Source organism: Oryzias latipes, chromosome 17, assembly GCF_002234675.1.
Source record: "Oryzias latipes chromosome 17, ASM223467v1".
In the NCBI taxonomy this organism is placed as follows: Eukaryota; Metazoa; Chordata; class Actinopteri; order Beloniformes; family Adrianichthyidae; genus Oryzias; species Oryzias latipes.
This window is the reverse complement of record NC_019875.2, coordinates 286,505-421,030: the sequence shown is the minus strand read 5'-3', so window position 1 is coordinate 421,030 and position 134,526 is coordinate 286,505. Positions and strand designations below refer to the sequence as shown.

General features: G+C 41.3%; 3 protein-coding genes across 4 annotated transcripts; 1 reads left to right on the top strand and 2 right to left on the bottom strand.

The window, feature by feature from the left end:
- Positions 1-5,723: 5,723 nt before the first annotated feature.
- LOC111949054 (E3 SUMO-protein ligase KIAA1586-like) lies at positions 5,724-7,992 on the bottom strand. 2 transcript variants are annotated; one of them, XM_023965165.1, is made up of 2 exons: positions 6,387-7,992; positions 5,724-6,301 (listed from the first exon to the last, which is right to left on the bottom strand). In XM_023965165.1, exons 1-2 carry the CDS (start codon positions 7,757-7,759, stop codon positions 6,262-6,264), a joined length of 1,413 nt encoding a protein of 470 aa, XP_023820933.1. In that variant the 5' UTR covers positions 7,760-7,992; the 3' UTR covers positions 5,724-6,261. The 2 variants fall into 2 exon arrangements, with proteins under 2 accessions (XP_023820933.1, XP_023820934.1); XM_023965166.1 differs by having other exon boundaries at positions 6,408-7,647.
- An 11,955-nt stretch (positions 7,993-19,947) lies between these two features.
- On the top strand, positions 19,948-89,753 carry LOC105357365 (cyclin-Y-like). The gene is made up of 10 exons (XM_023965167.1): positions 19,948-20,495; positions 71,414-71,488; positions 79,119-79,153; positions 79,779-79,873; positions 79,953-79,988; positions 80,283-80,340; positions 84,653-84,772; positions 85,000-85,166; positions 85,329-85,491; positions 88,750-89,753. The coding sequence occupies exons 1-10, from the start codon at positions 20,342-20,344 to the stop codon at positions 88,864-88,866; spliced, it is 1,020 nt and encodes a 339-aa protein (XP_023820935.1). The 5' UTR covers positions 19,948-20,341; the 3' UTR covers positions 88,867-89,753.
- Positions 89,754-101,852: 12,099 nt separating this feature from the next.
- LOC101155718 (frizzled-8) lies at positions 101,853-104,780 on the bottom strand. The gene has a single exon (XM_004078557.4). It carries the CDS (start codon positions 104,256-104,258, stop codon positions 102,519-102,521), a length of 1,740 nt encoding a protein of 579 aa, XP_004078605.1. The 5' UTR covers positions 104,259-104,780; the 3' UTR covers positions 101,853-102,518.
- Positions 104,781-134,526: the final 29,746 nt, after the last annotated feature.

Here is a 134,526-nt window from a genome sequence, read left to right as displayed (position 1 = left end):
CACAGTGTGCGTTAAAAAGTGATAACGCACACTTCGTCGGCCATTAACCCTTACATAACGCACAGGATAACCGCACACCTAAAAAAGAAGTTCTGGTTGCATAGCTTAAATGTCTTGTATCACTGTGCTGGCTTCTTTGAAAACAACCATTTGCTTCATCATCTGGACAAAAACAAGCAGTAAGAGGTGAACTTTCTCTTTGATTTGATGCTTTACCCATCATGACATCAGCATTTATATATTGCTTGATATTGCCGAATCTTGACCGCGGCACTTAAGAAATAGTGTGCTTCCTGGGAAAAAAGAGATTCAAATCTGAAAAATACCATAAATTAAGGACTAAATACTGATTAATATTTATTTGTTTTGTAAGTGACAATGACATAAGCGGGTTAATGGCCTTTGAAGTGTGCAGTAACAGCATTAAAGCACTTTGCGGAAGCAACCTTCGCTTCGCGTCAGATGGTTCAGGCTTCGACGTTGTGCTTTAATTTCTGATAATGCATACTTCGTTGGCCATTAACCCTTACATATTAGCTTCCTAGACTGCAAAAAAAGTGTAGCGTGGTTTCCATGGCAAGAGTTGGAATTCTAACAGTGACCCTGAAGAGGAAATAAAAAGCAAACCTTTTAAAAGCTCTGAACACTGAAACAGCCTATTTATTTGTGGCTCCTTTAAAAGTCACAGAATGAATAATTTAATAACATTTAATTTAATTTAAAAACAAGTTTGTTGGAGGATAACAAAAAAAAGAAAAAAAAACTTTTTTATTGTATAAGTAAGTGTGTGTCAGATCAATTAAAGACAAAAAGTGCCCGCTTCACTGTGAGAAACGTGTAAGCAAACCTTCCATTTGCCTTGCAGGGTCTTTTCTTTTCCTGCTAAAAACAAAGTGAAGCTCCAGTTTTTTTTTTCCTTTTATTTTTTGACTCTGCTTTTTAAAGATCCTGTTGGCCTTTGCTCCAGAGCGACTGCAATGGAAATTTCCACTTTGGTTTTTGGCTGCTTACAAATGAACTGAAAGCCATTACCATGACAACATATACAGGGCTTCTGTTGTCAGTGAAGGAGGACCTCTGCTGGCCATTCCACCGTAGTACAGTTAAGAATGTAAAGAAAAGTCATAATTTTTGTCATATCTTTGACCTCTTTGTGTTGAAGATTTTTTTATTGCCTTGAAAAAGTATTTTATTTTTTGTACATTTAGCTGTCTGTTTTGAAGATGGACGATTTATGTTTGAACACAGAGAGTAGGTTCACATTCTGACCTTTGAGCTGTTGTATGAGCGAAATGAAACTTTACTTAAAGAGATCTCATTCAAAACTCTGAGATAAAAGTGTTAAATGTTAAATATTAATAAGACAATAAAAATTTATTGCAAAATGTCAAAGGCCTTGTTTACTAAAAGGCAAAGAGTTCAGTGTCACATATTGTAACTGGAAAGAGGAGATAAGGTGTCAAAGTGTAACATAAAATGACGTTTTCTGGAGAAGAGTGTGCACATATACACGCTCTGGATGTATGTGAATTTTCTGTCCTCAGCACTGCTTTGTGTTAGCGAGTGGCCTGCGGTGGTAGCTTCTACGTCACATCTACAAGCTTTATCCAAGCTTTTTTTTCGTCTGCTCCCGATTCACAACATTTTGATAAAGAAACACACAGAAATGCAATTGTAAGTTTTAGGATTAATTATCTTTATGTCCTCCATCATCAGAAAAATACCAGAAGAACATGTTAAAAACACAATTGTCATTAGAGTGGGTCTTTAAGGCCAGTCTGAGGCCCAGCGAAAACAAAAGCTAGTAGGTGTAACAGAAAAAAAGAGTTTTGGGAAGTTAAAACAAGTAAATTTGCAAGAAAATTAAACAAGAAGAAAAACCTTCTTAGCTGGAAAACTACAGGAAATGTAGCGCTTCCAGCCTTGGTCTAACATCCAAACAAAGCTTGATTTGATTTATTGCTTGAAAAGGAGCAGGAAGAAGCGAGTTTATATAATCCCACCCCTACAGAGTTATTTCTTTTTATAGTTTTACAGTTTTTGTAATCCAGTTCTGATCCGATAGATTCTTTTCAAGTAACAAAATCCAGTGCCAATTAATGATTGATTATCTTCAGAAAACATTCATTTATGATTTCAGTAAACAGTAACAGTAACCTTTATATAATAATCATTGACTATTATTAGAACATATTATCACAATAAAGCAGTAATTATTGCTACACATTGCAGATTAAGTAAACAAAATCAATAGCCTATTGATTGTAATTCAAACATTTCAGTAGTCATTATTACACATTACAATGTAACACTCATTGGTTGTAATTAAAAGAGCTTTGATTATTTCACCACAATGAAGTTCACACATGGATTTGGAATTATTCAATCACCTGTTGATCCTTAAATCCTCTTGTCTTTGTATTGTGAAATCAGACTTTCTTTACACATTTTCTTGAATATTTGGATATTTGAACATTGTTTGAGCTCAGAACTTAGCCCGTTCCAAGGCTTAGTGCCACACAGCGACGAACAGAAACTTTTCTTTGTGGTTCTTATCAATTTGATTTTGAAGTTCCTACATCCCCTCAGTTTGTTCCTCCTTCATTTTCTAACAACTGTTTTTGGATATTGAATGGTAACGATTTCCCACTAGCTCTGTATAAAAGTTGCGCAGTGAAAAAATCCACAAGGTCATGCAGTTTTAAAAGTCTTGATTGATCAAAGCAATTGAATCGGTTAGTTCAAAAGGGGCCCAAGTCTAAGAGGTTTGTTTTTCCAGGAAATGATTTTAATTGCATAGCTTAAAGGGAGGCTACACCAAGTGATTAAAACTTTACCCAGATTTAGCACCAGTTCATAGCTTACATATGCTATGATATGAAGCACCTCACTTTTATCATTTCAGACTGACTAGCAAACTAAAGACTCTGGACTTGGGCCCTTCTTGAATTAAACAGGGGCGCTGCCATATTGGATAACTACCGTAGTGCTGCCATCTATGGGATAAAGCTAAACTCATGCAAGAGAGGCCCAAGGCCAGGAATTTGCATTAATGCATTTTAAATGTCAAACATTGTCAATACATTACAACCGACTCGGGACTTTTTTGCACATAATCAGATAGCTTTTCCCTTGAAGACCATAGAACATATAATATCTCTATTCTGAAAAATCGTGGACTTGGGCCCCTTTTGAACTAACCGATTAATTTGTTTGTATGATCAAGATATCTAGCTTTATGTACAATCCTAAAGGCTCGTTTTTGAGGTAAAAAGAGAGGATTTAATAAACTCTTAAAATTATTCCCCCAAATTTCTATACAACAGGTCACATATGGTAATATTAATGAGCAGTACAATAAATATCTACTGTTGTATTTGTATGTCTCTGATGTGTGGCTTCCAATTTAGTTTGTCATCAATAACTTTCAAGTAGGACATTATTAATATCAATTGAGAGCCCGGTATTGGCTTTGTAGTTACCAAAGATTCTGATGTATATTCATCAATCTTGACAAATTGTTTTCTTCCCGTTAAATAGCTTTTGACCCAAGTTAGCGCTAGTCCTCTTATCCCAGACACTTCCAGTTTGTCAAGTAGGATGTCATGATTGGGAATCAAATGCTTTTTTAAGTCAATGAAAATTCCAGCTGCATATTTCTGTTTGTCCAGAACGTTTGTGATTTCCTCCACAGCATCAATGATAGCCAATGAGGTGGATCTGTTTTATCTAAAACCATATTGGTTTTCATTTATAATGTTGTGTTTTTCAATAAATGTCACTAATTTATCAATGAATATTTTTTCTAAAATGTTTGAGAATTGTGGAAGAAGAGAAACAGGTCTATAGTTTGTAAATTGGTGTTTGTCTCCACTCTTATTGATAGGAATCACTTTGTCATGGTTTGGGTTTCTTTTGTCTTGGTTTTGCTTTATTTCTTGTTCTGTCATGTTTGGTTCTGTTTCCTGTTTTATTTTGAAAGGTGTTCTGTTTTGTCATGTTCCTGAGTTTTACTTCCTTGTCCCTATCTGTCCTGATCTTGTTCACCTGTGTCTTGTCTGCCCTGTCTGTAATTAAGTCTCGTCTCTCCCTTCTTCTTGTGCTGGTCCATTAGCGTCTTAACGTCTTCATGTCTTAGCGTCATTTATGTCTTGGATGTTGCCATGTTTCCTGTTCTTGCCAAGCCACAGTGAGTCTAGTTCTAGTTTTGTTTCCTGCTCTGCAGCGCTTTTTGTTCAATAAACCCTCTTGCCTTGGAGCCGTGTGCCTCCTGCCTCTGCGTCTGGGTTCTACCTGCTCTCCAGCCCCCCCAACCCTGACACACTTTTGCAATTTTCATTTGGTTTGGGAATCTCCCAGTTTGTAATGATATATTACACATGTATGTTAGAGGCTTAGAGATACTATTAATTACCTTTTTCATCACTGTCACATCTATATCCTCACAATCTTTTGAGTTTTTATTCTTGAATTTATTTACAATTGATATCAGCTCATTTTTGTTCCCATCAGAGAGAAAGATTGAGTGTGGGATCCTTTTCATGGGTGGTGTCACAATGTGATGTGACTAGAGTGGCCAGGGGGGTTTTCCAGGAAGCATGTTTAAACTACCCTGACTTTAACCCTGAACTCTGGCTGAAATCTGCCTGAACTTGCTTACTCTGGGTATATCGGTTCCAAAAGACCGGATTGGAATTAGCGTAATTACGCTCCAATTGGTAACCCTGGGTTAATGCACGTGCACAGCAAGTACATAAAGACATTCTCAATGGAACGCCAATTTCCGGAGTCACCATGGAAACGCGTGGAGAAAAAAAGAGAGTGCTATACTTCAGTGAGACGGATTCGGAGATTTAAATGACGGCGTATGAAGATTATACGTCCATCAAAAAAGTAATACTGTTCAGGTCCAGGTTTTTATTTGCTGATCTCACACCTTGGCTGCACAGGTCATACATCCTCTCTCTTTTTACACTGAGCTCCTTCTCTTTTATGGGCTCCAGTTAATTAGCTGGCCACGCCCAGGAAGGAGGGAAGCCATTTTAAACAAACATTTCAAATAATTACAACAAAAGATAGACATGTTTTGTAAATCATACAGTTAAAGTCCTGCAAATAAAGACAAACATAAATAAACAAACAACTCAAATCATAACAAAAGGCATTTACAAAGATATCCAAATTCTTTCCACTTCCTGTGCCCTAATACTCAACAGGAAGTGAAGGCCTTTGCCACCATTTTGTTCCTTGTGCACCAGGAAGAGAAGGTGAGAAACATTACAAAAATCAAACCAGTCTTAAACAGGGGTGAAAGTAGAATTTTTCTTTTGCCGGTACTATGACAAATTATTTCCAAATATATATTTTTTAAAGCAGTTAAAGGAAATAAATGCACTTGATATCAAATTTTATACATAAATAACGTGTGTAGACAAGGTGTTTTTGTGAAAACAATCTTTAATTGAACATTGTGAATTTTTCAGAACATGAAAAATGTGAACATCCGAATTGATCAGAACTTGAGTCATGCTTAATTAGCTGAACTAAGTCATAATGTCCCAAAGAGGCTGGTAATATTCCTCATCAGTTTTAGGGGATCTGCGGCCATGCCACTTGTTGTGTGCGCTGGTCTCCTGCCTTTTCCTAGCCAGGTTTTGACGTATGGCATTGGATCCCACTTCATAAAGGGAGGTCCAAATGAGCTGATGAACAGGAGATTTGAGACATTTTTTGTCGTCATGGTGCCTCTGAGGTCAGTCATTATGTTATTCATGGTACTAAACCCTCTTTCACAATCTGCATTACTGGCTGAGAGTGTGTCCACTGCCAGAAGTAATTTTTTTAATGGAGGAGGAATGCTTCTCCCTCCACTAGCCTTGAACTCAACGTACCCAAGATGGGCCTCTTGCTCATTGATGTTGAGACGTTCACACAAAGTTCTGACTTCCTCTTCTCCAAATCGAGGATTGTCTTGATCCCAGTTTTCTGGGTGAAGGACTGCCATCTGATTGATAAGGCTGTAGTAAGCCTCTTTGCGGTCAGCTGTCACGCTACTTTGTGCTTTGTTGGCTGTTGTTGTAAACAGTCTTTCCTTCATGCTCTCCACCACTGCAGTTATGAAGAGAGCAGAGTCAATGGTGGGAGACCTGCCCACCTTTAACTGATGTCCATTAAATTCCATCTTCTGCTCGGCCTGCTCTGCTTCAACAGTGTGTTTTCCTGGGTAGGTTTTCAGGCTCTCAATGCGCTTCAGGTAGTTGGTCATGAGCTCATGGGCCTTTGGAATAGTAGTTTTTCTGTTCTGGAGAATTTCAGACAAGTTTTTTAGTTCAGTGAGAACATCCACCATCAGTGCCAGACTTTTGAGAAAATGAACAGTGCACAACTTAGACAGCAGACCACTGAACTTGGCTCTCTCTCTGCTGTCTCTGCTGTTGTCCTCTGATGCTTTCTGGAAATGTTGTGCCAAGGCTGAATATGACTGCCACACTGCATTGACTGCCCTCCAGGATGAAGCCACCCAGCGAACGCTGAATACTCTACCAATCCTTTTAAGGGTGATGTGCAGATTGTGCGCACACTCACTGAGCTCTCTCATGTTCTTGGGTGATTGGCTGTAAAGTGAATAAAGGGAGTCAAGGAAGGCCTGGAAATCTTTTGTCCCCCCTGTTTTATCAAGTGCCTGGTCTACAGCAAGCTCCAGTCTGTGATTCAAACAGTGCCAGAGAACAATAGATGGAAAGTCGTCTTTCAGCAACTTTCCAACTCCTGACTTCACCCCTAACATCACACTGGCCCCATCACTGCAAAATCCTATCAGTAGTTCTTGCAGCAACTGCATGGTAAAACCATTTTTTAACAGGCAGTTTATGAGTTTTTCTTTGATGTGGGCAGCACATAGGCTGTCCAGGTCCACAAGGTCCAAGGGAAAAGAAATAGGTTCCATAGCTCCATCTACACTTGCTTTCACAAAAACAATGAGCGTTGATTTGTTACCAACATTAGTTGATTCATCAGCCAATACTGTTATCTTGCTCCTATTTTGTATAATTTTTGTCATAATTTCTTTCTTCATTTGTGAAGCCACGTGATCCACAATATCAACACACACAGTTTTGCTGTGTAAAACTCTCCCCATGTTGATTAAGTTGGTCTCCTGTAGATCAATCAAACTTTCAAAGTCAGTGAATGGTTTATTGTACTTGGCCACGTAATAGGCTGTCCTGAAGACCCTGGCAGTTGTCTCAAAGGCAAAATCTTGACTCTTGGTATTCATGTTTACAAGAGTGTCTTTTTTCGCTGTCTCTAAAATTTTCACAACTTCTTTGTGAGCTGCTGAGTTTTTGTGCTCATGTATTTTTTTTCTCAATGACGACAGCTGAACATTTCTTGTGTGTCCAGATGGGCATATCTTTCCTGCTACCCAGTTAGGTGCAATATTTACCCCCCGAGATGAGGCAACACCGAGATCTTTTACAGTGTGGCATTTTTGGCAGCCAAGCATTCCGTTTTTGGCAAATATCCATTCATTTTTCTCTTTAAACTGTTCATACTGTTCTTTTGTCCAGATTGAAGGATACTCTGGCAATACAAAAGGGTCACCTGAGCTTGATGGCCCTGGTGTCTCAGAGGGTTCTTTAATGCAATTTGCATTTCGACTTTTCACTTTTTCATCCTCTCCTTCAGAAGTGTTTGTCTGCACATCTTCATCCTCACTTTGGAATTTCCTCTTAAATATCTGATTTATTTTTCTCTGCATGCTCTTCTTTTTTTGCTTTTTCTTTTAAATAACGTGCTGCGTTATTTTTCCATATCAAGATTTCCTTTGTCTATCGTGAACTAAATTTATATTGAATTTAAACTGACCAATCACATTAGTGACGTGAAGTTTGATTCATTTATTGTTTTTCGCGTCCCGTTGCTCCTCCGTGTGGCATAAACATTAATGCTCAGTTGGCTGATCGAATTGAATGTCCCCCAACAAAAAATCAAACGTACGACGTTTCCACGCATGCGCATTAGGCTTGTTTATGGAAGCGAGAGCGAAAGCTACGAGGCAGACCGGAAAAGAGATCCAGAGCATTTTATCGGTCGATACGCCAAATAAAAAAATGCTTCTGTCATGTTATGAAGTGAAAACAGGAACACAGCGGATCTCCTCCCATCTAGAACGGCGTTCCGCCTCGAAATCTTTTAACGGAACGCCGCTCCGGACCGTTCCGGCTTACTTTCACCTCTGGTCTTAAACATTTGGTGGTTGTGCATGATGTGTCTAAAAGTGATGAGCTATGACAGACAGGTGACAAGTAGATACAACTACTTTGTCACAGGTGGATTATTGTCTTTGCTGGTTTTGTATTTTGGAATTTCCCCTGCCAACTCTGATCCCACGTTTACAAAATAGTTATTGAGGCCGTTTGCTTCTTCATTGATGTTAAGATAAGATAAGATAAAATAGGACTTTATTGATCCCGCAGGGAAATTCAGTTGTTACAGCAGCCAGAACAAGAAATATAGCAGTTAGAACAAACAAAGTAGCATTCAGTACAAATACAATTATAATAATAGAAAGTGGGAGTGAAGTACACGTCAAAAATAACAAGTTGAGTGGTTAAATAACAGCAGCAGTTTCAGCAGTCCTAGACCATGTTGTTGTATAGCCTGACTGCTGTTGGGATGAAGGACCTCCGGTAACGTTCCTTTTTGCACTGGGGGTCCAGCAGTCTTCGGCTGAACGAGCTACTCATGGTCCTCACTGTCGCATACAGAGGGTGAGAGGGGTTGTTCCGGATGCTGGACGGCTTGGTCAGCATCCTCCTCTCACCTACAGAGTCCACTGAGTCCAGGGGACAGCCCAGGACAGAGCTAGCTCTCTTCACCAGCTTGTCTAGTTGCTTTAACTAGTAATTCCTCCACACCAGCAGACCACAGCATAGAAAGTGTCCTTCCTCTCCTTAAAAAACCTGGGCTTGAGTCCTCCCTTTTTAGCAGTTTTAGACCTGTTTCTAATCTTCCATGAAGGCAGGGTTTAGCTCAGGCGGGGCCGCAACTTCAGCGCACAGACGCAATGTGTGAGTGTCTGAGAGTCAGAAAACTTGTATGGAACATATACTATACTATTAATTATACTCTATTATTAACTGTTTTCTGTACAAAATGTACTTATAAAACTCTCATTCAATAAAATACAATACGTAAACAAAAAAAAATCAACAAGTAAATAAATCAGTAATACATTTCTGTTTATTTAGTCTGCTATATCTGCTGTTTTCTGACTTAACGTCCTTATTAACACAGTTCAGTTGACACTGTTGAATTATTACTATTAAACACAAAAGAAGACTCCAATTCTACAGTTCTGTAACCTCCATCAATGGTTCTTCTGAACACGGCTTCTCTTGTCTTCTCACTGCTGGACACTTGGCAGCACTTCCTCCCAAACAGCTGAGACCCTCAGTGTGGATGAAGATGATTGTCAGGAAATCTGGACTGGACTTGGACTTGTTGAAATTTAAGGTGGAGAAGTCAGAGAGTATGTGCTCCGATTTTTGAGTCTGTGTCGAACGTTTTTTTTTAAAGTTTACTTTTTGAACCACAAATCAGTAAAGGAGAAACAGAATTCAGAAACCATTTTTGTATTTTCTTTCTTATGACTTTTTGCACATTTAAACTCTGGTCACAAGTTATTGTAGAGCCGCCAGTCATCCACTCCTATATTTTCATTCTGAATTCAAACTGTGGTTAATAAAAGAACGGGTGCTGTTCACTGGAGATCAGAACAATCGTTTCCAATACCTGAGATCAAAGAAAGGCACAAAAACGGATGGAAATTTATGTTGGCGACACCAAATAGGTGCAGCCAAGATGCACAATAAGTGTGTTTGAGATCACCCAGGTGGATGCAACGCTGCGCAGATCACCTGGTGTGTGACGAATGTTTTTGTTTTTGCTCCAACATCACCTGTCAATCATCACAAAAATATCACGAGAAAGGGGCGGGAGCCACGCGCTAACTGAATGCAGCTGGAAATTTAGTGCTGTGCTGACCGCAAGCTGCCCACTGACTACAAAACAATGTGTGACCAAGGTACCGCCAGTGTAGAGTGGAGCCACCAAAAAAATGGCTGAGACAATAAAAGCTTATAAAGATTTTAATTTAATCAACAATTTAAAAATCTGTCGTTGCAGTTTTACTCTGATTAGCTGTACACATAAAAGCAATAAAAAGAGATGCAGAAATAAAAACAGGAAGGCCGAGCCGACCGCCTGTGCAGGAGGGGAGGGAAAGAGAGGGGCCTTGGACTAAGCCAGTACCTCACTCCACTCCGTGCTAAAAACAAATCCACACACAATAAGAAAAACGTGCAAAAGAAACATCCACTACACACTAAAAGGGAAATAAACAAATACAGTGAGGGAACTGGAGTGAGGAAGACGCTGCCACAAGGGGCCCCCTCACCAACACCGGACGCACAACTCAGACCTATACAACAATAAAAATAAATCAGAGTCAACCACACCATAAATACAGCATCGCTCTAAAAACAGATTAAAATGTATTAAAAGGGTGGGTAAAGAACACGCAGTGGCTCATGACATCCGCAACACCTCCAGCCGCTTACAGCATCTAGTTAAAAGAGCAGAATGTAAATGAGTAAAAGCTGATCTACATCCTCCCAACAGAGGGGCTTCACCCATACATACCACCATGCAGGCAGGCAGCCACTGTCTGTCAACTCACTCCCTGTTCCTTATAAAGGGGCAGACACAGCTGAACTAAATCCCCAATCAAGCAGGCATGCACCTGTCACAGGCAGACCTGCCGGTTACATTCTTCCCCCGTTTTTTTTGTTGGCGTCCCGACAACTCACTGCCACTGGCGAAACAACCCTTCACCAGAGACCCTGCAGCCCCCTCTAACCTAGTCCCAACACCTACTGGTAAATGATGGGGGTTTGTATGCTGTCCAGCTGTTTGTCGAGTAGTCCTTCGTAATACAGGAGGGTCGAATGTGTTCGGACAGGCAGCAGGAGCAGCCTCCACTGTAGGTACAGCCGGGACCCCAGTTCTTTTTTGTCCTGATGAAGATCTTAAAACCCAGAAGCCATTCTCCTCCACATCAGGGCTCCTTGCTCTAGAACTGGGTCTATCTGGCAAGACACGTGGTTCCACAGGTATAGGCTTAATCATGCAACGATTTACTTGACGTACCTTTTCAGGCTGATCCCGTGGAGCAACTGTATAGACGGCCCCTCCTGGCTCAGGAGGTCTTGTGACCACAAACACGTTAGGAGCCCACTTGTCCTGGATCTTGCTGTGCCCTCTGTGTGAGAAGTCCCTAAGGTACACCATCTGTCCCACCCACTATAGCCACTTGTAGCCTTCTCTTGTGTTCACTGAGCCAATGACGGGCCTCGCCAGCAACAGGCTCCTCAATGCGACCCAAAAGAAAGTCAACAGGTAACTGAGGTTCACGACAAAACATGAGAAGGAATGGAGAGTGTCCTGTCGACTGGTGCTGAGTGGTGTTGTAACTGAACAACACTTGAGGCACATACTCAGGCCAGTGGTGCTTTTGGTCAACTGGGATGGTTCGCAGCAGATCATGAAGCGTACGATTAAACCGTTCACTTTGGCCGTTTTCCTTGAGGATGGTAGGGTATTGTGCGGGACTTTTCAATGCCATACAACTCACAAAGCTGGTATATGATGTTATTTTCAAAGCAGCGGCCCTGATCAGAGTGCAGCCGTGTGGGGATCCCATACTTGTAAAACCACTCTTAGATGAGGATGTCTGCCACAGTAGAAGCCCTCTGGTCTCGGGTTGGCACAACCTGTGTAAACTTGGAAAAGACATCGGTCATAACCAGTACTTGCTCTCTCCCATCCCTCGCTGGATCCAACATGGAAAAGTCAATGGCCAGATTTTCATTTAGCTTTGAAGCCAAGAGATGACCCTTAGGTAATCGTATTGTCAGTCCACACTACACACTTATGGCCCACCAAATAGTCCCGGAACTTCTGCGTCATGGCCCACTTCATTGCCAGGAACTCAAGTTCCATAGAGCTGTAGTTCTTCTCTGCCTGGTGAAGACTACGACTCGCGTAGGCTATGGGCCTGATTTTGCCCTCCTGCTCTTGAAACAGCACTGCGCCCATATGCCAAAACAGGTGAGGAGATCAGTTTCTCTTTCAGTCTTTGGAAAGCACCCTCACACTGGTGGGTCCATACTTCATTCAAAGACTCCCTCCGCTGACGACGCCTATACCCGGACAATTCAGCAATAGCCCGATTAAGAGGGGCAGCCAATTGGGCAAAGGCTTCCACAAAGCCCATAGTAGCTTGCAAATCCCAAGAATGTTCTTAATTCAGATACAATCCGGGGAGGGGCCCATTCAGCGACAGCCGCAATCTTCTTTGGATCAGTTGCCACACCAGCTGCAGACACAACATGACCCAGGTAGTCCACCTGCTGTTTCAGGAAATTTTGAATAGTATTCCTGCTTTGCATGTTTAATAAATTTGTTGTATTGTGTTAGTTTTTCCTTAAAGATTTGGTAATGAATTGTTAGTTTTGTTTTGCGCCAATTTCGTTCTGCAACCCTACAGATTTTCTTAAGTCTCTTGGTTTCCTCTGTTCACCAAAGAGGGGGTGCTTTGGCTTGTACCGTTTTTGTTTTAAGGGAGCGACTTTGTCCATTATTGATATGAGCTTGTTATTGAAATTTTGAACAGATACATCAACAGGCAAACTTAGTGTTTGATTGTTTGTGTTCCAGATGTGAGGTTTGCAGCCACTTCAGGGTGTAGGCAACGCCTTCTAACAGTTCTCTTTGGAAGTCTTTGGGTGACAAAGCCATTGATATTAAAAAACACACACGAGTGATCTGAGATACCAACGTCCACAACAGAGGTCACATTGGCCATCAGGCCACGAGTGATTAAAAGATCCAGTGTGTGACCCCTGTTGTGGGTGGGAACACTGACATGCTGAGTAAAATCCATTGTTGCTAAAGTGTTTAAAACTCTTGGACATATGGGTCCGATGGATTGTCCGCATGTAGGTTAAAATCGCCCAAAATAATTATTCTACTAAAATCCAAGTGTATAATTGAAAGCAGCTCTGCAAAGTCAGAATTAAAAGATGAGTTACACTTTGGGGGTCTGTACACTATCAAACACAACACAGTGGGATTATTAAAAAACAATGGCCTGGTATTCAAAAGATGTGTATTCGTGAAACAATTTGTCTGTAGACCTAATAAAAGCAGACAGGATAGCAGCAGTTCCCCCACCCCTACCTTGTTTTCTGTCTTTGTTTGTAAAGTAAAAAAGGGGTGGAGTCGCTTCAAACAGTGAACCAGTTGAACCACAATTCCAAGTCTCTGTTAGGTTATGATCTAAAATTAAGTCGTGGATAAGAAATGATGATTTGTTTGATAGTGAGCGTACATTTAAAAGTGCCAGATTCAATTGACACAGATTATTGTTTTCAGGTTCATGAAGGGTATTCAAATTTTGGATATGGATTGCTTTTAGGTTTGTATAATTCCTGTTAGAAGTTTTGAATTGAGTTCCAGATCGTTTTTTTATTTTAGTTTGTATGGGAAACGTGGCAGGTGTTATTGGGGGTTTGGATGAAAACCCATGAAGCGGGCCTAGGGGAAGGACAGAGATTTGGTGTGATCCGGGTTCAGGTTCTGGAGAAGTTAAGGGAGCTGGCAGTCAGTCCTCTTTAAAACAATGAACAGTATGTTGAATGTTAGCTGTTAAAATACTGCAACCAAGCAGACTAGGGTGAAGTCCATCTAGTCTGTAAAAAGAGGGGTGATTCCAGAAAAGGTTAAAATTGTCAATAAAACCAAACCTGTGCGTGTGGGAGGTGGACAGCAGCCAGGTGTGGAGGGAGAGGATCCTGCTAAAACGTGTAGATCTTCTAGTAAGTCTGGGAATTGGTCCAGAAATAAAAACAATTTTCCCAGTGTTGGATAAAAGAGTGAAAAGTTCCCTAAATTCCCTTTTTGTGATTTCGGATTGTTGAAGTGTTGTGTAATTGGTTCCAATGTGAACTACAATCCGAATGACACTGGTTGGGAGGGAAAGCGGAACCTCGGGAAGCTTTTGAAGAAGATCCTTCACCTTGGCCCCAGGGAAGCATCTGGTGATGGTGTTGATGTACCTTATGGAGTGGAGGCACTGAACAGCTCTTTCAGTGGTAGATTGTTACACCCCCCATGCAGGAAGGAATGGTTCCGCAGACTGTACAATGCCACAGTTTAAAAATGCATGTACAAAACGGTTTTTCATACATCCATAGCTGATCTGTATATTCTGTGTCTTTACTTTATTTATTTAATTTTATTATCAGGCATAACATGTGTTATGTTGTAATAGTGTACATAATTTATTACTTACTTACTTTTTTACTTTTTTCTATTTTTGCACATTTTTTGTATTTGAATACTTGCACATTTGGGAACACCCCTCACTTTTGCACATTGCTGTCACTTTTCTTTTCTCTACTCTTTGGAACTGCTGTGACAATTGAATTTCCCCAATGTGGGATCAATAAAGAATATCTATCTATCTATCTATCTATCTATCTATCTATCTATCTATCTATCTATCTATCTATCTATCTATCTATCTATCTATCTATCTATCTATCTATCTATCTATCTATCTATCTATCTATCTATCTATCTATCTATCTATCTATCTATCTATCTATCTATCTATCCATCTATCCATCTATCCATCCATCCATCCATCCATCCATCTATATTCCTGGTTATAGAGTCACCAACAATCAAGGTGGTTGGGGGTGAGAGGGACGAGCCTCAGCCGGAGCAGTCACTCCCTCCTAGTCCTTTGCTTTCGCTCCTGGAGCTGGGGGGACAGTTCCGGGCTGAACCGATGGTGGCTGGTCCCGGAGGCCAACAGACCGCCTGGCCACCGTATCCTGTAGGAGCTTGATCCTCCGGTGGGCAGGGGCAGTGTTACCACTTGATGTCTGAGATGTTTTTTGTGGATTGTTCCCTCATCCTGGCACTGGAAGAGGTGGATGGAGCAGCTGTCTTTGGCCCCCCATTATCATTGCTCCCTGCACCATACATTTTTTCTGCATCATCATAGAAATAAATTCTTCTTCATAACTAGTATGTTATGGGCACAATTTGCTATTTTTGGGTCGCAAATTGCCATTTTGTAGGCAAAAGTTAGCATTTTCTTAACACAATTTAGTATTGTAACGTCTGGCAGGATGTAATGAAAAGTCAAAGACGGCCGTTTCCAAAATGTGAAGCCTTTAACCCCTTTGATCCCACCCTTACATTGACGTGTTATCCCTAGCATGACAAAGGTGGATAAAGGTGAAGAGGATTTCATGGACACCAGTGAAGATCACAAATCATTGGAGAAAAAAGGTTCAGCGCACTGTCTAGTGGGTCTAGATGACCCAACTCCCAATGTTAAAGTGGCTAGGATAGCACAAGGGTTAATGTGGCTTAAATGGTTGCTGTTGGCTGCAACCATACCAAACACAGCACAAAATGGAAGACTTGCCATGATGCTTTCTCCCCATTTGATTACCGCGCACACATGCCTCTTCTTATTCTTCTTGTGATTCAAATTGCGAGAGGCACCAATGTCAAGGTACAATATTGCCACCTACTGTGTTGGAGTGTGTGTCGGAATGGGGGACTACCTATCTAGTCTATTGGAAAAAAAAAAACAACAACTCTATTCTCTTCAACAGTTCTTCTAAATATAGGGATGCTGCCCCCTTTCAAATTTGTGCCCCGGGCAATGTCCCGTATGCCTCAAAGCACTACTGACTTATTGTGAATCTTTGTTACTATCGCCAATCTAGATCATTTCCAAATAACACTTTCGTTTTTTCCACTACCATTCTCCTAACAGGGAGCAATAGCTCTTCCAACCATGTGTTCTTCAGCTGCTCTATCCTGTATATTCACCCAATAATTAAGCAGCAGTTGTGTAGCTCTGAGATTAAACTGCAGTTCCCCCATTCCACCTTGTAACAAAACCGCAGGCGTTGACCTCATAGCCTCAGCACATATTCTTGATGCCTGATTTTGGATGACCTCTACCTTATGTAACAGTGTTTTGCAAGCTAAATTGTAAACAATAATGCCATAATCAATAACTGACCTAATCAATATAATACATATTTGTTTCAAAGCCCGTGAACTAGCTTCCCACCCAGTGCCTTTCAAGCATCTCATTATATTTATGACTTTCTTACATCTCCCTATTATACTATCAACATTCTCTCTGAGTTTCAATTTCTTATCAAATATAACTCCAAGATACCTAAAGCTATGCACTTGCTCCAATACTTCTCCATATAATTTTAGTTTACAACACTTTTCTGTTTCCCAGTAAAAACAACGCATTTTGTTTTAGCCACTGAAAATTTGAAGCCCCGATCATAGGACCAGTTTTCCACCTCTGTAATTGTGTCTTGCACCTGTCTCTCCACATAACAAATATTCAAGCCCCTCTTGGCTCCATCATCTGAAAATAATGCCTTCCCAAATTCACATCCAATGGAATTATAGATATCATTAATCATAATTAAAAACAGCATAGGGTTAATCACACCATTCAATCCTACACTAAATATCTATTAGAAAAAGACTTTCCTATTCTGACTTGAACATACCTACCAAACAAAAATCCCTTTTATCCAATTATAAATGCGTTTAGTAAATCCTAATCTACCACGTTTTATCAATAAACCCTCTTCCCAAACCATGTCATGTACCTTTTCTATGTCAAAAAATACTGCCACCAAATTTGCCGACATGTGATTTGAGTGCTATGGGTCTGTCATTTTCTGGGTTGCTTTGATCTTTTCCAGGTTTTAATAAAGGAATAACCACAGCCTCTTTCCAATTAGTCTGTAATGTATCTTCTCTCCAGATTCTGTTATACATATACAATAACTTCAACTTCATTTGCCTACCTAAATGCTTTAGCATAACATAACTCATGCCATCCCTACACAGTGAAGTAATTCTTGATTTATGTAGCATAAATGTAGATCCAGTTCAAAGTACGTAAACAGAGCATCCATAACTGTAAAATAAGTGTTACCATCAATATCATTGTAGTTTCGTTCCCTAGTTTCATCTCCCCTCTCCTTAATCCAGATAAATTCTCATTACTTTGACTTCTCACATCGGATTTAGCCAATATTGCAGCTTTATCCTCATCCATTGTCGCCCCTCTTTAATACTGCGTATTCTAACTGTCTATTTATAACCTTCATTTTTCTAATCATCCCGCTAACTGCACTAACCAGTGTAGTTGGACCAGTTGTTTTACAAAAACCCCTCCAGTACTCTCTTTTTGCCTTTTTAATAACACTTCTCCGCTTGCGCACAAAGTCTCTTGTAGTTCAATAGGTTCTCATCGGTGTGAATCCATCTTAAGAGTTTCAAACCCTTATTCCTTTTTTTAACTGCTGTCTTGAAATCTTCAGTCCACCGTGGAATATTTGTCCCTGCCATAGTTGCTTTACTCTTTGGGACTGTCTGCTGTGCTGCTGCAATTATCACATTTGTAATTTCCTTTCCAATTTTCAGCAGTATTCTCCATGCTGATGTTTGAGATGTTTGAGTGTTCCTTCTCACATATATAAGTACATTCATTCCCGTTTGCTTTATGAAAAAGCCACCTGCCTTCCCTTTCATTTATTGATGGTTCCCTTTCTCCACCAACCCTAGAAAAACAGAAAAATGGTCACTCCCCACTCTGCTGTCGTGTATATCCCACTCACAACACCCTGCCAAGACATTTGAAACAAAAGTGAGAAAGATCTAGTGCGGACAAGTTCTGTGTTTGAACTATATTCTTGCTCCTCTCCCATCATTGAGACACACCAAGTGTAATTCATCCATCAAGTCCTCCAGTACCTCACCATTAGCATCTGTCGCCTTCCCTCCCCATTCCGTGTTATGTGGATTAAAATCCCCACATAAGAAGACATGTCCGTTATCCAAATGGATAATTGATTTAAGAAGATTAAGATCTAACTTTTTGCATAGATTATAGTAATTGACAACATAAAGTCTCCCCAGACCAATATAAAGAAAAAAATGTTTAGTCACTAAGACAAAAACTTAGATTATTTTTGTAAATGAAAAACTTTATTAGAATATTTTATCTTGCAAGACTTAAACCAAGGGTCTTTTTCTTTCTGAAGATCCAGTTTTTGCAGTGTAATTGTGTCTTGCACCTTTCTGTGTCTTGCATCCTTTCCGAGGCCTCTGTGTGACTGCAGCAGGAGCATGGTTAGTATAGCTGGCAGTAATAGGTCGGACCTGTTCCCGATGCATGTTGGACCCGGCAGGACTGTCTTTTATCACAGGTTCTGTTCAAAATCTTGGACATCATGGACAGAATTTATGGACACAGCCAGGGGCCAGAGGGTGTCTAGTTCAGGGACCTCTGGATTTCCTCTCTGCTCTTTGTCCTGTTGACTTCATTGAGTCACAGGACCTCCAGCTTGGATTGAGGCAGTTTGTGGCTGGGCTGAGGGTCAGCACCGCTAAGTCTCAGGCCATGGTTCTTGACAGGAGAAATTTAGTTCGTCCTCTCTAGGAGGGTGGAGAGCTCTATCTTCCCCACAACGGACCGGCAAAGCTACAGCAAACAGCTGAGGCTGCACTAATCTGCCTGTCAATCTCACCTTTCAATCTTCACTCACTCATGAGCAAGACACCAAGGTACTGTAGTGGCGGTCATGTGCATTTTAGGACCCTCACACGACCGCACACGCAGACGCCCCACATACCTCGATGACTTTGTGGTAGATGGCGTCGCCGAGGACGGCTGACCCTTCAGAAGGGGGCTATGTAGTGGCGGTCATGTGCATTTTAGGTCTGTAGCAGCAGGGGATAGTGGGACGTGGTCCCTTGATCTAATTTGGGCTCAGCAGGAGCGTTTCTTTTTGCCCATGTTTCTTTGCAAATGGCAGTTTTGTTGTTTCACCTTAGTTTATTCTTCCTGTTCTGTTTGTTTATTGTTGTTGCACCATAAGAGTGGGAGGGGGACAGGTTGATGACCCCTATGCAATGTCCAATGTTGTGCGTGTTCAAAATAAATGGGCTTGTTATGCCGGAAAGGAGTCTGCACTCTCAGCTTCTCTTTCTGCCTCCTCCTCACTGAGATTGTTTGGAGTCGTGCGGTGTATGGGACACGGACAGTTCTCCAGCGCTGCCAGATTGATTGACAGCTCAACTGGTCGACAGTTTGGCTCCAGTACCTCCTGCTGCAAGTGACGTACCTGCTGGGAGTTGCAGTACTGAAACTCCACCTGGGGCAGGAGCAGGTACCGAGCCGCATTGTTTTGTTTCCTTTTATTTAACTTTCTCTTTTTTAATTTGATCTTTTAAATTTTTTAAATGTTCTAAACCTAGGACCTGTCTGCCACGGAAAACCCTGACAGGAGTTCACAAAGAGGTGGGATTTTTTTTAGTTCTCTTTTGTTTCTTTGTTTGGGTTTTCTCGTTTTTTTGATTCGTTTTGTGTGTGTGTGTGTGTGTGTGTGGGGGGGGGGGGTTAATGTTGTCCTTTTTGACCGTTTTTTTTATTTGTGCGGCCCGCAGGGACAAACCGGAATCTTCTGCAGAAAACCCCAAACCCCAAACTTTAAGTGCGAAACACAAAGATGTCAACAAAAAATTGCCTCATATCACATTTGCAGGAAAAGACTTCTTTTGGTCACAGATTGAAATAGTTCGACTTTAAGGCCTAAGCTTGTCCAGTGTCTAGTTTTTAGAGGTTGTTGACTGTATCTGGCCGTCCACTTTGGTTTTGCTTTTAATGTGGAAGGTTTTTCCTTAACTTGTGCTTTTATTTAAACTTCTTGGACCCATTTTTAAATATGAAACAGTCCCATCATGACACAAATAATGGCATGTTCGTCCGCTGCAGTGTGTGCGTTCTCCTTTAAGCCCACCCACTTGAACCGGAACCGTTTTCTCAGTGTGTGCAGACAGCCCTGTCTGTCATCCAGCTCCGACGCGGACCCCGTCCCCTTCGCGTGCGCCGCTCGCGCCTGCCAACGAGATGCTTTCCGCCGCGTCGTCATGTGGGGCCTATGCTTAGCCTCCATCGGGTGCGCCCGCGTGGACAGCACCCACCCATCCTTGTGACAGCTTCTTCCCCGTGGATCCGTTGGTGCTGCTCCTACGGATGCGTACTCCGGTGATCCATGCGGACCGGAGCGGCATCGCTGGTCCCGTTTCGGCGCGGAGAGGATAATTCACGCGCCCGTCGCCTTGCATCAGGGTTTGTGAAGCATCAAGTATGGGGAGCACCACCTCATGCTGCGTGTCCGCCAGCCCCAAGTTCCGAAGAAATGCACACTCCAGGCTGGAGTCGGACCAGCAGGAGTCGGATCTGAGCAGGGAGGAGACGGGCTGCAACCTGCAGCACATCAGCGACAGGGAGAACATCGATGGTAGGAACGAACCCAGAAACCTATGGAATGAAACCAATTTAAATGCCTCAAGGATCAGAACATTATTGTTAGGGAGCGCATCAAAAATACAAACTACAGCTGATTAGAAGAGAAGGAATTTCCATCAGCAATATCTTCTTTGATAGAATAAACCAGCAGAATACTGCTGAAAATATAGATTTTGGAAAATATTTAGTCATAATGTTAAATTCTGATGTTATTTCTAACCTTGGATGTAATTATTAAGTCCACAATTCTTTTGAGATATTCCTTGAGTTGGGTGATGTGCCAGATGGTGTTAGGAGATTGTTGCCCATCAGGGTGTACAATAAGCTACAAACACAAACACTTTTGTGTTTGCTCTTTGTTTTCAGGCTGAGCATGAAATAAGCTGCAACAGTGAAGCGGCAGCCTCCGCTCATAGATGCTAATCTGCATCACAATACACCCATTCATTCCGGAGAAGTCCACAAATGGGCCATCTATCTACAGCCACTGGTCCTTCTCACATCCTGCACATGACAAAATCTCTGACAAAATTCCAAATTTTTGGAACATTTTCCTCAATCTGTGGCCTTATTTCAGGATAATTATAAACCAACACCTCCCAGATCTTGAATTGGATGTGAAGGATGCTGATAACTGGAAACAGCTATGCTCACCTCCCATTAATCTAATTTTCTGGCCAAAAGGATGAAACCCTGATTGGTTCATCATTTACACATACACTCTGATGCTATCAGTACATTTTTGTCATGAAAGTGGGCCAAAAAACCCACATTTTGACATGTTTAAAGACGCACTCCAATGAAATTTGTGTTTTTAAGACAATTGTTATTTTTCTTATGATGGAGGGCTTATATAAAGCAAAGCTTACAATTATTGTTGGTAATCATGAGCAGATCAAAAAATGCAGTTTGAAAAAGATCATATTTGTGACCTATACTGGGTAGCAGAACAGGAAGCCGCAAGCTCTATTCTGATGCATCCACTTGCAGAGGAGATCCATTTTCCTCATTGGACCTGGCATCTGACCTAAAACTGTGTGGCTGCACAGTTCCAATATTGCTGACCATTTTTTTTTTGCACCAGTAATGGAAAGTTATGTTCACACAACCCTTGCCAACATGAGTTCAAGCGGCCACTTCCAATGAAAAGTCAATGCAAACTTACGTGAACGTGTGTTTTGGACTTCTGTGTTCTAAACTTCTGCGTTCATTTGAGTTAAGCCAGTTTTTCTCAGGCTCTACATATACAACATACAGCCATTGAAACATAGTTGCTAGATAAACAAGGTTGAACTTGCACTGCTTGTCAAGTGTGAGCACCAAAGGCAAAAAGCGCATTCAAGAACGTGCGTTTAGCATGTTAAGGAATGCAGATCAAATGCCCAGTGTGCACGTAGCTCAAGGTTGTGAGGGGCTGCAAGCTAGCGCAAGAGTGTCTAATCAGATGGATGTCGGGAAGTGTGGATGGGCGTACTCCACATCAGTGGTCTAGCCCACAACTCAGAGGTGAATTTCTAATGAAGTACTGCCGCTCTGCAGAAACTATGTCCTAGAAAATGACACAGATGAACCTTTCTTATAAAGAGCCGCTCTTAGTAACCAGAAATCCAAAACATTTTTTTAATTGGTTGCATTTATGTAGATCTCCTGCTATTTTCAATACAGGAAATCATACCCGTCTGTATTATCCAGCTCATAATGAGTTAGAGCAGCTTCTTATTGATCCATCCACTTAGATTCCACATGCCATTTCTGGACACCATAAACTAGAGTGCTCTGAGTTAAACCAGGTTTATACTTTTATCATCACTTTAGTATCTTCACTTGGCTTGACTGTTTGGTACTCCAATATTGTCAGGATGATGTCATAGATTTTTTTCTGTTTGCAACGAAAAATATAGCAAGGGACGCTGCTCAAAAATGATGCAAAGAACAAGGCATGGATGAGATTCATGGAGACTGGAGGCAGCTATGGCTAAGATGCCGTCTGTCTCAAGAGAAAGCAGAGCGTGTCTAACGCGTTGGCTCTGTCATGAATTTACAGAAAGATTAGTGGGGTCATTTGAATGTTCATCAGTAGATTTGCTCCCAGAAGATTTGCCGGGAGAGGCAGCTGTGAGCCTGTGTTAAGGGAGACAGAAATGGCCTCCAGAGAGGGAGGAGCACCGGGAAGGAGCTCCTCATTTCAGAGCGACATGCAGCATTACAGTCATCATGTGGCATTAATTGAGCTGCCAGCCTTTTGGACATATCAAAGTTAAAATTAGCTAAAAAATTGAGTGAACTTGTAAGCATATCCTTTCAAAACCAGAAAAAAGTTTCTATTGATCCACCATAACTGGAATATTAGACTGGTCTTCAATCATTCTTTTCTGTTTTTAGTCAAAAATATATTTTGGATGAAGAATTCTGATTTCAATTCTTAATTTTTCAGTTTTCTTTAAATCACCATTGATGGAGTATTCAATTTTTCAGAATAACTTAGTTTTATCTTTGTTTTTCTAATCTAACCGTCTTTTTCCTTGGACCAGCCTCTTTCTTGTTGGAAAAGCGGTCATTTGGTCAAGTTCAAAGTTCTTTACATGTTCGGCTTCTTCTATGAACTCTTTAATGACTTCATATTGAATCATTTTGATTAGTCACTCACACCTGTGAACATTCTGCCCTGTTCCAAGTGCTCTTTATTATATGAAGAATGGATTTCACTGGGCTCCCTTTGAGTGCTTTGGAAAAATGCAAAATATCAATCTTTAAGACTAATACCAGATAGTGATTTCTTATTTGTTCTTGAATTTCTATAGATGACAGCCCAGCATACAGCCTTAAGATCATTTGGAGAGCATCACTCTTGTTTCAATGATTTCATGAACTAACAGGTCTTCTTTCTTTGAAGATATACTGAAGTCATTGTTGTGCCCTTGAAGCTGACATGAAGCCTTTCACTTCTTTCATTGATATTGATAGTTATGGTTGGAGGTGTTCACTGAAAACTTGTAGAGACAGATGAGTTAACCCCCCCCCCCCATCGGCGTGCGGTCCTCCAGCGTGCTCTACACAGAGAGCGCAAAATACTGTCATAAAGGCATAGCTTTTATGACAGTATTTCTGTATGTGGGAAAATATACAGGCTTTCATATATATATATTTATATATTCGCGTATATGGAACACATATCACGCTCAAATTATGTAATTGATGCACCAAACACTACTGAAGTGCATTTTCACCAAATTATTTTGTACTAACTAGTCATGACCCTATTGACCTACTACAACAAAGAATATGTCATAAATTCACTTTGTTTATTTTAAGACTTTTTATGAATTTAAATATGTATCATATTTGGTCAAAACTGTTCAATAGCTCTAAAGCTACGGAAGATAACAAAGTAGTTTTCTGACATAGTATTTGTTGCAGTAGGACAATAGGGTCATGATTATTTTGTACAAAAAATTTGGTGACAATAGCTTTAGTTTCTTCAGAGCTATTAAGCACCTTAATTTTGATTAATATTTCTATTAAAATCTGAAAAAATATGTACAATAAAATGAAATAAAAATGGAATTTCTTACAAAATATTTATTGTAGCATGCATGAACATGCTGACAAGTCATTACTACCAGCTCATTTATTTGTAGACATTTATTCATTTTTCAGAGATTATTGATTTTTACAGAATGCTGTTTTCACAGAGTTTGCACTTTGTTGACGGTCCTTTGGCAGCCGTCTTGCTGACATGTCTCCATTTACAGCTGGAAGATAAAAAAAGCCCTCGTGATCCGTGGCAGCAGTTTTGCACAGTTGGAATCACCGATTTGAGGTCGTAACTCTAAATGAACACATGCAAATGGGAATTTGTCAGTCTGGATTTTATTCGTCAAACTTTATAGCAGAAGATTTTTACACAAGGATGCAGATTTTTGGAAGTTCTCACATCAAATCTACAAGCTCGTATATATTGACACATTTTTACCTTTATAGAGTTGAAATGAAATGAAATGAATTATCTGAAATATATTTATTGTCATTGTACATGTACAACAAAATTACAGTGCAATTTTTCCAGCTAAAACTGCGAAATAAGACAATATAAGAAAAAATATTTAAAAAAAATACAAAAACACCAGTAGCTTACACCTTTTCCAGCTATTGCACACTTCCCTTAATAAATTAACCTTTTCGGCTACAGAGTTTGAAAAATTCATTCCTGTGAGTATATAAAAGTGTTCATTTAGTCAGCAATGTATATTTAGGTCGAACGAGCGTTAGCATTAGCCGTCCTATTGGAGATTCAATTATACGTTAGCATCAAGCTAGCAGACTTTAGCTTTACTGCTGTTATGCGCTAGTTCACTGGAAAAGGTAATACATAAAAGATCGATCTCTACTCTGATGGATCGATTATTGATTTATTAAGCTTGGATCGCTTAATCTATTTTTTCAACCTAGCCCTAAGATAAAGAAAGTTGACGTGTCTTTCAAATTACTTTGAATTAGACCAAATCACTGACTATATTTGATTAAAAAGTTTCTTGGGGTTCACTAACGTTAAATAAAAACAGTAAAAACTTGGACATGAATAACAAAGAAAAGTCAACTAAATCCTCAGATTTTCACAGTTGACCACAGCGATTGAAAAGTTAGACAGTGTTTTTCTCACAATTTGAATATTTAGGACTGACTTACAACCAGTGGCTAACATTTGTCATGTTGGTACATCTGCAACCACAAGTGTGATGGAGTAACTGTCAATCCACGTTCACATCGGCCTCAGTGATCTCATTTAATTTACAAAAGTGCCAATGGTCTGAAAATTGATCATGAAGGAGAATTTAATAGCAGTTTGGAATAGAGTTGTGGAAGAACCGGCTGTGCAAAGTGACGGAAAGACTTCTTATTCACGTCACCTTTAACATCGGGTGTCTATCCCACAAGTGTGTAGTATGTGACACCAGGCTGACGTCCAGAATAGACGTACATGGGACGTTTTTTATAAGGGCTTATTGTAGTCCAAATGTGGCAAATAAACAATTAAAAGTACATGGGAATACAAAACTGTTCCGGCATTCCTTTACATTTAATCCAGAGCAGCTCTTTGTCCTCCCCCTCTCCTTTTCAGCTTGTGTTTCAGGTACTCAGATGCTCTGCAGCAGGCATGCTTACAAAGTCCTTTGTTGTCATTTTATCAAACTTCATGACTCTTTCTGTTAGAGTAGAAAGAGACAGCTTACTAGAAATATGTAAACACAATCTGCAGTCCTGTATTTGTAAGTAAGAATATGTTGCTTGTGCATCCACTTCTCAACCTGTAAAGGATTGATTAATTAGCTGTAATTAGCTGTAATTAATCATCCAATATTTATTACTTCCCATTTTGATTGAAAGTCCAACTTTGAGACATTTTTAAAAATATTGCATTACAATTTTACTGCTAATCAGAGCAAAACATGATCTAGTGGATTCCCATTGAGCTTTATTAACCACCACATGAGATCAATTGTGAGCTTGTGTAACCCCCGCTTTTTCCCTTAAACATTAAGAACAATCAGAAAAAAAGGAAGGGGATAAAAACACAAACTTATTGATAATTTATCATAATCAAAAGTAGAAATTTTTCCTGCATTTTTACTTTTTGTGAAACTAAGTGAGGTAAAATATAAGCCTTGTGAAACGTATTAAAGAGTAGTTGGATCTATAAAAACCTATTCTTGTGAATCTAATTGTCTTAAATAGCCTATTGATAAAAGATTAAAACCACCCAATCTGGGAATACTGTTTAGGCACTATAGCATTATCTGGTGGGAATATATAACAGTCAGATCAGGGTTAAGTATGACAACAACCGTATAAAACCTAAATGAACATTGAATTGAGATAACAAAACTTACCTCCAACTTTGTGGTGAATGTTTGCGTGGTTCCAGTTAGCTGGGGCCGACCCAAGATCATTTGTTTAATGCATGTGGTGTCTCAGCCAATCAGAGTGGCGTTTTCTGTTTGGGTTCATATGTGTGTCTTAGTGAAGCATAAATGATTGAGACGCATAACTCACCTGAAGTGGAAATCAAAATAATTTTCTGAGCCTAAATAAATAAGTAATTTTCTGAGCTCTTCCCACAAAGTGAATTTCCCCATAAATAGGTAAGAGGATAAAATAAACAGTTAATGAAAATGTGAACTAAATAAAAATTCAGGGCACGCTGCTAACAAAAATAGTTACAGTAATCCAGTCTGGACGTGACAAATGCAGGGATGAGTTTTACAGCATCACTTTTATTTGATTTGGTTTGATTTGAAATGGTTTATTTCAAGCAATCAAAGCAAGAATAATGTACAAAACAATACAATCAGCATTCATACATTCATACAAAGAAGTACCAATAATTAGACATTAAATCAAAGATTGCTTGAAAGGGAATGGAAGGAAGCAAACCTATATTAAAGCTACAAGTAGCATTTAGCGGGCCCGAGCACGTGCCACCGCCTGGCACGAGCGACCGCCCCGTGAGCAACGCCCTGTTCGAGCCATTCTCGTCGTTTTTTCTTGTCCATTCTGGAGCTCCAAGCTAATGTTAATATGACAGCAGCCTGTGGGGGGGGGGGGGGGGGGGACTATAATCTGTTGCCTTAAAGGACAAAGACTTTTGCATATAGCATGAAAAAAATTCTTAAATCTAAGCCTCGTTTAGACCTGCTCATTTTCTCATCAAGTAGAAGAAGGTTTTTATCAGATTAAGAAACAAGCAATGATGATAATTGCTATCACTGTCCCTAAGGATGAGAACAATAGAGCTCATTCAATTTTCACTACAATGTCTAGATGAGTGTCAGCTATGTCTGATAACTTGGCCAATTAGCTGGACCGGGATCTTACAAAGTGCAGGTGGTTTAACGTCCAGTGTGATGTGTCTGTGGACGGCAACAGTTCAGCATAGCTTTTGGTTTCCACAAGAGAAGAATTCCTGACACATCTGCCCTAACAGACAACTACAAGAGGAGTTGAAATGTATAACACGGTGAAGGAGTTTTTGTGCAGAAAAAGGTACCATTAGAAAAGCTGGTAGCCATACCTGCAGACGGGGCTCCTGCTATGATTGACCGACAAACAGGTTTCATCACTCACTGTAAAGCTGACCAAGACTTTCCAAAATGTCTGCATTACTGCTGCTTCTTTCACCAGTAGGCCTTATGTGCAGAAGTGATTGGCTCTGGACATATAATGACTCCTATTGTGAAAATCATAAAAAACCTCAGCTGCAAAGCAAAACAGAACAGGATTTTTAAGGTGCTATTGGTGGAGATATCTGCTGAATATGGTGAATCTGAACTTGTATTCTTGACTGACATTACTGGAAAACTAAACCACTTGATCTGCGAGCTGCAAGACATTGGTAAAACTATATTTTTTTATTGACCAGCCTGCCTGAGCCAGTGTTTTTCTTGTGGGGATCTTTTCTGCCAGGGCTTGCCAGCTTGGTCAGTGGATGTTGCTGCAGTTGTCTCCCTTGCTGGGACAGCTGGAGTTAAACACAGCAGCCTCACGGCTGTGAAGTGGACCCCGTTGCTGTCCCAGTCTGGATGGGCACTGTGGTGATGTTCCAATGTTCAGGCTGGCTCCTGGTATGAAGAGATTCCCAAGTACCATTTCCTAACCGCAGAGCCAAGGATGTGTTTACATGTTTAGGTCAAAAATGTGATGAACAGCTTCATGTTGTCTATTGATGTAAGTTTAAACCTAAACATGTTTCCCTGTTACTAATCCAGTTGATATGGTTCTCCATCTGTGTCTAGGTGATAGAAAAGCATTTTTTTATATTTAGAGCTCCAAGCAAACAAACAGTTGTCTATATAAGAGCTTTTACAATTGTGGACTTTTAGCAGGTCTCTGAATACATGTGACCAATGTATGGTGGATTTTCACAGACTTTGTGTAAAACTGAAGGTGACAGAGACTTTGGAGAAGTGGCTACATTGCTCTGGACTTCTTTGTTTCATCCACAGAAGAGTAAAATATGTGATTGATTTTGAAAAGCTGCTGAAAAATGTATCTTTTTAAAATTGCAATTTCTAATTTGGGTTTTACATTTTGTGTTCCATTTTTTGTGATTGTATTAGAAAGATTTGTTATTTATTTGGTGTTTAAAGGTGGTACATAATGTATATACACAATCTTCTTAGAGACATTTGCTATATGTTGTGTTTGTTGTCGTTGTAGTTTAATTTCTTTGGATGTATTGAAAGGAAATGAAAAGAAGTTGCAGCATTGATTAAAAAAGCATAAAAGAGACATTTACTGTCTGATGTTACATCTGTAGGAGTGTACTGAGACTGGGTTTTGTTTTGGAGCACATTCATATATTTTGTTTGTAAAAAAAAAAAAAGATAAAATATAAAGTTAATTGTATTTTGGATGAATAAAAAAGCAATGATTAGTGCTAAGGATGTATAAAAGACAAACAAAACAAAGGAAATTGCTGTATTTTAGTGTTGAACTAGGCTTTCTAACTGTTCTACTTTCTGTCTGCCACTCCTGGCTAATTTACATGTGAGCACACAGCCGGGGGGGGGGGGGGGCTAACTCCACTCCTGCAGCAGGGGAGACTGATGAAAAGCTTGAGGATGTAAGATTGAATAAATAAAATCCTAGAGTTGACCAGTTCATTTTATAAATGTAAATATTTTTTATTTTGGTGCTGATAAACTAAACAGATGTTATGATAAAAATATTTGCTTGAGTCAAAATGTCCAAAAATTTGCTTTCAGCACAATAGGGTGATTAAGGTGGTTAAATGTTTCTCGTACGTATAGTGCTGCTTTTCAAACGTGGAGCTTTGTAAGACGCATCTAATTCTGAAATCTCAGCTTCCTGAGACAAACGGCTGATTTCCTATGAAGCTTGATTATATGATCATGCTTCATGATCATTTATGAACATATATAGCTCGTCCAAAATTGTCATATCCATGGGTTCAGAATGGAAGTTTCATCAAATCTATTTAATTTCAGTGAGATCAGACAAGGAATGTGAACGTGAGAGCAACATTTGTGCATGGCGAGATACCCAACTTCGCCGCTCTGTCACGACCACACCCCCGCGTTGAAAGATTTGTTTTTCATCAGAGTAAACTTCAATGGTTTTTCAACAGGTGGACGTCATTTTGAGGTGTGTTTGCTCATCCTACTTGGAGCAGTGATGCTCCAAGTAAAACATGTCATTTCCTGTTGCCAACAGGTGGCGCTACACCTGTTTCGGATTTTTCCACTGCAGATGTGTTCAAAGTCAGACTACAATCATGCACAACAAATTTGGATCAGATTAGATTATTTATGGCTGAGTAATGGCCATTTTTCTTTTCATGGCGTGATTTCGAAACGACCTCAAATTTTGACGCGCCGCCACGGTCACAAACAACCGTAAAAACTTAAAAGCTTCGCAATTTAAGATCGGACATGTGTTTAGTTTACAAAACCAAAGTTTGGAGTCATTGTTCAAAAATCTCTAGGAGGAGTTCGTTCTAGAACGAGGCCTGCAAAGGACCAAAATAGAGCAAAACTGACATATTGACATCAATATAGCAGACTTCCTGTGCGACTGACAGCTTGGTCCCAAGAGACTTTTTTGTAGGTTTCCATCTGATGAACATGTCCTGTAAATATCAAGCTTGTATGTTAAAGAACATGGCGGGGCTCTCAAAAACAAACATGGTAGGTGGCGCTATTGAGCCGTTTTTTGTTCACCCATGCAAGTGCTGTGTATCTAAGTTGGAGATATGTAAGAGGCCTCTCATTCTGAAATCTCAGCCTCGTGATACAAACGGCTGATTTTTTATGAATTTTTAATTATCTGACTGCAACGCAATCAACCACTTCCTGTTTGGTGGTGGCTTGCGCAGGCACCGTCAGGTGTACACCCATGAAACTTTAGACGATGAGAGAAGACCCTTATGAGTATCTCCTGTTGTAATTTTATGAATGTCGGACAAAGCACAGAGAAAAGATAGGTCAGAATGTGACATAAAATGTATTTGTCAATATCTAGGTGGCGCTATGGAGCTCGTCCAAGATTGTCATATCCATGGTTCAGAATGGAAGCCTCATCACCTCTATTGAATTTCAGTGAGATTGGACAAGGAATGTGCACGTGAGAGCAACTTTTGTGTGCATGGCGAGACGCCCAACTTCGCCGCTCTGTCACGACCACACCCCCGCATTGAAAGTTATGGCTTTTTATCAGAGTAAACATCAATGGCTTTTCAACAGGTGGACATCATTTTGAGGTGTGTCGGCTCATCCTACTTGGAGCAGTGATGCTCCAAGTAAAACATGTCATTTCCTTTTACCAGCAGGTGGCGCTACACCTATTCCAGATTCTTCCACTGCAGATGTGTTCAAAGTCAGACTACAATCATGCATATCAACTTTGGATCATATTGGATTTTGCATGGCTGAGTAATGGCCATTTTTCTTTTCATGGCGTGTTTTCAAAATGACCTCCATTTTCGACGCGCCGCCACGGTCACAAACATCCGTAAAAACTTAAAAGCTTCGCAATTTAACATCGGACATGTGTTTAGTTTACAAAACCAAAGTTTGGAGTCATTATTCACAAATCTCTAGGAGGAGTTCGCTCTAGAGTGAGGCCTGCAAATGTCCAAAATGAAGCAAAAATGACATATTGACCTCAATATATCAGACTTCCTGTGCGAGTGACAGGTGGGTCCTTTCAGACTTTTTTGTAGGTCTCCATCTGAAGAACATGCCCTGTAAAAATCAAGCTTGTACGTTAAAGCGTATGCGGGGCGTCGGGACAAAAGTCACTGTAGGTGGCGCTATCGAGCCGTTTTTCTGCGCCCATGCCAATCTCCTATAAAATACGAAATTTTTCGCGACTCCTGATGTGTGTGCCAAATTTGGTGAGTTTTGGGGTATGTTAAAGGCCTCAAAAAGGCGACTCTTCCGGTAGAATAATAATAATAATAATAATAATTAAAGCTACAAGTAGCATTTAGCGGGCCCGAGCACGTGCGACCGCATGGCACGAGCGACCGCCCCGTGAGCAACGCCCTGCTCGAGCCATTCTCGTCGTTTTTTCTTGTCCATTCTGGAGCTCCAAGCTATTGTTAATACGACAGCAGCCTGGGGGGGGGGGGGGGGGGGGGCTGTAATCTGTTGCCTTAAGGGACAAAGACTTTTGCATATAGCATGAAAAAAATTCAAGCAATGATGATAATTGCTATCACTGTCCCTAAGGATGAGAACAATAGAACTCATTCAATTTCCACTACAATGTCTAGATGAGTGTCAGCTATGTCTGATAACTTGGCCAATTAGCTGGACCGGGATCTTGCAAAGTGCAGGTGGTTAACGTCCAGTGTGATGAGTCTGTGGACGGCAACAGTACAGCATAGCTTTTGGTTTCCACAAGAGAAGAACTCCTGACACATCTGCCCTAACAGACAACTACAAGAGGAGTTGAAATGTATAACACGGTGAAGGAGTTTTTGTGCAGAAAAAGGTACAATTAGAAAAGCTGGTAGCAGTGACTGCAGATGGGACTCCTGCTATGATCAATAGACAAACAGGTTTCATCACTCACTGTAAAGCTGACCCAGACTTTCCAAAATGTCTGCATTACTGCTGCGTCATTCACCAGCAGGCCTTATGTGCAGAAGTGATTGGCTCTGGACATATAATGACTCTTATTCTGAAAATCGTAAACAACCTCAGCTGCAAAGCAAAACAGCACAGGATTTTTAAGGTGCTATTGGAGGAGATGTCTGTTGAATATGGTGAATATGAACATTGTGAATCTGAACTTGCATTCTTGACTGACATTACTGGAAAACTAAACCACTTGATCTGCGAGCTGCAAGACAATGGCAAAACTATTTTTTTTTGACCAGCCTGCCTGAGCCAGTGTTTTTCTTGTGGGGATCTTTTCTGCCAGGGCTTGTCAGCTTGGTCAGTGGATGTTGCTGCAGTTGTCTCCTTGCTGGGACAGCTGGAGTTAAACACAGCAGCTCACGGCTCTGAAGTGGACCCCGTTGCTGTCCCAGTCTGGATGGGCACTGTGGCGATGTTCCAATGGCCAGGCTGGCTCCTGGTATAAAGAGATTCCCAAATACCATTTCCTAACCGCAGAGCCAAGGATGTGTTTACATGTTTAGGTCAAAAATGTGATGGACAGCTTCATGTTGTCTAAACATGCCACCCTGTTATTAATCCAGTTGATATGGTTCTCCATCTGTGTCTAGGTGATAGAAAAGCATTTTTTTTATATTTAGAGCTCTAAGCAAACAAACAGTTGTCTATATAAAAGAGCTTTTACAATTGTGCACTTTTAGCAGGTCTCTGAGTTCATGTGACCAATGTATGGTGGATTTTCACAGACCTTGTTTAAAACTGAAGGTGAGAGAGACTTAGAGAAATGGCTTCATTGTTCTGGAGTTCTTTGTTTCATCCACAGAAGAGTAGAATTGGTGATTGATTTTGAAAAGCTGCTGAAAAAAGTATCTTTTTCAAATTGCAATTTCTAACTTGGGTTTTACATTTTGTGTTCCATTTTTTGTGCTTTAATTGGGAAGCATTTGTTATTTGTTTGGTGTTTTTAAGGTTCTGCAAATATACACATCATTTTTTAGAGACATTTGTTATCAGTTGTGTTTGTTGATTTGTAGTTTAATTTCATTGGATGTATAGATGTCGTGTGGGGGGGAGGCTCGAGAGCAGGTAGGACCCAGGCGCAGAGACGGGAGGCAAACGGGTTCAGGGCAAGTGGGTTTATTTAACTAACAAAAAGCGCTGCAGAGCAGGATGACAAAACTAAAAACAAAAACTTACTGTGGCATGGCAAGGGACATGGACGCCAGACAAGAAGACGTGATCAACATGAGCAGAAGTTAATGGACCAGCACAGGAGGAAGGCAGAGACAAGACTTATATACAGACAGGGCAGACAAGACACAGGTGAACACGATTAGGGCAGATGGGGACCAAAGGAAGTAAAACTCAAGAAACATGACAAGACAGGAAACCTTTCAAAATAAAACAGGAAACAGAACCAAACAAGACAGAACAAGAACTAAAGCGAAAAAAAAGACAACAAACTGAAACCATGACAATAGAAAGGAAAAGAAGTTCAAACATTGATTATAAAAAAGGATATAAGAGATAAAAAAAAAGAAAAAGGAAAAGAAAAAAGATAAAATATTGATTTAATTGCATTTTGAATGAATAAAAAACAATGATTAATAGAATCAGAATCAGAATCAGGAATCAGAAAAAGTTTTATTGCCAGGTTCAGTAGAGCGCACTTTACAAAACGAGGAATTTGACTTGGTGTATAGTGCAATTAAGAATAAGTTAAAAATTAAGTTAACAACAACAACACACTATATACAGTAGAGTAAGGTGAATTAAAGTGGGAGCACAGATGGGCTGGGATGGTGGGGCCTGTAAGTGGCACCGACAGTCCTTTGGTGGGCGGGGGGGGAGGGGGGGTCACCTGGGGGAGTTGGGGTTCTGTTCAGCAGGCTGGCTGCAGTGGGGAAGAAGCTGTTCTTGTGGCGCGAGGTCCTGGTCCTGATGGACCGGAGCCTCTTGCCAGAAGGGAGGGGCCGAAAGAGATTATGTCCTGGATGAGAGGGGTTGGCTACAATCCTGGCTGCCCGCCTCCAGGTCCTGGAGATGTGCAGCTCCTGGAGAGACGGGAGGTGGCAGCCGATCACCTTCTCTGCTGAGTGGATGACGCGTTGCAGCTTGGCCTTGTCTCTGGCCGTGGCCGCAGCGAACCAGACTGTGATGGAGGACGTGAGGGTGGATTCGATGATGGCGGTGTAAAAGTCTACCAGCATCTTTTCAGGGAGGTGAAACTTCTTCAGCTGCCTCAGGAAGTACATCCTCTGCTGGACCTTCTTAGTGATGGAGCTGATGTTCTGCTCCCACTTGAGGTCCTGGCTGATGATGGTTCCCAGGAAGCAGAAGGACTCCACAGAGGTCACCGGGGAGTCACAGAGGATGACAGGGGGGAGGGGGGCTGGGGCCTTCCTGAAGTCCACTGTCATCTCCACTGTCTTCAGAGCATTAAGCTCCAGGTTGTTAGCGCTGCACTATGACACCAGCCTGGCTATTTCACTCCTGTAGGCCGACTCATCTCCGTCAGAGATGAGGCCGATGAGTGTGGTGTCGTCAGCAAACTTCAGGAGTTTGACAGACAGGTGACCAGCTGTGCAGCTGTTTGTGTACAGGGAGAGTAACAGGGGTGAAAGGACACAGCCCTGGGGGGATCCGGTGCTTGTGGTCCGAGTATCTGAGACGAGCTTCCCCAGCCTCACATACTGCTGTCTGTCCGTCAGGAAGTCTGTGATCCACCTGCAGGTGGAGTCAGGCACATTCATCTTGGAGAGTTTTTAATACTAAAGATGTATGAAAGACATACCGAAAAAATATGTCTTTCAGTGTTTAACTGGCTGTCTTTGGATTATGCATGCCTGAGTAATGGCCATTCTTACTCCTCATCTCTCTGTTCACTGCTTGCTAATTTACATAGCAGGGGTCCCAGCAGGAGGGGGCGGGGTTGTAACACGACTCCTTCAGCAGAGCCAGGCTGAGAGAGGCTTTGACATGTAAGATGTTAGATGTTAGAATGCCAGATGTTAGAATGACCAGTTCATTTTATATCTATGAAAATATTCAGGAGCTATGGGACATGTTCAGCTTAGGTCTGTGAAAATTGGTGTCGATTGTTGAAACATAAGTTACCATAAAAAAATGTTTGTTTGGAGTCTAGACAGATTTAACACAGGTTTTTGGATGAAAAGGATTTTTTATAAATCATCTGTTACACTTTTAAGTCTGAAAAAAATATGGAAGGCAGCAAACACAGATCCCTACCGTTTTTAATTTTTTTGTGCTGATATTTGAAAGATAAGTTATGCAAAAAAATAGGTGTTTGCAGTTTTGCCTAAAAAGACGTTTTCGGACCTTTTTGGATGTAATGCTCTCTAAAAGTTCACCTGTAACTTCAATCATTCTGAATTTTTTTAGGAAGCAGTAGCACATAAATGCCTATGAAAGTTGAATTCTTGGTGCTGATAACCTAAACAGAATTTATGCTAAAAATCTTTGTTCAGTCCAAAATTGTATAGAAAAAAAAGGTATGAAGTTTCTCATAGACCCTATTGTGTTACATATCAAAGCTGGAGGTTATTAAAGGCATCTAATTCTGAAATCTCAGCTTCCTGAGACAAACGGCTGATTTATAATAAATTTCTATTATTTGGGTGCACATAATCGACCACTTCCTGTTACGCAGGCACCGTCAGGTGTACACCCATGAAACTTCAGATTATGAGAGAGGACCCTTCTGAGTATCTCCAGTTTTAATTTCATGCACATCGGACAAAGCAAAGAGAAAATACAGGGCAGAATGTGCCCATACAATAACTAGGTGGCGCTATAGAGCTCGTCCAAAGTTGTCATATCCATGGGTTCAGAATGGAAGCTTCATCATATCCATTGAAATTCAGTGAGATTGGACAAGGAATGGCACATGAGAGCAACATTTGTGTGCATGGCGAGACGCCCAACTTTGCCGCTCTGTCAAGACCACACCCCTGCGTTGAAAGATATGTTTTTTATCAGAGTAAACTTCAATGGTTTTTCAACAGGTGGACGTCATTTTGAGGTGTGTCGGCTCATCCTACTTGGAGCAGTGATGCTCCAAGTAAAACATGTCATTTCCTGTTGTCAGCAGGTGGCGCTACACCTTTTCCGTATTCTTCCACTCCAGATGTGTTCAGAGTCAGACTACAATCATGCATACCAATTTGGATCAAATTGGATTATGCATGGCTGAGTAATGGCCATTTTTCTTTTCATGGCGTGATTTCGAAACGCCTTCGAATTTTGACGTGCCGCCACGGTCACAAACAACCATAAAAACTTAAAAGCTTCGCAATTTAACATCAGACATGTGTCTAGTTTACAAAACCAAAGTTTGGAGTCATTGTTCACAAATCTCTAGGAGGAGTTCGTTCTAGAACGAGGCCTGCAAATGACCAAAACACAGCAAAAATGACATATTGACATCAATATAGCAGACTTCCTGTGCAACTGACAGCTTGGTCCCAAGAGACTTTTTTGTAGGTTTCCATCTGATGAACATGTCCTGTAAATATCAAGCTTGTATGTTAAAGAACATGGCGGGGCTCGCGAAAACAAACATTGTAGGTGGCGCTATTGAGTCATTTTTGTGCACCCATGCGAGAGCTGTATATCTAAGTGGAGATATGTAAGAGACATCTCATTCTGAAATCTCAGCCTCGTGATACAAACGGTTGATTTTTTATGAATTTTTAATTATCTGACTGCAACGCAATCAACCACTTCCTGTTTGGCGGTGGCTTGCGCAAGCACCGTCAGGTGTACGCCCATGAAACTTTAACATGAGAGAAGACCCTTTGAGTATCTCCTGTTGTAATTTTATGAACGTCTGACAAAGCACAGAGAAAAGATAGGTCAAAATGTGACAAAAATGTATTTGTATATCTAGGTGGCGCTATGGAGCTCGTCCAAGATTGTCATATCCATGGTTCAGAATGGAAGCTCATCATTCCATTGAATTTCAGTGAGATTGGACAAGGAATGTGCACGTGAGAGCAACTTTTGTGTGCATGGCGAGACGCCCAACTTCGCCGCTCTGTCACGACCACACCCCCGCATTGAAAGTTATGGCTTTTTGTCAGAGTAAACTTCAATGGCTTTTCAACAGGTGGAATCATTTTGAGGTGTGTCGGCTCATCCTACTTGGAGCAGTGATGCTCCAAGTCAAACATGTCATTTCCTCTTGCCAGCAGGTGGCGCTACACCTGTTCCGGATTCTTCCACTGCAGATGTGTTCAGAGTCAGACTACAATCATGCACATCAATTTTGGATCAATTGGATTATGCATGGCTGAGTAATGGCCATTTTTCTTTTCATGGCGTGTTTTCAAAATGACCTCAATTTTGACGCGCCGCCACGGTCACAAACACCGTAAAAACTTAAAAGCTTGCAATTTAACATCGGACATGTGTCTAGTTTACAAAACCAAAGTTTGGAGTCATTATTCAAAATCTCTAGGAGGAGTTCGTTCTAGACGAGGCCTGCAAATGTCCAAAATGAGCAAAAATGACATATTGACATCAATATAGCAGACTTCCTGTGCGACTGACAGCTTGGTCCCAAGACTTTTTTGTAGGTTTCCATCTGATGAACATGCCTGAAAAATCAAGCTTGTATTAAAGCTATGCGGGGCTCGGCAAAACATGTAGGTGGCGCTATCGAGCCATTTTTGTGCACCCATGCCAATCTCCTATAAAATACGAAATTTTTCGCGACTCCTGATGTGTGTGCCAAATTTGGTGAGTTTTGGGGTATGTTAAAGGCCTCAAAAAGGCGACTCTTCCGTCGGAAGAAAAATAATAATAATAATTAAAGCTACAAGTAGCATTTAGCGGGCCCGAGCACGTGCGACCGCATGGCACGAGCGACCGCCCCGTGAGCAACGCCCTGCTCGAGCCATTCTCGTCGTTTTTTCTTGTCCATTCTGGAGCTCCAAGCTATTGTTAATACGACAGCAGCCTGGGGGGGGGGGGGGGGGGCTGTAATCTGTTGCCTTAAGGGACAAAGACTTTTGCATATAGCATGAAAAAAATTCAAGCAATGATGATAATTGCTATCACTGTCCCTAAGGATGAGAACAATAGAACTCATTCAATTTCCACTACAATGTCTAGATGAGTGTCAGCTATGTCTGATAACTTGGCCAATTAGCTGGACCGGGATCTTGCAAAGTGCAGGTGGTTAACGTCCAGTGTGATGAGTCTGTGGACGGCAACAGTACAGCATAGCTTTTGGTTTCCACAAGAGAAGAACTCCTGACACATCTGCCCTAACAGACAACTACAAGAGGAGTTGAAATGTATAACACGGTGAAGGAGTTTTTGTGCAGAAAAAGGTACAATTAGAAAAGCTGGTAGCAGTGACTGCAGATGGGACTCCTGCTATGATCAATAGACAAACAGGTTTCATCACTCACTGTAAAGCTGACCCAGACTTTCCAAAATGTCTGCATTACTGCTGCGTCATTCACCAGCAGGCCTTATGTGCAGAAGTGATTGGCTCTGGACATATAATGACTCTTATTCTGAAAATCGTAAACAACCTCAGCTGCAAAGCAAAACAGCACAGGATTTTTAAGGTGCTATTGGAGGAGATGTCTGTTGAATATGGTGAATATGAACATTGTGAATCTGAACTTGCATTCTTGACTGACATTACTGGAAAACTAAACCACTTGATCTGCGAGCTGCAAGACAATGGCAAAACTATTTTTTTTTGACCAGCCTGCCTGAGCCAGTGTTTTTCTTGTGGGGATCTTTTCTGCCAGGGCTTGTCAGCTTGGTCAGTGGATGTTGCTGCAGTTGTCTACCTTGCTGGGACAGCTGGAGTTAAACACAGCAGCTCACGGCTCTGAAGTGGACCCCGTTGCTGTCCCAGTCTGGATGGGCACTGTGGCGATGTTCCAATGGCCAGGCTGGCTCCTGGTATAAAGAGATTCCCAAATACCATTTCCTAACCGCAGAGCCAAGGATGTGTTTACATGTTTAGGTCAAAAATGTGATGGACAGCTTCATGTTGTCTAAACATGCCACCCTGTTATTAATCCAGTTGATATGGTTCTCCATCTGTGTCTAGGTGATAGAAAAGCATTTTTTTTTATATTTAGAGCTCTAAGCAAACAAACAGTTGTCTATATAAAAGAGCTTTTACAATTGTGCACTTTTAGCAGGTCTCTGAGTTCATGTGACCAATGTATGGTGGATTTTCACAGACCTTGTTTAAAACTGAAGGTGAGAGAGACTTAGAGAAATGGCTTCATTGTTCTGGAGTTCTTTGTTTCATCCACAGAAGAGTAGAATTGGTGATTGATTTTGAAAAGCTGCTGAAAAAAGTATCTTTTTCAAATTGCAATTTCTAACTTGGGTTTTACATTTTGTGTTCCATTTTTTGTGCTTTAATTGGGAAGCATTTGTTATTTGTTTGGTGTTTTTAAGGTTCTGCAAATATACACATCATTTTTTAGAGACATTTGTTATCAGTTGTGTTTGTTGATTTGTAGTTTAATTTCATTGGATGTATAGATGTCGTGTGGGGGGGAGGCTCGAGAGCAGGTAGGACCCAGGCGCAGAGACGGGAGGCAAACGGGTTCAGGGCAAGTGGGTTTATTTAACTAACAAAAAGCGCTGCAGAGCAGGATGACAAAACTAAAAACAAAAACTTACTGTGGCATGGCAAGGGACATGGACGCCAGACAAGAAGACGTGATCAACATGAGCAGAAGTTAATGGACCAGCACAGGAGGAAGGCAGAGACAAGACTTATATACAGACAGGGCAGACAAGACACAGGTGAACACGATTAGGGCAGATGGGGACCAAAGGAAGTAAAACTCAAGAAACATGACAAGACAGGAAACCTTTCAAAATAAAACAGGAAACAGAACCAAACAAGACAGAACAAGAACTAAAGCGAAAAAAAAGACAACAAACTGAAACCATGACAATAGAAAGGAAAAGAAGTTCAAACATTGATTATAAAAAAGGATATAAGAGATAAAAAAAAAGAAAAAGGAAAAGAAAAAAGATAAAATATTGATTTAATTGCATTTTGAATGAATAAAAAACAATGATTAATAGAATCAGAATCAGAATCAGAATCAGAAAAAGTTTTATTGCCAGGTTCAGTAGAGCGCACTTTACAAAACGAGGAATTTGACTTGGTGTATAGTGCAATTAAGAATAAGTTAAAAATTAAGTTAACAACAACAACACACTATATACAGTAGAGTAAGGTGAATTAAAGTGGGAGCACAGATGGGCTGGGATGGTGGGGCCTGTAAGTGGCACCGACAGTCCTTTGGTGGGCGGGGGGGGAGGGGGGGTCACCTGGGGGAGTTGGGGTTCTGTTCAGCAGGCTGGCTGCAGTGGGGAAGAAGCTGTTCTTGTGGCGCGAGGTCCTGGTCCTGATGGACCGGAGCCTCTTGCCAGAAGGGAGGGGCCGAAAGAGATTATGTCCTGGATGAGAGGGGTTGGCTACAATCCTGGCTGCCCGCCTCCAGGTCCTGGAGATGTGCAGCTCCTGGAGAGACGGGAGGTGGCAGCCGATCACCTTCTCTGCTGAGTGGATGACGCGTTGCAGCTTGGCCTTGTCTCTGGCCGTGGCCGCAGCGAACCAGACTGTGATGGAGGACGTGAGGGTGGATTCGATGATGGCGGTGTAAAAGTCTACCAGCATCTTTTCAGGGAGGTGAAACTTCTTCAGCTGCCTCAGGAAGTACATCCTCTGCTGGACCTTCTTAGTGATGGAGCTGATGTTCTGCTCCCACTTGAGGTCCTGGCTGATGATGGTTCCCAGGAAGCAGAAGGACTCCACAGAGGTCACCGGGGAGTCACAGAGGATGACAGGGGGGAGGGGGGCTGGGGCCTTCCTGAAGTCCACTGTCATCTCCACTGTCTTCAGAGCATTAAGCTCCAGGTTGTTAGCGCTGCACTATGACACCAGCCTGGCTATTTCACTCCTGTAGGCCGACTCATCTCCGTCAGAGATGAGGCCGATGAGTGTGGTGTCGTCAGCAAACTTCAGGAGTTTGACAGACAGGTGACCAGCTGTGCAGCTGTTTGTGTACAGGGAGAGTAACAGGGGTGAAAGGACACAGCCCTGGGGGGATCCGGTGCTTGTGGTCCGAGTATCTGAGACGAGCTTCCCCAGCCTCACATACTGCTGTCTGTCCGTCAGGAAGTCTGTGATCCACCTGCAGGTGGAGTCAGGCACATTCATCTTGGAGAGTTTTTAATACTAAAGATGTATGAAAGACATACCGAAAAAATATGTCTTTCAGTGTTTAACTGGCTGTCTTTGGATTATGCATGCCTGAGTAATGACCATTCTTACTCCTCATCTCTCTGTTCACTGCTTGCTAATTTACATAGCAGGGGTCCCAGCAGGAGGGGGCGGGGTTGTAACACGACTCCTTCAGCAGAGCCAGGCTGAGAGAGGCTTTGACATGTAAGATGTTAGATGTTAGAATGCCAGATGTTAGAATGACCAGTTCATTTTATATCTATGAAAATATTCAGGAGCTATGGGACATGTTCAGCTTTAGGTCTGTGAAAATTGGTGTCGATTGTTGAAACATAAGTTACCATAAAAAAATGTTTGTTTGGAGTCTAGACAGATTTAACACAGGTTTTTGGATGAAAAGGATTTTTTATAAATCATCTGTTACACTTTTAAGTCTGAAAAAAATATGGAAGGCAGCAAACACAGATCCCTACCGTTTTTAATTTTTTTGTGCTGATATTTGAAAGATAAGTTATGCAAAAAAATAGGTGTTTGCAGTTTTGCCTAAAAAGACGTTTTCGGACCTTTTTGGATGAAATGTTCTCTAAAAGTTCACCTGTAACTTCAATCATTCTGAATTTTTTTAGGAAGCAGTAGCACATAAATGCCTATGAAAGTTGAATTCTTGGTGCTGATAACCTAAACAGAATTTATGCTAAAAATCTTTGTTCAGTCCAAAATTGTATAGGAAAAAAAGAGGTATGAAGTTTCTCATAGACCCTATTGTGTTACATATCAAAGCTGGAGGTTATTAAAGGCATCTAATTCTGAAATCTCAGCTTCCTGAGACAAACGGCTGATTTATAATAAATTTCTATTATTTGGGTGCACATAATCGACCACTTCCTGTTACGCAGGCACCGTCAGGTGTACACCCATGAAACTTCAGATTATGAGAGAGGACCCTTCTGAGTATCTCCAGTTTTAATTTCATGCACATCGGACAAAGCAAAGAGAAAATACAGGGCAGAATGTGCCCCATACAATAACTAGGTGGCGCTATAGAGCTCGTCCAAAGTTGTCATATCCATGGGTTCAGAATGGAAGCTTCATCATATCCATTGAAATTCAGTGAGATTGGACAAGGAATGGGCACATGAGAGCAACATTTGTGTGCATGGCGAGACGCCCAACTTTGCCGCTCTGTCAAGACCACACCCCTGCGTTGAAAGATATGTTTTTTATCAGAGTAAACTTCAATGGTTTTTCAACAGGTGGACGTCATTTTGAGGTGTGTCGGCTCATCCTACTTGGAGCAGTGATGCTCCAAGTAAAACATGTCATTTCCTGTTGTCAGCAGGTGGCGCTACACCTTTTCCGTATTCTTCCACTCCAGATGTGTTCAGAGTCAGACTACAATCATGCATACCAATTTGGGATCAAATTGGATTATGCATGGCTGAGTAATGGCCATTTTTCTTTTCATGGCGTGATTTCGAAACGCCTTCGAATTTTGACGTGCCGCCACGGTCACAAACAACCATAAAAACTTAAAAGCTTCGCAATTTAACATCAGACATGTGTCTAGTTTACAAAACCAAAGTTTGGAGTCATTGTTCACAAATCTCTAGGAGGAGTTCGTTCTAGAACGAGGCCTGCAAATGACCAAAACACAGCAAAAATGACATATTGACATCAATATAGCAGACTTCCTGTGCAACTGACAGCTTGGTCCCAAGAGACTTTTTTGTAGGTTTCCATCTGATGAACATGTCCTGTAAATATCAAGCTTGTATGTTAAAGAACATGGCGGGGCTCGCGAAAACAAACATTGTAGGTGGCGCTATTGAGTCATTTTTGTGCACCCATGCGAGAGCTGTATATCTAAGGTGGAGATATGTAAGAGACATCTCATTCTGAAATCTCAGCCTCGTGATACAAACGGTTGATTTTTTATGAATTTTTAATTATCTGACTGCAACGCAATCAACCACTTCCTGTTTGGCGGTGGCTTGCGCAAGCACCGTCAGGTGTACGCCCATGAAACTTTAAACAATGAGAGAAGACCCTTGTGAGTATCTCCTGTTGTAATTTTATGAACGTCTGACAAAGCACAGAGAAAAGATAGGTCAAAATGTGACAAAAAATGTATTTGTTTATATCTAGGTGGCGCTATGGAGCTCGTCCAAGATTGTCATATCCATGGTTTCAGAATGGAAGCATCATCATCTCCATCGAATTTAAGTGAGATCGGACAAGGAATGTGCACGTGAGAGCAACTTTTGTGTGCATGGCGAGACGCCCAACTTCGCCGCTCTGTCACGACCACACCCCCGCATTGAAAGTTATGGCTTTTTGTCAGAGTAAACTTCAATGGCTTTTTAACAGGTGGATATCATTTTGAGGTGTGTCGGCTCATCCTACTTGGAGCAGTGATGCTCCAAGTCAAACATGTCATTTCCTCTTGCCAGCAGGTGGCGCTACACCTGTTCCGGATTCTTCCACTGCAGATGTGTTCAGAGTCAGACTGCAATCATGCACATAAATTTTGGATCAAATTGGATTATGCATGGCTGAATAATGGCCATTTTTCTTTTCATGGCGTGTTTTCAAAATGACCTCGAATTTTGACGCGCCGCCACGGTCACAAACAACCGTAAAAACTTAAAAGCTTCGCAATTTAACATCGGACATGGGTCTAGTTTACAAAACCAAAGTTTGGAGTCATTATTCATAAATCTCTAGGAGGAGTTCGTTCTAGAACGAGACCTGCAAATGTCCAAAATGCAGCAAAAATGACATATTGACATCAATATAGCAGACTTCCTGTGCAACTGACAGCTTGGTCCCAAGAGACTTTTTTGTAGGTTTCCATCTGATGGACATTCCTTGAAAAAATCAAGCTTGTATGTCAAAGCATGTGGCGGGGCTCGCCAAAACAAATTTTGTAGGTGGCGCTATCGAGCCATTTTTGTGCACCCATGTCAGTCTCCCATAAAATATAAAATTTTTCGCGACTCCTGATGTGTGTGCGAAATTTGGTGAGTTTTGGGGTATGTTAAAGGCCTCAAAAAGGCGACTGTTCCGTCGGAAGAAAAATAATAATAATAATTAAAGCTACAAGTAGCATTTAGCGGGCCCGAGCACGTGCGACCGCATGGCACGAGCGACCGCCCCGTGAGCAACGCCCTGCTCGAGCCATTCTCGTCGTTTTTTCTTGTCCATTCTGGAGCTCCAAGCTATTGTTAATACGACAGCAGCCTGGGGGGGGGGGGGGGGGGGGGGCTGTAATCTGTTGCCTTAAGGGACAAAGACTTTTGCATATAGCATGAAAAAAATTCAAGCAATGATGATAATTGCTATCACTGTCCCTAAGGATGAGAACAATAGAACTCATTCAATTTCCACTACAATGTCTAGATGAGTGTCAGCTATGTCTGATAACTTGGCCAATTAGCTGGACCGGGATCTTGCAAAGTGCAGGTGGTTAACGTCCAGTGTAATGAGTCTGTGGACGGCAACAGTACAGCATAGCTTTTGGTTTCCACAAGAGAAGAACTCCTGACACATCTGCCCTAACAGACAACTACAAGAGGAGTTGAAATGTATAACACGGTGAAGGAGTTTTTGTGCAGAAAAAGGTACAATTAGAAAAGCTGGTAGCAGTGACTGCAGATGGGACTCCTGCTATGATCAATAGACAAACAGGTTTCATCACTCACTGTAAAGCTGACCCAGACTTTCCAAAATGTCTGCATTACTGCTGCGTCATTCACCAGCAGGCCTTATGTGCAGAAGTGATTGGCTCTGGACATATAATGACTCTTATTCTGAAAATCGTAAACAACCTCAGCTGCAAAGCAAAACAGCACAGGATTTTTAAGGTGCTATTGGAGGAGATGTCTGTTGAATATGGTGAATATGAACATTGTGAATCTGAACTTGCATTCTTGACTGACATTACTGGAAAACTAAACCACTTGATCTGCGAGCCTCAAGACAATGGCAAAACTATTTTTTTTTGACCAGCCTGCCTGAGCCAGTGTTTTTCTTGTGGGGATCTTTTCTGCCAGGGCTTGTCAGCTTGGTCAGTGGATGTTGCTGCAGTTGTCTCCCTTGCTGGGACAGCTGGAGTTAAACACAGCAGCTCACGGCTCTGAAGTGGACCCCGTTGCTGTCCCAGTCTGGATGGGCACTGTGGCGATGTTCCAATGGCCAGGCTGGCTCCTGGTATAAAGAGATTCCCAAATACCATTTCCTAACCGCAGAGCCAAGGATGTGTTTACATGTTTAGGTCAAAAATGTGATGGACAGCTTCATGTTGTCTAAACATGCCACCCTGTTATTAATCCAGTTGATATGGTTCTCCATCTGTGTCTAGGTGATAGAAAAGCATTTTTTTTTATATTTACAGCTCTAAGCAAACAAACAGTTGTCTATATAAAAGAGCTTTTACAATTGTGCACTTTTAGCAGGTCTCTGAGTTCATGTGACCAATGTATGGTGGATTTTCACAGACCTTGTTTAAAACTGAAGGTGAGAGAGACTTAGAGAAATGGCTTCATTGTTCTGGAGTTCTTTGTTTCATCCACAGAAGAGTAGAATTGGTGATTGATTTTGAAAAGCTGCTGAAAAAAGTATCTTTTCAAATTGCAATTTCTAACTTGGGTTTTACATTTTGTGTTCCATTTTTTGTGCTTTATTTGGGAAGCATTTGTTATTTGTTTGGTGTTTTTAAGGTTCTGCAAATATACACATCATTTTTTAGAGACATTTGTTATCAGTTGTGTTTGTTGATTTGTAGTTTAATTTCATTGGATGTATAGATGTCGTGTGGGGGGGAGGCTCGACAGCAGGTAGGACCCAGGCGCAGAGACGGGAGGCAAACGGGTTCAGGGCAAGTGGGTTTATTTAACTAACAAAAAGCGCTGCAGAGCAGGATGACAAAACTAAAAACAAAAACTTACTGTGGCATGGCAAGGGACATGGACGCCAGACAAGAAGCCGTGATCAACATGAGCAGAAGTTAATGGACCAGCACAGGAGGAAGGCAGAGACAAGACTTATATACAGACAGGGCAGACAAGACACAGGTGAACACGATTAGGGCAGATGGGGACCAAAGGAAGTAAAACTCAAAAACATGACAAGACAGGAAACCTTTCAAAATAAAACAGGAAACAGAACCAAACAAGACAGAACAAGAACTAAAGCGAAAAAAAAGACAACAAACTGAAACCATGACAATAGAAAGGAAAAGAAGTTCAAACATTGATTATAAAAAAGGATATAAGAGATAAAAAAAAGAAAAAGGAAAAGAAAAAAGATAAAATATTGATTTAATTGCATTTTGAATGAATAAAAAACAATGATTAATAGAATCAGAAATCAGAAAAAGTTTTATTGCCAGGTTCAGTAGAGCGCACTTTACAAAACGAGGAATTTGACTTGGTGTATAGTGCAATTAAGAATAAGTTAAAAATTAAGTTAACAACAACAACACACTATATACAGTAGAGTAAGGTGAATTAAAGTGGGAGCACAGATGGGCTGGGATGGTGGGGCCTGTAAGTGGCACCGACAGTCCTTTGGTGGGCGGGGGGGGGGGGGGTGGTCACCTGGGGGAGTTGGGGTTCTGTTCAGCAGGCTGGCTGCAGTGGGGAAGAAGCTGTTCTTGTGGCGCGAGGTCCTGGTCCTGATGGACCGGAGCCTCTTGCCAGAAGGGAGGGGCCGAAAGAGATTATGTCCTGGATGAGAGGGGTTGGCTACAATCCTGGCTGCCCGCCTCCAGGTCCTGGAGATGTGCAGCTCCTGGAGAGACGGGAGGTGGCAGCCGATCACCTTCTCTGCTGAGTGGATGACGCGTTGCAGCTTGGCCTTGTCTCTGGCCGTGGCCGCAGCGAACCAGACTGTGATGGAGGACGTGAGGGTGGATTCGATGATGGCGGTGTAAAAGTCTACCAGCATCTTTTCAGGGAGGTGAAACTTCTTCAGCTGCCTCAGGAAGTACATCCTCTGCTGGACCTTCTTAGTGATGGAGCTGATGTTCTGCTCCCACTTGAGGTCCTGGCTGATGATGGTTCCCAGGAAGCAGAAGGACTCCACAGAGGTCACCGGGGAGTCACAGAGGATGACAGGGGGGAGGGGGGCTGGGGCCTTCCTGAAGTCCACTGTCATCTCCACTGTCTTCAGAGCATTAAGCTCCAGGTTGTTAGCGCTGCACTATGACACCAGCCTGGCTATTTCACTCCTGTAGGCCGACTCATCTCCGTCAGAGATGAGGCCGATGAGTGTGGTGTCGTCAGCAAACTTCAGGAGTTTGACAGACAGGTGACCAGCTGTGCAGCTGTTTGTGTACAGGGAGAGTAACAGGGGTGAAAGGACACAGCCCTGGGGGGATCCGGTGCTTGTGGTCCGAGTATCTGAGACGAGCTTCCCCAGCCTCACATACTGCTGTCTGTCCGTCAGGAAGTCTGTGATCCACCTGCAGGTGGAGTCAGGCACATTCATCTTGGAGAGTTTTTAATACTAAGTCTAGACAGATTTAACACAGGTTTTTGGATGAAAAAGGATTTTTTATAAATCATCTGTTACACTTTTAAGTCTGAAAAAAATATGGAAGGCAGCAAACACAGATCCCTACCGTTTTTAATTTTTTTGTGCTGATATTTGAAAGATAAGTTATGCAAAAAAATAGGTGTTTGCAGTTTTGCCTAAAAAGACGTTTTCGGACCTTTTTGGATCAAATGTTGTCTAAAAGTTCACCTGTAACTTCAATCATTCTGAATTTTTTTAGGAAAACTAAACCACTTCAACTGTGATCTGCAAGGCAATGGTAAAACTATATTTTTTATGGAACAGCCTGCAGTGTTTCTTGTGGGGATCTTTTCTGCCAGGGCTTGCCGGCTTGGTCGGTGGTTGTTGCTGTTACCAATCCAGTTGATATGGTTCTCCATCTGTGTCTAAGTGATATAATCAGAATCAGAATCGTTTATTGTCATTGTACATGGGGATACAATGAAATTGCAGCAGCCTTGGAGTGAAGGAGTTACATAAAATAAAAATAAAAATAGAATAGAAAAAGAAATACTGTATTTACAACTCTTAACAAAAAATGAACAATATGGACAGAAACTGTTAAATATTAAATATTTGTGAATAAAATAGAATGGAATTACATGAGTTGCTGTGAGCACAGCTTAATAAATATCAAGTTATTGCACAGTGACCCGGTTAGACAGTCAGGATATTGCACGCATTGTAGTAAAATTAGAGTGAGGTGTGGTTGGTGGACTTATGTGCATTCCGTATGATAATTGCCTGTGGAAAAAAGCTGTTTCTTAGTCTGTTTGTCCTGGTTCTGATGGACCTGTACCTCCTTCCAGAGGGCAGCAGTTCAAACAGAGGGAAAGCAGAATGGGTGGAGTTAGTGGTGATGCTAGTCACTCTGCTGAGGCAGCGAGACTGGTAAATGTCCTTCAGTGAGGGGAGGGGGCAGCCGATGATCCTCTGCGCTGTCTTTACCACTCTCTGGAGGCTCTGCCGTTCTGCTTCAGTGCAGTGGGAAAACCACACTTTGATGCCATAGGACAGAATGCTCTCAATGGTTGAGCGGTAGAACGTTACCAGCAGCTCCTGGCTGACGTCGTTCCTCCTAAGTTTTCTCAGGAAGTGCAGGCGATGCTGGGCCTTCCTGATGACAGTCATGGTGTTGTTAGACCATGTGAGGTCAGCAGAGATGGTGGTGCCCAGGAGGGTGAAGCTGTGGACCCTCTCCACACAGTTTCCATCGATGTAGAGTGGGGGTGGATCTGTTCTGTTTTTTCTGAAGTCCAGGATGATCTCCTTGGTCTTGGTGGTGTTCAGGATGAGGTTATTAGCCTGACACCACCTTGAGAGTTTCAGGACTTCGTTTCTGTAGGCCGTCTCGTCGTCCCCAGAGATCAGCCCCACCACAGTAGTGTCGTCTGCAAACTTCACCACGGTGTTGCTGGTGTGGGCTGGTCTGCAGTCTGCTGTGTACAGTGTATACAGCAGAGGACTCAGCACACATCCCTGTGTGGAGCCTGTGCTCAGCGTCCGGGTGGAGGAGAGGTGGGGGTCAAGTTTGACTGTCTGTGGTCTGTTTGTCAGGAAGTCCTTGATCCACGAGCAGGTGAGTGGGTGGAGTCCTAGTTCAGACAGTTTGTTGACCAGAATGTCAGGAATGATTGTGTTAAAGGCTGAGCTATAGTCCACAAAGAGCATCCTGGCGTAGGTGTCTCTGTGTTCCAGGTGGCTCAGCGCAGTGTGGAGGGTGATGGAAATGGCATCATCCGTTGATCTGTTTGCTTTGTAAGCAAACTGGTGGGGGACGAAGATTGGAGGGAGGGAGTCTTTGATGTGTCCCAGGAGCAGCCGCTCCAGACACTTTGTGATGACAGCAGTGAGTGCAACTGGGCGGAAGTCCGTGAGGAAGGCTGTGGATGAGGACTTTTTGGGTATCGGGATGATAGTGGATGACTTCAGGCAAGCAGGGATGAAAGCCTGAGCTAGCGACAGGTTGAAGATTTTTGTGAAGACCTGGGAGAGTTGATCGGCGCAGGCCCGCAGAACCTTTCCGGGAACTCCATCAGGTCCCGCCGCTTTCCTGGGGTTTACCCTGCTGAACATCCGTGCCATCCGTGCCACGTCCATAAAGGCATTGTTTTTATATTTAGAGCTCTAAGCAACCAAACAGTTGTCTATATAAAAGAGCTTTTACAATTGTGCACTTTTAGCAGGCTGAAAAAATTATCTTTTTAAAATTGCCATTTCAAATTTGGGTTTTAAATTTTGTGTTCCATTTTTCTGTGCTTGTATTGGAAGGATTTGTTATTATTTTGTTTAAAAGTGCTACATATTGTATATACACATAATTTATTTAGAGAAATTTGCTATACGTTGTGTTTTTTGGTTTTGTAGTTTAATTTCATTGGATTTATATTAAGGAAAAGAAGTTGCAGCATTGATTAAAAAAGGATAAAAGAGACATTTACTGTCTAAGTCTTATGTTACATCTGTAGAACTGTACTGAGAGTTGGGTTTTGTTTTGGAGCACATTCATATGTTTTGTTTGTAAAAAAAAAAGATAAAATATTAGGTTAATTGCATTTTACATGACTAGAAAAGCAATGATTATTCATAAAAATCTATGAAAGACATACAAAACAAATGAAAAAGCAGTCTGCCCTCCCTCTTGTGTCTAAACTCTTGTCACCTCACTTCTGGGTTAGTTAGCATATGAACTGGCAGCTGGTGTGTGTGTGTGGGGGGGGGGGGGGGGGGGGGTGAAATTTGACTCCAGCAACAGGGATGATTGAGGAGCAGGCTGCAGCATGAGGAAAAGACTTAAGCATGTAAGAGGAAATGACATCCTACAGTTGACCAGTTCATTTTATATCTGTAAAGAATATTCAAGAAGCATTTAGACATGTTCAGCTATATGCGTGTGAAACTTGGTGTGGATATTTGAAGCATAAGTAATTTTAAAACACACTTGTTTGGAGTCCAGACGGAAAAAGCACAGGTTTTGGGATGAATCAGGATTTTTTAAAAATCATCTGTTTCACCTGGACTTCTGAAAAAAATATGGAAGGCAGCAAACACAGATCCCTACATTTGAAAAAATAAATGGTGTTGATATATGATGATTAAGTTATGAAAAAAAATAGGTGTTTGTAGTTTTGCCTAAAAAGACGTTTTCGGACCTTTTTGGATGTAATGCTCTCTAAGATGTCACCTGTAACTTCAATCATTCTGAATTTTTTTAGGAAGCAGTAGCACATAAATGCCTATGAAAGTTGAATTCTTGGTGCTGATAACCTAAACAGAATTTATGCTAAAAATCTTTGTTCAGTCCAAAATTTCATTAAAAAAATCAAGTGATGAAGTTTCTCGTAGACCCTATAGTGTTACATATCAAAGCTGGAGGTTATTAAAGGCATCTAATTCTGAAATCTCAGCTTCCTGAGACAAACGGCTGATTTATAATAAATTTCTATTTTTTGGGTGCACATAATCGACCACTTCCTGTTACGCAGGCACCGTCAGGTGTACACCCATGAAACTTTACATGATGAGAGAGGACCCTTCTGAGTATCTCCAGTTTTAATTTCATGCACATCGGACAAAGCAAAGAGAAAATACAGGGCAGAATGTGCCCAATGCAATAACTAGGTGGCGCTATAGAGCTCGTCCAAGATTGTCATATCCATGGGTTCAGAATAGAAGCTTCATCATATCCATTGAATTTCAGTGAGATTGGACAAGGAATGTGCACGTGAGAGCAACTTTTGTGTGCATAGCGAGATGCCCAACTCTGCCGCTCTGTCACGACCACACCCCCGCATTGAAAGTTATGGTTTTTTGTCAGAGTAAACTTCAATGGCTTTTCAACAGGTGGACGTCATTTTCAGGTGTGTCGGCTCATCCTACTCGGAGCAGTGATGCTCCAAGTCAAACATGTCATTTCCTCTTGCCAGCAGGTGGCGCTACACTTTTTCCAGATTCTTTCACTGCAGATGTGTTCAGAGTCAGACTACAATCATGCATATCAATTTTGGATCAGATTGGATTATGCATGGCTGAGTTATGGCCATTTTTCTTTTCATGGCGTGTTTTCGAAACAACGTCGAATTTCTACGCGCCGCCACGGTCACAAACTTCTGTAAAAACTTAAAAGCTTTGCAATTTAACATCGGACATGTGTCTAGTTTACAAAACCAAAGTTTGGAGTCATTATTCACAAATCTCTAGGAGGAGTTCGTTCTAGAAGGAGGCCTGCAAATGTCCAAAATAGAGCAAAAATGACATATTGACATCAATATAGCAGACTTCCTGTGCGACTGACAGCTTGGTACCTACAGACTTTTTTGTAGGTTTCCATCTGATGAACATGCCCTGAAAAAATCAAGCTTGTACGTTAAAGCGTATGCGGGGCGTCGGGACAAAAGTCAGTGTAGGTGGCGCTGTCGAGCCATTTTTGCGCACCCATGCCAATTTCTCATAAAATACGAAATTTTTCGCGACCCCTGATGTGTGTGCCAAATTTGGTGAGTTTTGGGGTATGTTAAAGGCCTCAAAAATGCGATTCTTCCGGCAGAAGAAAAATAATAATAATAATAATAAACCTAACAGATACAATAGGGTCCTTGCACTCCGTGCTCGGGCCCTAATAATCCGAGTAAATACAATAGGGTCCTTGCACTACGTGCTCGGGCCCTAATAAACATTCGAATTACAATAGGGTCCTTGCACTCCGTGCTCGGGCCCTAATTATCCCACCACTGTTCTATCGTAACCAGTTTTAGTACATGAATTATCATTATCCGGTTCATAACTTTTTATCAGATATCTATGCCTTACCAACACAGTTTCAGGTCATTACGAATGCTTAAGTGTCAATAAATCACATGACAATGACGAATTGCTTGATAATTATGTAAAATAGACAAAACTCTATTTTGTATATTAACATACCACATACAGATCAGTTATTCTAAAATGTATTCAGATTATTTTCATTAAAAAACTAATGATTATGATTAAAAATAACACTATATCAGAAAATAGATATAACAAATCATGACTTTTTTGGGACAAGTGAAGTGATATAATTAGAGATTACTAGCACAATCAGAACTGCTGGTATGACTGCTGCAACTTTGATCACAGATTCAAATATTTCTGGCTGACTCCTTGCACTTGTAGCATTTAAAGGATTGTGGACATTGAGTAACATCTCACATCAATGTGTGAAAAGCAGTGGTTGAAGATCCTCATAACAGTCATTATATTTGACATATGTATGGCTGTAGCCACAACCATAGGTGTTACCAGCTCATCAACAGTAAATAATTCAGAAGATATGTAGCTGGATTTATGTATCATCTCCTCTGTTGGGTCTTCTGGTCACAGAAGGAAAAAAAGCCCTGAAGTTTTTGATGTTCTGTACTTTTAGGAACACACAGAACATGTAATGGAATGTGTGTGTGATTTCCACGTTAACATTAAAGATGAGAATTTATTGGACCTAAATTGAACAGATTTTGTGTCATTTTTTTGGGTAAAAAGCTTTTCGTACATACTGTTACTCTTTTTGTAATTGTAAATTAAGTCTTTTGTCGTGTGTGTAGTTAGGTATAGTCCTCTAAGACTCAAGCTGTTTGTAAAGTCCTGTTTCAGAGCCAGAAACCATAAAATGGCTTTTGCGTAGGAAAGTCTCCTGTTACCCAGTAATGTGGGACCATGTGCACTGAGTGAGTCCTGTTTGTTTAACACAAACTCCCTGAACTCTAAGTTAATAGTATGTGTGTTTGTGTGTGACTGTGTATCCTTGGATTTGAAATGGTTGGGGTTGGAGTAACATCCTTGTGTTGTTTGCTTAAGTGCATGATAGTAGATTTAGAATATAAGGTGTAAAACCAGGGTTCTTTCAAACCAATTTCATTTAATTCAAACATGTTATCGTCTACCTATGTAGTATTTATTCAGTATACGGCAAAATCCTGGATAAGCACAAGTGTCACAAGGTGTCTAAACCCATCTACCACTTTATTGTAAATGTTGGATTTTCAGACACTTCCATGTCTCAGTTTAACCCCTTGGATGAAAAATATATGCATGATTGAACAGTGGGCATCCTGAGTAGGAGTAAATCCGTGTTCAAGCAACCGCTGAGCTCCATGACAACACTGTGATTGCACTGACAGGAGTGCACAATGTATAAGTTATACGAACTGCTGCCAGAGGCTTCTGGGGAATACTATGTGTTTCCAGTCAGTGACCTCCTTCACAAAAAACAACCAAAATTAATATTTTTTAAATGAACTTTATGGCTCCATAGAAATCTTTTTTTTTAGGACCAATTTTTTTTTTGAATACAAAATCGCATCAAATGCCGTGTGTGGCACAAAGAAGTTTCCTATTAGGCCTACAAGCTTTTGTTATTTGACTTTAGTTCTTAATCTGAAAATCTGTTAAAGCCATCGAAGGTGTTTGTCAAACCCCAAAAATAAGCTAATGAATGGAATTAATGTGTCTTTAAAAACAAAGTAACCGATAGCGCTGTTGTGTGGCTGAGACTGGAGCATTTCTGGGTGTTCAGAGGATAATGCTGAGACACTGACCCAGCTAGATGTTTGGGAGATTGACCAAGTATGCATATTTTTCTGTTTCAGTCGTCAAATGATGGGAAGTTCGCCAAAATAAATCCCACCAAAATTCTAAACATAGTAGCATTGAAGTGGACTGGTACTTTCAAGTTGTGTTCGAAACATTTATGGTTTAATAAAAGAGTAGGGGTGTTAACAAAGAGTGCTGTTATAAACTTGGTTCAACAGAAACAAGATGATTGTGTGGATCATTCATTATTTAGGAGCAGAAAGACAAATGAGACAGCTCCTACTGTTTCACTGTCCTGAAACCCACATCCCAAAGTCTTTGTTAAAGTTTACTTCAGGTGATGACTATCATGTGACAACACTAGCTGTGAACTATGAGAATATCGGCAGGATTAGCCTGAAAATACAAATCTTGAAATGATAGAAAATGCCTTCTCAAAAGTAAAGATGAAACTCAAGACATTATTTCTAAATCTCAGGATAGATTCTTGCCAATCAGTTACCTGTAAGCTTCATGTCTGGTGAGGCATTGACACCATTATTCAGATTTACAAACAAATGAACCCTACAGAGCTTATTCACTATTCGATTGGCAACAGTTAAAGTGTGTTGTTTAACATTTCATTTGAACATTTTTCTTCTCTTTACAAACTGTAGCATTAAAAACAAAATCTCCCAAATTGTTATTATTGACTTACTTTTACTTACGCTGTCTTTCTTCAGTTTTAAAAGGCTGTATGTCTCAATGGAGATCACTACCAGTGACGTGTTTTCACAAATTTCTGAGTTTAGACACAGGAGTTTAGTTTAATCCTCCACTTAGAAAATGACACGAAACAATATCAAAGAATAACTGGAAGGCTGCACTTAAAAGAATTTGGCCGCAAATTCTATTATTCTTTAACCGAGGTGCCAGAGTCACCAGCGCCCTCTGCCTTGAGACATGCGTACAGCAAGCCTCACCTAGTGTACAAAATTCCCCCGCATATTCGCGTTTCACAATTTGCGGTTTCACGTAGTTGTAGATTTTTTTCAGTCACGTGATTCCTCTGGTTCATCAGGAAAACTCAGCTCAAGACGATTGTATAAGACTTTTGCATCCAAAGAAGGGGCTGCGGGGGAGGAGGGGAGCGGAGATAAAGAGCACACCGGCCTGTTAGCTTCCTTGACGGCAGATTAGGAATTTTTACGGCTAATTTTACTGGCTCCTGAATCACTAAAACCAAAGTTTGTGCCCCTGTACAGAGAAATGGCATCAAAGCTGGCTCTAGGTTGACGTCATTAAAGGGGCGGCACCCACAAAGCACTCTTTGTGATCTCTGAGGCAGGCGGTGCCGCAGAGATCAAGTAGTCTTAGTTCCGGGTAGGAAAATGAGCTACGAAAATAACAAATATAACTTATATACCTATATAACTTTATTAAAAAGTTGTTTTGTGTGCCAAAGGTAATATATTATTATATATATGGATATAGTTTTTTCTGAAAGGTTTAATTGCCAGTAATTAAAAGTTGGTTAATCTCTTCCAAAAATTTTACATAGACATACAGTTATATTGTAAAAAAAAAAACAGCATGACAAATCTCTCTAAAAGTTCAAAATTGTCTCAATTCCTTCTCAAACTGTTCTCATTTTAGTTTATTGAGTACTATATTTTGTGCACTATAACGTACACTTTTGATTATTTCTGAATCGGTCAACCCGTCTTTTTTTATCACTTTCTTTTTATTGCTTTTTTAACACATAGTTGAAACATACAAGAGAAATGCAGAAGATATAATAGATAGATAAAGATATAGATATAATAAATATATATACATTTGCAAAACAAAAATAAAAAATACCTTAAATTGCCTTGGTTCTACAGGTTTTTATTACATTATCGGTGTATAGGTTCTTATGACATTGTCTTTGTATAGATAGTCCATTTCACCTATCTTTTTTGACAAAGTTCTTCTTAAGGTTCTTATCAATTTTGAAAGCTTTAAAAAGATTTAGGATATTTTATCCGCGCTTTAAGTATTCAAAATGATTTTACATTTAGTTGAGGTATTTTAAACCGTTAACATTTAGCGACAGTATCTTGATGTATTTCCACAACAATAGGGCACACTTAAAAGTCTTAAATTTTCTACAAATTGTTGTTGTATTGTGTGGATCAATTGGATCAGTTTCCCACAGGGAGCCGCAACACTAGGGGTGTTAGAAAAAATAGTTTTGCTGAAAAATCGCGCTAGTCCATTTGGTGATACTTGTATTGATTCAAAATGCCATCAGGATATTTATTTAATTACTTATTTTAGTTATTTATGAGCGTGATGTTTCCTTTTATCTTTTGTCCATTTTCCACAACCTTGAACAGACTTTTCTGTCTGTCAAACACCAGAGTTATGATGACTGAGATGATAGAAACCAATTCACTTTGATGCAGACTCCTTTTATTTTTTTTCTTTAAGCCTAGTTAACCCAATAAAGTATATTAATTTTATGGATAACTGCTATTTTTTATTAAGAAGCAGCTGTTAGTTTGTTGCGGTTCTGGAATCATAAGCAGTGAGTCCCCGCTTCTCTACCTGTTCACACCTCTGCAGCTCCAAGTTGTTTTCCCCGGAGTGCAACCCTCTTCCAGCGTGTGCTACACAGAAAGCACAACATACGGTCATCATAGCAGACAGTTGACAGGAAAGTAGGGGCGCCCTAATGCAAATTTGATTAATTTTACGCGGAAATGTGTCGTTTTAGTCTAGGAAAAAAAAAAGTTTTTGTGGGGCGTTCATGTGTTCCCTACGGCATCGCCACTGACTTTCTTTTTAGTAAAACTTTCCATCCCATAACAGACTCTGGTCGGCATTCACAGCTGCAGACAGGCTGCTTTCTTCCTCCTCCTTGCACTACCGACGGTGTTAAAGGCACCACGACAATATTAGTTATTTTACAAAAACATAGAGAGCCGTAGCAATATGATGAAAGAGCCCCATGTGGCCCCGGAGCTGCAGGTTGCTGACTCCTGGCCTAATGTGTTGGGTGACTTCGGTAAAGAGGACGTAGGAGAGGACAGCGTGAGAACGGTAAGGAAGGAAATGTGGGTGTGACAGAAGACACACCCCTGAATAGTACAAAAGTGCAGGTATTTGGATTATGCAGAACAACATTGCTTTGGCAACCCTGAAAATGCCACCTGCAAAGAGGCACGCTTATGAAGCACAGTTTAAACTGCAACATGTCTGCTTGCACTGTTGTTCAAGCTTTCGCAAAAGCCAGCATCATTCATGAGGAGCCCTACGGAAACGAGACAGACTCTGACAATAGCGAAAGGGAACCTGGAGTGTTTTAGCCCGGCTGTTCATTTCAGATAAAGAAGATGAGGACTTTGATGGATTTTTGGATGCTGATTGATGAGTGAAAAAATAAATTACAACCAACTCAGTTTTGCTCCCACTTCCTTTTTTAAAACAAACTCTAGCAGACATGTTTTATCAGTATGTCTTAACGTCCCTGCGCCTTAAAACGCGGTGCTCCTCTTGTATGTGTTAAATACATAGAAAGCACCCATAGCTGAAACTGCACCCTATAATCCAGTCTGCCCTATGGTCATGAGAATACAGTAATTCTTTCCTTTACCGTGGATATTGTGATATTTGTAAGCCAATCCAATACAGAACATGAACCATAACTATGTTACAACAGACAAACACTGGAGAGTCTGGCTCCCACAAGTAGGATGTACTTGCCCAACCTTTGAGTCCCTGTTGGTGGAAAAAGGGTAAACTGCCAATTTCTGCTTGGGCCCCTCCCTAGTAAAATCTACACTAAAATCTTCCAACATCTTGCATTTTTTAACAGGGATCACTCCTTAAACTTGTGCTGAGCTAGAAAAAAATATAAAAGCGCAGAACCGCATTTTTCTTATCCCCCTTTTTTCCTCCCCACTCTTTTCTTAAATGAAGAAACATTTATTTGTAAAGAGTTAAATTCACTCATCTCCGTGTCTTCACTCTGAAGCTCTTCTGAACTTTTCCAGCTTCTTCTCAGCACGGTGAGATGTCCCGTCTCCATAGTGATGCTACTTCCAGCCGCCTATCACGCTAGTCTTCGGTCTTGCAGTCACTGTTACTTGGACTCCCAGCCGGTTCTGGTCCTCCATTGCCTCATTAGACCCGTCTCCCAGTGCACTTGCCTCTTTGTGCACAGTGTCTGGGGCCAAATTCTCTTCTTTTTTTTTGCTGCACCGCTTTGACAGAGCTCTATGCCTTACATTTCACAATGATTTAAGTCTCATAATTATTGTCAAAATTGAGTTGTTTGCCGTTTATTTGTATATTCTGTTGCCAGGCTTTACAGATAACCAACTCTTTGACATGGAACTGAACTTTGACGTGGGGTGGCCGTGGCGGCGGGTTTGTGGTGCAGCGCCCTGTACGCTCATTGGATTTGCAGCTCCGTTCCCTCTAGCAGAGGGAACTGTTTGTTAAACTGTTCTCTCACTAAGTCAATGACAGACCCCCCTTCTTTGTCTTCAGGAACATAGTGAATCTTCATATTATTTCCTCTGGAGCAACTTTCCAAATCGACAATTATGTTCCGCATTTTTACCTTTTCTTTCACCACCGTCACAGTGTAAGTATGTATCAGAGGATGTTCGATTGGCCGTTCTGCATGTCAATCAAGTCAGGTATTTCTCGGTGAAGATTTTGATTCACTAACAGATTTTTTAGAAATACATTTTTATTTTTTAGTATATTTATCTTTGCTTGCCTGCAATCTACCCTCCAGTTGATATTGATCGACTGGTGGAAATCGATTACCGTAATGGGCAACCCTGTTGTAGACCTTCATCAATTTGTTTACCCAGATTACCAAACAAAACATCCGAACCAGTGTCTGAAATCTGTCCACAATGGAGTTTGAACTCTGCGCGGAAGCAGACTTGCAACATCACTGAGACTCAATACCTGCTTTACTGAGCTGTAGGATGAACGAGCATTACTAAGAGGAGGACGCACAGTTTTTGCAGTTTGAAGTGGAGAGTTCAAACTTTGCGAAAGCGCAGCAATTCCTCCATTCCCTCTGGTGGGAAAACCCTGGGGGTTAACCATTCTGAGGCTGGGGTAATGAAGGAATGGCATTGTCTCTGGGAGGAGTTACAGGAGATGGGTGTGGATAGGAAGGTGAGGGGGAGGTTGGAGCAGGACAGGGGGTTGGTCTTCGATCTAGATGTGTGATAGTTCCACAATTCCTGTTGGTGTGGAATCATCAGGTCGAAGCAGATCGGTGAGGAGGTCAAAGGGGAGCAGGCGTGAGAGGCCTTCATCTTCCAGTGACTGTAACATGTCACTTCTCAGATGGTCAATCACTGTACGATACAAGTCTATCTCATTGGCTTCATCAATCAAACCTGTGGTGGTGTCGTCATCAACATATTTTGAAGCTGACTTGTGTTCAGTCTTGCAAGCTATTGCTGGATCTTGATAATCAGTGCCCGCCGAGGTGCGTTAGTGACTATTATATTCCTTTCTTTTTTTTTTAAGCTTAATTGTCTTTATAAATGTGCTCCATCATCAGAAAAATGCTAAAAGAACATGTTAAAACAGGATTTTCATTGAGGCGGGTCTTTAAACCTTTTTGATGTTCCACAATTTACAATCAGGACGTATCCTCGAATCAAATGTCTGATTTGGATTGTTGCAAAACGACTTTAATTAGAAGTCATGAAGTGAACATTCATAAAGAACAGCAGGTCCACATTTCATTCAAACTGAGGACATTAAACAACAATTAAACCACAAATGAAGACAAAATGTATTACAGTTTTTCTCCATTGGTTTGGCCCATTTCTTGAAACAGAAATTAAAATCTCAAAACAACATGGACAAACCTCCAAACCACTTGGCAATTGTTCACAACAGAATGGCATTTCTCATTAGTTTCATCAAATTGCAAATGTCTTAGTACATGTCTTGATGTCTAAGTACATCTTTGCAATTGATTAAGTACAGGTAGCCTACATTTAGCACAATTTCCAAATGAATAGATCTTGTTGATCTAAACTGATTGTTGATTCTCAGTCCAGGGCTCCAGACTGCGACCAAATGGTCGCATTTTGCGTTCAAAATTGGAGAGTGTGCGACTGAATTTTACATCCAGTCGCACATGTGCGACCAGTAAATTTGCCTCCCCCACCCTCCGTATTTTTTATACATTAAACATGGAAGGGCGCACACGCACGCAGACAGACACACACACATTCGCGCACATACTCATGAGACTCGAGCACACACTCGCGTTTCATTGAGTGATGCCTGTCTGTGAGGCGGCCACTGTGTGTGAGAAGAATAGGGAAAGTCACTGTAAGTGAGAACAGGAAGTTTTAGTCCTTAACATTCAATTTAGTTTTAATAAGCCTCTCCCCCTCAGTATGATCTGTGTTATTATATATTTTATATTTATTTGAATGTTTTGTTATGTATGTAGCCTTTTTTTTAATCAATTGGTATTTTAAATTATTTTAATTGATCACTGAACTTCAAAAACTCATCAGGACACATGTCCCATAATGCATTGTTTTGTAGTCTGTAGGGCAGACTAAATTTCCAGCTGCGTTCGCTCAGGTTGGGGTCTTGCTCCCACCCCTTTCTTGTGATATTTTTGTTTTGATTGACAGGTGATGTTAGAGCAAAAACAAAAATATACGTCTCACACCAGGTGATCTGTGCAGCGTTGCGTCCATCTGGGTGATCTCAAATTATTGTGCATCTTGGCTGCACCTATTTGGTGTCGCCAACATGAATTTCCATCCCCTAATGTTTACATACATTTAAGTATTGTTTGAAACTGTGAAATGATCGAAAGGTTACTACGGTAATCACTTTGTTACTAAAAACTTTTTTTTATTCTGAATGTATGGTATTTTGTTTACTATTTGTACTGTCATGACAGCAATGCTTTTGTCAGTTTACCTTCTTGTTGCATCTTCAAAAGTGCAGAATAAAATGTGACACTGAATTTGAAACAGTACATTGTAATTTCGGCATCTGTTATTAAAGTATTTATTCGTTATACAGTGGAAATTAGTAGATTTGGTTAGCATGTTGATTTACGGTATGCGCCCCTAAATTTTCTGGTTGTGCCCCTAAAATTTTCAGTTGGGGGCCACAGTGCTCCTAGTGAAAAAAGTTAGTCTGGAGCCCTGCAGTCTAATGGTTGTTCGCTCCAAAATGAGTCGGCATAATTTCATTGTGTAAGTCATCACATGCACAATAGTCTGTTCAATTGTCAAAATTAGTCAAGAACATAATACATGAATATGATATATGAATCCCTTGGAACATTTAATTTTATTTTATTACAGCAATTGACAGTCAGGTGAAACTAGAACTTGACTAACGAAGGAGGATGTCCCAGGCCAGCGAGGGGGCAATATAACTATGTGTGCTGCCATATCTGAGAATGGTTTGGCCACTCACATCCCCAGTCTTGGCCCATACAATGCACAGAAGCTCTTCATCTTCTTGTCCCGCCTTCATTTTGATTTGATCCCTGAAATTGAGAGAGATCTCGTAGGGCCTCACCTACCACTGTATTTTACTTTATTGTATGGAAGCATCAGGCTCAATATCAGAGGTCCCTGCTCCATGCAATGGATGCTGGGTGTGACGATATTACAGGAGATCAGTTTAGGGTGGGGGTCGGCAACCGGCTGCTCAGGAGCTCCATGCGGCTCTTTAGCGCTGCCCTAGTGGGGGCACTAGGTGAAAAGATGGGGGAGAGAAATATATTTTTTGTTTTAATATGGTTTCTGTAGAAGGAAAGACGAGACACAAACATTCTTAACGTTTTCCAATGCTGCAAGAATGTGTAGAATAAATATTGTAACGCCCAGCAGGTACATCACTTGCAGCGGGAAATACGGGAGCCAAGCTGTCAACCAGTGTTAATTTTGACATAAAATTTTAATTTAGTTTTAGTCTTAGTCCTTTGACTATAATTCTTTTTAGTTTTAGTCAAGTTTTAGTTGTCTGATTTGTTCTAATTTTACTTTTATTTTAGTCGACTAAAATAAGACTAAAATTAATAACAGATTTACTAGACAATTTTTTACAATATTTTTAAAGTTTGGTGTAGGAAACAAACTTAACCAAAATATAGAAAACACAAATTCAACTTTATGTCAATACAACGGTGTCTTTATTTCAAATCAAAAGCTTTTATGCAGCAACAAACACTGTCATGGTAATTTAAACAATAACTAGCTGCCAATTCACCATCAATAAAAGAAAAATAAAGTTAGCTCCATGACCTTAAAGCTTACAGCTGAGCTGAGCAATAACTGCAAACATTTTTAATTTAGACTCCAAAGTGCACTGAACGACATTTTCTTCTTGCTACCACAATGCTAGCAATTCAACCACAGGATAGCAACACTTATTTACCTCTATTCATTTTCAAGAAAGCACTTCGTGCTAAAGTGACTTTCGCTCTGTTACGCTTTCCCCTGGTTAGGTCACCTGTGACACTGAAAACTCTCTCTGCAAAAGCTTGCGAAGCCAGCATCGCTAACAGATCTAATGCTAATGGTTTCAAGCTGTGATAAAATGTGTCACATTTCCCAAGCCAAAACTGGATTCCTGAATCACAAGTAATGGGCAGTGAGAGCTCCTCCTTAGACTTGCTTAGTTGCTGCCTGTGCTACATGTGGATAACTTCGGTTTAGACTTAGCACGGCATTTGGACAGAAATTTGAAGACTGGCTTCCTTGAGGAGGAAGATGGTGGTTCAGGGTCAGGCTCTGGTCTATTCAGTTCCTCCACATCATCATCAGGGTGAGTCTCTTGACTCTGAATGCACTGGACCACATACCCCTCTGCCTGCTTAAAAAGTTCCTGAGCACTGTCATCAGCGGCATCAAGGAGAGTATCACAATAGGGTTGAGAAAGAAAGCAGCGGCAACAAGTGGAGAGAACTTTTCATCTGATGAATCCAATACCCAGGCAAAGCGTTGGTTTAAATTTACTTTCATTTTTCGTGCTAGAGTGGCAAAATCCCGATGACTTGTGTTTTCTTCAAAATCGGTAAGGTGGCTATGCAAATCCAAGAGGGCAGGGACGATCAGTGACATAGACATTGTGTCACTCTGAAGAGTCTGTGTGTGTTCGGCAAAAGGCAACAAGAGATCATGCAATGAGCTGAGCTTCTGCCACTCACTAGAAAGTAAGTTGTCCCACCCCATCTCATTTGCTATTTCACAAAGAGGGTCTTTAACTTATAGTAGTCGTGCAATCATGGAATATGTACTTGACCAGCGCGTGGGCCAATCATTCAAAACAATTAGACCAGTGTTTTTCAACCAGTGTGCCGTGGGAGATGGTCAAGTGTGCCGTGGAAAATTGCCCTCATTCACTGATCTAAAAACATTTCCCATCGGGAAATCAGCTCTTTGTTCATTCAAACAGGTCCTGATAAAACACTGAGTAGTTAGGAATATGAAAGATCATAAAATACTTTTTTCTTTGTGTTTATTTGATTCTATTAAAGACATTTTGATAAGAATGATGGTAACGCGATTTAGCTGCAGCTATAACTGTTTTCTGAAAAGTCCCGCAGCTTTTACCGTCTCCACGACTCCACCAATCATTCTTGAAGGCTTAATCACATGTCATCAGTCTGACCAATCAGAAGTGTTTAAAGTATTCACTTCCTTGTTCCAATTTAGCTCATAACTCAGTCAGTTCCGACAAAAACACCAGCTAAAGCTCGTCTTTAGCGGTGTAGCTTTCCACAGAAGCCGGTATCAGACCGTGGAACAAGTGAACAAAACCATGAAGCTCAGAGACGCGAGTCTTTCTGCCGTTTTCTCGCAGTTTTTACACTACATCTCCCATGATGCATTGGCTTAAAGGGACAGCGCCTCAGCGTACAATAAGTCGTCCTTACACGTCTTGAAACCACAACGAACATACAGTTTGTATGTAACTTAAGTTTTATTACATCTTTTAGAAAAAACATCTGCAACTTCCTGCTTTTTCTGCCACAATTATCACAAAAATGCACGTCAGATTGCTGGGGGGGGGGGGGGGGGGGGGGGGGGGCTGTAGATCAAAACAGACTATGACTTTCTGCTTTTTCTTTTTTTTTTGGGATGCTGGTGTGCCGCGGGATTTTTGTCAAGGTTAAAGTGTGCCGTGGCTCAAAAAAGGTTGAAAAACACTGAATTAGACCACACTTATCCAAAATCTTCTGTGTTGCAACAGATGACTTGCGAAAGAGCTTCACAATTAATCGTGCTTTGTCAAGGATTCGCTTCACACTTGACTCTTTGTTTAGCATGTGGACAACAAGCTGCAGCGTGTGAACCACACATGGCATCATTTCCATATCCATCTCCATGTTTTGATAGCTACCAAAAAGAAAGTAAATACATATCAGGTAAATGAGGTAATACATTAACTTACTGTCAAATGAAATTATGAATAAAAGTGACTTACTGATGGTCTTCAGTCTTCTCTGAATCACTTTCACCCCGGGGGGACTCCTCTTGATCCTCAGAGCTAGCCTCTTCTTCTTCTTCTTGAGTAGTGTGTTTAAATGCTGCTACCATATTGCTACCATTGTCTGTTATTACAGTCAGAATTTTGTCATTTGAAATGCCCCATTCCTGCTTGCACTTATCCACGCAGGCCTTAATGGACTGGGCAGTGTGTGGATGGGCATTTTGTTCAAGAGCGAGCAGGATGTGTTCTGGATTGTTTTGATCAACACAAAAAAAGCAACAACTTATGCCAAGGAATGATGCAGATAGTCCCTTTTTTGTCCATAGGTCAATTCCAATTGACACTTTACGAGCACCACACAGTCGTTTCTTAAACTTTGTCATTTCTTCCTCATAATGTTTTTCAATCAGATTGTTTATCTTAGTTTTCTTTGGCACTCTCAGCTTCTTATCAAATACTTCTATCATGAGAATAAAGTCCTCATCTTCTACTGTAGTCAGTGGTAACCCTGACCGTCCAATCCATTTTGCTATAGCCTCCTCTTTTACTTGTTCTCTGGCATTGCTTTTGTACTTTGTAGTACCTAACAGTGCTTCAGCAATGGTTTGATTAGACATTTTTGCCTTTTTTGCGCTTGGTTCATCAGGAGACTTCTGTAGCTGTGACATAAAAAAGGAAAATAAATTTAAATATGTTGATATTATTTATTCATTTTAATCACTTTATTAATTCGTGCAAGCAGTAAATATTAAAGCAATAAACGCAAATAAAAGCATGAAAAAAGTAAATATTTAATAAGTTTGCAGCTAGGTGGATAAAGAAAAAAGATTTTAGAAGGTATTAATTTGTCTAGCAATATTGTAGTATTGTGTCTACCACAATATTGCTAGATTAGTAAGCATAATGATAGGATGTGAACAGTCACGTTTCACATGACTAATCTAGAAATATTTGTGATATTGTCAACAAGTAGAACATTATAAAATATACTAAACATTAGTATTTATCAAATGTATATACCATAGTATTACGTATTAGTATATGGTGCTCTCATCTAACTTGAAGAAGGGGCTATCTTACAGTACTTTTCAGTTCGTAATATTTAATGCTTCATCATCTACACACTGCAGTCTTCCAATTTGGCTTAGCTCAATAAACAAAACATCGTTGTGAATTTACCTTTGAGAAAATGTCCGGGTGGCTCGTCTGTAAATGCCTTTTTAAATTCGTTGTGTTCTTTTCACGAATGATCGCTCCGCGTGCTTAACACTTTTGTTTTTTTTTCTTCGTCGTCAAATGTGGAGTGAGCCCACAAGTCTCCCCTTCTTTTTCTCCAAGCTTTGGACATATTGTCGCTCTTTGAATGCCGTCTTCCCGGGAGCTCGGTCAAATAAGTCAGTCTCTGATTGGTTCTCTTCTCTCATGCAGTTTCGCCTGTTCCGTTTTGCCGATTGGTTCTTTTGTTAATCTCTCCCGTCTGCTGATTGGATTTTTGTCACAGTCTATTTTCGTCTCGTCCTTTATTCGTTGACGATAATGTCAATCAATTTAGTCATAGTTTTATTCTATATCAGTGACTTATTTTCTAGTTTTCGTTTCGTTTTGGTCAGCAAAAGAATATTCGTGACGAAAATATTTAGTCAATGAAATTAACACTGCTGTCAACAGATTGAGCTGTCAATCAACTGGCTGCGCTGGAGAACTGTCCGTGTCCTGTATACCGCACGACTCCGATCAGTCTCAGAGAGGAAGAGGCAGTGAGAGAAGCTGATAGCGCAGTCTCCGTTCCAGCATGAAGCCCTTTTTTTTTTTGAACACACCACATTGAACATTGCACAGGCGTCATCAACTTCTCCCCCTCCCACACTCATGGTGCAACATAAAGAAACAACGTAACATGAAGAATAAACTAAGGTGGAACAACAAAACTGCCATATGAAAAGAAACGTGGGCAAACAGAAACGCTCATGCTGAGCCCTAATTAGATCAGGAGACCACATCCCTCTGCTGCTAACAGACCTAAAATGCACATGACTGCCACTACAATATTAAGATTCAACATTTCTGTCAACGAAGATTTGCGTCATAGTCTGCGACACAAGTTTCTAGCAGCAGGGCTATTTTTTTTTTTTCAACTTTTAGCGGACCGCTAGGCAGGTGGCTGATGTAATGCACGTTTTGGTGGATATGACTGTGAAAAGCCAACTAAACGAGCTGAATGAAAGTCTCCAGGGGCGGGGAAACCACTGCGCCGCAAATGCTTGAAGCTGTTCGAGCGCAAGCTGAGTGTCTTTGCCAGAGATGTACAGCGAAAGAAGAGGATGCTGCTGCGTTTTACCCTTGCACTGACTTGCTTGGCATTTGCACAGAAATCAAACTTAACCGTATTAATTTGGTTTTATATACTTTACCTTTTCAAAAGGCTGCTGTTTTCTTTTTTATAAACGCAGGCTGCGTTTATGTTATTGCATTTAGTTACCAGAGAAGGGGCACGTCACGCACGTTCCATTTTGTTTTTTGTTCGAATCCTCAAAATAAAAATGAAATCAAAAATCGGATTTCTTTATTACATTTCTTTAATTTTATCAAAGCAATGAAACATAATTCATTAATATTGTAATGAAGTTAAACTTCCACTACAGAGCAGTCACGTGACGCGTCGTTCTCCACAGAATGCACTGCAGGGCAAATAAACATTTAATTGTTAATAATGCTCATTATGTATTTGTAACAACTTAGTCATTTTGATAGTAGGCTAATATAGCTAATATAGATACATATTGCATGTGTTGCCTTCATTATAAGGCTAAAATAGGGCTTATAACATTTTGCGGCTCCAGAAATGTTCGTTGTTTGTTTTTTTCGTCCAATTTGGGTCTTTCAACATTTTGGGTTGCCGACCCCTGGTGTAGGGGATGGTTGCGACATGCACGCCGTTTTTTCCCTCGTTGCATCGCAAGGGAGAATCTACGCTGTGATGTGGACGAGAATCTGTGGCCAGACAGACAGCAGCGTGAGGACGATGGCCAGGAGAGGGAGGGTGAGGACAGCGACCAGTGAAGAACTGTTAGATGTGAAAGTCAAGCATTATTTACAGCACTGTAGGCTGCATATCATTTTCATTGTTTTTTATTTGTGTTTAAATTATAAAGTATATTATGCTGTAAACATTTTCTTTTTACTCTGATGTATGAAAGTTACTTTGTGTGTGAATGATAATGGTTACAATTTCCTTGGCAGTATGAATGCAATGTGTGCTGTTACTGTAAACCTAAGAGGCTACTCTTACCCTAAAATCCTTTTTCTTTTTTTCAGTTTTATACAAAATTGTATTCTGTTAGCTATACAAAAACAGTACAGTTACCATTGTCAATAAAGGACTGAGCTAAGACTGAAAGGTGGACATGAGGGATATTTCAATAGTCCTCTGCTATAGTGACCAAACATCTAATCATTCTGACTTGCAGTGCTTACACAATGCCAAAGGGACAAAGTATTTTGGAGGCACTGGCTGTTTAAACGAGAAGGAAATTTAGTTTTGACACATGAGTGAATTGTTTTGGGAGAGATATGAGCTTTTGCAGGTGAACCACGGTGTTGTGCTGAACCATCCACATTATTTTGGCAAAAGCACAAAGAGTGTTGAGAACGTTCGGTCTGATCAAGAAATGAGCCAAAGCAATTGAGAAAGATATTTGTTATTTTGGTGGCACTGACTCTTTACGTGGGAAAGGAATTTAGTTTTGAAGCATGAATAAACAGTTTAGGAGATATATTAGATTTTGCAGGTGAGCTGGTGAGGTGAGGTGTTGTGCTAAACTGTAAGACTGATTTGCCAAATGATCTTAGAGCTTTGAGAATGTAATTTCTGTTTCAAGAAATGAGCCAAACCAATGGAGAAAAACTGTAATAAAATGGATTTTACATTTTGAGCAGTGGCCAGTGTAACAAAATGGTATATTGTTTGTTTAAGTTCATGGACCTGCCACTAGAGGGCAATGATAGTTTGTCTATTTATGTGGAAGTTCTCGAGGTGAGACCGGTGAATAAGAGAGACAGGCCGACGGTGTTAATAAATGCTGTCCCAGTTGGGATATTGCAACGAAGCTGGACTGTTTTTTGTGTGTGGAAACACTCACTTTAACATCCAGAACATTATTTGCAGTTCCAAACTTCCGGACCCGGAAGTCTCACTGCAGACAGGCGGACGGGGTTTATGCTGAATATACAGTAAAAACAAAACAGCATTTTATGATATAAGAAGACTTTTTTGAATACAATAAAAGTTTTCAAACATTTTCTGATTCTACCGTAGAAAGGATTTCTGGAATTTATCAAAAAGATTATCAGTGACTATTACATTTCAAAGTTTGTAGAGACTCTCTGGATGACACACGTCGGCTGTAGCCTTCCCTGAAGTTCTGGGCACTCTAAACACTTGCACTCTTCACCTGGCAGTTGCTTCCACAACAATAATCCCGTGGACGAGCCCCCAATTGTAACAGGTGTCAGCTGGGCAGGGGCATGTGGCACACAGCTACGGTGTTTGTGTTGCCAAAGGCAGTACAGCTATGGCTATGGACAAATCCAAAACACGTCTGATCAGGTTAACAACGGATCACTCACTGAAAACAATTTTTCAATGAGCAATATTCCATAAACGAATAAGTAAACACAATAAAACTAATTCATGTTTGACAATGGTCATGAAATGTAATACATAATATGTTCAAATATGATGAACAAATAAACCCAAATTCACAATAAATAAAATAATTAGACTCATAAGGGGCAGGACTATAACTACGTTAATACATTTAGTTATCCATGAATAAATCTCAACTAATAAAGATTAGCTCCAAGTACAATAGGTGCTTATGTCAAAACACTTGAGCAAGTATCACACGAGCCTGATTGTAAAAGTAAAACATGTCCATCAGAAGAGGCACTCAGTTGAAATCTGTGTTCATTTGCTGGGCAGGACAAGTTGAAAAAAGGAAAAATAAAAAGCACAGGTGTTGTCTCCAGAGACAGGAAATAACACACACTTTTTGAATTACCGTAACACTTTGATTACGCAGTAAATGTAATTCCAACAGATTTTGTCGCGGAATCAACTGAGTTATGTTGATTAAATATTGTAAAATCTTGCTTATCAGCACAAGGGTTCTTTTCACCACTTCAGAATCCACTGGTATTACATTATTTGCATTTGAAGAGGTGTGTTACCTTTCAGCCTCAGGCTTCAGACTGTAGTTGGAAACTGCTGTTGTTTCTGGTCTGGTCCCAGTCGGGACGTATATGGTAACTGAACAAGACGGGATACCGTTACACTTGAACAGGGCTAGTAGCTGTTTCTTTCCGTCCCGAACACAATTGTCTATACAGCCCAAACGTATGTGATTTCTGTCTCATCAAACTCAGCGCACGCACAAAGCAGAGCAACCTTTTTCCTCCGGCTCTCACACGCATCTTTTCACTTGAGCAAGCCTACTCTTGTCGTTGCGTTGCTTTCATGACAACTGCAGTTACTTACACAAAATAAACAAAATAAAGAGGGGGGGGGGCAGGCTAGGCTGCCAACAACTGTAATTCAAAGAGCATCAACGCTGGAGCTAAAACCCCTGTAAGGGTGCTGTTGTTTTGTTTTTATGTTCTGAGTTGCCCTTTGTCTGTCACACCAGGTTCAGGTTGTTCTTCCAGAGCTATCTTCATGTAGTTAATTACCCTCAGTGTAATTGTCTGGTCTTCAGTTGCTCAGTTCTGTTGGCTGTTCTGCTTTGCCACCCTTTTTATTGCTCTCATTGTTTTGTCATGTTTAAGTTTTTGTAGTCTGCCACCAAACCCAGTCTCCCACAGTTTGGATCCTTTACCTCCAGTTCCTGACAGCTCTGGTGTTAAAGGGTTAAACATAAATTGCTAAATTGTTTAATTGGGCTATATTCATATTGTGCATTGTTGGTTAGAATTAATTGTAGAATGTGGATGAATATTCAACTTTGTTTCGAGGATGAGTCGCATGGTTAGCTTGGCAATATTTTACGCCGGATGCCCTTCCTGACGCAACCCTCTCAATTTATCCGGGCTTGGGACTGGCACAGAAGCAGAGAAGGGAATAGGGAGCAGCCTGGATTCGAACCCTGGTTTCACGGACGGAAGGCGCCGCAAACCAGCACGAGCTAAACTGGCTCCGTAAATTGTAGGATTTAAATAAATATAGTTAAAGCCAATGAATTTCTCCTAATGTCTGCCAGTTCTGTAACTCGTCAATAAGTACCAAAAGAAAGGCCGTAGTTTTCTCCAAGATTCACAGTACTTGCACAGACCAATATTCTGATATCGATTTTGTTGTCTTTGGCATTTCTAAGAATAACACAGATATTATTCTTTTTTTTCCAGACCTGAACATCGAGTACAATCCTTCAGAACAAGGCAAGGCAAGCACTATCTTCCTCAGCAGATCTCAGAATGAGGGTGAGTAACTGTTTTGTTCAAAAATGCTACTTTGTTTTTTAGAAAAAATTACCCATGCACACCAAAACATGAATTATTTCTCTGTGCATAGGTCACGATCCTTCATCCCATAAACAGGCATTGACCTGAAAATAATTAGATGCAATCTGCATTAGTTCAGACATAAAACGTTGTTAGCAGAAACAGAGAAAGGCTGGTTTTCCTTAGCTTAATAATTAGCCGCATAATTTGTTCACGGCCTACTGTGAGTAAAGGCTCAATCACAGGCTATGATGTTGTTTGTTAATGTGTGTTAATTTATGCTGCAGCCCTCAAGCCACTGATTGAGAGCTTGAGCATCATGTTGGAAGGAGTGCAAACAAAAGGTGATATGAGATGTTAAACAGCTGACCTGGAGCCATTTAAGGCCCAGCAGGAGTCCATTACTGCTTAGAGCAGTGTTTTTCAACCCTTACTTTAGACAAGGCACACTTTTTCCTAGACAAAAATCCTGCGGCCAACCAACATCAAAAACTGTACAAAAAAAAGGAGACTCCATGTATTGATGTACAGTCCCTCTAAGATCTCACATGCATTTTTTTAATATTTGAGGCAGAAAAAAAGCAGGATTCTGCAGTTTGTTTCACTGTATGTTGTAATAAAATTTGTGATAGTTTTCAATTATAAATTTCAACTAAAGTAGTTGAAAATATGCCCAGGTAGTTGTTTTTCCTTCCAGTTTATTAGCAAGAAATTTTATGTAACCTCAAAAAAACCAAAAGAAAGCAATAATATCTTCTTTTTTAAGACTGATTTATTTTTAAAACAGGGTATATGATCAGAACATGCGTGATCAATTTTACACAAAACAGACCAAATATGTCTGTTGCCCAATTGGCCTTAATCCTGTTTTTTTTTATTGCTTATATTTTAGCTTAACTCTTCAAATTTTTTCAAAAGTGAAGCTGAATTTTTACTTGATTACACATACTATTAGAAAACTGTTTTAGTTAGAAACATGACTTGGACCAAACACTAGGATGTCTGGCTGTTAATGATAAACACAAATCATGAAGGAGAACCAAACTGTTTACTTCTGACTTCATCAAGAAGATTTGAAAAACTGCTAAAACAGACTAATGTGTGCATTCGTTGTGCTTTATGACAATTAACAGAGTAGCATTATTACAGAGACGCTGCCACTTCAACCCAATGCATCGTGGGAGATGTAGGGCAAAAACTGATGCCGATGCCAGACAGACTCACTTCTCTGAGCTTCAATATTTTGTTCACTTTTTCTATGGTCTGACACTGGATTCTGCGGGGAGCTACAATGCTAAAGACAAGCTTTAGCTGTTATTTTTGTTGGAACTGATTTACTGGTTTCAGGCCGTTCCAAACACCGTGATATAAGGAAACTAACTATAACTGAGCCGGCGCCCCCTATGAGTTGGCGCCCCGGGCAACCGCCTGTTCTACCCGTACTGCCCGTAGTCCGTGTACCTAGAACCGCTACTGACCCACTTGCCACAGGAGATATCATTATTTATTTATTATTTTTAAGGGGTTCTTGGGCACTAGGGTTGTGCCGATAGACGAGACACCATCGTGATGCCACATTCCGAGTCGACACCATAAGCCGCGGTTACATGTGCAAAATATCTTGATGGGATCAATGGTCGGATTAGAATCCAACCGTGTACACGGGCCCAGAAAAATGTTTTCAGAATATAACAAACGTTCACACGGGGTCACACATTCGGTCGGAATAAATAATTTGCATATGCGCAGTATGGTTTGAAAAACCGGAAGAGGATGTGAGTTCCGCCGAGCGGCTTTTTTTTTTTCAAACTTTATTGAATGTAACAATTCAATACAAAACAATATTAAACAGTGCCGAGCGGCTATATACATTGACATGTCAGCTCGGTAATATACGAGACGATCTTCTAAACATGCTTTTAATAATGTTACGGTTATTATGAAACACCTGTTTGCTCATAATTTGAATTTTAATCCGTGTGGTCAGTGCTATTTCTGAACGGAGCCGGAAAGAAGCCAGGTTTAGCAGTACAGTATGCTAACACGGGCTAATAACATTAGCTTTGGGTGGCGCTGCAATCTGCATCCTGTATGCACGTAAACATGTGGGAATAACATCAGCCTTTATTTAGTCGGGACACGACTGGAAACACAAATCCATGTGATTGAACGGTTTCTAAGGACTGAGCGATATTTCTGCTTTGAAGCTCAAACCGCTGTGAGTGCTGACGATCCGAGCTGTGCTCAGACACACACTTTTAGACCCGGTTCTGAGTTCGGTTGCTTGTACCCCTAGAGCTGCGGGACGGATCGCAGTCTTAAATCTTCCACACATACCGCTCATGTAACAAAGCACCCCCCCCCCTTCCCCTCAGACACAAAGCTGTAAGTCCGTGCTCCGCTGGTCCACTTGACTAGTTAAGTGCGGGAGCAGACCACTTCTTGTCTATTTTGTTTGTTACTTTTTTTGTTAAAGTCACTTCGCTCAGTTTATAGTGGATCATTGCGGATGAGTCATTAGTTGGGAAGTAAAATAAATAAAGTAATAAAGTAAAATAACGAATAGCAATTATCTTATATATATATAAGAACAGCCCCCCCTCCGATGGTTGTCTGCAAACATCGTCAACTGCCAATTGCCAGTTAAAATTGGCAGGTAGGGCACTGACTGTCCCCCAGTGGTCAAACAGCTGTCCCCCAGCCCCCCCCAGCATAGGGGCCAGGTCCCCCCAGCCCAGGGGTCCCATCCCCGAAGGCGCCGACACCCCAGGCCCAGCACCACACACCCCAAACAGAGAGAGAAAAGCCAGAAAGCGCCGCCCCCCCGGAGCAAATCCAGGCCCCCACCTTCAGGCGCCGGCCCTGCGAGAGCTCTGGTCAGGCCTCGACGGGACCGAGGCAGCCAACCGGCCGAGGCAACCGCCGATTGCCTCAGCGGAGGCCCCGACCCATCAACTCAAGGTTGCATCTGGAGATCAAAAAAAGTCTTGGAGGGTGTTAAATGACATTCTCAGCCGCAGAACAAAAACTACAGTCATCCCTGATGCCTTAGAGCAATGTCAAACAAACAATCTCAGTTTACCCGATATTTTTAACAATTATTTCTGTTCAGTTGGGAAAAGTCTCTCTCAAAACATTCATCCACCAGGTGGTGCAAATTACAATGCTTATCTTCAGGGAAATTACCCAAATTCATTCTTTCTAAAACCAACCTGTAAAACAGAAGTGGTGAATATTATAAACAAGCTAAGATCGTCCTACACAGTTGGTGCTGATAACATAAGTAGTAACATCATCAAAGCCATAGTAAATGAAATTGCAGAACCTCTCGCTTACACCATTAATCTTTCTTTAACACATGGCAAAGTCCCAAAAATTACTAAAATAGCTCAAATAATACCCATATATAAGTCTGGGGACAAAAAAGATACTAAAAATTACAGACCCATATCAATACTGCCAACTCTTTCCAAAGTATTTGAGCGAGTTGTGTACTCAAGATTATCAGACTATTTTGTAAAACACAATGTATTAGTGCCACAACAATATGGCTTTAGGAAAAACAGCACCACGGGTATGGCTATCTTGTAGAAAAATACAATGACGCCTTTGAAAGAGGTGAATATGGTATTGGGGTTTTTCTGGATCTTTCTAAGGCATTTGACACTCTAGATCATGAAATCTTACTCAGCAAATTAAGGCATTACGGGGTCAGGGGATTAGCGCTCCAGTGGTTCAGGAGTTATATCTGTGGAAGAGAGCAATATGTAAAGGTTAATGAACTAAAATCACAAAAACTCAACATTCAAACGGGTGTACCACAAGGATCCATATTGGGACCACTTCTTTTCATAATTTATATAAATGATTTTGTTTGCTGTTCTGGAGCCATCCACAAAATACTTTTTGCAGACGATACTAGTTTATTCATGTCACATAGAAATATCGACTTATTGGAAAAGCTCTTAAATGAACAACTAGTAAAAGTAGATACTTGGTTCAAATGCAATAAATTGTCATTAAACACGAGCAAAACTTTTTTTATCATATTCCACACATCCAGACACAAATCCACCTACAGGAAATTGAACATAAATATAGATGGGCAATCTCTTCAACAGGTGGACTCGATCAAATTTCTTGGAATCCACATAGATCAATTTATAAATTTTAAAAAACACATAGATGAACTAGTTAAAAAATTATCCAAACTTGTTGGTTTATTCTATAAGATTCGGCACATCCTCCCATCAGATGCATTGCTAACATTGTACAGATCACTGTTTGAGCCCCACCTGAATTACTGTAACATCATATGGAATAACACATATTCTACCTACACGGCAAAACTCCTGATTACACAAAAGAAAGCAATAAGAGCAATAACCTGGTCCACGCCAAATTCCCCAACGGATCCACTCTTCCACAGATACAGCCTCCTTAAGTTACCGGAACTCAACACGTATCATAATGCATGCACGATGTACAGTGTTGTTAATAAATTAAATAGTCGTTTGTGTGACCTCATACCACTTTTTTTGCCCTCTTATCACCATGACACCAGGGGAAAGCATATGCTATAAGGCAAAAACAGAAAATTAAAATGTACAAGCTTCTCTGTCTGTATTAGAGGTCCACAAACTTGGAATATTTTAGAAAATGACGTTAAACAGTCTGCAACAATGTACATGTTTAAAAGGAAACTGAAACTGTTATTATTGTCAACATACTGTGAAAATGCTGCTCCAACCGAAACCATCTATTAACGTGTTTGTGATTTCTTTCTGTCTGTTGACACTTATATGGCCACACGCCAGAGTTTATGTTGTTCAAATTCATTGTCCCTATTGTCTAACACTTTCCACTATATTACCATCATTTCTCGCATTCTATTAGTATATTTTATTTATGAAATTATTTTCTTTTCTTTTCTTTTCCTTCCGCCACTTATCTTTTGTATTTTTATGCTTGTCTAAAATGCTGGACCCCTAATAATAAGCAGCTGCTTCTGGGATGTCCATTTTTTCCACATTCTGTATTGTGAGATTTGTTGATTTCGACGCATTGTGGAAAAATAACTATAAAATAAAAAAAAATAAAAGAAAAAATAAAACCCCCCAAGGTCCCGTACCAATAGTTGGCACCCCCCCCCCCCCTAGAAAGCCCCCCCACAGGACAGGGCCGACAAGCCCCCACCCCCACCCCACCCCAGACCCCGCATATGTTATTATCTAAATTACATAAATGTTTGTATATATTGGAGAGAGTTTTATTCATTGAAAAATTAATCAGAGAGGTAGCTGCTTCTGGTAGCTTTAAATCAATGTCTTTGTATTTAAACTTTTTAGTAATAATAAATTTAAGTTGCTGATATTCCAAGAAGTTATTTATTCCATGTTTGTCTTGTAGTTCCTGGGGAGTTAAAAATCTTTTATCAATAATTAAGTGCTCTAGTAGTGTTACGCCCCCTGCTTGCCAAGCTGGGAAGTGAATCATTTTTTTGTTTATGAGGATGTCTGGGTTGTTCCAGATGGGTGTCATTTTGCACGGTTGAACTGATGATTTTGATATTTTGAGAAATTCCCACCATGCTGTTAAAGTGGCGTTTATATTAATACTTAGAAAACAATCCTGTTTTTTAACTGTTTGGATAATAAATGGTAGATCTGACAGGTTGATCTTTCCACATAACACCTGTTCCAAGTCTAACCATGAGTTGGTTTCTGGATTATTTTTTAACCATTTTAAGATGTATTGTAATCTATTTGCAAGAAAGTAATTGTGGAAGTTAGGTAATTCTAATCCTCCACAGCTTTTTGCGGATTTTAAAGTTTTTAGACTAATTCTTGCAGGTTTATTGTTCCATAAAAAGCTTGATATGGATGAGTCTAATGTTTTGAACCATTTTGTGGGAATCATTGAGAATAGATAATTAACTTTAGATAAGATTTTCATTTTGACCATGGCTACCTTGCCCATAAGGGACAGCTGGTTAGATCGTCCTGTATGCTTTTCAGTAATGGGATGTGGTTTAGCTGCACCAGTTCTGATAGTTTGGGGGAAAAATAAATACCTAGATATTTTATATTGCCTGATTTGACTGGTATTGTGAGTCTTTGCTCCGCATTACTGTTCAGTGGTAATAAAACAGACTTATTCCAATTAATGGAATAGTCTGATATGGAGGAGAATTCATTAATGATTGTTGCTGTTTCATTTACAGAATGTAAATTACTTAAAACAGTAACATGTCATCTGCATAGAGACTAATTTTATGATGGCTGTGTTTACTTTTAATTCCTTTAATGCTCTCATTCTGTCTTATTGCTGCAGCTAGAGGCTCAATAAATATAGCAAAAAGAGAAGGAGAGAGTGGACAACCCTGTCTGGTTCCTCTTCCGAGAAAAAAACCTGTTGGAAGTCTGTTTATTAGTTAAGATAAGATAAGATAAGATATTCCTTTATTAGTCCCACGATGGGGAAATTTCCTTATTGCGGCAGCAGTACAGGAACAGAGAGCAGTATATAAAAGAAAAAGACTATGGAGTAAGTATTAGCACCTATATACACAATATACACACATACATTCCAAAATATTGCACAGGATGATCATATGATCGGTTATTGCACAGGGTAAGATAAGACAGAGTCGATGATGTTGATTAACGTGGTTCACTGGGAGCAGCCAAGGTTGTAAAGTCTAACGGCAGCAGGAAGAAACGACCTGCGGTGTCGCTCCTTCAGACACTTAGGATGTCTCAGTCTGACGCTGAAGGAGCTGCACAGTGAGGACACAGACTCATACATGGGGTGGGCGTCGTTCTCCATCAAGGAGAACGACGTTATAATGTAATATACATAATGTCGACGTTATGTTCTAACTGATGCATTGGGGTTGTGATATAATATTTTAATCCAACTGATGAATGATTCTCCAAAACTAAACTTATGGAGGGCAGCAATAAGGAACTTCCCATTTACTCTGTCAAAAGTTTTTTCAGCATCCAGCAATATTATGGTCATTTCCTGGTTTTTAATGCTGGCAAAGTCTATTATGTTAACGAGTCTGCGGAGATTGTCATCCGAGTGTCTGCCTTTGATGAATCCAGTTTGGTCGAAAAGTGAATTATGTGAGGAATGATTTTTTCTATTCTCTGTGCTATTGCTTTGCAGATAATTTTTACATCTGCATTGATTAGAGAAATGGGGTGATAGCTTGAAGGACTACTGGGATCTTTATCTGGTTTTAGAATAAGGATTGTGTTGGCTGAGTTCATGTTAGGTGGTAGAGATTGGCTTTCATTGATAAATGTGACCGTTTTATAATATATATATATATATATATATATTATAATTAATGACTAAATGAGAATATGGTTCCTCTTTTTTAGAAAGTTCCAACAGAAATGGTAAGTAAAAAGGATTAGTCTCCCTCTGGTGACTTCACAAAGGACTCTCATGGTGTTTTTTAACCTCTCAGAATACTAGGTTCTGAAAGTCTGTTTGTGGTCTGCAGTTAATACTGTATGGTATGCTTTGCTTTGTGTGACAACAGCACAAGTTGGAGAAAATAACTTTATTTACTGTTAACATATCTTTGTTTTTACAGTGCAAGAAAAACGAAAAGGCTTCTTCATCAACAATGTGAGTCATATGTTCCCTTAAAGTTACATTTCTGAAAGTTTTCGGTCGAAAAATTAATTGTTGCTGCATGTCATCATGGGTTTAAAATCTCAGACACAGAAAACCCCCAAAATTCAGTTGTTTTATGCAGGTTAAGCTAAAGAGAAAACCCTGGACACCATGATAACAGTCACTGACTATAATTTCCTTCCTAACTGCTGAAAAACTAGTGCAGGTCTATCAATTTTAAAATCAAATCAAATTTTAAAAGCAATTTGGATACCCTGATGATCACAGATGATTACTGATTTCCCAGAGTAAAAGTCAAATAAATATGAACATTTTACAAAGACTGTTTATGAATCCACTGTGTTCTGAAGATAAGAACATTATTGGTTTATAAAAAATACATTCAAATGTGTTTTTCTTTTTTTTATTACATGAAAATTGTTCAAACGTGGTCTATATTTGCCAATCTAGTTAGAATCAATGTGCACTAATTTCTTGTCAGAGACATTTCTAGAGCACTGGATTTTGGAATTGTAGATTTAGACAGCAATACAAAATGAACAAACGTAATATATGATGCAATACGTAGTGAGTAGTGAAGGAACTCTTTTGCAACCACTATGTGTGTTTATTGCAGCATGGCCCAGTGAGGCGGAAATACAGCTCCTGCTCAACCATCTTCCTGGACGAGAACACAGTCAGCCGGCCCAGCCTCAAATACACCATCAAATGGTTAGAAGATGGACAAACAGCTCTGCAGAAGAAGAATTGTCACACATTCTCTGATGAACATGTTTTTTTCTCCCTACAGTGTAGCACTGGCAATCTACTACCACATAAAAAACAGGTAAAGGTTTACAACACTTACTTTCTATCAGCAGCCTTGTTACAGTTTCATTTTACACCAATATTTTTTACTTAACATCATATGAGGTATAGTTTACTGTAGTCAGTCATGTGGTGTGAGTTCTCTGATTTAATGTGGTAAATGTAACTCGTAGATAAATAGCTTAGTAATAAACTTTTTAAACTTTGCTGTTTTAGCCATTATAGTTCCTCAAAATACACACACAAAGTTACTTGAATCAATTAATGTTCTCAAACTTAAATAAAGAACATTCCCTAATTTTTCCTATTGCAGGGATAAAAACGTTGGAATGCTGTTAGAGATCTTTGATGAGAAGCTTCACCCGCTCTCTGTAAGTTCGATTTCATCAATAATCTATGAATTTTTTTGTCGAATTGACACAATTGTCAGCATCATAGGAAATAACAGAGCAAACTTTCCCTCCTTAATGCTGAATTTCCTCCATGTTTGATTGCTTGTCAGGAAACTTTCTGCAAATGCACTGTAAGAAGTGCTGTTAATTTGTACTCTTGTTTGCTATAAAGACTCAAGAGTCAGAAGTTTTAATTTAAGTTTGACTTGCAAGGAGCACTAAGAATGATTACATTCAAGTCTGCATTCGCATATGTAAGGTTTTGGTCACCCAGAGTCTTCTTGCTACCCAGGTCTCAATTTGTCAGTGTGTGAGAGAAGCTGTGTTCTTGAAAACAAGGGGGTTCTCTACGAAATGGCTATATTTCTGTTGTTGTTTAATGTTTTCTTTTTTTCAAGACAAGTTCTTACAGAGGACATGACCCTCAACCAAAAATATTTTTCAAGCAAGGAAATAGCCACTTAAATATTAAAAGACTAAACCAAAACCAAGTTACGGTGGCCGACAGGGCTCACACTACATACAAATGGAAAAACGCAACGGCATTACCCGAAGCGCGACGAAATTACCCGAAGCACAACGGCATTAAGAGACAGCGCAGCGGCATTACCCGAAGCACGACGACATAACCGCAGCATTAGCATTAAGCTCAGCACAACGGAAGTGAGGACTTTTTTTTCTGGGGGAAAAATAAAAGCCTGGCAGATTCAAACTATTCGGTACGACAGAATTTTAGGGCCACCAAAAAAAGTAAAATTATGAAATTTTAAACCGTAAATTTATGAGAAAAAAATTGTATTTTTACAAGATTAAAGTGGAAGTGAGCATACAGGGCAGCAGCAGCAACAAGTGAACGCTGCAAAGCAGCAGAGCAGACCGACTAAACTTAGTTGAACAGGTGAGCTGAATGTTTATTGATAACGTTCCAAATGTCTGGAAGTTTAGTTGCTTGATTTTTGATTTATTAATGTTTTATTTTTTGATGGGTGGTTTGCAGGATCTCTGCAGGCGATGAAGCTTACGGCGACAGTTATGGAGTGTGCGCGCGCTGTGTGTGTGTGTGTGCGTGGGTGTGTGTGTGTGTTGGAGACCCCGCGTGCATGTGTGAGAGCACGGGCGAAAGAGGGGGGTGAGAGCGCGGAGCGGGAGAGTTTGCGTCTATATTGTGTGATCGAGGACTGAGAACCTTAATAAAAAGATGGTGTCCCTCCCCAGAAGAAGTATTTTGTCTTATTAACTCGCTCTAGAGGCTGAGGATCCGAACGGGAAAGTGAACCCCAAACGAGGATCCGTCTTCGGCCCTGGAGAAAATCTCCCCTGCGTTTCCGACCACAGTCAGAAAGAAAAAAAGAGAAGTCATCGCGCAGGTTCAACAGTGTCCCTGCAGCTGTCCACCTGAATTCTTTCTTCCTCCATTAAAGATCAGATCTCTACGTTTGTGTGACACTTCTACGTGATATTTGGACAAGATTAGGGTGTATTCTTACTAGATTACTTACAAATACGTTTGTCTAAAAAAATAAATGTACTCAGCTCTCCACAGTGACATCTGGAGCTAACGCTCTTTGTCTTTTTTTTTATTAAGACTTTTAAGTCGTAAATTTACTAGGAAAAAACTCGTAAATTTACAACTTTTTATCTCGTGAATTTACGATTTAAAACATTTACAAGAAAAAAGTCATCGATTATGTGGAGCCTTTTCTGAAGTTTTTTTCCCGGATAGGTTTAAAAAAAACAATGAGATTCTGAACCTTTTGGCGACTCAAAATCAGATAATTTTCAGTGTAAACCGGTTTTCCGGAGTTCGGTGTCAGTAAAGCGGAGTTTCATATATAAAATAAGGAGCTCAGAGACACATTTGGGTGTAGAGAACCGCTGCAGCCTTTATTTTCCTTTTCATTCACATAACCTGAAGTTCATCTGTCACCTTACGACATGAACCTGTCATCCGAACACCAATGCAGAAGTAAACAGTCTTACATACGCCCCCTCCTGCAGATGAAATGTCCCGTTATAACATATAACAATAAAGAGGAATGATCTTTAATGGAGGAAGAAAGAATTCAGGTGGACAGCTGCAGGGACACTGTTGAACCTGCGCGATGACTTCTCTTTTTTTCTTTCTGACTGTGGTCGGAAACGCAGGGGAGATTTTCTCCAGGGCCGAAGACGGATCCTCGTTTGGGGTTCACTTTCCCGTTCGGATCCTCAGCCTCTAGAGCGAGTTAATAAGACAAAATACTTCTTCTGGGGAGGGACACCATCTTTTTATTAAGGTTCTCAGTCCTCGATCACACAATATAGACGCAAACTCTCCCGCTCCGCGCTCTCACCCCCCTCTTTCGCCCGTGCTCTCACACATGCACGCGGGGTCTCCAACACACACACACGCACCCACGCACGCACACACACACAGCGCGCGCACACTCCATAACTGTCGCCGTAAGCTTCATCGCCTGCAGAGATCCTGCAAACCACCCATCAAAAAATAAAACATTAATAAATCAAAAATCAAGCAACTAAACTTCCAGACATTTGGAACGTTATCAATAAACATTCAGCTCACCTGTTCAACTAAGTTTAGTCGGTCTGCTCTGCTGCTTTGCAGCGTTCACTTGTTGCTGCTGCTGCCCTGTATGCTCACTTCCACTTTAATCTCGTAAAAATACAATTTTTTTCTCATAAATTTACGGTTTAAAATTTCATAATTTTACTTTTTTTGGTGGCCCTAAAATTCTGTCGTACCGAATAGTTTGAATCTGCCAGGCTTTTATTTTTCCCCCGGAAAAAAAAGTCCTCACTTCCGTTGTGCTGAGCTTAATGCTAATGCTGCGGTTATGTCGTCGTGCTTCGGGTAATGCCGCTGCGCTGTCTCTTAATGCCGTTGTGCTTCGGGTAATTTCGTCGCGCTTCGGGTAATGCCGTTGCGTTTTTCCATTTGTATGTAGTGTGAGCCCTGTCGGCCACCGTACCAAGTGAAATAAAAACAAAGAAACTTCCCACCTAAACCTCAATTACCAGTTATAAGCACAGAGGTTGCTCTTACACTTTAAATTGAACACATTTTAACTAAACTACACATAACAAAGTAACTTAAAAAAAATGTAACAAATCAAACAAATATCCACCCTCCCCCCTTGAACCCACTTGATTGAGCTCAGAGATCAACTTAGCAGTCAATCTCAGCTGGGCCTCTTGAATGCACTCGCAGACACACCTACAGGTAGTGAGCTCAAAGAAAAAAGGATATGTAAACAAAATACCAAATATGTGACGTGTAAATAAGAGTACCTGAACTTATGTTGGGTGAGTACAGGAAATCAGAAGCATATATACAGTTCTGGGAAACAAGGAAACAACATTTGTAAAGTAGTGATGTAACGATTCATTTAAACAACATTTTGCTTCATATCATAATTGGTAGTTGCTGATCTGATTCAAAGTCTATTTTGGTTCATTTTAAACTATCCGATTCACTGACTTACAATGGATCTTGGACATCTTTAGTCAGAAATTGTGTAATAAGGGTGAAGTTTTCCAGATTCCATGTATTTCTTGCAAGATATTCATGTATAAATTAAATATGTGTACAAACAAACAAGTAAACAAGAATTAACGACAAACAGCTTCATGAAGTTTTTTCCACAACAAAAAAGTACAAAGGGAACATTATTAGAACATTCTAAAAGACTCCATGGTCACATGTTTTCGCAATACTCAGGGTTTTCCACACATTGGACTGTACTGATGGCTTAATCATTTTCTGCAGCCATCACATGTGTGCTGTCCACTGTGATGCACTTGATCATTCTTACGTTATAGTAAATAAACCTACTGTGCCTCAAACCAAATGGTGTTTTCCAATATCAATACAATTGATATTTTCATTTTGTGACGGTTTTGTAATAGTATAGGTCGATAGGTTTAACAACTTGCCTCGGACAGATTGAGCAATTCATCATTTAATCCGTACACCTCTACTGTAAAGAAAGACCTTCAGTTGCTGATTCTTCCACAAGTCAGCATTATCAACTTGCTGCTCTGTCAAATGTGTCTTATGTCTCACTGATACAAGAACTCTAGAAGTTCTAGAGTTTCTTCTCTGCTTTGTTGCTGACATGAATGATATTTCTCCGAGTTTTGACTATAATTCGGTTTTTCAGTTGTTGTTTTTTTAAATACGGTTAAAAATGTTTTTGTTTTTCCAGACAGACTATATAAAGTCAAAGAAAGCATTTCCTGTAAAAGCTGTGAAGGGTTCGCTTTATGTCAATGTCTCTAATTTCTCCAGAAATCAGAGGTTCCTCTGGACTACAACCAGCACGACCCGGACCAGAAGCAGATCTATCGGTTTGTCAGAACACTTTTCAGTGCTGCTCAGCTCACAGCTGAATGCGCCATCGTCACACTGGTAAGCTTTCACTGCTGCAGACAATCGGAACTAACCATGGAAACCAGATTTACACAAAAGAATGAATGGAAATCCTGCCATCTATTGTATAAACTCTTAACATTCAAAACCATAGTTAAGTTTTTTCTCCTTTGATATCTAATTAAATGAATATATCTGAATCTAATTAGGCAATTTTTCCATTGAAATAAAATTATACTGCCTTTTTATGTAACATGTTTCTGTAGGTTTATTTGGAGAGACTCTTGACTTATGCAGAGCTAGACATTTGTCCTGGAAACTGGAAGAGGATCGTTCTTGGAGCCATTCTTCTGGCTTCAAAGGTCTGGGATGACCAGGCTGTGTGGAACGTCGACTACTGCCAGATCCTCAAAGACATTACCGTGGAAGACATGTGAGCTGCCTTTCCTCTTTTTGAGCATCTCCTATTACCAGAGGATTATATCCAAAATCTTGCACTACTCTGTCTACAGTAGCCCATATGGGACAAACCAAACTGCTTGAGAAAGCTGTGGTTTTTTTGCATTATTAGAAATACCTTAAATTCTCTTGTCAGGAATGAACTAGAGCGTCAGTTTCTGGAGCTGCTGCAGTTCAACATCAATGTGCCGTCCAGCGTTTATGCCAAGTACTACTTTGACCTGCGGTCACTGTCAGAGTCCAACAACCTGAGCTTTCCACTGGAGCCACTGAATAGAGAGAAGGCCCAAAAACTGGAGGTGACTGCAGCTTCTTTCAGTTATTTAAAATTTTTTTTGGTGGTGTTTTTGTGAATAATTAAATGACTTGGTGTAGTACTAATGTGCTAAATTGCCATATATTTTTTATATCCCTTTTCTGGCTTTGCAGCTCAAAGTTCTTTACAATCACATTTCACTATTCACCTACGGACACACACTTTCACATCCTGACTTTATAGTATTACGGAACTAGACAACCAACTGCCCACATTTAACCCTTGTGCTATCTTAGATGACCCCCCCTTCCATTGAGGTGTTCTCCCTACCATGACAAAGGTGGATAAAGGTGGAAAGATTTCATGTAATCCTTGGACACCAGTGAAGATCACAAATCATTGAAGAAAAAAGGTTCAGAGCACTGTCTAGTGGGTCTAGATGACCCAACTCCCAATGGTAAAGTGCCTAGAATAGCACAAGGGTTAAACTGTTGACTTAAAGATTCTGTAGTCACCCATCTGATTACATCAGGGGTCACCAACCTTTGCGAAACTGAGAGGTACTTTATTGGTACAGAGTCATACGAAGGGCTACTAGTGCAGGCGCTCCTAAAATAACACATTTTTACAGTTTGCTTTTAGTTATTTATTAATAATGATTAATGATACTCATATATGTGAAAAAATTAATCACTTCAATGATTTCTCACAATAATTATCAACAATGACAACAAGGCGGGAAGCAGATGTTAATATTCAGCCCTTTTATTAATCTCAGTAATTTTTACATTTTCAGATGATCCCTTCCATCACTACATTTCATAGAAAAAATGTCCCATTTTCACTATGTTGCACCATGTTTATCAGTCATGTAGTGTTAAAGAAAAGTCAACCTACATATTTTTAAATTTTGTCACGTTTTAAACTAAGGACCAAATCTGCAGCGTTTAACAAAATTCTAACTGCTACATGTCATGATTGAACACATTTCTTCAATATTTTAATTCGACTTTGCCATGGCACTGCCATGTTTCCACTGATAACGTCAGGTATGTTTTCTTTGTTGCTGATGAATGATGCGGTGGTAATGCAGACGTTTTGGGAGGTGTGGGTCAGCATGTTAAAACATCGCTCAGTGAGCGATGTTTTAACATGCATGCGTGGCTGAAGAATGTCCGTCACCGATCCTTACTCATCAAAAACCCTTCTGAAACATTTCTGATGCTTTGTAAATCATTTATTAAAATGTAAAGAACATTGTATTCCTAAACATAAAGAGTTTTATTTATTTATTAAGAGCAATTGAAGGAACCATAGGAGTGTCACTCTGTCACTGTGTCTTAAAACCAGGAGTCCGTTCTTCCTCTTTCATCAGTTAAGAACCAGAGATGCTGCAGGGTTATTTAAGCTTTGGGCAGGCACAGTCCAGTCAGTCCAGCAGCAGCACAGTGTTTTAAGCGTCGCTTCTTCCAGAAAAGGCCTGTTTCATTCATCATTCATTCATCCGGATGATAATTATTCTCTGCGATTATCTTTTTTAGCGTTTCAGGATATTTTTTGGCCGGTTCTGAGTCAGTGGACTCTGTCCGTTTCCTCGGCACCACCATCACTCAGGACCTTAAGTGGTAGCTGTCCTTCAGCTCCCTGCTCAGAAAGGCCCAGCAGAGGATGTACTTCCTGCAGCAGTTGAAGGTAGCCAGACTGCCCGCCCAGATGATGGGGCAGTTCTACACGGCCATTATAGAATCCATCCTCACCTTCTCCATCACTGTGTGGTACACTGGAGCTACAACCAGGGACAGAAACAGACTGCCGCTTATTGTGTGCTAAGCTGAGAAGGTGATAGGCTGCAGTCTTCCATCTCTCCAGGATGGAAGACGTCTCCAGAACCTGGGGGTGTGCAGGTTGAATAGCAGCCGACCCTTCTCACCCTGGACATGGTCTACTTGAACCACTCCCTTCGGGCAGGAGGCTAAGGTCCATCCGGACCAGAACCTCACGACATAAGAACAGTTTCTTTCCCTCTGCAGTCAGACTCATGCACAATTTTTAATCCCTCCCCCATTACACTTTTCACTTATATGTCCAGTTACCAGTCCATTACCTGCACCTTCTTCATCCTCTGTTTGCACTGGTTGCACCATTTATTTCTATTTATTGTTCTGACCATTGTGTTATTTTTCATTTTGCTTACCGTTGTTCATTTTTATTCCTAAGTGTTGTATGTGGCACATTGGCACCGCAGCAGATTCCTAGTCTGTCAAACTGTTTTGTTCGCTGACAATGGCAATAAAAAACCCTTGAATCCTTGAAAACATATTGGACCAATGAGGAATATAAAAGGTAAAGCGGTTTAGTACGACTCCAAAAAAACAAAAACAAAAAATATGAATGTACAATCATGACTAAAAGTTTTGAGAATGACACAAATATTAGTTTTACAACATTTGCTGATAAACTGCTTTTAGATCTTTGTTTCAGTTGTTTCTGTGATGTACAGGAATAATAATATAATTATAACATATAATTCTAATTAAAAAACACTTGATACATTTCAAAGGCTTTTATCAACAATTACAAGACATTTTTCTGATGTCCTGTCCACTGGGCGGCTGGCTGGCGTAGCCAGCATACTGAGTGCCCACTTATGTCAATGTGGGAAAAAACAGGTGGGCCACCACGGAAACTGCAGACAAACCCATTTGGGGTCCACATTTTTTGTCCACTTTTAAACCATATGGGGCCCACTTGGCTGGGTTACTATCAAAAATACATTACTGGGTTACAGTGATATATGTATATTTGACAGTAAGTTAACAGGAGATTTTGAATTCAAGACAAAGGAAAGTAGGATTCAAAACAGAAATGTTAAATGTAATACTAAGTGTTGAATTATTAGATTTTTCTTTGCAAAGTTATGCACAAATTAGTACTTTATTTACGCTGTAATTAAACAGGAAATATTCAGAATACAGAATACACATTTTGATCATATAAAGGATTCATTTGATTAAAATCATATAAATTTCATTTATAGTGAATACATATTTTTATCAGAAGCAGGCATCTCATCTCATGTTGGCAGGTGAGGATAATGACAAATAAAACACTAAAATACAGACAGATACACATAGACATGCATACTAAAACCCTTTAAGGCAGTAAATGTAAAAACAAACAAATAGTGAAGCTAAAAGGTTTAATCTGAGAGTCATCTGAGATTAGTTTTTGAAAGTTTCACACTTATTCATTTTAGAAGTTGAACATGTTTTAGTTTAAGTCTATTATTTTCTATTTGCAGGCCATTTCCAGGCTATGTGAGGACAAGTACAAAGACATAAGGAGAGCCGCCAGGAAGCGCTCAGCCAGCATGGACAACCTCTGTGGGAGGAGATGGGTACCTGCAATTCTCTCCTAACATCCTGACTGGTGGCCACCAAAGACTGCCCCAAATGGGCTTGTTCCAGGTTCTACGTTTTTTCTTTCGGGTTGGACACAGAGCTTGGGAAAAAAAACGTCAAGTTTTGGACGATCGGGGAAAATCCGGAAAGATTTCTACCTTAATCTGTGTGACACCTCCACAGTGCCTCAACTAATCTGTTCACAGCGATTCTGGATTTTATCAGCCAGGTGGAATAGAAAATCTATTGTTTGACCATAAAGGGACTCCAGCACAAGACAAAGCCTTGAGCTCCTTTTGTGAATTTGTTATGTAAAGACCTCATTTCTGGCTCGACCTTAACCATAGATAGGACTTTACGATGTTGTTCTCTTGTTCAAACGTTAGCATAGCACTGGAGCTTTTCCTGGTTATTTATTCCCATTTAACAGGACTCTGCATCATAAAAGTGTTAGACTGTTTCGTCCTTCAGAAATCTTCAAGGTTTACAGTATTTCAGGTGCACCTCTTTATACTCAGGTTGTGGGTTTTAATTGTTTTAATGAACTGTGATGCTTCCTATTTCATTTTCAGTTTTCCCACGTGTTACCATTGTTCATTAATAATACTGACTGAAAAGTAATCCAGAAAATGCTCAAGTTCTATATTTAGCTTGATTTGATCAATTTTTTTGGATCAAGCGTGAAAAACAAAACCACATTTGTGTGTAAAGAGGAGAAAAGGGTTTGCTCAAACGTTAAAATGAGACTGATTGTGTGTTTTTATAGATCAGGCAGAGACATTAGTACGTTTTCTTTTTGTTTGTTTTTTATTAAGGCACAAAACTGTTAAATTAAGAAAAATGTATGTAGAACTAAAACTGAGACACAAAGATTTTGGTTTATGAAAAAAACAAAAAAGTGAACAGATTTATGTATTTACAAAAATTCTTGATTTTTTTCACAGGGTTGTATCTGACTGAGCTGCAAAGCTGGGAATCAGTTTTAGATTTAAACAACTAATGTGGTAAATATGCCAAACAGTTTACTTTTTTCCCCTAAATTACAGTGATCAACAGTCCATAAATGTGACTACAGAAAATATTTAGTCACAGGACTCCTGCATTGACTAAATCAAACCAGACAAATGGTCACATAAAGTTGGTATGCATTTTTTTTTAACTTTCTGAAACTAAGAAAAAGAGATTTTTTTTTTCTTTTAACTTGTCCTGTCCAACAGCTGGGCAGACAGATGAGAGCTGAGGGCTTCTTGTGTTGGACATATTTTACTTTAACAACAGGGGTTATTAATCTTCAGACAAACCAGAGGCATGACTGAATAAACCCCTTTTGTAATTGAGGCCAAACTTTATTGATTTCAACCATGTTTGAAAATCTTTGGTGTTGGACCGGACGGAAAAGGAAAGAAGGGAAGAAGAAAGAGGGATGTTAGAGAGGGGGGGGGGTAGGAGGGTGATAATAGGAGGGGGGGATAAGACCATGAAGCAGCATAAAGCAACAAGTTTACTGGTTGTTTATCATTACAGCAAGGTTCAAATGTAGTACAAAAAGGGCGGGGCCTGTCCACACACACTCAAATGTTATCAACACACCTGCTAGCTGCAAAAATGTCCACCTGTCAACAAGTCAACATGTACACAAAACAGATAGTGTTCACACGCATACTTATGCTTTAAAACCAACTATTGTGAAATATTTCATTCATTCTATCACGCAAACTATTAGTGCAAAGGTGAGCTAACACCTGTGCTCAGGTGAGTGTTTATGTTCTTCTAAAATGGAATGTGAAAAGAAGGAGGGAGAGTGCCCAGCCACCCCCACACCAAGACCCCCGCCGCAGCAGCAGCGGCAGCCGGAACCCCCCAACGCCACACGGGAGCAGGCAGGGAACAACCGCCCCCCGGGCGACCAAATCCGCCACCCAGGCCAGGGCCAGCAGGACCGCCGCAAGGCCCCCAGAGAGCAGGGAGGCACGAGGGGAAAGAGAGCACCCCCCCCCCGCCGCGCCGGGAGAGCCCAACGCAGGGCCCCACCGGAGAAGGACGCCCACAGCCCCAGACGAGCACCCCATCACCACCCATGAGTTCCGGGCATCCCCCCGCCCCAACCCCAGGTACAAGCCAGGACCCCCCAAGGGAGACCCGCACCGCACTCCAGGCAGCCACCCACCCGGCCCACGGTTGGTCCAGGGAAGATTAAGGCAGGGGCCCGCCGCCCCTGCCCAGGAGGGGGGCACCTCGGGGAAAAAGGGGGCCCACAAGGGTTGTTGTAAACATGGCTCAACCAGGCTCAGCCACAGTTGAAAATTTGGCGGGGCCCAGCGCTCAGGGGCAAGGACCAAAACCCACCCCCCAGGGACACGAACACCCCTGGCTCAGGTGTAATGTGAACCCCTTCCCTGCGTGGAGAGAGCACCGCCGGGCCCAGGAAGCCGGCACCCAGGGGACACGGCAGCCGTTGCCAAGGGCCCCGTACCCCCCACCAGGGAAGGGGTAGGGGACAGATGGTCCTAGGTCCCACCTTTCTTGCAAAATGTGTGTGCGTGTATGTGTGTTTGAGAGGGTGTGTGTGTGCATGTGTGTGTGTTTATGTTGGAATGTATATATTGAGGGGGGAGGGGTGTGTCTACTAAGGGGGGTGCAGTTAAAATTGGCGGGTAGGGCACTAAGGGGACATCTCCTGATTACTCACAGTGATGTCCCCTCACCCTCCCCACCAAGGGACTCTAAATGTCTAAAGTGCGGTTAAAATTGGCGGGTAGGGTACTGGGAGGACATCTGCTGCTTGCTGGCAGTGATGTCCAAGCACCCCCCTACCAACGGCCCTACATGTCTAAGGTGCAAATAAAACCGAAAGAGGGGGGGCCCACTCCATACGGCAACCATAGGAGGGGGCCACTGCCAAGGAGCCCCCCCCCCCCCCCCCCCAAGGCGCATCGCAAGCTAAACCCCCCACCCCCTCACCCTAATATGAGGTTATATGAGGAGGGGGGTAAGTTGGGGACAGCTAGTAGATTGTCCCCCGGTGGTCAAACAGCTGTCCCCCAGCCCCCCCCCCCAGCATAGGGGCCAGGCCAGCCCAGGGTCGCCAACCCCGGAGGCGCCGACACCCCAGGCCCAGCACCGCCCACCCCACACAGAGAGAGAGGAGCCAGAAAGCGTCCCCCCCCCCCCCCCGGAGCAAGTCCAGGGGCCTCATTTATAAACGTTGCGTACGCACAAAAGAAGGCGTACGCCACTCTCTATGCAATAGTTGAGATTTATAAAAAGCAAACTTGACGGGAAAATGTGCGGTCCTCCACGCAAGCTCTGACCCAGGCGTACGCACAAAAACGGGGGAAATGAGAAACGGCGACACCGTCGGCAGATGGAAGAAACACGTGAAAGTGACAGTGTGTGCCAAATCGTGCTGGCATGTGCCGTGCTACACAATGTGGCACAGCTTTAAAACGTGCCTCTACCCCTTGGCGCGGATTGCTGTGTTGGCCCCGACCCTGAACCCCATCCCCACGCTTTTGAGCCAAATGCTGCTGCTGTGCGCCAGCGTTTGGAAGTGATGCGTCGCTTGTAAAGAACAACAAAAGGTGTGGAAAATATTATTTATTTAAGAATTCCCTCATCGTGCAGTTTATTTCAGTCGGGGCGGTCTTGATTTCGCCCAACTCCTTGGCCACCTCTGTGATGTGATTGAACTACTGACTTCCCTCTGCATTTCAAGGACTGCATCGGTGAGGACACGCCCACTGCTGGAGGGTTGAGAGCCGCGTGCCATGGAGACGCTGGGTCCAGGCGGCTGCTCAGCTGCAGCATCGTAACCACTGGCCCCGCTGGAACACGCAGCAACTAAAATAAAATTGTTCTATATTAATAATCTGTAATTGTGTAGCCTGCATACATGTGACTTGACTGCATTCATTTTAATTATTTCTCTTACCTGTGTCACCCGGTGCGTCTTGCGCGTCGGCGTCCCCCTCCGCGTCAGTCACCACTCGGTGACTGAGGCGGAGGGGGATGCCGATAAGGGGGACTTAATAGGGATTCCCCAATAATAGCCGCCAGTCTCTCATCAAGAGGGGTCAGCTCCGTCGTCGTCGTACACCCCCCCCCCCCCCCCCCCCCGTGGCAGACACACTCTGCCGATGCAGCGCTAGACGTTTTTTTGCCTCGACTTTGATGTCCGATCATTTATTTCATTTCTTTTTTATTTCGGCCACGGTCCGAGGTTGTGAGGCTGCAGCATTTACGGCGTCTGCCACCGTTTGCCACTCACGTGCCTTTTTGGCATTAGTAATGCCCACACTGTGCCATCCAAACAACACTTTTCTCCTCTTTTCCACCTCGCCAACGATAACTTCTACTTCACATTGAGTGAAGTTACGTTTTTTTGATTTCCTCTCTGTGTTTGCCAAGATTTAGCAAGCCATGAATATTAATTTGTGGGCGTTTCAAGGACTATTTATGGGCAACTATGGGCGTGTCATGTAGCCGCAAAAGCTGCGCTGCATTTAGAATCGGTTGTGATTTATAAAGGGAAAGATGCGTAGGATGTGCGTGCGCACGGTTTTATAAATCCGAATATTTCTGTGCGTACGCACGTCCTATGTTTCACCGTACGCAACTTCTGACGCAAATCCTACGCAAAGTTTTATAAATGAGGCCCCAGGTCCCCACCCCAAAACGCCAGCCCTTGAAGAGCTCTGGTCAGGCATCGACGGGACCCCACAGGACAGGGCCGACAAGCCCCCAACCCCACCCCAGACCCCGCAGCCGGAGCGGATGACACCCAGAGCGACCGGGGGTCCCAAAAGGGTTGTCCCGTCCCGTCCCAGAGGCAGGGAAGGGCCGATCCCAGCCCCAGGTGTAGATGGGCAGCCCATCCAGCGCCGCTGGACCAACGGAGCCCCCACCACCCCCCACCAGGCACAGGAGGCCCCGACCCCCACCCCGAACCACGGCAGAAGGGCAAGGAGCAGCGACGACCAGGCTCCCCCACCCCCTAAGTCATGGAGTTAGCTATGGGAGACCAGAGAGACTGAATTCTTTCAAAGTTACTTGAACTTTGGGCTGACATTTTTTCCAAGCTGATATGATCAAGCAGCAGATTTCTGTGTTGACTTATATTTATATTTGTCTTGTTTTTACAATTTATTAAAATAGTTTTTTTGGCAATACAAAGAGTTATGAAAATAATAGATACTAATTCTTCTTCTATATCAATGGCACTCATGTCACCAAGCACACAAAGTGACGGTGAAGCTGTGATTGAAACCTTAAGCCAGACTGATAGATCGGCACATACCTGCTGCCAGAGAGCCTGGACAGGCGTGCAGAACCACAGTGCGTGCATGTAACTGTCGGGTAGATTACTATCACAGTGCTCGCAAATGTCTGAGTTACTGAGACCCATCTTGAACATCCTCTGTCCAGTGTAGTAAATTCTGTGTAGAGTTTTGAAATGGATTAGCTGCAGATTTGGACTTTTTGTCATTTTAAAGGTGTTTAGACAAAGTTCTGACCAGAAGCTTTCATCTGTGCTGATGCTCAAATCCGCATCCCATTTTGTTGTCGTAAGTGAAATATTGTTATCTAAATTGCATAAAAGTTTGTATATTTTGGAGAGAGTTTTATTCATTGAGAAATTGATCAGAGTGGTAACTACATCTGGTAGCTTTAAATCGTTGTCTCTCTATTTAAACTTTTTAGTAATAATTGATTTAAGTTGCTGATATTCCAAGAAGTTATTTATTCCATGTTTGTCTTGAAGTTCCTGGGGAGTTATGAATCTTCTATCAATAATTATGTGCTCTAGTTGTTTTATGCCCCCTGCTTGCCAAGCTGGGAAGTGGATCATTTTTTTGTTTATAAGGATGTCTGGGTTGTTCCAGATGGGTGTCATTTTGCACGGGGTTGAATTGATGATTTTGATATTTTGAGAAATTCCCACCAGGCTGTTAAAGTGGCGTTTATATTAATACTTTTGAAACAATCCTGTTTTTTAACTGTTTGGCTAATAAATGGTAGATCTGACAGGTTGATCTTATCACATAACGCCTGTTCCAAGTCTAACCATGAGTTGGTTTCTGGATTATTTTTTAACCACTTTAAGATGTATTGTAATCTATTTGCAAGAAAGTAATTGTGGAAGTTAGGTAATTCTAATCCTCCACAGCTTTTTGCAGATTTTAAAGTTTTTAGACTAATTCTTGCAGGTTTATTGTTCCATAAAAAGCTTGATATGGATTAATCTAATGTTTTTAACCATTTTAATGGGGATTGTGTGGGAATCATTGAGAATAGATAATTAACTTCAGGTAAGATTTTCATTTTAACCGTGGCTACCTTGCCCATAAGGGACAAAGGCAGGTTGGTCCAGCATGTTAGATCGTCCTGTATGTTTTTCAGTAATGGGGTGTAGTTTAGCTGCACCAGTTCTGATATTTTGGGGGAAAGATTGATACCTAGATATTTAATATTTCCTGATTTGACTGGTATTGTGAGTCTATGTTCCGCATTCCTATTGAGTGGTAATAAAACAGACGTATTCCAATTAATGGAATAGTCTGATATGGAGGAGAATTCATTAATGATTGTTGCTGTTTCATTTACAGAATGTAAATTCATTAAAAACAGTAATATGTCATCTGCATAGAGACTAATTTTATGATGGCTGTGTTTGGTTTTAATTCCTTTAATGCTCTCATTCTGTCTTATTGCTGCAGCTAGAGGCTCAATGAATATAGCAAAAAGAGAAGGAGAGAGTGGGCAACCCTGTCTGGTTCCTCTTCCAAGAAAAAACCTGTTGGAAGTCTGTTTATTAGTTCTAACTGATGCATTGGGGTTATGATATAATATTTTGATCCAATTGATGAATGATTCTCCAAAGCCAAACTTATGGAGGGCAGCAATAAGGAACTTCCAGTTTACTCTGTCAAAGGCTTTTTCAGCATCCAGCGATAGTACCGTCATTTCCTGGTTTTCAATGGTGGCAAAGTCTATTATATTAACAGGTCTTCGGAGATTGTCATCCGGGTGTCTGCCTTTGATGAATCCAGTCTGGTCGAAGTGAATTAGGTGAGGAGTGATTTTTTCTATTCTCTGTGCTAGTGCTTTGCAGATAATTTTTACATCTCCATTGATTACAGAAATGGGGCGATAGCTTGAAAGGCTAGTGGGGTCTTTGTCTGGTTTTAGAAGAAGAATTATGTTGGCTGAGTTCATGTTAGGTGGTAGTGATTGACTTTCATTGATAAATGTGACCGTTTTATAAAACGTTGGTGCCAGCTGTTCCCAGAATTCTTCATAAAACTCAGCAGGAAAGCCGTCAGGCCCTGGTGCTTTACCATTAGGCATAAGTAACAGAGCTTCATGAAGTTCAGACAACGAGAGCGGAGAGTCTAAGTTTGTGATTTGATCCTCATTTAACCTGGGTAGGTTTATATTATCAAGAAATGAGTCAATACTTTGTTCTGACGGATTGATCTGGGGTGTGTACAAGTTTTTATAAAAGTTTTCAAATGCGTTATTAATTTTCACCGGGTCGTGAGTGACATTTCCTGTTTGGTCCATAATAGAAGTGATTGTTGATTTTTCTCTATTAATTTTAAGCTGATTAGCCAGACATTTGCCAGAAAAAGAGAAATTTTTAAAGGACGCTGAAAAAATAATCACATGCTGTTTGTCTGGTTTTGTTTCTTTTTGTAAGTTACAAACCATTTTGGATACACTGCAAAAGATGTTTCCTATTTGTTGCCATTGAAGCTCAATGATGTCGGAAAAAAGTTGCTACAAGCTTTTACAAAGATATTGTGCAAGATTTGTACAGTACAACTATTGGGTGGTTTCAAAATTAAATGTGTCACAGCGCTGTCAGATACAACTCTCAGGGTGGAATTTTCTTCATTCAGTATTGAGCTATGGACACACCGGACATGTGACACGTGTTTAAAGGACATGCTAAATGCGTGTATAGCCCACGGTGTTTACACTGGATTAGAAGGGACGGGCTTCTTTTTCTTTTTTTACTGTTCATTAGCACATGCAGTTGGAAGAGGCTTGGTGTGAAATTTCAAAGTGGTGCAAATCTCGTGAATCTTCCACAGCTCTGATTCCAATATATGAAAGACTTGGTGTCGTATAATCCAGTCGGACACAAACCACACTTATGAATTTCTCCTCCAGGATCAATTTTCAAACGGTTGGCACTTCCATGAATCGAAAAGGACGCAATTCATACGTTACTACCAAATCCGAGCCCCTGATTGGTTAAAGTTCTTCCTTGTTTAATTTGCAATGCATGTTCAATGGCTGCACGTTTTGTACGTAGAGCCCGAAAAAAATACGTGGATGTCAGAGTTTTGAACGTCGAAGCCTGAAACGCGCATTTACAAAGGCTTTTCATTAGAAGTAGCCGCTTGAACGCGCGTTGCTGAGGCCTGTGTGAACGTAGCTTTAGAGTGTTGTTCAAGATACTTTTAAACTCTTAATACATTACAGATACATTACAGATCACTTCTTAGTCATTAACCCCCTATGCCTGAATTCTTTTCCAATTATATAAAAAACTATTCTTTAGTGTTTGTTTCCGTTTAAGGTGATGCTGAATTAAGCAGAGTTCTGGATAACATGGGGCGCTGCAAATTAGCGCCATGAAGGGGTTTAGAGTAATCCTCTCTTCACAATATTACTGTCTCTGAACTTTAACATGTTAAATGACTTCTGTATTACTTTTGAGTTACTTACAGTTAGAGTTACAGAACAAATAAAGGCTGTTAAGACTGTGGTCCTCAGAAACACTAAAACAAATGCTAGAACTAATAACAGCTGGTTTAAATGACTATACTGGTTAGTTCACAACAGCAAGACAGACATATTGTCTCTGTGAAAAATAAGTTCTAGACACTCATTAGTATTTTTCTCATTAATCCTCGTTAATGAATCGTGATCTCACTGCCTCTGAACAAATACATGTTGCGCTTTTAGATGTTGCACAACACAAGTTAATGAACATGTAATGAATAGAATATTCCTCAAAAGTTATTAAGAATGCCTTACTGTTTTGTAATGAATTAGTAACATTTAACCTAGAATTAGTTTGGAAGATCTTGGATTCAAAGGCCAAAAAGCTGTTGTCTCTTCGTTTCAAAAGTTGCTTTGAAAAAACTTTATTTAATTTGGTGGTTTTGTACCATTCCAGTGTTCTGCTACTACATTGTATTTATAGTTCAATGACATTTCATCAGGAAAAGCTAAAAAACAAATCTGTAACCCAACAGAGAGAAGTGTAGAATGGATGTGACTTTACATTGTCATTGTTTGTTTTGCTCAAAGTACAATGGTCTGATGTTATTTTCCTAAAAGAAGTTGTTTTGTTTGTTTTTATTACTAAAGTATTTATTTTACTAATTATTTTTGAGCGGTTTTGAAGGGGTTCTTATTTTCAGACAAGTTCATTTCTAAGTTATTTATGGATGTTCAGATTTGTGTTTTTAATAAAGGTACTATGAAATTATAAATCCATCTGATGTACAACTTCTTACAAGTTTTTAGGTTGAATTTTTTGAGTTTAACCCTTGTGCTATCCTAGGCACTTTACCATTGGGAGTTGGGTCATCTAGACCCACTAAACAGTGCTCTGAACCTTTTTTCTTCAATGATTTGTGATCTTCACTGGTGTCCATGGATTATATGAAATCTTTCCACCTTTATCCACCTTTGTCATGGTAGGGAGAACACCTCAATGGAAGGGGGGGTCATCTAAGATAGAACAAGGGTTAACCAGAGAGCCACAATGGAGAGGTAAAAGAGCCTCATGTGACTGTGGAGCTGCCGGCTGCAGACCCCTGCCTCAGACTTTAGGACTTCTCATTGAATGTAAATTTCTGCTGAATATTGGTTGGTCAAAGATTATGGAATGATTTCACAGGAAGTTGTCTGTCCTCCAAGTGTAGATTTTTTTGCAATAAATTCTAAATGATTTAAAAAGGAAATTGCTTTTGTAATCTGTAAAAACTTTTTCTTAAAGCATTTAATTTTATTCTCAAATTGGTTCTAAAATATATACATTTTAAATCAATGTTGTTTTTATCCGTCTGTTTTTGTGACAGACACTGTAATCTGTCACATCTAAAACCATGGCACTCGTATTGTTAGCAATGACCAAAAACAAAATAAAGTAGACTCTTTTGTTAAAAACATATGTGGATTTGACCATTCTATTAGTAATCAAACCTTTTTAAAGCTCAACATTGTTGCATCTGTTGATTTTTACAACTGTTTTCTCAGATTTACTTATTAATCTAAGAATAAATAGATTTAAACTAACAGCCTTCTTTCAAAGGAAAATTTACTTTTAGATTTTAAATAAGGGAGGGACTAACGTTTAGGTTGACATTAAAATTATTATTCAGTTTGAAGACATTTAGTTTGAGAATTTAGTGAACCCAAACAAATAAGTCTTAACCAATCAAGTGCTCTATGTAAACTGGCCTTTCTTCACCCAAAGAGCTCCCACAAGTGTAACCTTTAACCTCTCACCTCTAAGCCCCTTCGCACACCCAGGATTAGCTTCAGAAATGAATGATGGTCTTTTAGGTCACAGCAAGAATACATCTATGAGTTTTTGTGTTTTTTAACCCTTGTGCTATCTTAGATGACCCCCCCCCCCCCCCCTTCCATTGACGTGTTCTTCCTACCATGACAAAGGTGGATAAAGGTGGAAAGATTTCATGTAATCCATGGACACCAGTGAAGATCACAAATCATTGAAGAAAAAAGGTTCAGAGCACTGTCTAGTGGGTCTAGATGACCCAACTCCCAATGTTAAAGTGCCTAGGATAGCACAAGGGTTACAGCTTTCTTTATTAAATTCACAGCTTCGCATAGCTGCTGCTGCTGGAGGACAATTCATCTGCTAAAAATGAAAGCTTAGACTCAAATGTATTAGCTTTAAAGTTTAAAAATTGGAAATGTTTGCTGCCTGCAGCTGCATCTACACATTTTCAAATATGACAGTACTAGCCTTCCACTTGGCGGTGCTGTTGCCTACTTTACATATTTGTAAAAAAATTGACACTGAAAGATTTGCCAAACATTTGGTGTAATATTTAGAGACAAAACTAAAGAGTTAAAGTAAACGATGCATAAATTCCTGTTTGTTTTTAGAATGGAAAATGTTAATGTTGGACTTTAAAGACTAAATTGTTACTTAAATTTCAGGGAGAGAAAAAATCTATGACACTTTGATATAATTAAAGAGGACTTTGAATGAATTAATAAATTTTCCTTTCTAAATGTTTTGTATAAGTGTTGATTGATCCGGGTAGAGAAGAAGCAGCGTGATATGTGGATCTATTTCTGCCAGACTGAGTTAAAGTCAGCCCGACAATAGCTGCTAATGATGAGATGCTATGTGATCTTTTATCATCCATGTAAACTATTCAGACATGTCAACATAATTTATTGAAGCAAATTGCTGCCAGGTTTTTATAATTGGACCTTTAGAGAGAATCCTCATTCAAACACTCCCTTATGGGAGCTGATGAAGAAGGAGTAAAGCTCGCTGGACTTCACCAACAAGACCTGTCGGAGAAATTTCCTGAACTGACAAGTCAGCGCCTTGTTTATGTTAGGAGGAGGCATGACCTCTCAACTCATTTCCTCTGTTGATTTTTTTTTTCTGTGGAGGAACTTGAAGAAACGCGAAGCAACTGCTGCCTTTACACAAAAGCTCACACATGAGCTCTGCTGGAGAAGGAAGCAAAGCTACCTGATGGCTAAAAAGCAGCCGTCCAGTTCATCTAACCAATGTGACTCCCACATGTTTGTCATTTGGTAGAAATGCAGATTTGTTGTTCTTAGGCTTCATTTGACACAATATTGTGATTCAGTGCAGTTTTGACACCAACACTCCTCTTTCTGATTGCTAAAGTAATTAAAATGAGGAATTTTCCAAAAAAAAGGAACTTATTGTGCATAAATAATGGTTAGCTTGATAGTTAAAGTGTCAAAACAAAAAAGTGTGTTTTATAAATACAGATTTAGGAAGAATTTTACTTTTAGTTTTTTCTGTATTCAGCATTTTTAGACCAAATACTTAAATATTAAAAATCTCCTGTGCTCAGTTCAGCAGATAAGACAGAACACACAAAATTATAAAATATAAATCAGGAGTGAACTGGATTACGCATTCAAATCTTTAAAAAAAAGATTAATTTCTATATATTTTTAGTTATTTAGAAAATTTTAGTCAGTTTAGTAGTCTTTTTTTCTATTCATCTTAGTCTAATAATTTCAGAATTTTCTTTTATTTAAACGTGTCTTTTGCTCAGTAAAACAAACAATATTTTTTCAAATTCTACCAGCATAAGTAAACATGTGACTAGATTTAAAGTATTTATTAGTTTTAAAATTTCAATAATGTTATTCTCACTCTTTCCGATATTTATTTACCAAAAAAGGCCACTTCTCCCAGGATCAACTTACAGGGAGCCACAAGGCCCCCGACATAACTCAACCCCCACCCCCCACCCCCCCGGTTCTGTCCTGAGAAAAGTTCACTTTTCTAAAGCTTTTGGGTGTTTCTTGCTTTGTGACTAAATTTAAACCAAATCTTCTAAAATTTATAAGTATTAAAAAGACTCCAGATGAGGGTTTAAAGTTACGCACGCGCAAACTCTGACCGGTTTTAAGCCAAAGGGTAAACGGACCACACACTGGACGAGTGAAATTACTTTTCCACGCGCCACAAAGGGTAGCGGGCTGCACTTACAAGTCTGTCCCTCCTGTCTCAAATCCTAATTAGAAGCCTCCGGCATAAAACAGACCACGTTTTAAAAACAGATCTCATTAGAAACAGCTTAATCTGTTAAATTTTAGCATTTAGACCCAAATGCATAATTTATCAGTTGAAGAATTAAACAAAGCAAAATAAAAGGAGATTCAGTCAATAAATAAATTACATCATGTGGCTTCTTTAGTTATAAAACCAACGTTTCAATGACAACAAAAATAATCCATAAAAGTTATTTTAATTTCAAAATAAAATCTTCTATCAAAGGGTGAATTATACATATGTACATCCTTGTAAAATTTCATATACAAATTCACAGCATTTCTACACCAATAATTATATAAATACACTTTTATGCGCATATGCAACCCGTATGAGACAATCAGTGTGTTAAGGCATTGGACAGAGAGTAGGGCTGAGCAGCTCAGCAGCTGCATGCAGGCGGGGCGTGGATGTTTAAGACACAGCGGTTCTTCACAGTCGCAGGGGAGACGCAGCAGCGGGGAACGACAAGGGGATCTTGTCAGCTGAGCGCATTTATTTAAAGCCCAGATAAGACACGGGATTCTTCGTGCCAGGTACATTGTTCTGCTGCTGGCAGCCTCATTATTCAAGGAGAGGCCATTAGGCGCTCATTAATGTGCTAATTACAACACGCTGATGGACAATCCAGACAGTTAGTCAACCTCTCATGCTCATTCCAAGTCCCAACATGCACGTCCTTTGGATAAGGCAAAAAGAAAAAGCTGGTGACCAAACTAAATTACTAAAACTTAATAATTTACTAAATAAAAACATTCATTCAGTCTTTTTCAGGCCATAAAGAGCTGATAAGCTTCTGTCTCTCTTTTTTTTTCATTAAAATGCCCCCCTCATGGCTCCTGCTCAAACCCGGGACAGTGACATCTGTTTGGGGCAGGAGACGGAGCTGGCTGTGCCGGACCTCCACGTCAGCCCCGTGCTAACGTCGCTGTACATGGAGCTCGCGGAGGCTTTGCTGCCCCAGCAGCAGCGCCTGCAGAAAGTCCTCCACGTGTCCAACGTCTTCCCGGACCAGATCCAGGCCCCCGACGTGATCCCCACCAGCAGACACATGAAGTACTTGAGCATGAACACGGCATAGTTCGGTCTCTGCTTGCTCGGCTCCGTGGCGCACGTACAGTTGTGCGTAATTTCCCACGCTTGCCTGTTGTGCTGCTCGTAAAAGTAACAGGCCACGATGACAGTGGCCGGGACCGTGTAAAGAACCGTGAAAACTCCGATCCGGATAATCAGCCGCTCCAGCTTGTCGGTCTTGGTCCCCCCCTGCTTGATGACGCTTCTGATGCGGAAGAGCGAGACGAACCCGGCCAGCAGAAACATGGTGCCGATGACCAGGTAGATAACGAGCGGCGCCAACACAAACCCCCGTAGGCTGTCTAGGTTCTGGTTCCCCACATAGCACACCCCCGCCACTGAGTCCCCGTCCACCGAGCTCAGAGCCAGAACTGCGATGGACTTCATGCTGGGGATAAGCCAGGCCGCCAGGTGGAAGTGCTGCGAGTAGCTGCCAATTGCTTCATTGCCCCACTTCATTCCTGCAGCGAGGAACCAGGTGAGCGACAGGATCACCCACCAGATGGAGCTGGCCATGCCGAAGAAATAGATGAGCAGGAAGACGATGGTGCATAGCGCAGGGCCCGTTGTTTCGTAGTGGATGTATCCTGCGCCGTTCCACATGTTGCACGCCACTTCCTCGTGCCCAGCGACTAGTCTGACAATATAGCCCACGGACACGAACATGTAGCAGGCGGACAAGAAGATGATAGGCCGCTCCGGGTACTTGAACCTCTCCATGTCGATCAGAAACGTGGCCACAGTTGTGAAAGTTGAGATGAAGCACAGGATGGACCACAGGCCGATCCAGAATGATGTAAAAGTCCTCTCCTCTTGCGTAAAATATGGGTTGTAGCACGGCACGGCACAGTTTACGATCTGCCCCGTTCGGACGCGGTTGTGCAGCGGGTGTCCTTCGCTGGACACAGGCACCATAGGCGCGCGACAGGAGCAGGCCGCCTCACACGGGGACCCTGCAGGTTTGTGTTTACCTGGGAAGGTGCGACCGTAGGGGCCCTTCCTCTTGTTGTAAGGCTTCAGAGGGCGGTTGGTCGGCTTAGCCAGCGCTGGGGACACGGTAGTGGTCTGGCTGCTGTAGTCCATGCACAGCGAGTCATGGTTGCCTTGCTCCGGCAGCAAGTCGCACCTCATCCGGTCCGGCCAGGGAAAGCCGTACTGCCTCATGAGAGGAGCGCAGCCGGCTTTGGCGCGCTCGCACACGCCCCTGCACGGCGGCAGCGGCTTCTTGTAATCCTCCAGACAGATCGGTGTGTACATGCTGCACAGGAAGAAGCGCAAGTCCGGGGAGCACTTTATCTCCACAAGGGGCCAGAACTGGTGCACCTCCAGCCCGGCTTCGTCCTGCGTGTCGTGGTGAAACTTGTTCGGCATGTGGGTGTAGTTGTAGCCGATACCTTTACAAAGAGGAACGGAGATCTCCTGACACTGCAGCTCTTTGGCCGCCAAGCTGCGCGTCCCGTGCAGGATGAGGGTAACCAGCACGCACCACGCAGAGGTCATCCTCTCCATCTCTGGCTTGTGCGCACAAACAGTCCCCCCCACCAACAAAAAGTGGCAGCGAAGTTGTGCTTTGCAAGCAGGCTGGAAGTCCGATCAGTCTCGCAAAGCCCGAGCACTCATGTTTCTGCGCCAACAGCTTCTGACACTCGAGCTGCGCGTAATTTCCATAAAAAGTCGTGCGTGGATCCTGCCTGCCCCGCTGCGCGTCTTTGTGTGGCACCTTGTTTCGCTGTGCACACTTGTGAATTTGAAGGGCGGTTCCGCTTTAAAACGGAGAATGAGGACACTCCCTCCTCTGCGCGCGAGCAGGGAGGGGGTAACAAACCCACTCAATCAAGAGTTCTTTCTGCTGATGTTTGTTTAAAATATTTACCCCGAAGTAATGGTTGTAATTAAAGGACATTGTTTACATTTACGCACTCAATTTTGTGCGTAAAAGCGCATCAACACACTCTGAATGGAAGCCGTTTGGCTCCAACAGTGAATTGACAGCTCGGAGCAAACAGCTTTTTGGGAGGAAGCATATTGAACCAAGAGAGGACTCCATCTAACAAATGTTTTCTAAAAATGTTTTTTTTTTAAATACATTTTTAAAATGACTGAAAGATGTTAAGCCAGATCAGTAGTCACTCTGCCTCCGTAGAAAAGCCAATAAATTTGAAACCAGGTTGAACTTTAAGATCTAAAATGCTCAGTTTCATAGACCGACTCCAATAAAAACGATGTTTTTCGATTTTTACAATTTTCCTGTAGCATTAATTTTATGAATCTATGCTATGTATTTCTTTATTCAATTGTTTGTTAATCTAGAATGAAAAAAAAAATCTATGAAAAATACCTTATTTGCTGACAAAGAAAATAGGCTGCCTGGAGCTCCTCTCCATTCTGAAGCATCCACTTGTAGACTAGATTCGTGTACATCTTTGATTTCCCCGTCTGAGCAGGCATTTGGCTCAAAACTGTAAGGCTGGATAGTTGCAACATTGCTCACAATTTTTGCTGCATCAATACTGTTGGGGCTAAAAGCTATAGCAGGAGAGCTTGCAAACAGATGGGTGCCTTCCATCTGTGAAACCAGGGTTTGAATCTTGGCTGCTCCCTATTCCATTCTCTGCTTCTGTGCTGGTCCCAAGCCTGGATAAATTGAGAGGGTTGTGTCAGGAAGGGCATCTGGCATAAAAAAAAACATTGCCAAGTTAACCATGCGACTCATCCTTGAAAGAGAGGTTGTTTCGCTGTGGTGACCCCTGATGGGAAAAGCTGAAAGAGGAAGATACTTGCTCCTTTAATTTGTGCATTTCTTGTATGTTTGTTTTTCCAAGATTTTAAAACTTTGAATTTATTAATAAACAGTTAACATCAACATAAAAATTGTAGCATTTTCCAACAGTTCTGCCTCCTTTACGACTAAGCCGTTTACTTAGCATTTAACTCCATGATCAGACAAATATATGTTTTCCACAACAACGGAGAGTTTCCCCTGGATGAGTTACAGCTCTTTAAAATAAAATCTTCTTCCTCTTTTGGCTTTTTCCCATCAGGGGTTGCCACAGCGAAACAAACTCTTTCAAAGAGGAGTTACATGGTCAACTTGGCAATGTTTTACACCGGATGCCCTTCCTGATGCAACCCTCTCAATTTATCCAGGCTTGGGACTGCATGGCACAGCAGTAGAGAAGGGAATAGGGACCAGCCTGGATTTGAACCCTGGTTTCACGGACGGAAGGCGCCGCAAACCAGCACGAGCTAAACCGGCTCCCCCAGCTCTTTAAAATAAAATAAAGTTGCCTAAATGCAACACTGTTTAATTTTATTTTGTTGTCATTACTCTGAAACTTTAGCGGAAGTAGACAGATTTTCATGCATGTGGGGGCTGATCGGTTAACCCTCACAGATCGGGCAGCAAAAGCAAGTGTCCCACCCATAACTCAGAGGTGAATTTCTAAGGAACTCCTGCTGCTCTGCAGAAACTATGTCCTATAATGACACAGGTTGTGCATCATCATAATTAAAAGACCACTGTAAACACTTTGAAAATAGATCAAAAGATGATTGGTTCTATATTTAAAAGTTATTTGGTCAAAGGTAAGGCAGCAGTGTAAACCAGCAAGGCAAGGAGTCACTTTCATCAAAAAGTCGGAAGATTACTTTTTCTTCAGTAAACAATAATGGTGTAAAAACTGTTTTATAAACTTATGACACGCTTTCTGGTCAGTCACAGAGCTTGAAGAAGCTGCAGATTCACACCAATCAGATGATTTTCAATTTCTAAAAACAAGAGGATCAATTCTTTGCTCAATGCCTGTAATTTTAAGCAAAGCAATTTTTTCCACACAACCCTCCAGCTTTAATTTGATATTTGACAGCAGCCAATTAATTCATTGTCTGCCAGTAAATGGTTGTGAAAACCACAAGGGAGCAGTAGTCTGGTGCTGTCTATCATTCACCATCCACTGGAGGGGAAGACTTTCTGCCTAGTTGGGATGACTGACAATGTGAAAATGTACAAGACCTGGATGTGGAGGAACCAGATGGTGTGTTTATGCGCTCATGAGTATGTCTGCTTTCCAATAACAGACTGTGTGGTGAGAAAGGTTACTGTGGGCTTGTTAGCCCACAGTGGGGGACCGTCTTGGTCTAGCGGGAGGGGGCTGTTTTCCTTAATGTTGCTGCTAATGTAGGGCAACGGCCTAACAAACATGGACGGTGTGTGAATGTGTGCGCAAACAGTTTGCAAGTTTAGTCTAGAGGAAATAAGCTAACGTAAGCATGCAGATAAAGCATTGTCACGGCACTAATTAAAGTCATTCACACTTCTTATTGGATTCAGTAGCTTCAAACAAAGCCCAGGCAGTTTGACAGACAGCCGGTGTGTTGCAATCCACAGGTTTTTATTGCTAATTAGCCCCAAACTCCCGTGTTTGTTTAAGGAGGCTTGTTTTTGCTCAGGTTGAGGCCTTAAGGCCCGTACACACCGGGACGAATATTCGCCAGGCGTTATTCGCCAGCGTTTTTCGCCACGTTTTTTGTGTTCACACCCAGGCGATTTTCGCTGACGATGAGTGGAGTGAACATGCAATTTCATTCCCTGACATTAGATGGCGCTTAATGTAAAACAGAAATACTCCTGTACACAAGGTGGCGCTGCGCAACTTTACGCTTCTTAAAGTCGCTTTTCACTCAGAAGAAGAGAGCAAGTTTTTACACGCTTGTCAGAATCAAACAAAGAAAACATGAATATTTCAAGCACCAGTAGCTCCAACTGGTGCTTGGTTCGGGGATGTTTTAGAATGTCCGTCATTATTGCTTCGCGGCTGTGTAGACGCTACTTGGCGTCTATCTTCTTCGCTGGTATGTGTGCTCAGCAAGGCAGTTTTGTGTTTGAGCGCCCCCAAGTTGTGTTTTACTGTAACTTCAGAAGCTCCAGACACGTGAGCAAAAGCGCCGTTCTCATTGGTCGAGTAGATTTCGACGCGACGCGTCGAAAAAAAAAAACGAACCCGAGGCGTTTTTTTTTTTTGACGCTTTAACGCCTGGCGTTTTTTCGCGTCGGTGTGCACACTCTCATTGGGGCCCTTTGTTTAGTCACGAGGCGTTAAACGTCGGCGAAAATCGCCGGCGAAATTCGTCCCGGTGTGAACAGGCCTTTAGACAGATGGGGTTGATTGCAATAAGACTCTTTCAAGAATGATAAGTTGAAAAGTTTGGAGATTTTTCACTATAATTTTCAGTTTATAATGCTTGGCAAAATAAATTTACAAAAGTGAAATAATTTTCAGAGTCAACTGGACCTATTCTGTGTCAAACACTAAGAGAATAGCTGCACATTAGCAAAAATGAAAACATAAGTCTTTTTTGATTGATAAAACATGTTGTAAATGAGGGCCCAAAGTAGGAATCTTTTACACAATGTTCCCTCGTTTATTGCAGGGGTTACTTTTTAAAAATGACCCACAATAAGTGAGATCTGCAAAACAGAATTCAATGTTTGAAGGCTGCAAGACTCTTCACTACACAATTTGTACACTTTTCTCAGACAGACATGAACATTTTCACACTTTTCTCTCTTGTTTGAACTCTCTAAGTTCAAACTTTTTATAAAAAAAATAAGTCCAGGATTATAGAATGAAAAAGAAGATCTGCTCAAGACTGAAGATTTATGTAAAATTTTCAAACTGAACAAAGCTGTACATGAGACAAGGCATGAAGGACATTGACTGGCAATGTCAACAGCCTATCAGGATGCAGGAACAAGTCAGCTATTAAAAAAAAGCTGCAAAAATATCACTGTAAAAAACTACCATATTTTCATGTCCATAAGGCGTACTGAAAAGTCTTAAATTTTCTCCAAACTGTAGGGGGTGGCCTATCATGCGGTGCGCCTCATGTGTTGTTGTGGGACATAGAAGAAGACCGCATGGGGGAACATTCTCAGAACAACATTGTTTAGGCAAGGCAAGGCAAGGCAAGTTTATTTGTATAGCACAATTCGTACACAAAGTAATTCAAGGTGCTTCACAAAACAGAATAATGCATTAAAATCACAATACATCATAGAAATAATCAACGTAAAATTTACTTTAAAAGAAAAGAAAAAAATTGAAAATTTGAAGTCTATTCTTTGAGGTACAGGGAGCCAGTGCAGAGACCTGAGCACAGGACTAATGTGATCATACTTCCTGGTTCAATCAGGACTCGAGCAGCAGCATTCTGGATTTACTGAAGCTGTTTTACAGCTCGTTTGGAGAGGCCGGTTAGCAGGCCGTTACAGTAGTCCAACCTACTGGAGACAAATGCATGAATAAGTATCTCCAGGTCTGGCTTTGACACTATGTTTTTGATTTTGGCAATGTTTTTCAGATGGTAAAATGCCGCTGATGTTACTGACTTGATATGGCTGTTAAAGTTCAGATCAGAGTCCATGATTACCCCTAGATTTCTGACTTGATTTGAGGGTTTAAGAGACAGAGAATGAAGGTAGCTGCTGACACTTTCTCTTTGTTTCTGTGGGCCAAAAATAATAACTTCGGTCTTGTTTGAGTTTAGCTGGAGAAAGTTGTTCTGCATCCATGCACTGATCTGTTGGAGGCAGTGGCTGAGTGAATCCATCGGCCCATATTCACCTGCTGTCAGTGACACATAGATCTCAGTATCATCTGCATAGTTGTGATAAGATATGTTATTACTGCGTATTAACTGCCCTAGTGGCAGCATGTAGAGGTTGAACAGAAGGGGTCCCAGGATCGATCCCTGGGGCACACCACAAGTCAAGGCCATGTAGTCTGAGACACAACTCCCAATTTCAACAAAATATTTCCTGTCTTCTAGATAAGACTTGAGCCAACTTAGGGCAGATCCAGAGATGCCAACCCAGTCTTGGAGTCTGTGCAAAAGGATCCCATGATCAACAGTATCAAAGGCAGCGCTCAGGTCTAGCAGGATTAAGACAGAGACTTTGCCATCATCAGTGTTCAGGCGGATGTCGTTGGTTACCTTGATAAGAGCAGTTTCTGTGCTATGATGGGGTCTAAAACCTGACTGGAAAACATCAAATGAATTGTTTAATAAGAGAAAGTCAGTGAGCAGTTGGTAGACAACTTTTTCAAGGACTTTTCCTAAAAATGGCAGATTAGAGATAGGTCTGTAATTATTCAGTACAGTGGGATCTTTGAGGACAGCCACTATGCTGTTGTGGCCCTTGTTGAAAATGAGTTTGACACCCCTGGTTTAGACTAATTTAAGATTTTGTCTAATTTTTGGATCACTTCTACATATTTCACCTTTTATCAGCTTAGATCAGCTAACCAGCTGCTCCTGGATGTGCCAAGGACACGGCGGAATCTCAGAGGGGATAGGGCATTTGCCGTTGCTGGCCCCAGCTTGTGGAATGCAGGATAGGCAGGCCCATTCTTTAAATGACTTTAAATCCGAGTGGAAAACTCAATATTTCTCCCTGGCTTTTAACTCAGTTGGTGATTTTATTGATTTTTAATACTTTTTTATTATGTTAGATTGTTTTGTTTTATCTTTCATTGTTAAGCACTTTGGTCGGCCTCTGCTGTTTTAAAAGCACTTTATAAATAAAGTTGACTTGACATGACTTTTCTGACAGCATCATGCTGAACTCTGTGCAGGATTTCTTGATTCTGCTCTGTGTGGCTCTGGGCCGGCCCAGCTCAAATCAAGCTGTGAACGGCAGGTGATAGTCGAAGGGAACAGGTGCCTCCTGCTCCCACTAGGGTGAAGCAAGTAGCAGTATGAACATCAGGTACCGTCTACTAGAGTGGAACCCGTATTGATTAACAAGGCTGATAGACTCGGTGGCCCCAGCCACCAACTGTCGACTCTGCCTCTTGCCTTCTATGTGCAGGGGTGATATCTGGTTTAGGATTACGCACCGAGTCCCTGCATACCAAATTTAAAAGGGTGGAAATGGAATTACTGCATCTGTTTAGAAGTCAATTTCTGCATTCTCCAGGCTGACACGCTCCACCACTCCTCTATCTGTCCTCCCTCGTGCTTTCCCACCAGATCTTAGTCCAGATTCTCCCAGGGCTCTCTATGTTCCTGACGCAAAACAAAAAGGAGAGTGGGTGGGGTAGAGGTGGAGTATGTGTGTGAGGAGGGTCAGTTGTGTTTAGGAAGGAGGGGTTGTTCTCACAGAGTTACTGAGGCATGCTGTGAAACTCTGAAATGTTTGTCTTTGTAACCTCCTCATGGGAAGTTTAGATTTGTGGCACTCTCAAACTATGACACGATTTTTTATAAAATGTTCAATTATTCAACACTTTAAAATAGTTGCACTGAGTTTAGGTGTTCTAAGGTACAGGAATCCTATAGAGTGAAAATTAAATATCAAGACAAATCAATAAAAACTCAGAAGCAAATTGATTAACTTAAAAAGAAATCTTAAAAAGAAATCAGCAAAAAAACAACAATAATGAGGAAAAACCTAAACACGGCAGGTGGCTGTGAGTCGGTCTAATGACTACAGCTGGGATGAATACCATACCACAATTACCAATGTTCACATCACCCTCTGCAACGTGCATTCTATCACTCACTTTCAATGCAATCATTAACCAAAGAGATCATTGTGAAGGTACTGTATGTGCTGCTCATCAATGCTTTCGTAGAACTCTTCAAAAGAAATAAAATGGATCTCTCAACATTCAGGTCCCTCATAATGAGGTTAAGAAAAACTTTTGACGGTAGCTCCTCCCATACGCAGCAGGAGTGAACACACTTATGGACATGCCTTGACCATTGACTTTGCCGCAAAGATGGCGTACGTGAATTTGAAGTGCGAATCGCGTAAGGTCTGAACAGACAATTCTTTTAAATGACTGGACCGGCAGACAGGGGTGATGGTTCCCCTTTTTAAGAAGGGGACCAGAGGTTGTGTTCCAACTACAGGGGAATTACACTCCTCAGCCTCCCTGGGAAAGTCTGTGCCAGGGTACTGGAGAGGAGAGTCAGTTCGACAGTCAAACCTCAGATCCAGGAATAACAGTGCGGTTTACGTCCTGGTCGTGGAACAGCGGACCAGCTTTACACTCTCTCTAGGGGGCTGGAGGGTTTGTGGGAGTTTTCTCATCCAGTCCATATGTGTTTTGTGGATTTGGAGAAGGCATTCAACCGCGTCCCCCAAGGGTGTATGGGAGTATGGGTCCAGGGGAGCCTTACTGAGGGTCTCTGTGTGACTGGAGAAAGCGCTTGGTTCGCATAGTAAGTCAGACCTGTTCCCGATGCACGTTGGACTCCGGCAGGGCTGCCCTTTATCACCGGTTCTGTTCATAGTTTTTATTGACAGAATTTCTAGCCGCATCCTGGGGCCGGAAGGGTTCTGGTTTGGGGACCACAGGACTTCCTCTCTGCTCTTTGCAGATGATGTTGTCCTGTTGGCTTCTTCGAGCAGGGACCTTCAGCGTGCATTGGGGTGGTTTGCGGCCGAGTGTGAGGTGGCTGGGATGAGCGCAGCCCGGCTAAATCTGATACCATTGATCTCGACCGGAGGTAGTTTGCCATCTCTCAGTGTCCCCGCCCCAGGTGGATAAGTTTCAATATCTTGGAGGGGGGGGGGTCTTGTTCACGATTGAGTAAAGACCGGATTGACAGATGGATCGGAGCAGCATTCGTAGTTATGGGGTCGCTGTATCGGTGTGTTGAGGGGAAAAGAGAGCAGGGCCAAAAAGCAAAGCTCTCAATTTACCGGTCGATCATCGTTCCAATACTCACCTATGGTCATTAGCTCTGGGCCAAGACCTAAAAAACAAGGTCCCGAATACAAGCAGCCTAAATGTGCTTCCTCTGTAGGGTGGCTGGGCACTCCCTTAGAGATAGGGTGAGAGAGGTGGAGAGCGGAGAGCTTCTCCTCCACATCGAAAGGAACCAGTTGAGGTGGCTCGGACATCTAGTCCAGTTTTCTAGTCCATGTCCCACTAGGCGGAGGCCCCGGCGGAGGCCCTGGTGAAGACCCAGGACACGTTGGAGAGCCTATGTCTCTCGGCTGGCCTGGGAACACCTCGAGGTCCCCCCGGAGGAGCTGGAGAAAGTGGCCAGGGTGAGGGAAGTCCGGGCATCTTTGCTTATACTGCTCCCCTGTAACCCGGTCCCGGATAAGCGGAGAAAGATGGATGGATGGATGGGATCCACTGAACCGATCATCTGTGATAAGGAGTTTTTCCTTACCGTGAAGGAGGGTCTAATGGCAGGGATGCCTAGTTTCATTTAGTCTGTTTAGTTAAAGTTTAGAATTTTCTTTTTGAATTCTATGCATTTATGATCCTTTTGATTGTATGTTTACTTTACAATTACCGGTACGAAATCCATTAAGACGACTGTTGTAATGAATTTGGGCTATACAAATAAATGGAATTGAATTGAATTGAATTGAAACTGATTTGAATTGATCTGTTGAATCCTATAGATCAGTTTTTTCCTAACCCTGGTTCTCGGGGTACACCGTTCTGCATTTTTTCAATCCAACCCTGCTCAAACACGCCTACCTGATGATTAGCTACCTGATGATTGACTGATGATTGGCTACCTGATGATGGGCTGAATCAGGTGTGCATAAGCAGGGAAACATGGAAAACATGCAGAACAGTGTGGCCCGAGGACCAGGGTTGGGAAACAATGCTATAGATCAGTGTTTTTCAACCTTTTCTGAGCTACGGCACACTTTAACCTTAAAAAAAATCCCGCGGCACACCAGCATCCAAAAAAAAAAAAAAAAAGGAGAAACTCATGGTCTGTATTGATCTACAGCCCCTCCACAATCTCACATGCATTTTTGAGATAATTGTGTCAGAAAAAGCTGGAAACTGCAGCTGTTTGCTTTTCTAAAAAATGCAATAAAAGTTAGGTTAGAAGATTTAAAAACAGATTGATGTGTGTTCGTTGTTTCAAGACGTTTAACAACAGATCTCCTTGTGCGCTGTCAATCTCATGACCCAATGCATCATGGGAGATGTAGTGCATAAAACGGCTGGAGATCGGTTTTCGGAGCTTCAGTGTTTTGTTCACTTGTTCCACGGTCTGATACCGGATTCTGTGCAAAGCTACACCGCTAAAGACAAGCTTTAGCTGCTATTTTTGTTAGAACTGAGCGACTTTATGAGCTAAATCGGGACAAGGAAGTGAAGACTTTAACCACTTCTGATTGGTCAGATGACATGTGATTAAGCTCCCCAAGAATGATTGGTGGAGACAGTTAAAGGGACGGGACTTTTCCAAAATACAGCCGAAGGTGCAGCTGAATCGCGGTACCGTACAGTCATTCTTATCAAAATGTCTTTAATAAAATAAAATAAACGCAAAGAAAATGTATTTTACATCTTTTATATTCCTAACTCCTCAGTGTTTTATCAGGGCCTGTTTGGATGAACAGAGAGCTGATATCCTGGAGATGGGAAATGTTTTTAGATCAGTTAATGAGGACAATTTCCCACGGCACACTTGACCATCTCCCACGGCACACTAGTGTGCCGCGGCACACTGGTTGAAAAACACTGCTATAGATGATCGCTAACTATTCATGACGTCATTGAGTGGTAGTAACGTCTGAATTTGAAGACTATTTTTTACGTATCTCTCTGCTTGTAGGGATAAATGTAGGGGTAGGGAAAAGCCTTAGGGGTAGGGAGGCAATTTCGATTCGGCCCATGTCTTTCATATATTGAAAAAGAGCTGTGAAAGAAAAAACCTGAGCAAGATTCACGAGATTTGCACTATTTCAACATTCCTCATCAAGTGTCATCCAACTGTAGGTTCTGGTAAACAGTAAAAAAAAAATTAAAGAGGATGAAGCCCCTACCCTGGTGGTCCGGGTTCAGTCAACTCAACTAACAGCAGAAACCAATGCATTTGTCACCACACAAGTTAAAAAAATTTTTTTTTTTTGTTTTCTGCAAAAAGATGCAATAAAACTGGTTTTCTATTAGCCAGTTTCTGACCAGAGTTTCCATCTCTGGTCAGGTTTCATCTTCATGCTTCAAGCTCACAAAAATACAAAACTAAACAATAGAGTGGCCATTAAATGACACAGAGTTTTTTCCTTCTTGTAATTGGATCACACATCACAGGATTTCAGGTATCAATTGTCACAGTAAGTAACCTACCTGCTCTCCAGCTGCCTGCTATACACATGAGCAGCACAGAGCTCCAACGTTTGGAGATGGTGGAGTACCTGCACAGCTAATGTGTGAGGCATTTGTACATGGTCAGTAAGGGGCCAGTTCGCACACATTACTAATGACTACAGAACACCATATGACAGCATCACCCATATGTAATTAGTGCATGCAACTTAAATTATCCTTACAAATCCTTCACGATACACTTTCCTCACTCACGTTCCATTTTCAAGGCATTAAATGTGCAAAGAAAGTTCAGTTACTGTTTTGTGGTACATTAGTATTAGTTTTGACTCAGCATGGCTCACTCTGGCTCTATGCAAATAAAAGTGGCTTGAACTAGGTGGCAAACCGCAGCGTATCACAGCCGGACTCAGCCTCATTGTTGACAACAGAGGGAAGTGGCAATAGGAAGGCTCATGAGAGCCTGCCCACATTGACGGCACTTTCTCATAGTGAAAATAAAAGAATGGAGCTAAGATAAATAAGTTGTTGAAAGGACTGATGGAAATGCAATTTTAGAAATAAAATCTTTAAAAAAATTTAGTTAAACTTTTTTTGTCACCAAATGAATGTTAATCATTTTTGCTTGCTTTAATAACATTATGATTTTGGCAAACATTTTAAAAAGTGAGTATAAAGCTGCATTAGAAAATGGAAAAGTACACAAATAAAAAGTCTGTAGTGCAATTCAAAACAAGAAAAAACAGCAGGGAATGTCACACAACCCAGCACTGAACCCAACAAAAGAAATATTGTTAATTAGAATCCTTATAATGCAGCATATAACGGGCATTTTTGATCCAACGGACTTTACTTCTAATTGTTAACAGTTGTTAGCAATCAAATGAGCAACCAATGTAACTTTAGACCCCCTACAGATCATGAAAGGTTTCTGTAATTGTCTAAGTAAGTTTGAAAATAGCAAAATGGTCATTGCAATGGTTTGGTTGGCTGCACGGTAGTGTAGTTGTTAACACGCCTGTGCCCCAGTGTGAAGGTCCTGGCTCTGACCCCAGCTCTGTCCTGTGTGGAATTTGCATGATCTCCTTGTTCTGGCCCGCAGCAGCAGTTACTGACTGCAAGGACCATATTGTTTTCGCAGTTGGAACGACTTCGCCGCCTTTCGGCGAGAATGTGACCCCCGCCGCATGCTCTGAAGGTCACCAAAATGTACACACACCTGGGATAAATTGCAAATGAATTTTCCACAAAGTCAACGTCACCCCCCCCGAAGACGATGACATCACGGTCATTCATTCATTTTTTTGAGAAAATCGCGTATGGGGCCGAACAAAATATACGTCAAAACACAGCTGTGAATGGGAAAACGACACTTTTGTTTGAGCGATTTTCACGCAATTGCACACACTTGCTGCCAGCTCCAGTCTACAAACACCACAGAAGTGTCATTGACTTTTGACATTAGGAAAAGGCAGCCATCCTGCATTTTATTAAAAAAAAAGCCCCTTTAGCCCCACATACAAACGAAAACTCGTCCTAGGGTTTTTTTGCCATTGTCTCTTAACTTCTCAGGCATCCATAGCAAGGGAATGTGGACAAAATGTTGGAATTAGAAGTTGTAGATTTTGAACGGCGTGCGCGTGGCGAGCTAGCAACCGTTGCCATCTTAGCTAGCTCGCACATTTTTTTTCAGAATGTCATGAAGAGGAAATATGCAATTCCCTGGCCCGCGCTGAACAAAACAATGTTACGCACGACAAGATCGATAAAGGAATGTGGGCGCGGTAAGCAAAAAACCATCGCCAAAAAATGTGCCGACTCTGCAGAAACGAAAAGATTCCCAACTTTTTTTTTTGAGAATCGACGAACGAAACCAATATACCCTTGTCCGCGATATCCAAAGCAAGTTTTGAAATCATTACGGGATGGCGACACCACTTACGGTTTGGCAACCATTTTGCAGTAGTCTGCAATCTCGCCATTTTCGCGTTTTTACACAATATGAAAAAAGGAACTTTTTTCATGAAAAAAGGAACTTTTTTCAACTTTTCCAGGGATTTTCACGAAATTTCACACACATGCCGCTAGAGCAAGTCCACAGTTACCTCCGGAGTTTCGTCGACCTTTGACCTCGGGAAAAGGCCGCCATCTTGAATTTTCTATAAAAAACACATTTACCACTAGATTCAATCGTAAACTTGTCGTTGGAATTTTCAGCGATCGTCTCGAAACGTTTTGGGCATCAACGGCAAGCTACTCTAGAAAAAATGTTGCAATTAGAAGTTTTAGATTTTGAACGGCGTCCACGTGGCGAGCTTGCAAAGTCGCGCACTGCTATTCCTCATACCTTATTATGGCCCGCAGCAGCAGTCACTGACTGCAAGGACCATATTGTATTTGCAGTTGGAGAGACTTCGAATGTGATCCCCGCCGCATGCTCCAAAAGTCACCAAAATGTGCACACACCTGGGATAAATTGCAAATGAATTTTCCCAAAATGTCAACGTCACCGCCCCAAAGACGATGACATCACGGCCAGCGATCACGTCAAAAAAATGAATGGGCCGAAAATCGCATATGGGGCCGAACAAAATGTACGTCAAAACACATCTGCGAAACCAAAACACACTTGTCGGAGATATCCCAAAGAAGTTTTGAAATCATTATGGGATGGCCACACGACCTACGGCCTGGCGGCCATTTTGTGCCGAACTCTGAGAATTTGCGATTTTTGTGTTTTCCCACGACATGGGAAAACGACACTTTTGTTTGAGCGATTTTCACGCAATTGCACATCTTGCTGCCAGCTCCAGTCTACAAACACCACAGAAGTGTCTTTGACCTTTGACCTTGGAAAAAGGCCGCCATCCTGCATTTAAAAAAAAAGCCCCTTTGGCGCCACATACAAATGAAAATTCGTCCTAGGGATTTTTGCCATTGTCTCGTAACTTCTCAGGGATCCATAGCAAGGGGATGTGGACAAAATGTTGGAATTAGAAGTTGTAGATTTTGAACGGCGTGTGCGTGGCGAGCTAGCAACCGTTGCCATCTTAGCTAGCTTGCACATTTTTTTTCGGAATGTCATGAAGAGGAAATATGCGATTCCCTGGCCCACGCTGAACAAAACGATGCTACGCACGACAAGATCGATGAAGGAATGTGGGCGTGGTAAGCAAAAAACCGTCGCAAAAAAATGTGCTGACTCGGCTAAAAAAAAAAATACAATTTTCTTTTTTGGAGAATCGGCTAACTAAACCGAGATAACTTTGTGGGGTATATCCAAACAAAGTTTTGAAATCATTACTGGATGGCGACACGACCTACTGTTCGGCGGCCAATTTGTGCCAAAATCTGCCATTTTAAGATTTTTGCATTTTTACACAAAATGGAAAAACGTTTATTTTGGCGATTTTCATGAAATTTGACTCACATGTCACATTTGAGTCACATGTCCCTAGCGTAAGTCTATAATCACCTCTGGAGTTTCGTCTATTTTATTTTCAATGGAATACTGTGAAATTCGAGTGCCTGCATTCATGCCTGAAACTGAAAACATTGCAAAACACTGGATATGGACATATAAGGAATGTGGGCTGGTTAGCATAAACCACTGTTGCTAAGGACAACAAAAAGTTTACTTTTTCTGATTCGTCTGAAACTGACGTCGATCTATTCTTCCTCCCGAGGTGATCAAAACAAAAAATGGTTGCAATGGAGATAAAATCAACAGAAAAGCTGCCATTTTGAAAAAAGTTTTTTTTTTTTTTTACTAACTTCTGAAATATAGCTCTCACCAATGGAGCAATGTGTTTTTCTGAGTCAGTTGATGATGCTGATCGCTATGCTAGCTCTTTTAGACACATTAGCATATTTAGCATAATTAGCATTTTAGTTTTTTTTTTTTTAAATGGTTTATTTCAAGCAATCAAATAGGAATAATACACAAAAACAATACCATCATCAGTTATACATTCATACAATAACTAATCAAATTAAGTATAATTAGACATAAATTTAAGTATTGCTTGAAAGGGAGTGGAAGGAAGCGAACCTATATAATCCCACCCCTGTTCTACTGTGACCATTTTATTACATGATTTATCAATATCCGGTTCTTAGAAAGCACATGACAAAGATGAATTACTTAAATTTTTTTGTAAAAAATAACTTTTAGAACATGGCAATAAAGTATCCAAAATATATGAAAATAGACAAAACACATTTTCAGGAATTTTCATAGATAAATTTGGTCAAGTATCAAAAGTTAATATGCACAAAATTATGTTTCATTAGGAAAAATTCATGAACCATCTTATCAATTTTTTTTTTAAACAAGTGAAGTAATATAATTAAAAGTCAACCAATTTGACAATTTTCAATAATTGATTAATCATTTGTTTTATTATTTTTTTGCATTTTCATTTATTTATTTTCTTTTTTTTATGATAAAGTAATGCTATGAAGTAAAATAAAAAGTAAAAAGTGTCCATATTTGTCGAAAGACCAAGACTTGTATTTCTTCTTCTTCTGCTGATAAACAGCCGTTCTTCTCGGTTTAAAACAAAGCTTATGGTTCTCTTAGCTGTTATGTCTGCAGCCATTAGATAGAGGTCCATATCCTTCTTCAGCTGATATCAGCGGCGCCTAAGAGTTGAGGTCAAGTTGTCTGCATGTCAGATCTTTGTTGATAATCAGGTCACTTCAGACTTATGGAGAAAGTGTTGTATCCAGGCGTGATATTTTTTGAATTATTTGGCTCTTTGATTTATTATTGCATGTTGTTTCAGACGACCGTGATCAAACACTTCTCAAAATCCTTCATGGTGTTCACAACCTGAACCTTGGACCGGTCCGGTGGACCGAGTGGTTTGACGTAAATCCTGCAGCCTTCAACCCAAAATGTTCTCAATCTGCTTCTGCTGAGGAGCCTGGCATGTTTTGCGATTTCAGCATTCCTTCTGGTCAGATGGTCGTTCAGATAAACAGCAGGACCTTTGAGATTCCTCCTTTGGAGCCGGTTTAGCTCGTGCTGGTTTGCGGCGCCTGCCATCCGTGAAACCAGGGTTCGACTCCGGGCTGCTCCCTGTTCCCTTCTCTACCTCTGCCGGTTCCAAGCCCGGTTTGAGAAGGTTGCGTCAGGAAGGGCATCCGGCGTAAAACATTGCCAAATCTACCATGCGACTCGTTCGCTGTGGCAACCCCTGATGGGAGAAGCCGAAAGTGGAAGAAGACCTTTGAGATTCCTCCTTTGATTCATCAGAGCTAGCTTGTGTTTTTGATTCCCAAACCTGATGAGGATCGCTGGTTCCTTTCTCCTGGGGAGCGGGTGGCAGGTCTCGATGGTATTGAGATCCAGGGAAATCCCTTTAAACGTGAGAAATGATTCCACTCGTTGTTCCAGAGATTCTACACCGCTGTCCGTTTCAGAGCTCCTAGCGCTATTAGCAGCTAGCAATGCTAATGCTAGCTTTGCCCGAGGTTTGATCGGTACTCCAGTGAGAATGACATTATTCATCCTTACTTTTTGTTCCACATTGTCCAGTCTTTTCTCCAGAATGTCGACCCGGTTATCTCGTTGCTCGTTTTTAACGCGGAGCCTCAGGAATTCGTCCAATAGCACTGTAAGCGGCGTTAGCCTAGCATTTACTTGTTCCATAAAGGGATACAACGTAGCTTGGATATCATCAAGAGTCTTTTTAAGGTCTTCATATTCCTGGCTTTTCTTAGGGGCCAGGGTGTTTTTTGAGAGAGTTGATGATGCTGATCGCAATGCTAGCACTTTTAGCCACATTAGCATAGCTAGCAAAATTAGCATTTTGGGTAATGTGTTTTTCTGAGAGAGTTGATGATGCTGATCGCAACACTAGCACTTTTAGCCACCTTAGCATTGTTAGCATAGTTTAGTATAATTAGCAAATGCAGCTTTGACTAGCCTTGATCAAAGGTGGTCGGTGAGGGTGGTGAGGGCGGTGAGGGCAGTGGTGGTGCGTAAAGTTGGGCGTGGAAGGCGGGTTGCGTCTGCGGGCCATACAACGCCGCTTGCGACTTTAATTTCTCTGGCACTCTGACTTCATCCAGAACAATTTCATTGTTCAATGTGTGATCCAGATAGACATAGGCTACGCTCACACTGCAGGGCTTAATGCTCAATTAACCCACCCTGGAGAGTCTAAGGGTCCGAACGGGGAAGTGAACCCCGAAGGAGGATCCACCTTCGGTCCCCCGCGCTTCTGACCACGGTCGGAAAAGAAAAAAAGTAATCCCTGGAAAGGTTCAACACCACGCTCGGCCATTTCACTGGAAATCTTTTTAAAAAACACCCAGTTGTGATGAGAGCCCTGGAGTTTGGCCTGAATAGAGCTGTCACCCCAAATATGAATCAATCGGTGACCTTGCTTCCCTTCCACTGACTGGTCTACGCAGCATCGTCCACCATGGTTGATGTTTATGTTCGAGTTCCCACCTACTTCAACGCAGAATGATGACTTTTGTAGCTTATCGATGACGTACGGGTCGCATACATGTGGCCTGGCTGTTCAGACGGAGGTCGCATTTCAAAAGATCGGATACGTATCGGATTCAGGACCACATACCCAAGTGGCCTGGGTCACATTGGAAAAGATCACATCTGTGTCGTTCAGACTGTAATGAAAAGATCAGATACAGGCATAGGGTCAGTTCCTAAAGTAAAAACATAACATGGAGAAGCTGCATTCAGCTACTATGCTCCTATAATCCAGGTTAAAGGCCCACCTTTTTTTTTTTAGCTTGATTTGATTAGTTTTTATTCAGAGGTTTACCTCTGCACTAATTTAAATTTAGTTCTTTTTAACTTTCTTTAAATTTGTATTTTAATGATCACCCATTTAATATTTCTTTTAACCGTTCCTTACAATGTTTTATGTAAAGCACTTTGAATTAGCTGTACATAAGGTGTGTTGTACAAATAAAAAAAATAGCCGTGCCTTCTGAAATTCGTTGTGGGTATGACGCCTGTTCAGAAGAAATGAGCCTTAAAAAAAAACAAAAAAACTTTACTATCACATTTTGGTCAAGATTTGTTGTTTCATCTCAATAAAATGCAAAGTTTTATGGAAACATCCAGTTATTGATGTTTGTTTGAATACGATAAAAAATAACTACATTCTTCTTGTTTACCTGTCAAGGCATATCCAACCAGGACATATGCCTTTTTGTTTCCTAAATCACATTTTCTTTCAGACCAGCCATTGGGATAGTAATAGTGCCTGAAGCACGGTCATTGTTAAGACAATAAATTTAGCCAATTATGAAGAAAGAGGAGCTAAATTAGTGGAGCAGTTGGCCTTAAATAATTCCAAAGGGCTTATTTAAGTTTTATTTAAGATCTATGTACATTTTTTGAGTTGCCAATACTAAATCATATTGTCTTCAAGTGTCCTGTTACAATGAACATATTACAATACAACTTTTGAACATTCATTTAACACTTTCTAAAAAGTAGAAGTTGTGGGTTGATGGGAAAGAAGAAGTATTCCCACATGTTTCTGTTGGATGTGTCAGCTGGTGGAGGTGCTGATCAGTCAGCCAGCTGGCAAATGTTATGAAAAAGATAGAAAATAGTTTTTTTTAGTCAGTAATGTGACTAGGACAACGTTTTATATTTGTGCTGAGAAAAGAGGCACTAATTTATGACCTAAAGATAAAATGTAAGTAGGTTTGTGTGGTTTCCTTTGACACAAGTACAAAAAAGAGGGAAATGTGCATTGTAACCTTTGCATCAAAGAGAAACTGAAGCAAGTTTATTACATAACTTACTATACATGTATCATTGTGCTGTTACCAGAAATAATTAACACATCCACATTAAATTAAGTAAACAATTAATGACATTTAGAAAAACTAGTACTTCTGAGATGTCAGGAGTTGAAAGACTTCTTTGTCCTGCTAACATCTGCATAACTCATCATGGAGTTAAAGTCTGTAATTTTCTGTTCATAGCTGGGGGTGGAGGGTTGCAGTTCCTGCTCCCTTCTGCAGCTCCTGGTTAGTGATGGATGGAGGATTCCTTCCTTCCTTTCTTCCTCCCACCTTCCACAGGTTAGATTCCTCAGCAGCTCTGTGGCATGTTTACTTAAAGGCAGACTACTAATCAGCCTGAGGTGAGTTGGGATGCTTTAAGCAGTCACCCCTGACACACACATGCACGCACACATAAATGCAGGCCCTGCAAATGTCCCTCCGTTGACAGAGTGCATGTTTTGTATTGACTCACCTTCCTTCCGCTCATTACCCAGAGCAAACACTGACATCAGTCCCTCCCATCCCATCAGTCTACAGCTGGGCAGGACCACGAGAGCCTCGACTGTGATTCCAAACCTCCGGAAACCAAATGCACACACAAAAGGACAAAAGTGAGGTCAATCAATACAAAAAATAGATCATATTTATAAAAAAACAACACAAAGAAAATCCCACACAAACTAAGAATGTAAGGCAGTTGTTCAGTAAAAAGAATAGCTTACTGATCTTTAATTTAATGCATAAGAAGAGATATCTGACTAAAACTCAACAACTAGAAAGCTCTAGATCAGCATGAAAAAAATCTAACATCTGTTTGGCTCAGAGAAGCAGTGAGGAGTTTTCCTGTGTGGGACCTTTGTGCTTTACTGCTAACAGAGCTTTAGGAATAAACTGACAGCGTTTGGTGTTTTGTTTCTGTTTGCCTCTATGTTTTGCTGGTCAGCTGTCACTCCTCCTGAATGGTTCCTCCCTCCCCTACCTGGTGCTCTCTGTGGAGGAGTGCACAGCTGTCTACACTTTGTAATCTAGCTCAGTGTTTTTCAACCTTTTCTGAGCCACGGCACACAAAACATGTTTATTTTTAAGGAGAAACTCATAGTCTGTTTGATCTACAGTCCCTCCACAGTCTCACATGCAATTTTGAGATAATTGTGTCAGAAAAAGCTGGAAACTGCAGCTGTTTTTTTTTCTAAAAAATGCAATAAAAGTTAAGTTAGAAGATTTAAAAACAGATTGATGTGTGTTCGTTGTTTCAAGACGTTTAACAACAGATCTCCTTGTGCGCTGTCAATTTCATGACCCAATGCATCATGGGAGATGTAGTGCATAAAACGGCTGGAGATCGGTTTTCGGAGCTTCATTGTTTTGTGCACTTGTTCCACGGTCTGATACCGGATTCTGTGCAAAGCTACACCGCTAAAGACGAGCTTTAGCTGGTATTTCTGTTAGAACTGAGAGACTTTATGAGCTAAATCGGGACAAGGAAGTGAAGACTTTAACCACTTCTGATTGGTCAGACTGATGACATGTGATTAAGCTCCCCGAGAATGATTGGTGGAGATAGTTGAAGGGACGGGACTTTTCCAAAATACAGCCGAAGGTGCAGCTGAATCGCGGTACTGTACCGTCATTCTTATCAAAATGTCTTTAATAAAATAAAGTAAACGCAAAGAAAATGTATTTTACATCTTTTATATTCCTAACTACTCAGTGTTTTATCAGGGCCTGTTTGGATGAACACTGGATGACTGTTTGGATGAACACTCCTGGAGATGGGAAATGTTTTTAGATCAGTTAATGAGGGCAATTTCCCACGGCACACTTGACCATCTCCCACGGCACACTAGTGTGCCGCGGCACACTGGTTGAAAAACACTGATCTAGCTTATGTAACCCTTGTGCTATCCTAGGCACTTTAACATTGGGAGTTGGGTCATCTAGACCCACTAGACAGTGCTCTGAACCTTTTTTCTTCAATGATTTGTGATCTTCAGTGGTGTCCATGGATTACATGAAATCTTTCCACCTTTATCCACCTTTGTCATGGTAGGGAGAACACCTCAATGTAAGGGTGGGGTCATCTAAGATAGCACAAGGGTTAATATACTGTATGCAAGTGTAAACAACTAAGTAAATAATTTTATTTGAGAAACAATGCAAGGGTGGGGTCATCCTCAGTGTTGGTGCGTCCCTGTTAGGTCTGTGGTTTTCCTGCTCAGCTGACGCTGAGGTCTGCATGTCCTTTGGTTTTTGACTATGCTTAATTGTTCATATTTTTGTCTTTTGCAGTTTTTAGAGCATTCTCTGCCCAGCTGTTTTAACCCATCCACACCACATCGGGCAGCTGCTTCCCAACTCATCCGGCTCTCAGAGGGATCTCAAACTGTGTCGGATTTTGCTCTGGAGTTCCGCACCCTGGCTGCCAGCACTCCCTGGGCAGAAGACATCCTAGTGGATGTGTTTTGCAAGGGATTATCCGGTCCCCTGAAGGATGAACTTGCAGCGAGGGAGCTTCCAGAAGACTTGGAGGAGTTAATCGACTTAGCCTGTGTTTGTCTATTTAGATGAGATTTTGATTTTCTCTCCAGATCAGACCCATGTGCAGCACGTCCGGGCAGTTCTTCTTGGAGAATTAGCTGTTTTGCAAAGCAGTGAAATGTTTCATGGTACCAAAATCAATTTTTTGCCATGTGATTTCTCCAGGTACAGTTCACATGGATAGTGCTAAGGTTAATGCTGTCCTGGAGAAGCCCACTCCGGCAGGAAATAAACAGCTTAAAAGATTCCTTACTTTTGCAAGCTTTTCAATCATTCATTCATTCATTCATTCATTCATTCATTCATTCATTCATTCATTCATTCATTCATTCATTCATTCATTCATTCATTCATTCATTCATTCATCTTCTGCCGTTTTATCCCTTTCGGGGTCACAGGGCTGCCGGAACCTAGGCAGGGAATCCGGGACAGGTCACCAGTCTGTCGCAGGGCCTTGCAAACCTTTGTAGATGCTTTATCAGAAATTTCAGTGGCACTGCTGCACCCCTGCTTAAGTTGACTTCGGAAAAGGCAAGTTTTGGGATAAGGGGGCCAGGAATGCCTTTTCTGAGCTGAAGAGATGTTTCTCTTCTCCTCTCTCTTCGGCTCCTATTTTGGTTCAGCCTGACACCACAAAGCTGTTTTTTTGTGGAGGTGGATGCATCTGACTCTGAAGTTGGGGCTTTACTGTCTCTGACAATAAAATTAATCCCTGTGTGTGATTCTCCTGCAGAGAGAAATTACGACATAGGCAGTTAAACTGGCTCTTGAGGAATGGTGTCACTGGTTAGAGGGTGCTGAGCAGCCATTTCTCATTTGGACTGACCACAAAAACTTTAAATACATTCAAACTGCTAAGAGACTTAACCCTCGCCAGGCACAGTGGGCTTTGTTTTTTGATAGGTTTAGGTTCTCTTTGTCCTACCGACCTCCTACCAAGAACATCAAGCCAGGTGCACTATCACAACAATTCCAGGAAGATATAGCGGTGGACTCTCCAAAGGACTCCACCATTTTGTCTCCTGGCTTGGTGTTGGCCACGACTCGCTGGGGCTTAGAACGTAAGGTTAAGTCTGCAGTAAATAAATTCTTTCTGTTCCTGCTAGCTGCCTAGCTGGTTGCTTCTTTGTTACCTCTAGCCTGCGTCTGCAGGGACTCAAGTGGGGCCACTGTTCCCGCCTGGCCTGCCATCCGGAGTCAATCGGACTGCCTTTTTAGTGGCCCAACGATTTTGGTGGCCCACAATGTCCTCTGAGATTAGAGCTTTTGTATCATCACGCCCTGTTTGTGCCAGTGTCAAGGTTCCCCGGAGGCCCCCTTGCGAACTTCTTTAGCCTCTTCCAGTGCCCTCTCGACCGTGGTCTCACATAGCCATGGACTTTATTACCGTGCTCCCAGATTTTCAGGGTAACACTGATTCTAATCATAGTGGACCGCTTTTCTATGTTACGCATGCACATAAGTTAGCAGCAGTGGTATGTAAAGAGGTGTTTCGTCTGCCAGCGCCCTTGGAGGGTGTTTCGTACATGATTGATGGAGAATCAAGAGCGGTTATCCACAGTGGCCAAACGTCGGACTTGCAACTTGTGTACAAGTGCAGCTTGTGTATGTAAAAAGTGGTTAAGTGTCCTTAAATTGGGAGGGTGCGGCTTGTGATCAGGTGCGCTCTATAACCAGGCAAGTATGGTATCCTTGTTTTCTTGTTTTTTAAATTAATTAATTAAATTTTTGCCTTTCTTAGTTTTTCATATTTTTCTTTTGAAATTTTCCCTCTTTTTAGGAGATTTGTGTTCATATTTCCACCTTGAGGTTTTTTTTTTTGTGACTGTAAGAACTGTTGGTTTTGAATATGGGATGAAAAAGGGAGAATTAGATTGAGAGCCAAGAGAATTATCTGGGTGTGAGCACACGAAACGCCAAAGAGGACCCGGTTCTTGGCCACAGCAATAATTTATTTAAAGTAATAAAATTTATATGGCCACTGAGAGGTTCAGTTAGAACAACTAAAAATATAAAAACAGTTATAAAAGTCCAGGAAAGAGGTAAAAAACAATACCAAGTTATAAAAGTCCTAGGAAAGGTTAAAACACGATTTAATAAATACTAAAAGCCCTGGAAAAGTAATTAAAAAAACAAGGTTAAAAGCAACTTCAATCTGGATCAGAGGGTTGTTCCCTCCCAGCAAGACTTTGTCCCCGGGCGTCGGCATCTCCCGTTGATGGACAGGTGATCCCTTAGGTCACATGCACCAGGACCTGCAGGAAGAAGCATTTGCTAGTACCAGAAGCAACAGGGCTGTCCTGAGGAGTGTGGCTACGCTCTTAGCTACTTACACGGAAGGCAGAGTTCCCCTCTGCGTGTAATTCGAGACTCCTTCTCCCTGCGCTGCTTGGCCTCCCTGACGGGCTGGAACTCCTGTGAGAAAAGCGGCAGCACAAAAGCACTCCTAGATGCAGGCTGCCACCAGCCTTCGCGTCTGCCGTGTTGCTTTGCTATACTCACAACACAGTCAGGGTCCCTGCCCTGCCCCTGACTGTGGAATCGCACAACAGTGGTCCAAATGCTCCCGGTGCGGCCCTAAACACGTCCACGATCCAATGGCACTCCCCATGCTTGTGCCCTGTTCCTGGTGTGGGAACCTGCCACACTTTCCTCCTCGGATCACTTACAATTCCCTCTTAATCAGGTGTTGTTAATCGGTGGGCTGTATATTAAGAGGGCATGTCCATAAAGCATGCAAAGGTTTGTAATAAAGAATTACTGTGAATGCAGTTTTAAAAAAGTCTACCTGACTGATGGACTTATCTCTGACTCTTTTGTCTCACTTAATGTGCCTTAAAATTCGATACTCCTGATAAATTTAGGATATATAATAGAAAATGTATTGACACTGTGCTTTATAATACAGTGCACCCTATTGTGTGTGAAATACTGTATTCCATCCATGATTATGCATGATCCAATAAATGTGTTTCTTTTCCACACAAGAAAATATTAAAAACATCATAAACTCAATTTTAATTGGAGTGGGTCTTTTAAATTGGAGGAATCATCTATTGTCAGAAAAAAAATCTGACCCAGATTAACCTTGATCAGCACACGTCATTAGCCTTTTTCTTTAAATTTGATTACTTCCATAGGTCTTTACCTGAAGGTGTTTGTTGGTCCAACATTTCCCATTATTATTATGTATGCTGAGTTAAGTGATGTGGTTTAGCAGGACAAGCAACCCCTGCTAGGTAGCCTAGGGAGGGTAAGACAGAACAGTTACTATATTTTTTCATATGATTTGTTTTTTTCTCAAAATAGGATTCGATTATTGATCTGTCTAACAGGAAGGAGGGTTCAGGATCAATTTAACCCAAGGTTATAAAATACAAGAAACCACTTGTTTATACTTAAACAGACAGTTGCTTGTCTTAGATAGATAGATCTTTATTTGTCATTGTCATATACAATGAAATTAAAAGTGCCTTCTGGTCAGTGCAGCATTCATCCATTTTAAAAAAATTTAGACAACTTACTACTAAAATAATGAATAACATCGACCGTTTGACTGATTACTTTTAGAGGTGGAGCCCTGTGCGAAGGTAAAGCAGTGATATACATTAAGCAAATAAATGACACTCAAGCTCACGGTCTAACCACTCTCTGTTTTCCTACACCTCTGTAATTCCTGAATACTGTACTAAGTTTGCAGGGTGGATGCTCCTTACTGAGGGTGTTACTCAAAGCGCTTCTAAATTGCCACTTGTTCCTCTGGCATCATTAAGATCCAGGGCGACAGGGGTCTGCTCTTAAATTGCTACCACTGGAAACAGCAGAGGCATGTTTATAATTACGCTCTTTCTTCTCCAGCGGTGACGTCTCCACTGTGGTAAACAGACTCATTCTGTCGACTCTGGCCCTGCACAAACCTGAGGATTCATTAGAGGCCGTGACAGCAGCCTCGGAGCCCAGTCAACTGAAGGCTCCTGCCTCTGTTTTATGAGGGCTTTAACCTCAGGGGGAGTTTGTCAGAACAGCTGCTCCCAGAGCAGGAACAGTGACGAGGTGAGAAATGTCTCTGCGCTGTAAGCCAGTAGTGTTCCTTTAGTGCTTGGCCCTCAGAAAGCAGCCACAGCACACAGAGGATGCACACCAGAGCTTTTGCATCTTTCTGCAGTGCCAAGCATTCTAGGGGACAACCAGACAAACAATTCAGTGTTTAATGAAGTTACAAGTCTTAACCATAAATGTATTATACTTTCCTTTTGAGAACTTTTATTTTTAATTTTTTTAAACAAATCCAGTGTCATTCAGATTTGACTGGGGACCAGTAATTGATTTTGGCACATGGCTTAATCTAGTTGCCATTTTTAACACTAGGTTTTTAAGGAACTTCAATAATATTAAAGATAATGTTTATTTTTAACAACAAGCTTCCAAAGCTTAAATTAATGACCCTTTTTGGGGGGGGGGGGGGGGGGGTACATTGTCTAAGTTTTAATTAAGGCTAAAAGCGGAAAAAGCAGTTTTTGAACCTGCACGTATCACCCAGCCATTGAAATGAACTAAAAACAACAACCAATGAAGAAAACATCACATTACTTAAAAAAATAACCTGTAGCATAGAAACATTTCATGAATAAAATGAAATTTAGCAGCAATAAGTTGTTACTAGGCTTTTTGGTTATGGTGTGTACTTATTTAAAGCTTGTCTACCTTCCTTGAAGGCTCAAAGCACTTAAAGCTACGCACACGTGACGTGTTTAGTTCATAGTGTTTACACTGGACAATCAGAAGGCGCTTCTTTTTTTCCCCTACCGTTTACTATCACATGTTTCTACCTACAAGAGGCTTGGTGCAAAATTTCAAAGCGGTACAAATCTGGTGAATCTAGATATTCACTTTTTTCTTTTGTGGCTATTTTCCGATATGTGAAACATGTCATATGATTCCGGCTGGACACAAACTGCAACTTCAGGTGTCCTCCATGATCAATTTACATGAATTTAAAGGGACACCATCCATTTGTTACTATCAAATGGCGGGGACAAAAGGACAAATTGTCTTATTCAAACCTCATCCACCAGATTGACATGGGTTTAAAGAAAAATCACAGCAAGGCTGATATCATTGAAGCGGTTGTCAGAGCAGTGAGTCCTGGTCTCAGCTTGCGTGATATGTTGGAGATAAAGTCAGACCTCACCCTCTCACAGTTGCGGACAATCCTGCGTGGACATTATAAAGATGACAGTTCCACTGATCTTTACAATTGCTTGATCAATCTCACCCAAGAATGTAATGAATCACCACAGAACTTTTTGTTTCGGGCCATTGATTTAAAAGTAAGACTATTGCTAGCATCAAAAGAGCCTGGTGCAGAAGAACAGTACAGCCCTGAGTTGATTCAGAGAAAGTTCCTGAGGGCTGTGGAAACTGGACTGTTGAGTGCTGATATAAAATACCAACTCAAGCGCTATTTGGAGGATCCAGCTGTTACTGATGAGCAACTGATAGCCAAAATAAATGCAGCTGCTAGTCTTGAATGGGAAAGAAAGCAAAAGTTCAAAAAGCATGTCAAAGAACCCAGAGTCAAAGAAGTCAGAGTGGAAACCCAAGCAGGTCCAGAGACAGCAGTGGCCAGTGTGAATAGCCGACTGTGTCCTTCTACAACGACAAAAGCTAAAACACCTGAAATGTCAAACACAACACGTAGAGAATCAGAGCTTCTTGACATGGTAACACAGCTTAAAGGGGAAATGGAAGAGATAAAGAAAGCCATTCGTGAGTCTCCCCGAGCCCCTTTTCACTTCAGAACCAACAGGAAACGCGGGTGCAAGAGGTGTCAGTCTGCTAATAATGGAGAGCAATGCGACCACTGTTTCAAATGTGGGAGGAGTGGCCATTTGTCACGTACTGCAGATCTGGAAAAACACAAGGTAAAGGGAAAGTAAACGTGGCTGCTAGCACTGTCATCACCAGACCAACACAAGCTGAGACACAAGAGCTTTACCAGCTTTACCAGCTAGTAACAGGCAGCATTCAGAAATTAGAGGCAAGGTTGGCAGCTAAAGCAGAGTCAACTCTAGATTGACACTAATGGTTTCTTTCTCCACTGTCCCCATATCGCAGAGAAACTGCTTCACCTGGGCCTTTCTTCCCCCATCTGCTCATGGATTAAAGACTTTCTGTGAGAACGACCACAATCTGTTAAACTTGGACCTCACCTTTCATCCACCATCAGCACAGGATCACCACAAGGATGTGTACTGAGCCCACTCTTCTTCACGCTCTACACATCGGTACAACTTTTGACAATCGGCTGCCAGGTAAAACCATTTTTGGGCAAACCCAAAGACTCAAGATGGCTTGTGAGCTAAGACGAGGAAGTAAAGTGCAGTTGCCTTTTCATGTCGGTGGACAAATAAACAACTGAATTCTACCAAGCAGCCTCCTCATCTCTTTCAAGAGTGCAACAGAAGTCTGACACAACAAAGAGTTTTGATTGGATGTGGCCATTTTAACGTCTTGCTGAGGGAGGTTCCTGTACAATTACAGTCCCATGCACACACATTTAAACACTGATGGCGGCTTCATTGCCTAACACTGGTGCCAACCTATAACCACCAGGAGCAATGAGGGTTCAGTGTCTTTCCCAAGGACAGCTCGACACATGAGCGGACAAGGCAGGAACTGAACTGCTCTACTTCTGCACCACTTAAGTTATTCAAGACTTCCAAATACTTTTGAGATATTTTTTGTCTTTTCACTACGTTTTAGTTAATGGCTTCATCCCTGACTCTTGAAAACTTCAGAGTTCATAAGTAACACATCACTGCTTATCATGGCAGAAACCTGATCAGATCCTGCGAAGAACGTCATTTTCGGGTGAGCTATTCCCAGCACGAGTCGTGTCTGACTGCTGTCCTCTTGTTTGGCATTAGCCTGACTATTATTGCTTACTCTAAGGGTTATCTGGGTTAATATTCACATCTAGTACCTTTTATTAGCGAATACACCACTGTTAAACCGCTTGCTGTTCACTTTCTATTTTTGCTAAATAAACCACTTCTCTTTACCTAAACACCGCTAGCCTTAGCTTAGAACCTAGCATGGCCACCATTCTTTCCGCCTCTCCTCCTCTCTCCTGCCCCATGTGCCATATGTTTAGTGATGATCCTGCCTCCTTTAGTGAAGATAGCGGTAGGTGTGTTAAGTGTAGTCTTGTGTTAGACTTGGAGGCCAGGCTGGAGCAGTTAGAAGCGCGGCTCCGCAAAGTGGAAGCTAAGCCGGCTAGCCAGGTCGTTACTCGTAGCGCGGGCCGCGCTACCAGGGCTAACTTAGCTAGCACCCCAGCGCCCTCCCAACAGCCGGGAGACAGTCAGGGGTTTGCACCGGTTGGGAGGAAACATAGTGCTAAACGCAAAAACTTAGAGCACCCGAGACTCCACGATAGTAATAGGTTCTCCCCCCTCAGCGACACACCCGCTGAACACTCAACTCTGGTTATAGGCTCTTCTGAAGTTAGAAACGTGGAGCTCCCAGCGGCTACAGTCAGGTGTTATCCGGGGGCCAGAGTTGGTGACATCGAGGGGAACCTTAGGATGTTAGCTCAGAGTAAGTCCAGGTTCCGTCGAGTCGTGATTCACGCAGGCGGTAATGATGCCCGACGGAGACAATCAGAGGTGGTTAAGTTAAACGTAGCTTCGGTGTGTAAACTGGCTAAGACGATGTCCGACACTGTAATTTTCTCTGGTCCCCTGCCGAACTTAGTCAGTGATGAAATGTACAGCCGCTTTTCATCATTTAACCGCTGGCTTTCTAGATGGTGCCCAGAAAACGGCGTTGGTTTTGTGGATAACTGGAGCGCGTTTTGGGGGAAGCCCGGTCTCATGCGGAGAGATAGCGTGCATCCCACTCGGGACGGTGCCGCTCTTCTTTCTAGAAACATTTCTGCTAGCCTTAGTCTGTCAACCTGACAATCCAGAGACGAGACCCGGGCGCAGAGCAGCAGTGTAAAACGCTCCTCTGAGCCTCCCTTAGGGTTAGTGCTGGTGCAAAACCCATGCAGGGAAAGTCAAGCAGGTCCGAGCTTTAGCTTATGTGCTGAAAGACAAATGAAACGAGCGCGTCATAGAAACTTAAAAGTGACAGACAGCAGTTCTCACAAGCAGAATTATGATGTCATTAAATGTGGTTTATTAAACATTAGATCCATTTCCTCTAAGTCCCTCTTAGTCAATGAGTTAATCATTGATAACAACCTCAGTCTTTTAGCCTTAACAGAAACTTGGCTCCAACAGGATGACTATGTTAGATTGAATGAAGCAACCCCCCCCACTTATGCTAACTATCAGAAATCCAGGATTTCAGGGAAAGGAGGTGGTTTGGCAGTAATATCACAGTCTAGCTTACTTCTCAGCCCTAAAGTTAAAAATGCTTATAATTCATTTGAAAACATCATATTGTCTTTAAGTCACCCAAACAGGAAAACTCGAAAACATGTTTTACTCATAATTATTTATCGCCCCCCCGGCCCATGTTCAGAATTTTTGACTGAGTTTTCTGACTTCCTATCGACTATTGTCTTAAATTCTGATCAAACTATAATATTAGGGGATTTTAATATTCATGTTGATGACCCCAGTGACTGCCTAGGAAAGGCTTTTGCAGCTTTATTAGATGATGTTGGTTTCACCCAAAGTGTGAATGAACCCACTCACTGTCATAAGCACACCATGGATCTTGTTCTTAGAAAATAGCATCAATTATTACATCCTCCAAATCCTCAACGTGTCTGTTAGACCCAATTCCCACTAGACTTTTTAAAGAAACTTTTCCCCTAATTAATGATCCCATATTAACAATGTTAAATACCTCTCTGGAAACGGGTTACGTGCCACAGTCTTTTAAATATGCAGTTGTTAAACCTTTTCTGAAAAAGCCCAGTTTGGATCCTAGCATCTTGGCCAACTATAGACCAATATCAAACCTCCCCTTTATTTCTAAAATCCTAGAAAGAGTTGTAGTTAAGCAGCTTTACCGCCACCTACAGGACAGCAGCCACTTTGAAGACTTTCAGTCGGGGTTTAGACCTCACCAAAGTACGGAAACTGCACTAGTTAGAGTCTCTAATGACTTGTTATTGGCCTCAGAAAAGGGACTACTTTCTATTCTGGTCCTGTTAGACCTCAGTGCAGCCTTTGACACTATCGACCACAGTATTTTACTCCATAGATTAGAGCAGGACATAGGGATCAGAGGATCTGCTCTCCAGTGGTTTAAATCCTATCTGTCCGATAGGTATCAGTTCGTTAATGTAAATGGCCATTCCTCTCAGTGCACTCGAGTCAACTATGGAGTCCCACAGG

Coding starts and splice junctions, on each gene's coding strand:
- LOC101155718 (XM_004078557.4), bottom strand. CDS start 104,258: ATGGAGAGGATGACCTCTGCGTGGTGCGTGCTGGTTACCCTCATCCTG.
- LOC105357365 (XM_023965167.1), top strand. CDS start 20,342: ATGGGGAGCACCACCTCATGCTGCGTGTCCGCCAGCCCCAAGTTCCGA. Junction 71,489..79,118: donor CAGCAGATCTCAGAATGAGG/GTGAGTAACTGT, acceptor TTGTTTTTACAG/TGCAAGAAAAACGAAAAGGC. Junction 80,341..84,652: donor AGAAGCTTCACCCGCTCTCT/GTAAGTTCGATT, acceptor TAATTTCTCCAG/AAATCAGAGGTTCCTCTGGA.
- LOC111949054 (XM_023965165.1), bottom strand. CDS start 7,759: ATGCAGAGAAAAATAAATCAGATATTTAAGAGGAAATTCCAAAGTGAG. Junction 6,302..6,386: donor TTCAGTGGTCTGCTGTCTAA/GTTGTGCACTGT, acceptor GAAATTCTCCAG/AACAGAAAAACTACTATTCC.